This window comes from Anas platyrhynchos, chromosome 6 (assembly GCF_047663525.1).
Source record: "Anas platyrhynchos isolate ZD024472 breed Pekin duck chromosome 6, IASCAAS_PekinDuck_T2T, whole genome shotgun sequence".
NCBI classification, from domain to species: domain Eukaryota; kingdom Metazoa; phylum Chordata; class Aves; order Anseriformes; family Anatidae; genus Anas; species Anas platyrhynchos.
This window is the reverse complement of record NC_092592.1, coordinates 36,555,459-36,669,185: the sequence shown is the minus strand read 5'-3', so window position 1 is coordinate 36,669,185 and position 113,727 is coordinate 36,555,459. Positions and strand designations below refer to the sequence as shown.

General features: G+C 39.9%; 2 protein-coding genes and 1 long non-coding RNA gene across 9 annotated transcripts in view; all 3 read left to right on the top strand.

Moving 5' to 3' along the window:
* Positions 1-281: 281 nt before the first annotated feature.
* Positions 282-9,974, top strand: NSMCE4A (NSE4 homolog A, SMC5-SMC6 complex component). Its single transcript, XM_027460511.3, has 11 exons — positions 282-723; positions 1,630-1,710; positions 2,294-2,424; positions 3,510-3,661; positions 4,670-4,769; positions 5,696-5,786; positions 6,414-6,508; positions 7,562-7,610; positions 8,646-8,740; positions 9,276-9,367; positions 9,887-9,974. Exons 1-10 carry the CDS (start codon positions 429-431, stop codon positions 9,357-9,359), a joined length of 1,173 nt encoding a protein of 390 aa, XP_027316312.2. The 5' UTR covers positions 282-428; the 3' UTR covers positions 9,360-9,367; positions 9,887-9,974.
* A 2,575-nt stretch (positions 9,975-12,549) lies between these two features.
* On the top strand, positions 12,550-97,776 carry ATE1 (arginyltransferase 1). 6 transcript variants are annotated; one of them, XM_027460064.3, is made up of 12 exons: positions 12,550-12,703; positions 14,484-14,547; positions 16,038-16,100; positions 16,805-16,908; positions 17,862-18,134; positions 23,736-23,968; positions 26,658-26,786; positions 40,140-40,172; positions 45,886-46,067; positions 50,849-50,948; positions 76,485-76,605; positions 94,591-97,776. In XM_027460064.3, exons 1-12 carry the CDS (start codon positions 12,616-12,618, stop codon positions 94,767-94,769), a joined length of 1,569 nt encoding a protein of 522 aa, XP_027315865.3. In that variant the 5' UTR covers positions 12,550-12,615; the 3' UTR covers positions 94,770-97,776. The 6 variants fall into 6 exon arrangements, with proteins under 6 accessions (XP_027315865.3, XP_027315862.3, XP_027315861.1 ...); XM_027460061.3 differs by lacking the exon at positions 26,658-26,786 and adding an exon at positions 25,489-25,617 and having other exon boundaries at positions 12,551-12,703; XM_027460060.3 differs by lacking the exon at positions 12,550-12,703 and adding an exon at positions 12,772-12,980.
* An 11,577-nt stretch (positions 97,777-109,353) lies between these two features.
* Positions 109,354-113,727, top strand: part of LOC113843950 (uncharacterized) — a 19,631-nt gene continuing 15,257 nt past the window's right edge. For both annotated transcript variants that reach the window (XR_011810170.1, XR_003497914.3), the window contains exon 1: positions 109,354-109,937. This is a non-coding gene — a long non-coding RNA (uncharacterized lncRNA). The remainder of the gene's footprint in view (positions 109,938-113,727) is intronic.

Sequence of the window (113,727 nt, the reverse complement as noted above, 5' to 3'; positions counted from 1 at the left end):
GATGGTTCTGTGCTGTGTCCAGTGGAGATGCTCAGTCAGGTGCCTGATCCCTTTGCCTGCAATTTTTACCTCATCTTCCCCTCAGATATCAGAAAAGCTCGAAAGCAGATGAAAGATGTGGCGGTATTCCCCACGGATTTATTCCCCACGGCTTTATTCACCACAACTTCCCACCCCTAACCCCAGCCAAAGCTCGGAGCCCCCCCTCAGCCGAGCTGCGGGGCAGGTGCCGCCTCTGGGAGCCGCCTCCATTGGCGTCGCCGCGCGGGCGTCGCCCCCTGCCGGGGCCGTTCCGCCATAGCCGCCCCGCTCCCGCTCCGCCATTGAGGCTGGGCGGGAAGCCGCCGCCGCCCGTTGCTCCCTCAGCTCGGGCCGCGGCCGCCATTTGCCGCCGCCGCGGGGGCTCGGCCCCTGCCTTGCCGGCGGCGATGTCGGAGGCGGGCGGCAGCGGCGAGTCCTCCCCGCGGGGCTCCGAGCCGGGCTCCGGCCGCTTCTCGCTGCCCCTCGCCTCCCAAAACGGCTCCGCGGAGCAGCGGCGGCGGCGGCGGCTCTCCAGCAGGCTCGGCCGGCCGCCGGCCGTCGGGGAAGACGAGGAGGAAGAGGAGGAGGAGGAGGAGGAGGAGGGAGGAGGAGAAGGGCCGCGGAGGGCGGAGGGCAGCGCGGACGAGCGCAGCCGGAGGATGATCCGCAACCAGTACCGGGAGCTGATCTGCAGCGTGCAGCGTGAGCAGCGGGGCTGGGGGGCCCTCACCCCTTACCCATCCCCCCCAGGCCTCCTGGCAGTGCTGGGGGGGCTCCTGCCCAAACGGGAGGAGGGGTTTCGGCTGCTGCCATGTGCAGGGGTTGTGTGTTTGTAACGTTGGGACCCTTCCCGCTCGAGGAGGCGCTGCCGGGTGGAGGAGGATGTGGTGTGGGTTTCTGCAGCCTCGCTGTGTTTGTAGGGCTGTTTGATAAGAGAACACAGCACAGTTTGTGGACGGTGACTGTATATATATAAGAAAAGCAACTGTGTTATGTCCAGGTATTGAGCACGCTCTTAAACGAACGTACATAGCTGTTGGGAATTGCACATCTCAAAGCCTTGTTAAATTGTACTCACATCATTACACACAAGTAAGTTGTTTCGCCTGGTGATCTTCAGAAATCACCAGGCATACATTTTTCCCTTTCTTCTATATTTATTTTTTTCCTGGAAGTCCCTGATTAATGTGAACATATAACATGAATGACACCAAGAAGGCTACAGTTTGGCACAGGTACAGGTGTTTAGCTGGGACTAACAGGAATCGGATCCACCGGGTTGTGAGCAATTAAATGAGTTTTGGAGTGGTGAAATTGATGCACGTACCTAACACAACTTCAGTAGATGGTGCAGTTCCACGTAAATTCAGCTGCATGAATCATATTCCTTTGAAATAAATGGAAAATTGCCCCTTCAAACCAATCTAATGCATTAGCATTAATAAGAACAGAGACTAAAAATCTTGCAGTGAATCTTTGACTGTATTCCATATCTGTTATTTATAAAGGAATACAAGCAAGACAGTTTTGAGTAAGGAGTAAATGTGTATTTCTTGGTGCTTCCATATTTAAGTGATTTAGGATTTCATTTGTGTCCTGTCCACCTAGAAAACCGTGAGGATGTGCTGAGTTCGAAAAGCAACAGACTGACAGAAGCTTTGGAAGAAGCCAATAAACTGTTCAGTGGAGGTAAAACAAATTCTGTAGTCCTTGTTAGACATGATTGCTTGAGTAAATAACGTCTTAATAAACAAAATGGCAAGAAGATGAAGTTTATATCCAAGTACTTTGGCATAAAAAATAATGTATAACTCGAAATAGATTTGTTAAGCTGAAGAGGAATTGTTTGAATAAGGTTATATGGGAAAACAAATTTCTCTTTTTTAATGTTTATTTGCAGTTAGAAATGCTTCTTGCTTTATGTTGACTTTCTAGGAAAACATACATAAGTAGTACCCAAGATGTTAGTGTAGGTAGGCTTGTTTCACTTGGAGAGAAGCAAAAAAAACTGTCAATGAAATACACTCTTGATTTTTCAAGATAACTTGTTAGTTCTCCATGCTTGCCTTTGCCAGGCTTATCCTCTACTTTTTCTTTTTTTTTTTAAATGTAAATATGAGTATTCTGTAAGAAATTGCACTACAGCCTGCACTTGAATTCATTGCAATAAGATGATTTAGAGAATATCCTGGGTATAGAGCTTTGTTTGCTGAATTTCATTGTTTCTGGCAATGGCTTGTTATTAATATACAGCCTTTTTCTTCTGTAACAGTTTTGTGTGCACGAGAGGCTGCGCTGGATGCTCAATTTCTTGTCATAGCATCAAATCTAGGAAAGGAGAAAGCTAATGAGTTGCGCTCAGAGATGACAACATTTGAATCACTAACATTTGCAGAAGACTTGGTAAGTTCCAGACTCAGAATTTACCAGCAGTTTTGCTAGAGGTTTACCCTTTTTGTTATAGAATCATAAAAAATTGTCAGGCAGTACCTGACAGTTCTGAAATAATTTAAGTCTTCCCATGAATTTCTTTGATTAACTCTGTGGTTAGTTTTGTTAACTGTTTTAAATAATGGATTCAGCATTTCCAATTTGCGTAGGGGAAAATCTTACCTTGCAAATGTAGGCATCTCCTCTGCCCCTGCTACTTTATCACGGTTTTGTCCGTTCGTGCTCTTATGATAGCCTTTTATGCTTTCTTTTACCATGTTCAGTAGTTTCACATTAGTTAACTAGTGTCTTTATCTTGTCCAATGCTACATTTGTTTTTGGATGAAGTTTTCAAGGTCCTTTGTGACTCATAGAATGGGACTTTGTGTTATTTGGACATGTAGACATGCCATGATTGACTGCTTTAATCATGGATGGATGGAAGAATGGATTCACAACAGCATTGAAACATTCTTCAAAACATAAAAGGCTGTACTTAATCTCTAACTTTTGTTGTCATCTGTAATATAAGAAACAGGTTAATTGAGGGAGGGGAATGCATTTCTTTTGTTCTAATGAAATACTGGGAAATATAAGACTGATTTATACCTGAAAGTTTAAGATCTCTTGAAATGAGATTTAACTTCAGTCCCCATTTGCTTGCGGTCCATGCATTTCTCTTACGTGGTGTTTCTGTTTTGGCTGACTTCTGTGAAGAACTACAAGTCATTCACTTCTAAATGAAAATATTACATTGCTAAGTACTAAGACTGGATTTTGTCATTTAGCTTATATAAAAATGTATCTAAGTTTAGGGATTTAACTCCTTTTAATCAAAGGGAATTAAATATCAGACAGTGTAGCTCTTGATTGTATACGTCAGAAATCCAAATGTGCTTTTGTTTTCACTATCTTCAGGAAAGTCAAGGTCCATTTGTTATACAGTGATATTAAATACTAATTTAGCAGGACAGACACCATAACACAGTATTTTACCATTAATCTGTGTATTCATCTTTTGTGAAGCAAATTTTCATTACAGTTTTTTTCTTTTGTAGCTAACATTCATGGGTATAAATCGTATAGAAGTAGATGGAAATGATAGCGATACCGAGAACGTTTCAGCTGGCTATTTACCTAGTAATGCCTGGCATAAGCTGGGAGAAGAAGCAGAAAAGTACTTCAGAAGAGCACCTTCTTTTCACTACATGTAAGTTTATTTAAGGAAGTACTGTATACTGCAGCACAGGCTAATGGCCCTAGTTGGTGTTCATTCTAAAAACCAAATTTCTTACCTTTGATGCCCTGGTCTTGAGTAGAGTTTAATCTCTGATCACAAAGTGTCAACAAGAGCTTCTACATGGCCTCTGTTCTTCTGTTATGGTGAACTTATCTTCAAAACTTGTCATGATATTTGTTTGATTCTGTTTTGGCCTGGATACAAAAATACCATATGTGTATAGCAGGGGTAGCAAGGTACGTCTGTTTTATCAGTTTCAAACTAAAAACAGAAGATGTAAGTGTCCCTCTTTCCTCTGAAAGCTGACTCTTCTGTCCCTTTTCCCTCCCTGTACAAGCTACAGGCAGAAGTACAAATTGAGGAACCTTTATTTGTCCCTCCAGACATTTACAGACCGTGATGAACGGTCTTTCTGTATCTTTTATGGTATTATGCTGAGGAGACCAGCACAACATCTCACGTCTGTGTTAATGGGTTGTCTTTTTAGAACCTTGCTTCTTGCTCTGCCTTCAGACGAGAAGCCACCTGATTACTTGCAGGTGGCCATTTGTAGGATCGGTGTCATCTCTCTCTTTATGCTTTAGGCAATCTATTTAGTAGGACTTTTTAGCTGCTGTGACCATTAGTCATTTGGCTTATAGCCAACACTTCAATTTCAATCTCTCAAATTCAGCCTACAACAGCAGGATCTATTTTTATTAAATTCTCAGCAGTAGAGTTGGCAGAATATTATTCAGTTGTCTATGCTTCTGCACTTCTTCCACTCCCTAATTTTAAGAAATTTGCTGGATACAATACTGTGATCAGATACTGTACGATACTTGATATTGGAATGCTACTTGAGATATTTCAAATCTATGTTTCCACTTTCAAGATGAAAGTTCCTGTGTCCATCTCTTCTTATCCAAGGTCTAAATTCTTTTTTTTTTTTTTTAATCTTATTTTTTTTAATATGTATATTCTTTTTATTCTGTTTAGGTTGGGATCTTTCAAGTCTGATCCTCCTGTACCGAGGCAACGGATTGAGAGGCAGAAAAAGGCTGCAGGAGGGCAAGAAAAACGGGCAATGCCTGCTCAGGTTTGTGAACTGTTACCTTTTATTAATGAATTGTATGGCATTACTACTTATCAAGAGGTGTAAAAAGCCCTGTCATACGTGCAGAACTGTGACAAAATGCAGAAGAGAAAGATCTCGATAGTGTGTGGTAGTGCTTTCATCAGTTTTAAGAGAGGAAGATGATGATAAATGTCTCATAAAGAAAGATAATTCCCAGCTTACTGAGAGTTTGCAACTCTGGTAGTATTTTTACAAAATTCTTTTGTTTCTGAGATTCTTCTGCGTCTCTAAGATGTCGATACATCTTGAACGGGAAAGAAGTTGAACTGATAAATAGAAAAGGACATGATAAATATTCTGTATCATGGCCACTTGCATAGTTGGCCATGTTCCAGATTGAAGCACCTGGAACAGTAATCATCATCAGGAGAGACCAAGACAAGTTCACATGAGTTTATTTGCTCTGACATGTATTGCATGGGGGAGGCAAGGAGTAAGTAAACTTCTAGACAAAACCAGGGCAACATGAAAACTTAGGTGCCTTTTCTAGCCGGAGAAACAAAACAAAACAAACAAACAAAAAAGAACAGTAACAGCAACAAAACCTGTCTTTCTGTATAAATAAACTTACTTGTTAAACCCTCAAGCTGTGTACCACTAGGGCTGACTTAGTGATTCAGTTCCACAGAACTGTTTGAAAATAGAAGAGCAGACCTATAAATAAGCTCAAACCATATAAATTGTGACCTTTCAGTTTGATGTTGTACAATGTGAATTTTATTCCCAAAGCACTTCATAAGTTGTCTCAAGCTTGCATTAGTGTCTGTAACTGCATGTGTGGCATAGAGAGAATTTTCTTTTACATAACGTGTTCGTAAAAGGACCATTTCATATTCTTGTCTTATAACAGCAGTTATATTAAATGAAATTATGATTCTTTCTTCTAGCTAAAAAAAATGGAGGAGTCTCATCAGGAAGCTACAGAAAAAGAAGTAGAGAGGATTTTGGGATTATTACAGACTCACTTTAGAAATGATCGTAAGTATAATTCAATTTAGCTTTTATCTCGTTAATTTGAGAAAATGAGTACTCTTAGTCATCCACAGTGTTGTTAAACTACAGAAATAGAATTAGATGGAGCTACCAAGTAGAAATCTTTGTGCTGAAGGTCACGTCCTGACTAGATATTCTTTATGGCACTAATCAGTTGGGGTTTCATATAATCACAGAATAGTTGAAGTTGGAAGGGACCTCTGAGAGCTTTGCTCATGGAGAGCCATTTGCTTAGGACCATGTTCTGGTCTTGAACATCTCCAAGGATGGATGTTCTGCAACATCTCTGTTTGATAGCAAAATTAAATCTGAAATCCTACCTACCCTCTTCTTAGTAGTACAAGTCTTTTGTTTTTTTAAGAAAGAAATCAAATAGTGACATACTTAGAAATTGGTGCGTATACACACGTGCACGCCCCACAAATGATGGAATGAAATATTCTCTGGAAACTTTTTCTGCACGTATGCAGTTGGGAATTAAGCATTGTAGTAAAGTTATCATAAACATTTACATAGCTTTTAAAGTGAATATTGATGTTAAGTTTGTGTTCACATATGTTGGCTCTATGTACACCACCTGTTCTTTTAACTAACCCATTTTTATATCTCCAGCTTCTACACCTATTTTCTTCTTCGATCTTGTGATTGATCCAAACTCTTTCGCACGCACTGTGGAAAACATCTTCCACGTGTCCTTCATTATAAGGGTAAGGCAAGACATGTTCTTGAAATCTTAATATAAATGCTGGAACTATATGGAAATCTTGATTTGTTGTTTTGTGTGGTATTGAGATATTAGGATTTAAATATTTGGATTCCTGACTTGTTTTCCACAAGCGCTCTATATTTTGGTAATTAAATAAAAATGAAAATAGGCTGTTTTAACTAGATTTTTTTCTTACTATCCCAGTCAATTTGTCGACAATAATGAAATTTTTGCTATCAATATTCTTTTAAAAAAAGGATTCTAGTGTACATATACTACTATAGATTATAGAAGAGTGTTCATAGAGCATAGAAGAGTTACTGAGAGTGTTTTTGTTTTTTTTAAAGTATTAATTACTTGATTAAAAATGTCCTTTTGTTAGCACACAGTGACAAGAAGCTTATTATGCTGCATAATAAGGTTTAAACATTGAAAAGTCAAAGGGTATAGCTATATGTCTGTTTTAGACTTTTTATAAAGTTTATTCATGAGTGAAGTTTTGGAGATTGTACTTTTGTACTGGAAGATCTTGGTAATTGGCATTATAACTAGCTTTCAGTTTTGTGCTTTCATTCTCATTCCTGCATCTTCATTGACTTGTTTAAAGGTTGTTTTTCAACTGAGTATCTTGGTATTTATTTTCTATATAAGGTTGTTTTGCAATATATTACGCTACACTTGATTCCATAGATTTGTGTTTCAAACTGTAATTTGTCTCTAGTGAATAAAATGTGTTTGTTAAATTCAGGAAGAGGGAAAAAAATAAAAATACATTTTGACCAAATTCAGGGGTTTAATTGAATGCAGTGATCCAATCATGAAGGACTAACACAAGTATATTAAATGAATTATAATGATTTTAAAATCAAATTTTTATAACCCAGCAGTCATCACCTGTCTGATAGTAACTACATTCTCCGTGATTAATTCTGTAATTAAATATATTTTCCTATTTTGTTCAACATAGGTATTTATTTCTGGTAATAAAATATATCAGTGCATTATAGCATTTAGATTTAATATCTGAAATCTTAAATCTTACTGTTTTTTTTAGGATGGTCTTGCAAGATTAAAGCTGGATGATGATAAATTGCCAGTAATAGGTAAGTCTTGAAGGGATGCAAGACACGGAGTCCTGATGGCTCTTGAACAGGAGACCTTTACTGCTCTTTTTCTCTACTACATATACTTTCCCCGTGGCCCCATGCACTGTCCACATGCCCAAATCTGTCACTCAATTAGTTAGAGACCCTCAGACATGTGCCTCAAGCCAGCCAGCAATTGGCCACTGCCCAAAGCTCGTCTTTAACTCTGTAGCCAATTTACTTTATCTCAACCTTGCTCAAGTTTTTGTTTCTACCACTTGTTTCCTCATTATCTCTAATTCAGGGACATGTAAAACAGTGCGAAGCCACTTGCGAATTCCTTTCCCTTTCCCACAAAGTCTAGCTTTAAAAGACTAATTTCTTTTTTGAAAAAGTAGCTATACCTCGTGTGTTCAGCTTCAGGTATATGGTTAGCTGCAACAGCAGAGATCTGGGATTAAGCAGTGAAGGTAATTGAAGGCTTGAAGAAATTTATAAGAGTAATCAAAAAGGTTGAGACTCTTTAAACATATAAATCAGCTTAACAGACTTTATCTGTATTTCTATAAATCAATTCAATTAATAGAAGTTAAAGGTTATTCTCTTACCTTGTAAGTAATAATTAACAGTAATATGAATGCTGCTATGCTTTGAGAAGAGAGATTTTGCATACAGGAGGTTTCCTTTCTCTAAGTTAAGAAGTGCTGCAATGTGAAAACAGCTGGAAAGGAAATGCTGTCCTATGTTGAGGTCTGCAGCTTATATTTTCATGGGGTATCAATGAGGTTACAGTTTGGGATTCCACACATGGCTAAGCCCTTAGGCCCTTCTGGGACTCATAAATTTAGAAACCAACTTTTTTAAATCGGTAAGACTAACGAAACTTCCTGAGCAGTGTATAGTACAGGCTACTGGTAGAAAGAAATTTAATGGAGTGTGTATTATTGAAATTAATCTTTGTATTATTGATACTAAGCTTTGTGAAGCTTCTGTGGTCCTAAAGGAAACTGATTTAACAACTGTAACATTATGAAAATACAATATTTTGAACAGAGCCCGTAAAAGACAATGAAGGAAGAAAGGATGATGACCATAGTAATCGAGCACGGAACCAAGTTGTCATTTCCCTGAGCCATCAAGAATGGAAGGTATGAGATAGCACTTGATAATTTTGATTTATTTATATTTTTCCCCAAAGCGTAAGAACACATCCGAGAGCTGTGCTGATAATGTACTCACATGAGCACAGGTGGATTTTATCACTGCATTTAATTTCATGGATTCTAAAACAACTACAAATCTAATTGGCATTTTTAACTCCAAGAAAACTGGGAAGTGGCACAGTGATTTCATCTTTGATCCAAAAAGCCCTGTCAGTTCAAGAGCTTTTAACTTGTGCAGTGACTCAATTTTCCTGCTTTATGAGGACTGCGTAACTACAGAATGTTTCTTCCCTTATGTATGATGTGCTCCTACAGGGGGTGTTTGCTATTTTTCAGTAAATCTTTCATAAAAAGTTTCTTAGTACGTTTCTCCTTTGTCACTCCATGTGTAGGATAGGCTTAGTCATGTGAAGCAGTGCTTTAGTTTGAGAAACTTTGTTATTTACCAGGCAGTAGCTGCAACTGTATCGAAATAAATTAGCTCCTGCAACTTACTTACCCTTCTGTCATTTCTATCTAGGAAATTATAGAAACATTTGAAATAACAGAACCCATGATCAGCCCTCCTTCCTATAGTAATGAAGATGAAATGGAGATAGATTAATTCTTCCAGTAAGTTTTTTTTTTATTTTTAATGAACAAAAACAAGCATATAGTGCATGTGTTCCTTGTTAATGCATAAGAACGGCAGAGAAATATCTGTGACTATGTATGTAGAAACAGTATAAGCAGGGTAATTGTGTAACATTCTGACTGTTTCTGTATTTCTGATCTCTTCTTGCCACAGAATGTCATCTAGTCTGCTATGTGGTAGTTAACTGAAAAGGTCTTTTTTTTACATTTGATAGTTTAGTTTTACAGTTCAGTTCATTTTTGAAATTCAATATGGGTACCTGAAACGTAATGCTGTGAAGAATCATAGCCTAGTTTCTGTGTTTTTATTTATTTTTTTAACACACTCACAGCTGATCTTGTTAAGAGTAGTCTGAAGAAGGGCTTAGGGAAGCAGAAAGGGAAGGCAGTCTGCTTCCCTCCAAAATCCTTTAAACAGTAGGACTGAATTACTTTATCTCAACTGTGTGGTGCATAAGGTAAACCTCACTATTTTCTGTTTTTGTTTTTTTCCCCCAGGTGCCTTAAAGAAAAATATTCTAAAATGTTACCTTCAAATAAGATATGATATGTATATATTGTAATATTAAATTTATTTTTATTGGAACATTCTGGTACTTTATGTAAGCTGTATTGTTTTCACGTGACACAGTTATCATATCCTTTCAATTTATTATGGCTCTATTTATGGCTTTCTGTAAACTTTATTGACACTGCTAAAAACTTTCATAAAGATGAAATGCTGCCCCCCTTCTTTCATTCATCGTCTCTCACCGATAACAGCCTGCAAGGGGAATTCACATGGAAAACCATCTCTGCTGTGATAATCTGTTCCTGACCACCCTCTGGGTGCAGACCCTTTCCCTAACCCCCAGCCTGACCCTCCCCTGTCCCAGCTCCATGCCGCTCCCTCGGTCCTGTCGCTGTCCCCAGAGAGCAGAGCTCAGCAACTGCCCCTCCGCTCCCTGTGAGGGAGCTGCAGGCTGCCATGAGGCCTCCCTCCCCTCAGTCTCTTTTTCCTCCAAGCTGAGCAAACCAAGGGACCCCAGCCGTTCTTCATATGTTTTCCCCTTTAGACCCTTCCCCGTCTTTGTAGCCCTCCTTTGGACGCTCTCCAATAGTTTTACATCATTTTTATACTGGGATGTCCCAAACTGTGCACAGACCTCAAGGTGAGGCCACACCATTGCAGAGCAGAGCAGAACAATCCCTCCCTCAGCTGGCCAGCAGGGCTGTGCTTGATGCACCCCAGGACGCACCCGGCTGGCCCTTCTGGCTGTCACTGCACACTGCTGCCTCACATTCAACTTGTCACTGACCAGAACCCCCAGATCCCTTCCTGTGGGGCTTCTCTCCAGCCTCTCATCCCCATCTGTACATCCTGCCAGGGCTGCCCTGTCCCAGGTGCAGAATCCAGCATTTGCTCTTGTTCAGCTTCATGAGGTTGGTGATCACCCAGCTCTCTAATTTGTCAAGATCTCTCTGCAAGGCCTCTCTACCCTCAGGGGAGTCAGTAGCTTTAGTAGTTTAGTGTCATCTGCAAACTTAGCATGCATTTGAGTCCTGCATCAAATCAATTATGAAAAAGTTGAAGGGAACTGGCCCTAAAATAGAGCCCTGGGGAACCTCACAGGTGACTGGCGGCCAGCCTGATGTAACCCCAGTTACTGTAACCCTTTGAGCTTGACCCATTAGCCACTTGTTCACCCATCGTGTCTTGTATCTCTCTAGTTGTATGCTGGACATCTTGTCCAGAAAGATACTGGGGGAGACAGCATGAAAGCTTTGCTGCAATCCAAAAAGACTACATCTACTGGCTTCCCTTGGTCAATTAGGTGGGTAACCTCGTCCTAAAAGGAAATTCAGTGTATCAGTTTTCCTCTCGTGAACCTGTGCAAGCTGTGACCAATGCCTGTAGACTTACACGTACCCAGCTGGAGCAGCAAGTCCTGTACAAGTTCGGTGCCAGCTGGCAGTTTATTGTTCCTGCAGTTACAGTTCTCCAACTCAGGACTCTGGAGGTCTCGGAGCCCATCCCTGATGTTGAAGACAGAGGTGAAGAAGGCATTAAATGTCTCTGTTCTATCTGTTTCTGTTTTTATGAGGTGACCATCCTCACCAAGTAATGGACCAATGGTCCCCTTTTTGTTATTAACATATTTTTAAAAACCCTTTTATTGTCCTACACCGTACTGGCCAGCTTCAACTCTAATGAAGCTTTGGCCACACACATTTTCTGCTGGCCATATGCTGTGTTTTTCCACCTGAGCTCTAGAAGATCCCTGCATATCAAGCTGACCTTCTGCCCTGCCTGCTTGCCTTTCAACATTTTGGAATTGCCTATTCCTGTGCTCGTAAGATGTACTCAAAAACTGACCAGCACTGATGGACCCCAATGCCTTCGAATGCAGCTTCCCAGGGGCCCACCCTAACTGGCTCCCTGAGGAGCCTGTAGTTTGCTCGCCCTGTATCCAGGGCTGAAATTGTGGTGGCAGTTCTCCTATCACCAAAAATTTGAAACCCGCCTACTTCACGGTCATTATGGTGAAGATGGCCACGTGTTTGGTTTTGTAACTTAGGTAGGATAGGTGTATTAGGCCATAGCTTTATTTTCTTTAAAAGAAATAAAACTTTGCTCTGCCTCTAGAAAACGCTCTTCTAAGCATCATCTCTGGAGTTTCCAAGATTTTTTATCTTTAGGACTCCTTTTATCATTATTTAGGGATTTATATTATAGAGACTGCAGTAATGGGTACTGAGTAATGAGAACAATCTGAGCATTTTTGGTCATCTCCAGTGAGCTGAGAGCTATGTTTGTTCAGGCTGTTCGTGGATTGTCCTGAAATTATCAAGCTATTCTGAAGGCTAGGCTGAAAAAGCATCAAACAGCTCAGTGAAATGTGGCTCAAGAATATTTTCCGCTGATGTAAGTGAGCAGCAGATCGGGCATATTGATGCCTGTCCATCAGCGGGGCACTGAGGCCCTCCTCTGGACGCTCTCCAGGGCCTCGATGTCCTTGTAGTGAGGGGCCCAAAGCTGAACCCAGCGCAGAGCACAGGGGGCGAGCACCTCCCCGGCCCTGCTGGCTGCACCATCCCTGACACGAGCAGGGTGCCGCTGGCCTTGCCCGCAGCCCCGGCCCCTTTCCCCGGGCGGCTCCGCTCCGTGCCCGCGGGGCTGCGGCCGGGCGGGGCGCTGCGGGGCGGAGCGGGCCGAGCCGAGCCGAGCCGGTGCGAGCCGTGCCACCATGCCCGGCGCGGTGGTGGAGTACCGGGGCTGGAAGCAGGGCGGCCGCTGCGGTTACTGCGCCTCAGAGCAGGGCAAGGTGTCCGCCGGTGAGTCTGCCCTCAGTAAAGATGGAGGGAGGCGCCGGGGAGAACATGGCGGGGCCGCTCCTCCCTGCGGGCTCCGCCCGCGCCCTGCCCGCACCCAAGATGGCGGCGGCGGCCGGTTCCGGGGGGCCCGGGGCAGCGGGCAGGGCGCTGCCCTGAGGCGGGAGGGCGGGCATGGCGGCGGGGGGCGGCGGCTCGCCCAGCATCGTCGAGTACTTCGGCGGGGAGGATGGCTACCGCTGCGGCTACTGCAAGAACGAGAGCGGCAACCTCTCCCACGGTGCGGGCCGGCCGCGGCCCAAACGGGCGGGGACCGAGGGGCTGCGGGCTCCGAGCGGGCGGCGGGGCTGGGGGCAGCCGCTGGGCAGCGGCCGCTGTCCTCCTCCTCCACCTCCTCCTCATCCTTCTCCTCCTCCTCCTCTTCTTCCTCCTCCCTTTCGTCCCCTCAGTTCTTCCCGGCCCCTCGGTTGTGGCCTGCGGTGTGGGGCAGCGCCCCGAGCTCCTGGTGTCGGGGTGTCTGAGTTCTGTGTGGAGAGCTGAAGGGGGTGATTGGCGTGCTGGGAAAGCTTAAATTTTCTATGTAAAGGTCAAATGAGCAGCGTGGAGGAAGAATGAGGAGGGTGTTACTATCCATTGAACAGCGATACCTCGAAATTTGTGTATTGCTGTTGGGATGAGAGAGGGGAACAGCGTGGTTGTGGGGGGCTTGCTTCTTTCATCCTGCCTTTTGGGGAAGGAATTTGTCCCACCGATAACACAGGTTACATGAGATATACCTGCATGGCATCGGGCTCTTTGGGAGGATGGTGCTTGCCCTCCGCCCTCTCTGTTACCAACCTGTTGTGTTGGGTGGGAGATCAGTCACTGAAACCCCACACGTGCTGTTCTCTAGTGGGACAAGCATGGAGGAGTGGTGGTTTTATTCAACCTAGAAAGCAAGTGTGCATGAACTCTGTAGCTTCAAACTTTTGCATGATGATAAAAATGTGCTAGTTTAGGATCTTTTCCTTGTACACCTTCGTTTAAGTGCCAAACACGTCGTGTGATGCTTCTTCCTCCTCCAGTGGAAGGCAGCTGCTTGTAACAGTTACAAGTGGTCTACATTTTTTGGATATCAGATTTGAGCCTGCTTGTTCGAGCTAGCTTGTATTTTAAGGCCAAAACCTCATGTTTCCCAAGTGATTTCTTCCCAGAGAGCAGCAGCTCATCCCCATGGTGAAGCTCAATGAGTTTAACGCTATGGTCAGACAAGTTTTTTTTGGGGAAGCCAAAGGGGAAGTGAAGCCTGTGCTTTTCCTTAATTTGCTGGTCCAGAGGTGGCAGCTCCCCGAGGTCTGAGCTCAGCAATCACCTCCAAAGGTGCTCCCCAGGAGGTCCCTGGAAAGGTGCTAGGTGAGCCTCAGCAGCTCTCCCTGAACAGCTCTTCTCCCCCAGCGTCTCTCACTTGGTTTAACGAAGTTAAGGAGCGCTTCTAAGTCATTTTGTTGGTGTATTGTAGGGTAAGGTAACAGGTGGATACGTAAACTTTTCACTTTCACTTTTAGAATAATGTACTTAGTTCAATCCAAAGATTTATGTCATTGCAGCTTTTTTTTTTATATGTGGAACATGGCGTTGAAATAAGTAATCGATGAGATTTATCAATATGCCAAGTCCTTGAGAGACATCTCTTCAAAAGTCAATATTAACTGATTAATTTTACAGTGATTTCTGTAGAGCTTGTTATATTTTAATGTGTTAAAGCATAACGATGGTCAGTTAAATGTATTGATGTTCATTTCAGGTATGTGGGCACATTCGATGACAGTTCAAGACTACCAGGATCTCATAGATAGAGGATGGCGAAGGTAAATTTAAAAATAAAATAAAGTTATGCCTTTGTAGATTAAACTTTGTTATGATTCAATTTAGAATCCAGATTTAAATGTTAGGTTTCTGAAAGCAGTTAACTAGCTTCCATAAAAGGTAGGAAGAGAAATATTTGTCCTATGCTCTGTGACTTTTAAAGCATGACACTGTTGAACAGGGAAAAGAGGATTCTCCTTTTCTGAGCTAATATAAATATGGTGATAATAAATTAGTCAAGATCATGTGGGAATTACAACTTTAATTATTAAACGGTAAATATGTCTTTACAGCATACTGTATTTAAGGGCAATATTCTTTTAAAATATTATTTAATTAAGCAAATACTGAGTGTTATGTTCCTTTTTTTTCCAGTAGCGTATATGCTGTTTTAGATTACTTCTGTTCTTGGTATTGCACTTTAAAAATGTGAGTTAAAGTCAGTCCGTCAACTTTGCATCTTATGCCCATAAAACAGGTGGGGAGGGTGGGGGGAATTTCTGGAAGTTCAACATCTTGAAAAGCTTGAATGTTGAGCATTTAAGTGCCCCTCAATATCGGTTATTTTCAGAAAGTTGTAAATAAACAAACTAAAACAAATTTCTGTCAATATCCTATTCCTTACTGCACAGGAAAACAAGTGTCTGCTTTAATAAGGACAATTTGGTGGCTTCAGGAGTGTTTTTAAACATATCTGAATGTTCTCTCAAACACTGGGTAAGAAAATGATAGGCAAGCAGATAAACAGATCGAGAGCTGCCAACTGAAAGCAGTGCTAGGATCAAGGGCATCTCTTGGCCACAATCAACAGGCCTGAGGATTGGTCACCAGGTGCAAATTTGATAAAAGACCTTTTTCTTTGTCTTCTGTTGTAACGCTAGGATTCCTGGAAACTTTAGTGCTGAATATATTTGGGATCTTAAATTTCAAACTCCTTTCTGATGGGAATCTGACCGATTTTGAAAATTCATGTTTGCAGGGGAGTATTTTTTTTTCCCCTCTCCTATTCTAATGGAGTATTTTGACCACAGGAAATATTACTTCTCTTCTTCCTAATACCTGTCTTTAGGGATATGTGGACTGGTATTTTATTATCAGTGTTGGAGCTTATGCTGGAGTTCTAACGTGGAGCAGAAATAAAAGAAAGTAACATGTGCGAGGGTAGCTCATCACATTCTTCCCAGTTAGATTTTTGGGAAGGAGTCTGGACTTTCAGGCAGGAATGTGCTGGAGAATCCAAGGTATCATTCTGATACGTAAAGAGCACAGCAGATACAACATGCTTTTCTTAGTTATGCTCTATGATTAAATTTGTTAATTAATAATCATTTATTTTAGACAGTATTTAGTATAATGGCAAAACTAAAAAACTTGCTTCTTGGCTTTTGATATTCTTTCTGTAAGAATTTTTATTATTTAAACAAAATTTCTGGTTTTCCATTAATTTTGTAGTACAAACAAGAAATCAATGCATATTTATTATTTTTTTTAGAAGTGGAAAATACGTCTACAAACCTATCATGAATCAGACGTGTTGTCCTCAGTACACAATAAGGTAAGAGAGCTGGGATGTAGTGCTGTAATTGATGTGACTGTTTAAAATGTGTCCAGCCATTTGTGTTTACTGCTTTAAATACATAAAAGCAGATTAACTTTTGAAGTCTTAATGATACTAAATATATTCTGTTGGGTTGGTGCACAGGCAGGTCAGTGGCTCTGTGATGTTGTCAGTGGCTCTGTAGCACTCCACTGTCAGCAGTCTGCTCAGTGCATGCCCTTTGTGTCTGGATTGCAGTCCAGGGCAGGAGTCCCCTGACTGCTCGCTTGTTTGGTGGTTACTGGTGAACCACTGTGTCTGTATCCCCAAAACACTGTCATAGTAGCCCAAATAAGAGAGGCAATCAGTTGAATAGGTATGAATAATTCTAGAGAGGCTTTTCTGCCGTTAGTAGTTAGAATCAATGCTGTGTATATAAGATGGATAAGTGAAAAATTGTAGTGTGCTAGTCTCCTAGGAAAGCTTATTTCCTGCTTCAGGGCACCTTAGCATATTTTAGTGATTATGGTATCCGTGTATATTGCTATAAAATATTATGGAGTACAAGACAACATAACTTTTACTAATTCAAGAGTGTTGATAAAATAATTGATCACTTAATATATGGAAATTAAAGAATTAGGAAATATACACGTATTGTAACATTTTTCTTTGAAATAATCTTTCTCAAAAGAAGTAATCATAACTTTTTTTTTTTTAAGATGCCAGGCGTTGCGTTTTCAGACTTCCAAATCTCACAAGAAAGTTCTGAAGAAAATGTTGAAATTTATTTCTAAAGGGGATGTTTCGAAAGTGGTGAGTGAAGGTAAGAAATTCTTAGTGTTCGAAATGAAGATCAAGACTGATTGATTGAACGGCTAATACACTGGTGTTTTTTCTTCATGCAGCCTTCTTTATAGAGGGCTGGCTAACTTGTGATTTTGCAGCATTTTGAATCAAGGGCGCTATGCTGCCCAGAGAACAAATTGTGGCAGATGACTTGCTTTGCCACAATTTCATGGAATCACAGAATGGTTTGGGTTGGAAGGGACCTAAAAGACCATCTCCTTCTAACCTCCTGCCATGGCAGGGACACCTCCCACCAGCCCAGGCTGCCCAGAGCCCCATCCAACCTGGCCTTGGGCACTGCCAGGGTTGGGGCAGCCACAGCTTCTCTGGGCAACCTGTGCTAGTGCCTTGCTGCCCTCATTGAATTTGCTCCTTGTTGAAGGATGTTTACTTACTTTTTGTTTAGACAGGCTTCTTTTTTTTTTTTCTTTTTTTTTTTAAACCTGAGCACATTCTTCGTGGCTGGTACGATCAGATTGTCACTTCTATGACCGAGGTAAAAACAGTCTGGAGATTACTAAAGAAGGACAGTAGGTGGCGGAGAACAGGAAGAGCAAACAGGGAAGTAGAGTTTGACAGGTGACTGAAAAGTCCCATTCTGTTTATCGAACACCAAACCCTGCTGTTCTCTGGTAGAGATCCTGTTGTATTTGTTCTGAAATGCTATAATTTCCCACTTGTAGATGTGCAGTGCGAGATTAGTGAAGGCTGCCCCATTTCAATGTAGAAAATAAATTACGCTCATTTATGAGTTGGTGCTAGCAATATAGGGTCATAAAGGAAGATTTCTGTTTTCAGACTATTCCAAACTTTATGTGTTGGAAAACAGTTGTAAAATTGGAAAGAGTTAATATTGACTTTAATTGTGCAAAGTCTGAGCTGCAGTTACAGGGAGAGAAATTAACTCATGCAGTCTTTACTTATTTACAGAAGAGCCTATGGATTCCCATATAGAGGATGTAGTCCCGAGTGATTTTGCATACAAAAGTGAATCTCAGGTCAGCCAGACTGAACTGACTCCCTTGAATGAGGATCACGCAGAGGGAGTGGAGAATGATGATAAAGACAAAGTTGAAACGAAAGAAGAAGTGAATGTGAAGAAGGTGGAGTCAGGTTCTCTTCAGATACCTGTCGATAAAGATGCAGCAGGCCCTGGAGAACCGTCACATTCTTCTAAAGCTGTTCATGCACCGCCCAAGCCAGGTAGTTACACTTCTGGTAGCAATCAGAATATATTTTCAGTATTTGCATGTTGTTGAAGTCTCTCTTTTTTATATTGCCTGAAACAATTCACTAATTGTTTTTTTATTTTTTGCCAATTTATGGGATTATAGTGCATAAATTGATAGGTGCTGCGTGTTACTTGTTTTCTTAGTTTTTCCTGAAAATTGCATAGATTTTCATCATACTAGATCTAGTAAGATCATCATAAGATCTAAAAAGAATGCATTAATTATTGTTTTAACATTTCTTCATATCCGTAGGTTGTCTTGTTATACAAATTGTGCAGTAAACACCCTGTGAATACACTCCTGTAATAACTTAAGACACTATTATGTTTTCATATACTGTTTGCCACAGACCTAAGTGGCACTGGAAGTAAATTCGGTATATTAACGTGGTTTTATTTCTTAGGCTTAAAGGAAATTTATTTAGAAGAAAACTATTCAAACATATATAGAGAGGGATACTTCTCTATAAGCAATGGCATTTTCTAGTTGAGGTTTTTCCATCTATTTGGGAGCTTGCCTTGTTTTATGTTTTGGCAAACTTTTATCTTAGAAAAGCAGTGTCCCAGTGGATGTGAAATTATGAAAAACTGCATTAATTTCTATCTTTTCCTTGCTGTGAACTTAGTATTACATTTCTGTAAGGAGGTACGGTAATTGTGCACTGAGTAAGGTAACCTTGATCATTTTACTTCCTGAAGCATTTCAGCATTTCTACACTGCTAAAGCTCTCATGCTAAAAATTGAATGTAAATGCATGTTCGTTTCTAGAGTTTTGTGTGGAACTGTAGGGAAATATTGATGACATTTTAAACATAATTCCAATATAGTAATTCTAATATTGTGGTCAATTTTTTTCCCTAAGGTGGATGTTATCTCTTAACAAGCTTTTGCATTGTAATTACAAAGATTTCTGAAATACTGCGTTTGGACGGAGTTCAGACACAAAATCTTTACCCTAAAAAAGGACAGGCTCATTGTCTGCCTGTAACTTTTTCTGCTTCTGCACCCCTTGCTGTGGCACGAGAGCCTGGAATCTCCATCTGATAGCAGCGGTGTTAAGCTTTTTGCACAGCTTGTTGTGACAGGGTAGGCGGTGTGTCACAGCTGGTGGGTAATCCTCTTTGTGCTGCGATTGGAGCTGCTGCACGTGCGGAGGAGTCCTTGAGGGTCTCTGGGGAAGAAAAGGCTGGGAAGTACTGCTGATGGGATGCTCGTGCAGAGTGCTGCGGGTTGCCTCTCTTACAGCTTCTCGTGTACCCTGTTCTTGTAGGATGTGGTAAGGGGTTGGTGGATTAGAGCCAGAATAATTCATGCTCGTTAAAATAACGTGAATGAACGCTTGTTTCAGGTGCAACCAATTGCATCAGGTTTTCACCAGCTTAACAAGCAATTCTGCATCTAAACAAAAAGGAAAGTTTTTTTCCAGAAATGCTGTCAGAAACCCAGCAGTGCTGCATAGCATTGGTACTGTTGCAAGTTCCTGGCAAATGTATCCAGAATTTTCAAGACTTAATTTTATTTTTCAACTTTATAAAATGCAGCCTAACTTTTATAGCTGCTGTGCAAATTTTCACAACCCTCTTGTTTTTAAAATAATTAATGAAAAGCTTTACTTTATGTAAACTTCCACCTACGTGGAAATTGACAGCAGATGGCAGTCTTGGGTAAAGATTATTGGTATGAAAATGGCGAAGTGCTGTCTTTAGTTATGTTAAGAATAACCTTGGGTAAAGCTTCAAACATAGCAAATACAGATAAAGGAAGTTTGAAACATTGTTTGTACTGTGATTCAGAAAAAGGGGGTTTACTTTTATGGCAGAGAGATAATCATTAATATGCTTCTCTCTGCAGGGTTTAAATTAAATATAAAGGGAATAAGAAATGCATCAGAAAGCTTATTTGATATTGCTTTTTTTTTTTTTTTAGGGTAGGTGGTGTCACAGGTCAAATTTAGTTTAAAATTTTCCAGATAGAAAGATGTTTAGCTTTCTTTTTGGAAAATGTAGACTTATTCCGTAACAAGATTGTTTAATTGCGTTTTTATTCCTTTATAAACAAAACAGGTCATTGTCCTATAGGAATAATGGGCTGTTTCTGCACAGTTTCAGATAGAAAAGAAGGTTTGCTTATGTCTGCACGCGCGTTCATTGTTTTAAGAAGTTTTTCTAGCTAACTTACAGCTTATAGAAGATACGAGACATGAAACAGACCCCAAGGCAGATGAAGTGCTGTAACATTCTTCAAATTTATCATGGGTATTTTAAATAAACTCTTCCACTGACTTTTGTTTGCCCATGGTCAGATCCCATAATGTCTGTAATTTCCTCGGAATATTTGTCCTTTTCTGGCGAATGCTTTAGTTGTACGATGAGACAAATACTCAAGAAGCATGACCGAGGTAAGGACACTTGATGTAAAATTGGCTGGTTCAGCTGCAGGACGTCTGGAGAGCGCAGAAGCAGCATTAGCTCCCTTTTGGAGTCCCTGAGATGCCCTCAACACTTCAGCTTTTGTGGAGCCTGTGTGGAACAACCAGGCTGGGGCTTTTCTGGGAGAGCCATGAAGAGCTTCCCCAGGAGTGTGCTTACAAACTGGTTCAAGAGCCATTTTCAAAAGTTTTCCATGGTTAATGTAGAGAACGTCCTTGATTGAGCAACCACCAATATTGGTAAAAATGTATCCTGCAGGTCAGGGAAAGGGCATATGCGTAGGTGTATTATTTGTTTTATTGCACATTTCTCAGATTTCTGATTTTTTCCAGTTCATTATTTTTCTTCCTGTTTTGGAATGTATCTCCAAAAGAGGACCGTGGTGTTTCAGTGCAGTTGAGGCAGCATTACTGTGGTAGTCTTGTCTATCCTGTAAGTTCTGAGCAAAGGACGCTGCACTTTGGGCAATGGTGGCTACGTATCCTGAGATCAGAATAACCTTCCCCAAGTCCTAGGGACTTTACAGGTCACTGCGTCTTGATCCACTGACCTGTGGGCTTTATGCAGCCAAAGTCAGCATACTTTATGCTAAGAAGCAATAGCAGGACACTAAGAAATAATTTTCAGTGGCTTCGAATTCATCAGGTTGCAAGTAAAATCTGCTTCCCTTACTCCAGTTGCCATTACTGTAAGCTTGTTCTCATAAAACTGTTATATCTGGTTTCTATATTTTTTTTTCTAACTCTAGAGCCTGTACTTGGGATTTAATTAAAATAATTCCATTCATGGGAAAAAAACATCTGACAATACTTCTTTCACCATCCTGACTGTAAAATGAGCTGGGGGGAAAAAAGAAGTGATAAACTAGTGGTTTTCCCTTAAATAAAATACCATTTTTTCAGTGTAGCAATAGTAACATAGTCACCAACACCAAGTTTCCTGACAAATACCTGGTGTGGGTTAAGCCATCACATTCTGTATGGTAGGTGCATTAAAAAGAATAGCTTACTGATGCCTGAAAATTGATCCCAATATGTTTTGACAGCTTCTGTGTTGTATCGGTGAAGGTGGATGCAGGCAGTGGCTCCGAAGGCTGCAATTCCTTGCTGGTGAAGTGAACCTAAACATCAGTGAGCTTTTAAGATAGCAGTGCTCTGACCATTTCCAGTTAGCAGAGCGTGCAGCTGTTCACCCTTGTCCATGGGGAAGGTTTGAAGTGGGTAGAGGAGAAGAAAGATGTCGCTGTTGGCTAGTAAATTACTGGTAAGAAGCAGGAGGAGAAGGAAAGAGAGCTCTAACCACGGTTTCGTAGGGGTTATGGAAAAAATAATTTCCAGGCCTCTTAGAGAGTAAAGTGGGATAAGCCACAGTTAAGTCTGGGTTTGGATTATCCTTTATCTCCTATAAATATTAGCAGAGTTGGAAATGCGTCGTCTTAATGCTTCAGATGAAAGCACCTCACCAGTCAGGGTACATTCCCATCTGAAAAGGTCAGTCAGTCTTTCAAAAGTTGCCAGTGTGTCGTTTCCCAAATATATGGGTTTGGGGAGAAAGTTTATGGCATAAGAAGACTACTTCAGCACTTTGTCATAATATTTGTTACAGTTTTTGTTCTGTGCAAGATGTATGATTCTATATTTCCTTCTGTGGGAGTAGTCTTCCATTATTCCTCTTCTTTTGAAATCTTTAATATTATGGCTCTTTTTTGGCCTCCAGCTCAACTACTACTGCATGTAAAAAATAACATAAAATACAGAATTAGAGTTACTTTTGATTCCATTAACTGGCTGATAATATAAAAATAAGTTTCCCCTCTGTGTGGAACTTTCTATATTGGCAGCTATTCTGAGACAGCTATGTGCTGAAACTTCATTCATTCTTTCATTGCTGTTTTGAGCAGTGCAGCAGGTTCATACAGCTTCTGGAGCAGAGTATTATGTTCAGTTTCTTGCCTGTGCTACTTGGAATAGCTGATAATGGTGTAAGAAGTTAAAGAATAGGTGAAAGATGGAGCCATGAGCGATAGGAAGATATTTCTTGTTTCTGCAAGTTTTTAGAAATCTGGATTTATGAATTTACAACCAGTATCAATTAAATACTAATATGAGGGGAAATTGCTACCTGTAAATAGATGATTTGTTTGGTGACTATCCTTTCAGTGCATCTTGTGGGTGGAATGAAGACCAGGCATCTTTTCCACATTGAAATAAGTTCAATATTCGTATAGCTTTCCTAGTTTCATGTCTTGACTTTTCAATCTTATGTTGCTACCCTAAGTATAAAATAATTCCGGACCCTTTATTAAGGAATTTGGGTCAACCTCCTTTTTTATTTGTGTGTCTTTGGCTTTATATTCCTTTAAAGTTAAGTTCTGGTAGTACCAGTTACTATTGTGCACGGTGATCCTTTTGTTTTCTAGATGTGACTTCTCTTTTAAGTAAATAGCATTTCACTAATAAAACATTATGAATGGTTAAAGATACTGGAGTAGAGTTAAACTGATAGAAGTGAATCTACTAGTAAAAACATATCTGAATATTATTTTAAGAAAAGATATAAAATTACATGGCCTTTTGCACCTCTTGCATGACGTTAGTGGTGTTGGCTGTGTGTACTGTGTGGGGATTCTAGGTGACAAGAAATAAATCCTTTTTCTTTTGTTTTCTGTAGGGGTCTGTTGTGTAGCAACTTGGGTCTCTTACGCACCAGAAGAATTCTCTTTATGAATTTGGTGATGAGGTTTTGTGGTTGTGGGTTTGTTTTTGTTTTTTCCTTTAATTATTTGAATCTGATCCTGCAGCTGTTTGGATATAACATATCACAATACCAGGCATGAAATAGAAGCTTTGGTTTGCTTTTGAGAGAAGAATCTGGCATAATGGTTTAAGGACAGGCTTAGGGGGAAGTCTTTTCATATTACTTCTAAAATATATTCTTGACTCTGGCTTAGACAGCTAGAGAGGAAAAGCTCATTGCAACTTACTTTGGCGTTGTGTGTTGCCATTAGCTGTGAATGACCACATGATGTTCAGACCATGGTCTGCAGTTATTGGTAATTTTAACCATTTATTTTCTGTTGTCATATGAGGGCCACTTGTTTGTTGCAAAATGTGGTGCATAATTCTTTGCTCGTGTCTTTGAAGGCAAAGGGGCTGATCTGAGCAAGCCGCCGTGTCGAAAAGCGAAGGATATACGGAAAGAAAGAAAACTGCAGAAACTCCTTCAGAACCAGATGGGCACACTTGAAGGCTCTCCACTTCAGGCAGGACAGCAAGCTCTCCTCTCACAAAACTCTAAGACTCCAACAAACCAACCCAAATCTATTGAAGACTTCATTTTTGTCTCTTTGCCTGATGATGCACCACACAAATTAGAGGTAATGGCTCATTCACTGCTGTTGAAGGCAAATTAAAGAGAAGTCTTGTTAAGGAGTTTTTTAAACTCTGCAAATGCTTAGGTGCTTAGTGTCTGTGACTTTGCTAACTGGCTATAGATTAAATCTTAAAATTACGTGGTACATCATGATATATTTGGTACAGCTGAGTTCTGTGTGACCACAAGGGGGTGTTCTTGCACTTGCAGTCGGTTGTAGAAGAGACCAGTACAGTTAACAAAATACTTGTAAATTGATTTCATACCGAGTGACTTGAAAATGAATGGCTGTGAATTAACTGGGTGCTGGATCATTAGAGAGATTCAATATTTAGTTTTGTGGTAATAGTTAAACTATTTTCTCTATTAAAGCTTGACAAGAAAGCAGTAACTGTTCATAAAACTAAACAGATAAGAAGAAAGCTCTTTATAAATGTCAGTGGTACTTGTTGATGTCTTTGGAAGCCATTAAAGTAATGGTAGAAAATTTGCATAATAACCTGGTTGCAATCAAATCTTTGTAATATAGAGGCAGTCACATTTTGACTTCCTAATGTTTGTTAATCATAAACACAATATTTTTCTTCTGGAAGCTGAAAAGCTTTCAGAATCTAAGAAAATTCCTGTAGCTGCTGATTATCAATGATGGTATTAAAAATTAAATTTTAAATATCTTTTTGTTACTCACTTGAAGTGATGACGACCTAGAAGATACACCTTAAATAACTGATAAGAAGCCATGAAATTGATCTATTTTGTTAACGCTTCCAAATTTTTGATAAGCCATATAACAGAAGCGTAATAGCCTTTTCTGAGCATTTTCATTTAGAAGATGTGGGGAAAATTAAAAGAAGAATGGTTCTAGCAGTGCTTTCTTTTGTTCTTTACTATGTCTGTCAAGTGTTTTTTTCTAGAAGCAATAGTTATTAGTGAAAACAGAACCATACTGAAAATTATGTGGGTTTTGAAATGAACGTGCCCTTAAGACACGTAACTTCCTGTTAAAATTAACTCATAATTGAGTACGGGAACATTGTTTCATCTTCCTCTTTAAATTTGAAAAATACCTGGACATCCCTTTGGGATTATTGCAATGCAAACGTGGTCTTATCCAAAGAGCACAGATATGAGTCTTCCAAATATGTGGATCCTTCAAGTGTATTTCAGTGTGGTAAGAAACTTCAGGAAGAGAAAATTTGAAAATGTACAGAAAATCTCTTAAAATGTCATTCTTTATAGCATTTGTTAGTAGTATTTCTTGAAAACTATTCATGTAGTTCCTGCAAAGGCATTTCAGCTGATTCATAATTTGAAAACCTTATGTGTCAATCACTGTAAACATAAAAGCCTTCAACAACCTAAATTGAGCCAAAGAATTGGAAGGCTATTGTGTAATATTAATCAAAGTGTTAGGGTTTTTTTGCAGGAAGTCAAAATGTCTCTGTGTCATGATGCTTGTATGTGTTTAAATGTATAATTATTGTGTGATATTGTAATAACAAATGTGTTTAACTTCTTCTGAAGGTGAGGGTGGTGAGATCATCTCCACCAAGTTCACAGTTCAAAGCCACATTTCAGGAGTCTTACCAGGTCTATAAACGTTACCAGATGGTTATTCACAAGGACCCACCTGATAAACCAACTATAAATCAGGTCAGAAGGCCAAATGAATTTTATGCAAAGCTCAGCTTCCCCTCCATTTTATGTGTCTTGCATAGATTCTAGGAGAAACAAACGTGGATTTCATATTCATTTTATATTCAGGGGAATGTAGAATACTGTATCAAATAAAATCAACATTCTGAAAGTGCAAACTTTTGATATCTCTTTGCGAGTGCCACAAATATTTGGTGTTAATTGCAGACTGAAGAGCTTAGAAAGTTACATGGGTATGAGTAAGAGATGGAGGAGATGAAGCTTTTGGAGATAGATGTTGTGGGTCATATAAATAGAAATTTCCTAGGAAATAAAAATGGCTGGGCACTTATCCTGATAAGTAGTCTCACTGTCTGTATTTTGAATGCATCCCTATAGAGGAACAAACATGAGAGGCCAACATGTGAGCGAAGGAATCATCGCACAAACAAATTGTTTAAGGTTCGCAGAAGTTGTATAAACCACTTCAAGAAGTGATTAGTGCACTCCATCTAAATTGCACGTCTTTACTGCTTCTTGTAATGTCTAGGCAGTGTGTAATAGTTAACTCGTGTCAGGCATACTGCCTCTCAAACACTTAAAAAAAAATATATATATATATATATATAAAAAATAATTCTGGAGTTTGGAGGAAAAAGTACATAGCAAGAATATAGAACCGCTAAACTGGGGACAATAAGCGATATGCCATTAAAAATAATACATTTTAAAAATTCTTGAGGTTGTACAATGAAAATACAAATTTTAGTTGATTTGTTAGGTACTTGGTCAAAAAATAGGTCGAGTAAACCAGTGCTTTGGAGTGTTCTAGTTTTACAGAACTTTTATTCTTTCATGGAGCTATCAGCAGTCAGCTTAAGGTTAGTGTTAGTTCCCATATATACTTTTCCCTGTAGGAGCTCTACTTTTTAAAGTCGAATACTGACTTCAGAGGCTTTGAAATGGATAGGAGGAGATCTTTCACTAGCCTTACCTTCAGAAGCATATTTGATTCTATGCACTCAAAACAGTATGCTTGTATTTTCCTTGCTCTGAAGGTGAGGTTAGTACCTGTCTCCTTTGAGGACCCACAGTTCAAATCATCCTTCAACCAGTCAGCCACTTTATTTGCCAAGTATCAGATGGCTATACACAAGGACACACCTTCTGAATGTGGCGAAAATGAGGTACAGTTCACTGCATGCGCCTGCACAAAAACATTTTTTACTGTACAGTTAAATGGTGGGAAATGGTATCTCCTAGAATGATTCTAAATGTTAAAGCATGGAGTTTCAATCTGGGAGGGAAAATGTGTTTTCTAGCAAACTTCCATGGCTTTTAGTAAGCTTCTGTTGTAGGCTTTGGCCCAGGGGAAGCTGAACTGAGGAGGGAGGGAGTATGCGTTATCATAATTATCATAACTCACTACTAACGCTTAGTTTTAGTTAAGTAGAATTATTTGTACATGATTTGTAAAGAGGTTAGGGAGAGATTTCTGTTGGAAATGGGATAATGGTATGGAAATGCCTTTTTGATGACAAGCACTTTAAAGTCATTTGTTACTTCTTTCATCTTTGTCCATAAGTTTTCTTTGTTTCACTTAATAGGTTAAGGTTTTAAAAATCTCAATTTCATTCACGTTCCATTGTTAAGCATACCTCTTAATTAGATTTCAGCTTTGCAGTAGAAATAGGATGAAAATACTGCCATCAACTGGTTGCCTTAGATGTAATGAGAGTACACTATATATGAATAAGGCTGTTTTTAAAATAGAAAAAGGTGTTTGCAGGATGCTAATCCTAATATAATAAGGTGAAAAATAATAATAAAACACTAGTGGGGTTCTAAACAAGCAGTAAGTCTTTGGTTCTTTGGCAGGTGCCCCAGCGTTTTCATTAGCAGAATTAACAAATTTGGTATTTTGGATCTTTCCTTTCTATCTGCTGCAAATATAAGACTTCAGTACTGATCAATTCTGTCAGACCTTTTGGTTCTTGAGAGCAAGACTTGCAGAAGTGATACCTAGCGAGCTGTGGCTGCTTTCCAGGTAGAATAATAAAACCATATAATCATTTTTGGCTTTAGCTCAAAAGAATGTACGGGGAGCATTTTTGTAAGATCTGTGTAATGCTACTGTGGGAAACCATAAACTCTACTTCACTTTGTTTTGTAAAATAGCAGAACTCATAACAATAAGTACTAGTCTCTGCCTTTTTCTTAATTACTGACATAAATGAGGTTAATTATAATCCGGTAAAATTGGAAACGTTGAGAAAGTCTGAGCTATTTACTGGATTGGTAACATGCATTACCTGGGCTGATCTGGGACCTCATTTGCCTGCTACAATGAATGTATTTCAGCCTTATTGCTGAGATAGTACATGTAATCCAGCGTGCTTTTGCTCTGAAAACTGTTACTGCAAAGAGAGAGTGGTGAGAACCTCCTAATTTTATATTTTCTTTGTTCAGAATTACAGATGATTTTTAATACACTGCTTACTCCCCTCATGAAGAATCAAAGGCACTATCACCAGGGCTGCTTGCAGTTCAGTTCAGAGTGGCATCTGGCACTTGGTTCATCTAGCCCTGTTTGGTCAGAGCACATGGCTTGTCTTAGGCTTGGGTTTGATAGCCCTAATCACCCATATATAAATATATATTAATCTTTTTATTACAAACTGAGGGAGTCTAGAGGATTAAAGCTGTTTAAAGATGTACATTAAAAATTTCCGCCCCATTAAGGTATAAAGTCTAACACAAGTTAATTCCTAATGAGGAAGGAGATGGATTTCTCTTCATACTGCTAGAAGTTCACTGGGTTTTTATCTTCCTGTTTTTCCCTGTTACTTGTCATAGGTGTTTCTTCCTTTTCCCTGGCATCATGTTTGTGCAGGCTTAGTACAATATTCCAGGGGAGACAGGAGCTTCTCTGAATCTTCTAGTAAGTGTAAAAACTCAGTCTGGTGCTGGTGGGTTTTAACGCAGATCCTTCTAAAACACTAGAAATTGTGTTAGGTGTGTTCATCTGACTGTCTGGTTAAGAAGGTCTTGCTGTTGACAGTTATCAGGCACCAAAGCTCAGTCACCTCAATCAAAAGCATTTTGTAATTGATCCCTGGAGGAAGTAAAGTGAAGAATACATTACACAAAATGTATTTTTGTATAGGTTAGAAGCCGTAATACTGAATCTTTGTAGGAGGAGAATTACTGGAGTCTCTTTTAAGAACAGAAGATAGTAAGTAGGGTAAAACTGGTCCAAGTTTTTTAGAAGGACAGTGGAAAGTACTGTTTGAAAGACCTCAAATCTTTTCTTCCTCTTTTTCAGACTTTGTAATATATCATACAGACATTATGGAGCCAAGTAATTTTTTAAGTAAAGGTAGAATGAAATTCTGTCCTATACACAGGGCTTTTTTCAGGGCAGTAGCAAGTCTGCTTTGGGTTTTAAACTGGCAAACATCCAGGAATTTTTTGGATCTAAAATTAAATCTATCTTTTAATCTGTGCAAGCTAATATAACTGTGTGTGGCTGATGAACCTCCTTCGCTGATAAGCCTCCATTTCAGGGAGAGTCCTGCACACTTTCGTGTTTGGAAAGCTTCTAGTTTAGGAAAAGTATTTAATTTACATTTGGCTGAACACTTCACATTCAGAAACCTGCCTGTATTTAAATTCATAATCCAACAAAAATTATTGTGGGTCATATTAACAAGTTCTTTTTGGAATATATTATTAAATTGTTGGCATTGCACTATACTGTCTGCCTGTATGATCTACTAGACCAGCTTTAATATTAACAGTATTACATTAAAAGGCAATTTTAGGAATAGACTTATAATTCTGGTGATTTGAAAATAACACTAATGTGGAAAGTTATAAAAAAAAAAGTCACAATATTAACATAAGGTACGTGAACTGTGAAGATGATTATTGCTCAATGAATGTGAAAGAAGGCCCTCTTTTTGCACCTATGCAATGTGTATACATCTTTTGATCGAGATATTTATGTGATGGAGGGGACTTCAGTACCGGCAATGCATGGAAGGCTTAATGCCAAAACTTACTTAGAACTTTTAGGCACTCTCTGCTTAGTGCCATGCTGACACCATTGGTAACTGATGTTTCGGTGCCTTCAGGCCAGTGGGTCTTTTGGGATTTTCCTTTCACCTCCTGACTTCCACTGCTTTGGAATCTCTGATGGAGAGCACAGTTGTAAGCTCATGGGTGCCACATTGTGCCTCTCTTTTTTTTTTTCCTTCCTTGCTGCTACTGCCACTGATTTGACCCTTGATGGATAATAGCTGGGATTTTTTTTTTTTCATTTGTTATTTTAGAATTACTTGTGTATGAGTTATTAATGCACATTTTGAAAAAAATACATTGGTAAAGCTTTTATGTTGAAAGTCTAAATATTTGGGAATCAGAAAACCTCTCTTGGGGTTTGTTACTCCAAGTTTCACTGTCAGCTTAACAAGCCCTTAACAAACCCCCTGCATTCTTCATTTTAATTTAACCCGTGGTCTCTTCAAACCACAGCTTGCTGTGTGTTTATGGTCTTTGAGCTTGTATATGTGTGACAGAATAAGTGAAGATCTTCTGCTTAAGGACGTACAGGAGTTTATTAAGTGCTAAGTGAAATACTAGAAAACAAACTTTTCTTGTAGAAAAGGTCCCATCTTTTTTTTTTTTTTCAATGCAGTTTATTTTTGATGAGCATAGGATTCATTTATTAGTTCTGGTTCATCGAAGTGGATATTTTCTGGAAATTCACAGCTACAGCAGTTCTAAGATGGAATTCCACTTGTGACTAAAGCCCTGTACATTATATATTCTGTTCCTTTAGCTATTAAAATATAGTCAGGTTCTGACGCCAGTTTACCTTAGTAAATTAAAAAAAAAAGCTGAAAAGTTCAACTTTCTGTAGCAAAAGAAATAAATAAAAGCAATTTGCAGTTGTGCTTTTACATGTTTAAAGATAAGTAATTCTGCTACAGTATCTGATTTAGCATCCTTTAGTCTTGTCCATGGCTTTCTATCACTGAAAATATATCTCCTTTAAAAATATATTGCTTTTTCTCCCCTTTATTCCTCTACTCAGTTACTGTTTTTTTCCAGTTTTCTCATTCTTTAGTGATGTTTTGAAGACAGTGGTTTTCTTAACTTTCTGGCAGCATTTCTTAGCACAGCTTGTATTGATACAGGGCTATCTACTTCTTATTTCTGAACCTCTCTTTCTTCTTGCAATTTAATCTTTGTGCAATGTACTTTTTCCAAAGCTGAACTATTATATCTTCAGTAACTCCTCGCTTGCTGTCTGTATTTAACTTTGGCCAGTCATACTCTGCTGGATAATTTGGCTATCAAACAGCGTTTTGTCCCTTGTGTTAATTTAAGCCGAACTTGGAAAATGGTACTTGTTTTACCACTCTGATAATCTAGTTTAAGGCATTGAATAACTTCTGGTGGTGCAGGGTTTTGCAGAATCATGTATTTTCAATGTTTTGGCAAAAGCCTTGTTTGTTTATTCTTTATCTGGAGTCGTGCTTACCCTAAGGTGGTCTTTGGCTGCTAGCCTGGCGTAATGCAAGTGCTTGATAGTAATCTTGCAATCTGTTTTAAAGCTTGATAATGGGGGGTGGGAGAGACAATGTGAGAATTTCTTTTGGGCCTGTTGGTTTGGACGTGCTCGGTGTGATCAGGTTTCTGTGAGGAGGCTTCAGTAAAATTGGGCCACGAGTATTGCTGCTGACATGTTTACAGTCACTGCTCACACAAATGTTGAGGTACAAGTCTGCATTTATACGCACTAAGCATAGTTTATTACATTCAGGTTGAGTATCACAGCGTTGGTGTGCAAGAAGAGCAGTTCGGGTGAATGCATCTACCAGAGTGTGTAGGCCTCAAATTTTTGTTTGAGCTTTTGCTGGAGAGAGGCAGCCCTGAGCCCTCACAGATCCAGTGGCTTCTGTCAGAGCTAACCAAAGGGAGTGTAGAAATGGAGTAGCGGTGTTAAACCTGCACCAGGTCCCAGTGGTGCTCTGGCCCCTGAGGTGAGGAGTACCCGCCATTGCTGTGGGGGTATCGTCGCCATCCTCAGTGCTGAGTAGATACTGTGGTAAAGTAGGAGTAAGTTTGTGATCAGCCAAGTAAGATCGTATTCTAGGAACGGTTTTAAGCATCTCCTTACTGGTGTAATCATAAATAACTTAGCATGTGAGTGAAAATGTTTCAAATCTCTTTTTGTCTTGACGTAAAAGCTGCAACTTTTTTTTGGTATAGGCTTTTCAGCTACTGATTATCCTCTCTTGTCTTTTTTTGGTGTCTGGTATAAATCAAACTTCTCTTGAAAACCTTCTGAAAACCCTCAAAACCCTTTAGTCAGCCTCAGAACTGGCCTGCTTGTCCCTGTGCTTCGGAGGGCAGTCAGCTGCTGGTGGCCAGCAAAGTAGGAGGCGCCTGACAGCACTTGTGTTAGCATGGTTTTATTGAATGGGTTGGTGTCCTGAGGAGAAACACAGCAAACCACTCTCTAATTAAAAGTTGCTCTTAAATAGTGCTGTGGAAGAGCTGATTTTTCAGTTTTTCCTCTGTGGGAACACAAAGCCGTATTATGCTGCTATGTAAATGCAGTTATCTGCTTTCTGAGTAATATATTGTTATCTTTAAATGAGTCGTTGGGGAAATCTGAAGAATTAGGGGAAACCCCAACAGGTTATTAAGTGGGAAAGTATTAATAGCTGAATGAATTAAGATACAGGCATGGAAAATAGATGTATTGCCTACTGAACAAGTTTATCCAAGGCTACTCTTGGATTAACCAAGCCCAAGAAGTGCTCGGCTTTGGAAGAGGTGAAAATGTGCAAGGGAAGAACCTGTGCTAGTGTTTGTCACATTCTCTGCACTTCCTCTGGCCTTTTTTCTTTTTGGAAGTAGTGCGCACAGATCTCTTTCTCTGGTCCAAGATGATAGTTCTTGTGCACTGTTCAAATACAGCCCTTGTTTGCCAGCATTTATTCTTTCTTGATAAAGTAGTGGAAGACTGTATTCATGTTCAATATGTGGATCTGTGTATATAGCTTACAAAAATCCACAATGTAATCAATTGCAAGAATTTATTTACACATCTACAAGTTACATTTATTTTTTTCTGCTTGGGTGGTAGTTTTATTTATATTCTGAAAGATTCGAGCTGTAATGAAGAAAAATTGTGAAAATGTAACCTGGGAAAACCTGAATAAGGGCAACTTCTGTAATGAACAGAGAGGCGATATCAGGCTGAGCATCCTTTGGTTAAACAGGCATTGTTTCCCTGTATTTCAGTGCAGGATCAGTTGGAACACAAAGCTGATCAGCAGATCAAGAGTACCATGATTGTTCAAATAAAATTTATGAATGACACTTTGTCCCCTCTTTTGTTTTGTTTTGTGTTTTTTTTCAATTGTCAGAAGAAATACAATGAGTCTTTATAATACAGCTTTGTCTTAATTTCTGCACAGCAAAATGGACAAATGTGGTTTTGTGATCTGGAGGTTTTGGGATGTTGAGCAACTTGCATTTTAATAGCATTTGATTATTTCTCTGGATGACGTAGTAACATGCTCACTATTGGTCTGTAAGAGCAATAGTCTTTATTTAGTAATCATTATAAGACTTTCTGCATATAATACTGCATGCTGCAGTTGATCTGTATTGAAATATCTTTAATTTGTTACAAAGGCACTTCAGTTATTCTTTGTATTTAGAAATCAAGTTTGGATCATCCAAACTTGATGTATTCTCATAAATGCACATGAACTACTTGTTCTTTCATTGATGTTTTTCCAGCGCTTGATCTGTCTGTATTGAATGTGGAGTAGTACATAAAAGAAAAAAGCTGTGATGCTATTGCAAACATTTATTATCAGATATTTATTCCATTAGCAACGTAAGAATAGCTGTATGTTGGCTATTAATTTGTTATAATAATGAATCTTGATTTATGCTTACAGCAGATTTCATCAGCTCTGGCAGCTTCTATTTTCCTTTGGTCCTGGAGTTAAGTCAACTGTTATCCCCAAACAAAGAAGAATTGAAATGCATTTTTCTTTCCAGTGTAGTAGAAATAATTACATTTTTTGTAATTGCTTTTTATATATGCTTTCAATTAGCTGGAGTAGAGAACATGAAAGTAGAATTCTCTGACTTTTCAAATGGTTATTTAAATGATGACAGCTAGCGGATTTGAATGGATAGGCATTTGAATTCCAGGCAGGTTTTTGCTTCAAAGTCCTTGCTAGGACTACAGATGCAGCCACATAACCAATTCTGTGCTTCATGGCACTGTTGTGCTGATACCTGGGTTTTAGCCACTTGAAGAAAACCTGTAAAATAATGCATGGAATAATGTTGTGAGAAGAAGAGTGAACTTTGTCTCCTGCAGCTCCAGAGACAGAAATGCTTTGGGGATGGAATCAAGCGCAGGTGCCCCACGGTGCAGCAGAGGTGGCTTGCTCTACTGGTGTGTCACTGCCTCTTTGCTGGGGCTGCCTCAAGAGAGGAAGAGTATGAGAGTGACCAGTGTTTTATCCTTTAGCTTCATCGAATTACAGCAGAAAAATCTGAAAACAAGACAGAAACCCTAGCTGGGTGCAAAGGCTAGGCTGGCTCTTCAGATGTGAAGCTGGATTTAAGGAAGCTTAGTAGCAGATCTGCTTTGTGAAGACAAATCCTGATTTGCAAACGTTTCAACTCTCGCTTGACAGCAAAATACCTGGGTTTCTGCATAGGAAATGCAGGGGGGGCTTTGCAGAATATAAATCACCTGGAGGATTTCTGTGATCCAACCTGCCCAGCTTCGGGGTGATTAAGAGAAACATTTTGGAACGTTTTGATACCTGCTTGCCCTCAATCTGAGGTGTTAAAATGCATTTCTGGGTATTTAAATGGTAGATGCGGATGTGGAGCTCTGCAGGCAGAGATAGTAAGTAAAATAAATACTGTGAAAATATTTTTCCTGGACCCTTTCATGCCAAGAGAGAAACTGTTTGATTCCAATAATGTACTCATTAATTAATTTGGGCAGAAGAGAGTAGCTCTCCAGCAGTTCATCTCAGTGAAGTGTCCATCTCACCAGACACACTGCATTTCTGACCCAGTCTTGCCCTTTTCTTGAATCTTTCTTGAGGTTGTCAACATAGTATCTGTCTTATATATTATGTATTATATATACATTAGAACATAAATATATACATTGGCTAATTCTGTTCTTTAGCTGTAATCAGTTCTTGTTGAAAAAAATAACGAGTGCTTGTAATTCCAAATGGAGTTTATTTAATAATATATTGCCATGTAAAAACTAAGCATTTTTTCTTCCTGCCTCTTCGCTGGTGAACTGAATGATTGTGATGGGTGGTTTAAAACACTGCTACAATATACCTAGTTCATTAATGTGATTTTTTTTTTTTTTTTTGGTTTTAAGTCTGTTTACAGTAGATTTTGCCTTTAAGAAAAGGGCTGAAGTGTAACCAAAACAAGCTATGTGGCAGCTACACAAGTTAGAATACATTTTCATAAATGATCATAAAAATTCGGCGGTAGTTTCCAGAAAGAGCCAGAGTGAACAGTTTATTGCTGTTGAGGCCTACTGAAGCAAGCATTTTATTTAACTTTTCACGGGTGTTTTATAATGACAAGCTTGTAGAAAAATAGTACGTGTCTCAGTTCCGCCTGCAGAGCTAGCTGGACGCTCTCTTTACTTCGTGCTTAACTAAATATTTGTCTTGGAAGAAAAGAATTTATCAACACACAAAAGATACACTGTTTGGAAAGGTGCAAGAAATTACTGAAATAGGTATCGTTTTTTTTTTTTCCTTTTCCAGTTTCTTTAATTGCCTCCCAGAAATACACTTGCACTACTATAGGAAGCGGAGCGACCAGCCTAGGAAATGCCAGGGAGCGCCTTCTGATCGATTCCGGCAGCCAGCTCCCAATTTTTAGGTCTCTTTAACCCAGTTTCCTATTTTTTTTTTTATTTTTTTTTTCTAGCAAGAGAATTCTGGGGAAAAAATCGAGCCTTTGTGGTCATTGTTATCTGCCTCAGCTTGCCTAGGCAGCAGTACGTTTTCATAATGGTGTTGAATGGGCTCTTTTATCAGCTCAGTCGCTGACAGCGCTAATCTGATGCCTGGCTCCTCGTGGTGGGCTGCTGCTGCCACAGAGCGTCGCGCTTCAGTTACCTTGCACTTCAGGTCTCTGATAAACCTAATTTTAAATCCAAGAGCACTTTTTGGATTGGCCTAATTCTTTCAGTGTGCTCGCGTGGCCTTGTGGCTGCAGCGCTGTGGATCCAGGCCCTGTGAGCCAAAGAATTTAGGTGTCCGCTCAGCTGAGCAACTTGTCTCCACTGTTTCAGATCAGAGTTTTTACATCCTGTTTTATGTGGTTTTCCTGATTTTGACACTGAGTTTTCTATGTATGTCCACATAAAATTAAAAAGAACTCCTCCTTGTAGACTGAGGAATTTCCATTATTTTGAGGGAAGTGGTGGAGTCACCATCCCTGGAAGTCTTTAAAAGACGTTTAGATGTAGAGCTTAGGGATATGGTTTAGTGGGGACTGTTAGCGTTAGGTCAGAGGTTGGACTTGATGATCTTGAGGTCTCTTCCAACCTAGAAATTCTGTGATTCTGTGAGATTGTTTCTTTTGAGCAGGCAAAGCCACAGTGAATCTGTCATCCCATAATGGAATTGAAACCATCATTATGAGGTGCAAGCTTTGTCCCATCACCAATCACTTGTTTCATTACTTCAGTTCTTGGTCTGAAAACTATCCTTAAGATATGCGTTTAAACTTTAAATCCATCTTTCTATGTTATCAAAAAATCTAAGATTTACTCTGGAGCTGACCTATGCTAAATATGTCAGCTCCAGAGTAAACCTTTGATTTTCCTGTTAACATAGGTCTACGGTGATGTTTCAAGGATAGTGGGATAGCATGGCATCAGCTCGTCCTGTTAATCTTGTTTGATTTTGTCTCATTTTCTGTATTTTTACAGCACACACCAGGTTACAGAGTATTGTTCGTTTCTCAGGTCGATTTCAGTCCAGTTGCCTGGATAGTTTCTCATCCTTGTATTTTGCGGGTCAGTTACTAGGTTCGAGCCTCACTGAAATTTGATTGAAGTTTTTAGTTTGTTTATTCATTATTTGAGTATTTTTCACTTTTGTCACTCTACAAGTGAAAACGAAGAAGCATAATTAACGCTTGAGAGCAGAAACATCTTTATTTTGAACTCGTAAGAGGTGGTGATGTCTGGAAAGCACTCAAAATGGGGAAGGTGCTCTTTTGGTGGCAGCAGGACGTCCTGTGCACTCGTGCGGTGTTTGTGGGATGCTAAAAAGAGATGGATAGAACAAGGAAAGAGTTCAGCCTAGAAAGGAGCTTCCAGGGCAGCGAAATCCAAGAATCCTCCACCTTCCCTACAAAGGTTTTAGTTCCCCTGTGCATCTAAAATACCTAAAGACTGCCCTAATCGAGGCGGAAGAACTCAGAAATGGACATCTAGGGAGGATGCCAGGAATGCTCTAGGAAAAACGCCAACGTTTTGTGGCTCTTTCTGCCGGTGGGTACGTCGAGATGTGCCAGGCCACTTGGGTTTCCAACGTGTCAGCATCCACGGCATCTGAACGTCCTCCCTCCCTCGTACAGCAGGTGTTAGCATTCTGCTTTTATTGCAGTGTTTTGAAGGTGTGCATGTGCTTGCACTCAAGCAGTTGTCTTCCTGCCTTTTTTCCCCCTCTGTTTTGATTCTTAGTGGTGTCCTTTTAGTTGTATTGGGTGTGTTTGAGTTTATTTCCCATTGATCTTGTGGTGGGGACGGCTTCTTTATTATGGCAATTGAAATCAGTTTGCACCAGGGAAAGAATCTTGTGGATTTCATATATGTAGTTTTTAAAAGACTGAAGCTTAAGTAATTCAGCTTGAAATGAAAATTAGGAGAGCATGACTTTGTGAAAGGAATTCCAGTTGTGCTTGTGTGACAGATTGATTTATTTGGCATAAACACCAGCTCTTGACTGTGTTTCTTTCATGGTTTGTAGAATCATTTTGGAATTGTGTTCATAATTATCCTGCAGTATTAAAATGAGAGTTTTTAATTTAGAAAATGAATCTTACATTTATGTTAGTTTAAGTAAGTAGCTGTGTAGTCCAGGTATATTCCTGGGTTATGGTGAAAGTGTTGTGGGTATGGGGGTGGGAGGACAGAGTAAGGGCTGAGAAGACAACAGCAAAGGTCAGGAAATCTAAAATATTTGCTATTTTCCATCTCTGTATGTCTTTAAATTCTTACTTTTAAAGCAAAACATTTTCTTAAGTGACTTCTAGAAGAGATTCACGATCTGCTGAAATTTTCTAGCGCTTGGTTCAGAAAATGATCTGACCTGAGAACCTCGAGTATAAACAGATGAACTAATCCGCAATAAAACTTGCAGAGATTTCTCCCCATACAAGGGTGGTACAAATTCAAGTGCAGTTAAGTTTTTCCTAGCCACCAGTTGCAGCGCCCCCAGCAAGCCGAGTGATGCTGGGGTGTGCTTGGGGCGCCCTCCCCTGCCCCAAAGCCCAGCAATTGTGTGGCGGGGCTGGGAGGATGGAGAAAACCATTTGAAAGGTGGTGCTGGCTCCGTTTTCTCACCCATAGGGTTTAACATAGGGTTTAACTTGCACTATAAAGCTAAAGTTACAGATTAAGAACTATCGGGGGTCTTCTGACATCAAAATGAGTAACACATGGCTTATCCTCCCGCTGGCTGTAAGGGCTGATGCACGAGCAGGGCAGGAATTTGTAAATCTCTGGTCTTTTTTTATGGGAACATAACTTGGTAATTCAGATTTTCAATTTTTTTTTTCTTCAAGTATTGCCTGTTTTTTTTTTTTTTTCCCTTAATCTCTGACCGTACCTACCAAACCAGTAAAAATTCTGGAATTGAATTAAGATCTCACAGGCATTTGTTTTTCTAAATGGAGTAATTTAGAGCATCCACCACTCTGGTGGTGAGTACATCTGAAATGGCTGATTAATGCACGTTACCCGTGTCTTCAAGAGCAGCTTAATCGAAATTCAGCATTCATCCCAAAAGTTTACTGTCCATTCACAGCTCAACTAGAATGCTGCTGTGTGTTGGAGAGGAAAAATATCTGGAGTCTGACTTCTGCAAGGTCTTGTCTGTTAGCATCACTGCTGGAGTACCTTTTAGTGCATCTTAGGGAAGGTTGAGATTCGGTGTTCACTTCCAGCTACGATAGAATGGTCCAGGTAATGTTTGCAGATCCATTTATCTACCAGAGGCTGCATTTTTATTTCTAAAATCTGATTTACAGCATTTTCTGAGAAAAACAAAATTTTAATTACTTAGACTGTACATGGGCCTCAGTCCTAAGTCAGCAATTTGTAGTGTTGGCACTTTTTAATGTTGCCTGTCTTCCTCTTCTCCCCCGCCCAGGGAAAAATGGGATGCTTGACACCTGCAGTTTTATCTATCCCCCTTTAAGCAGAAAGCTCTTCTCAAACTTATCTCAGAAATTCATAGAATTCTTGACCAAGAAATCTTGTGAACAGTCTTTTTTTTTTTTGTGTGTGTGTATGCATATTTTTTTTTTTAAATCAAACTTCAAATCAGAAGTTCTTGATTACTCTTGTTTTGCAGTTTGGTCATGACTGATTTATTAAATCGTTTGGCTTATTAGAGGAGGGGGAGTTGGGCTGTGTAACACAAACTAGCTCTTTAACAAAGGAATGTTTTGGAGTTAAATTCATAGAATTTTGCAATATCTTTTAATGTGTTTTATGTGGAATCCACCACTAAGGAGGTATTCGTATTAAATAAGCAAATGATGGTAAATAAATAGCTATTATATTTTACTGCTCTTAGAAACTTGCACAAGCTCCAGATCATTAAAAGCTTGCCTTTGTCTGATTATCTGTAGCACGACATTTTGTTTGAGTAATGAATCTGGTTTGGAAAATGCTTGCACTTTCAGGAAGCTGATTTTTCTTTTTCCCCTCTTCTTTAGTCTTGAACAGGCTTGCTCTTGATTTCGATTGCAAAGAGACTTTATTAATTTCTGTTTAAAGAGATGATGGCCCTAATCCCTTTAGTGATGGGGCAGGTACCAGTGGAACTGGGAAGAAACTCCCTGGTGCAGGCAGTCACAGAGAAGGGCAATGTCTAATTCAAATAAAAGATAGAGATAAATTTAAATTCTGTAGAATAGAAGATGTTTGAAAATGGGATGTGAGAGAACGAAGTGTTTTGGATCATTAGTCATTTGGATCATATTTGTTTGTGCTTAGGAACAAAATAGAAAGTGGGAATTTGTTTGGGAATTTTATTTCACCTCCTAAATCCTGTTGGTGTTTTTCAAGTATATGGTTTTGAAAGCACGTCTGTCTGAATGTTAATTTATCCTGAAGTGTTACTAACATATTTCTTGCTTTTCTGCTTTGCATATTTGGACTGTCTTCTTGGGCACATATTTTTGATGAATCTACCTTGATGCAGTTCACACGATTCCTCTGTGATTCTCCTCTTGAGGTATGTATTAAGTCTAGACGCGAGTTTTGAAATGAGCTTGTTCATCCCTCTTCACTTTCTGCAGGCAGTACACCGCTACGGGTACAGGTGTCACAGTGTTTGTATCATCACCAGGCAGGAGGGAAGATAACACTGAATTTTCAAAGGAGTCTGCGGAGCTGGATAAGGAACTATCACTAAATTTCATATCTCTGCATTTAGGAAAAAAAAAAAGGCAGAAAGTGCTGTGGTTTTGTGTTCTTGATTTATTTCCATGAAACAATATATTCCAAAATAATTCATTGACCTTGTGTTTGACTACAAAGTGAGTTAAAAATTAAGGAGAGATGCTCTTAGTACTTTGCCTACTGGAAAAGAAACGTGGGTTCGTGGCACTGTCTGTCTTGTTAGCCTTAGAGAGCCAAGGACCACGTGAGTGTAATGAAATTGTCAGGTTATAGTAATTATGCGAGTAATTCGATATGTCGCGGCTTGAATGGATCCATGTGTGGAGGGTTTGTTGCTTTTCTCTGCTGAGTCCGCTGGCCTTTGCATTCCTGAAAGCTGAAGAGTAATAGAGCTCATTAGACTTTATAGGAAAAGGGCTTTTATCACCTCGTCAACCCAGGCAGCAGACTGCCATTATATTCTTAATTTTGTATGGCTACGTAGATGTTGATGCACACTTCCCTGCCAGGTTTATACCAGTATTGTTTCTTACAGACACTTTTTATTGACATTTCGAAGCTTGAATTAAATTTTGTGTGGCACCACTGCAGATGTCTTCAATTAGATGGAGTTAAATAAAAGCGGTTGTATATCAGAGGCCAAGGGATTCTTGAAATTCTTTATTCTGAAACAGTTGCCACGAGCAAAACTGGTAGTGTGCAGTCTGTTTACTCTTTTGAACAAAAATAATTTAAAATCAAATTTGAGCCTTACATGATTTCAATTTGTAATTGTTTTGAATTTTTAATACCATTATTAGCTGCAAATAGTATCAACACCCGGACTCTTCCTGCCTTTTTTTTATTTCTCAATTTTAGGATCCTGTTTAGTTTCAGTTTTGGCTACGGGCTCTGGCACGAGAAATGAAATAGTTTAAAAAACGATATAGGATGTGGTAGCAGAAACCTAGGCAATTTTCTAGCAGTAAACAGGGCACAGCAGAGGGAAGAGATTGTTTGTTTATTTTTTGTTTAGTGTTCCTTTCCTCTTAGCAGCTACAGCTGAGTGTTTGCCATCTGCCACTTCCAGTGATGGAAGTAGATGTAAAGGCTCCTGGCCTGGAGCAGGGCGGCTGCAGGACTCCTAGCAAAAAAACAGTGTGGATTTGTAGCCTGTTGGTGCCCAAGTGAACGTCTTTATGGAAAGAGGGCACAGGAAAAATTGGAGCTGATCATGGTGGATTCTTAGTTTTTGATGACCAGTTAGGGGTGCCTTTGTCCTTCTGCAGCCGTCCTGGGTCATCCTAGTGTGATGACCGCTCCTGGCCTCAGTGCTCAGATGCACCATGGTATCAGGCAATCCAATGATTTTTTTTTCTCTTTGTAAATCCTTCTCTAATAGTTTTTTTAGTCTTTTTCCATTTTGACTGATGCTAAGCATGAAGATGATTGTGTTATAAAACTGATCAGCCTCAAAAATATCTTGAAGTGTAAATTGCTTACACACGTTGTTTTGGATGCACATACAGCCACTTTTTTTTTTTTCCATGAGCTTGACATTGTATTTATTACCTTTGTCATGTTAATTACTCAATATTATGGGATCTTTTTGTAGCTGTTTGCACTCAGCTCTCGTGTACCCATCCTGCATCATTTTAACCCACCAGCTCAGTGAGTAGGGCCCCCCAAAGCAGCTTGTCCAGGACCGTGTTAAGCTGGGGCCTGAAGATCTCCAAGGATGGAGACTCCACCACTTCTCTGGGCAGTCTGACCACTTGCAGCAGAGAAGTGTTTTCTCTGTTCACCTTGAATTTCATGTCATTTTTAATTTTTAATGTGTGCCCATTGCTTTTTGTCCCATCAGTGGGCACTTCTGAGAAAATGCTGGATCCCTCAGCTTTATTCCCTCCCATCAGGTATTTACACACATTGATAAGACCTTCCCAGGTTGTCTGATTTTGGTGCTGAGTGTCTCATCTTTCTCAGCCTCTCCTCATCTGTCAGATGCTCCACCACAGTGCATTATTTTTCCTCCCCCCCCTCCTCTTTTTTTAATGAAAGCCTGTAGTGCTACCTCTCTGCTGACACAGCCTGTATTTGTAGGCTGCTTTCACAGCACCTCCACTAATCCCTAATGAAAGGAGGACATAGCAGTGAACAGGAAATATGTTGCTAACCAAAAGAGATAGAAATCTACCATATGGCAGGTTTTGTGCGTGTGCCGCTGGGAGAAGAGCTGCTGGAATTAATCATTTCACTTTGGCAAATAACTTCTAGAGTGTAGAAATCAAGACTTTCCTTTGTTGTTGTTGTTGCTTTTTTTTTTCTTTGTATGAGGTAGTGTGGATTTCATATTTTACTCCTCCTTCCATCCACAGCAGAGAGTAAACTGGAAATGTTCAAAGTAGGAAATTTCATGAAACCTCCCAGAAGAAAATAATCCGACAGTTATCAGGGTCACGATGCATTTCTGGTGGGTGACTCTGCAGCACTGTCTGCAGTTGCACTCCAGGCTGGCATGGGGGTTAATCAGTGCAATTTCTATATTAATAGGATCAGTAAAACCTCTCCTCAAAGTAAAGAGAAAGACCGGTGTGCTTTGAAGAACACTGAGCGCTCTCACCATCATCAAATTTTCATTGTAAGCACTTCTTATATTGAAGTGACCCACTTGGAGCAACTTGTAATATCAGATGATATTAAACATTTAAATTTTAATAAGGTGTTATTAAATGTAAGCAATCACTTGTTAATGAAAAAACAGCAAGCAGAATGCGAGGACATAGAATTAATATATAATGGAATAAGTTATACTTTTCTCTGCAGTATAGGCTAAACTTTAAAGAAACTATTTAATTTCTGTCTTTAGATTTAGTTCTTGCGTAATTTTGTTTCCCTATCATCAGATTATTAACAATTCATTGTCTTGAAGCTCAAGTTTAAACTATTAACTTGAAACAAGTTGGCCCCTCTGGATTTTTTTTTTCCTCCTCTGCAGATTTGGAGATGTTGCATAATTGTTCAGCTGCACCGTGCAGCTTAAAAGCAGGCAACAGAGCCATCTACACCCCTGTCTTCTGATGATGGCTCACTCAAATCCTTTGTATTTTTAAACTCCTAGTATACACTGTAAAAAATAAGTAATTCCTAGGCCTTACTAGAAGAAAATGCAAGGCAGAAATAACTATGAAAACTCTGTGTTTTTAATAATTCCTAATCACAGCATGGTTAGTTGTGCTTTGACTCTCATAGCCCGAGTTTTAGGTCTGCTTTTAGTGTTTACTCCTTTAACACAACTTATTTAATGAATATAAACAAAACAATTAATGTTAAAGATTTGCTGTTCTTTCTTACATGTGTTTCCTAGAATAGTGGGGGTTTTATTTGCTTAAGAAGACCTGAAGGCATCTATCATAGAATCGTGGTATCATTTGAACTTCAGTGTGAAAGGGGATAAGGAAATATTGGTTTTGATCTCACTCTCTCCCCATGTAACGTCTCTGATGTTATGTTTGTTGATTCATCAATCACAGAAGTGGTGATGCTTTCGGTGGCAAGAGCAGCTCATATTTTTGTAGCATAAGGGCTACTACGGTGTGTTATTTCGTGCCGATAAGGTAAGCCCCACTGCTGGGCCTCACCTGCGTGATGTCCCTTGCATTTTACATCACCTTTGACAGCCGGGGCCCCAGGGGCTGTGCCAGTGCTGTGAAATGGGGCAGCCTGCTGCAGGACAGGGCTTCGTGCTCTAAACCTGTGACACGTCAAACTGCCTGGATGGTTCCTGAGAAACCCAGGTAATGGAGCCAAGGGTTCACTGAGAAATCGGAGAAAACATAATGTGTACAGACGTTACAAAGGATTATATTGTATGGAAACTTCTCAAGGAGGATGGAAATGTTGTGCTTCTTAGAAATGGTATTTACTTAACGTAACGGAGATCCCTGAACACTTTGCCTGAAATGAGTACTGTGCTTGTTATCCCTGCTAAAGAACACAGCCTCTTTTATGTTCAGAAATGGCTTTGTAATTGAATTAGAGGAATAACGGGGTGGTTCGTGCCTCACTAACAGATCTTAACTGATGCTTCAGCTGCCAGGCATCGGGCGAGCCCCTGCCCTGCTGCTCTGAGGCAGGGCCCTGTACACACAGCGGCCCTTTAGCTGTAGGAGACTTTGCTCTGAGTGGAAATCTTTTCCGTGTTGTTTTAGACAATCTTTTTAACTTGTATTAAATCCTATAGGGTGATTTTTTCTGACAGTCTGTTTTATCTGATACTTAAGCAAGTCTGTATTAGATTACAAATCACATTTCCCCTTGGTTTGCTGCTTTTCTTCTCCCCATGCTGCACCCTGCTAGCTGAGGAGAAAACTCAACCTGTTCTCTTAGGGCTGCCTGCAGAGAAAACCTTTTCCAAGCTCTCAAACTTTGACCATGTCCCAGCTTAAAAATGCTAGTACCGACCCTCTGAGTTCATTTGGCACTACTGAAAAGTTGAGGATATTGTATGAAACAGCACTCCCAAGTAAGTCGGCTTTCTCTAAATGAGCAGAACCCAGCTCGGTATGTCAGTGTCCTACCTAATAGCCTTGTATGCTGCAGATTTAGCTCTCAAGTATTGGATCATTTCACTTTTACAGTATCTGTAGCTAGCTGCATATCTATTTTTATATCTACTTTGATGCTATATAACTACATAGAAATGCAAACATTTTATTATACAGCCTTTATTTGGGACTAAATGGTTGGGTAAGTCAGCTGAAATGATTTTGGTTCATGTGATTGATTTCTCTTGACACATGTGGTACCAATTAGAATAACTTCTACTGCCCATCATGTCTTCAGTCCACGCTACTGTATCAAAATACTTGATTAAACCCACCTTTTGTTGTTGTAATGCAAAACAGTTGGTAATAGCAGGTAATGTTGTCAGATTTATTGAGTGAGAAGCAGCTTTCTGAAGATCTGGCAATACAGTGAAAAACATGACTAGGAGGATAATTAAGTTGAGCGCTGTGGAATTCAGGATTAAAGTAAACCTGACGTTGGAGAAAAAGCCCTGCCAGAGTTGGTTGTGTAATACAGTTTAAATTAGGAGATTGTTTTCTTTGTAAGCTGAAGCATCAGTTTCTGGTTTAGGAGCTTCTCCCCGTAGGGAGGTGTGCTCCCCTGAGACCTCAGGCCCCAGCACCCTGCAGCAGCCAGCCCCTCCGTGCTCTTGCAGAAGCTGCCCTGGCATGGGCTGGCAAAGCAGGAGCTTCCCAAGTTACGTGGCACAAAGAGTTTCAGCTTCTCTGATGAAAAAATACTTGGTCATAAAGAGTAAACCTTACACTGTTTGTAAGGTGGTACGTAGAGTTTGCTGAGGATGAGTAAAGTGAAAATCACAAATGCTATGGAGAACCACCATTGCTCTCACTGCTTCTCAAATTCCCTCTTACCTTTTGGTAAACACGTACAGCGGGAATAACTTCTCACAGTATTTATTTTTCTTTTAAAAACCTTTCTAAAATACTTGTTGTACTGGAAGTCTACCAGGCTGATAATTATATCCCGTTTCTGTCCAGGCAGAGAATCCCCCAAATGGGCCAGAGTGCGGCTATGGTTCCTTTCACCAGCAGTACTGGCTAGATGGGAAGATAATTGCTGTGGGTGTAATTGATATCCTGCCCTACTGCGTGTCCTCGGTCTATCTGTACTACGATCCAGACTATTCCTTCTTATCTTTGGGAGTCTACTCTGCATTACGGTAAGAGGACATTTTTGTTATCCGCTTAGACATAATAGTAAGAATTGATACTTGTTTCCAAGTTTGAGCTTTTATTTCCAGTCTAAACATACACTGGTAACACTATCTCTAGCCAAACTTAATTATTATTTTTCTAATTCTGTGTAGTTGGTTGTGCTCCAAAATATATTTTAACTTTCATCCTTAAATAGGGATGCGTCTTTCTAGTTAGCTAAATACTTCTAAAGATTAAAAAACAACTCAGAAATGAAATACCTAGGTTTTTATTCCCCAGAAAATAACTTACTATTGCTTGGTTTCAGCAGAAGACGTCTTTTGTTTGAATAGAAATAATTTTTCCTTGGACTTCTTTCTTAGCTTGGTCACCAAATGAAATTAATCACTTTTATACTTGTGTGCATGGTGAGATTGTAAATAACAGACACCCTAAAAACTTCTGAATTAGTAGTCTCCTGCTGTACTAGCACTAAGTGTATTTTCAGGTGTGTTAATCTCATTATCTTTGTCTTTAGAAAGCCTGGCAGACAGAATAACCCTATGAATTTTAAAGCTTTAAATTAACTATCATCCTAGTCCTGGTATCCGTAGAATAGTAAGAATAATGAATAATGCTTTGCATTGTAAATAAGATTTGTATGCTAAATTGCAAGTTGCTGTTTTTCTCTCACAAGCAATTTTAAGATTCTATTACTATTAACATTTTTGTGCATCACAAGTTTTTTCTTAGCTTTTTTTCTTCTTTTCATGAAATAAACTAGTCACCAGCATGTAGCGTTCCCAGTGAGATCCTCATGAAGCAACTGGGTTTGGACCTCATGCCAGACCAGTCTATTTGCAAGTTGCTATAGGTCTGAGAAGTTCTAGCAAAAGCTTCTGTGTTTTCAGATTTGCACTACACTGCTTCAGGTGCTATTACATGTGATAAATCGAGATCCAGCTATGAAATCCAGTGCTCATCTTTCTCCAAGGCATCCAGTTTGAGTGTATCTTCTCTAGGTGGGAGCTTCTTGGCTACTGCTTAGGTTTACCCACTAGAAAGAGTAAATGACACGACTTCTGAAACAAATTGCAAATATATATATAAATATGTATGTATGTATGTATTTTAGGAAGTTTTTTCCTAAGAAGTACACATCATGTACTTCTGCAATACCTAACGAAGCATGCAATTCAATGTCTCAGAAATTTAATCAAAATCTAAACAGAGCAAGCATGAGTAGGATCTTTTGATTTACAAAGGTTTTTTTTCTTTTTTTTTTTTTTTTTTCAATCATTTTTCTTCTTGTGTATATTCCTCTCTCTGTAGAGGTGAATTTTACTATTTCTGGACATCTATGCTCGAATTGTTCAAATGCATACATCGAGGGCTTTCTCCCACAAAGTTCACTGTTAAGTTGCTGACATCAGACTAAGGGTTTATTGCTGCTGAAACGGAGTGCTGCAATCACTCCTCTCCATCTCTGCTATGTGCCAGGCTTCTAGCAGTCATCTGCTGAGCCAGTTTTTAATTTACTGAGCTTTACTCTGCTTTAGCAACCTGGTTAGCGAGCTGAGCTGGCTCAGTGAAGATCCTGTTAACACCAGAGCTGGTGCAAGGGCTGTGGTGGAATGGCTAGGCAGGGAGAGCAGGACCTCCTCCTGCTCTCTGGCAAGCTTTTAGTTGGTTAAATCCTGCAGTGCAATTTCTCCTGGTAAGTTGCTTTTGGTAACAGCTGACAACACTGCCTCCTGGCTGGCTTTCCCCACCTTGATCCAGGGTTGTTCCTTATGAAGGAGAAACTGGAGAATCTCAGGTGAGTTTAGGTTAGAAAGGACCTCGGGACATCATCTGGACCAGTTCCAGCTCAGCTCAGAGGTAACTCCAAAGCTGTTGTGAGCATTAACATGTCTGTCAGTGCTGCATCTCCACTGGTCTAAGGCTAAAAGAGTTTTAACCCTCATTTTTTCTGAGGCATACAGTGGCACTGGTGATTTCATAAAATTAATCAGAATTAACACGTAGAAATAATGTTGGAATATCTATGGTTTAGAAGTGGCCTTTTTTTCTATCAGTGGTCTAGGTTTTATTACATACACTAGATACTTAAAATCAGACTGTTTTTTTTTTTATTCTTCATGCAAGTTGCCATAAACAGCTCCTAAGAGTTATTTTTTTAGTATCTGTCTGTATCATGTTACTTTATGTAATAACCGACTGACATAATCCATGCTTATGGATTCTTGAAATGATCTTAAATTTTCTACATAATAAATTTAAAGCTTTGTCAGTGCAACATGCTTGCATGGCTCAACTAGTGAAAAAGCAGCTTATAAATTCTGCTGCATTTAAGGCAATAAAAATGAGTTCCCAACAGTCTTAGAGGAGGCCAACCTTGTTCTTTTCTTCAAAAAGGGGAAAAAAACTCAAGAGTTAGGGAGGATTTAGGAAGTTGCAAAGGAATCTGATACCTTAAAAGCTGTTGCCAATTTTACTATGAGGGGGTTAAACTGCCTTGCAGCGCTGTCACTTCCATTTCAGGCTATTCTGAGAATTTTTGCTGCTGAGTCCTGGAAAGTATGGGGTTTGAAGATCATCTGAAATATGTGGGCATCGAAGTAAAAAGTGATGAGGGCAGAAGAATCTACCCAAGAAATACCAGCCTTAATAAAAGGGGAGAGGGCTGACCAGGACATATCAAGTGATTCCTACTGTTATTTGCACAAAAATATTAAACCTTCCTCCACTACCTAAGATCGTTAATAGTAGACAATCATATTTGTCCTTATCTCTCATTTATAAGAAGAAAAATGCTAGAGCTTAGATTGAAGCATTAGATTTTGGAGTTGGGTTATGCAGCACTGAATACTAAATCTGAGTTTTGTGTTAATGAAATTAATATGTTCTGCTCACTGGCTGCCCACTCTTGCCAAGTGTTAACAGCCGTTATAATTCCTTAAATATGCATCCTGACTGAACGCTTTACAGAAAAGGAATTGCACGTCTGTAATCCCTTTTCCATGAGAATGATTTAGACAGAAAAAAATGTGGGTAGATGGGAGTCGTGCAGCGCAGTGGCACCTCGCTGCTGCTGCCTGGCTGATATGGAAAGATATTGGGGGGAGAGCCTTCTCCTGCCTTGAGTCTCAGCTGCAGCACCCGCTCCTCGTTCCTGTGCTGCTCAGCACCTCTCACCCGATTTTGGGAACCCACATGGTTGGTCAGTGGGTTAGGAAGCCTCCAATCTTGCAAGGAAGGAATGTGGAATGAAGGTGCAGCTGTAATGCACGAAACCCTGGTGCTCTAGCAGGAGAGGTGGGATGGAGGAAAGAGAAGGATGCTTCGTTGTTCCCCCGTGATGTTTGTCCTCCTACAGCACGTTGCTGGGACTGTCCCTCACATGGAGACACCTGCAGCAGCTCTAAGCAAGCCGGTGTTGGCATTATGAAGTAATTCCTTGTGGCCCTTTAGAGGCTTTGCTGCCCATCGTTGCACTGCTGCTGCAGCCCAATTTTAACCTCGTTACCTTATGATCTAATTACCTTACTCTGTTCACTTTGAGTCTTTTTGTTTTATTAAATCAGACAGGGCAGACCAATTGCAAACAGTGTTGAAGATATTTTGAAAGACAAAAAGACAAAGAATGATCTTTTTTTCCCCTGTAGCATTTCAGGTTGTTGAATTGCACAGAGGAATGTGTTTAATTAGGGCCAGGATAAGCAGCACGGACTGGTAGGGGTGTTTGACATCATGATGTGTCTTAAAGATGACTGAGGTGAGGTGCACGTTGGTGTACTTCGGTAGTACATAAACCTCACTTTTGGAATCTGCTGTATTTACCTGGATTTTCAGGTAGGAAATAACTTCTGGACATTTTCCTTTTGGAATTGATGCATGTAGTGCAGAATTACAATGTGTCGTAATGGTCTCAGCAAACTACATCCAGCTTTTTGGTATATTTACTTGGTGTTTTTGGTATATTTAAACATTCTTATTACTAACTTAATTGCAAAGTGATAAAAAACCCACAGGATTTGTACATGCTTCCTATCTGCACATGCTCATGTCCTTTTATCCCTTTAGTGTTGAAGGTCAGAACCAACGTCCCTGTTTGAAACAAATGTGAGCTGCAAAGTTACAAATGCTGTGAAAATGAGTGTTGTATTAGGAACACTGGCAGAGTCACTGTAGAAACACCGCTTTCCTCTCGCCAGGAAAATGAAAAGCAAATGTATTTTGGAATACATTGACACTTCTCTTTTGAAATAAATGAGAAAAACATACAAACAAACACGAGCAAAAGTAGCTTTTGCTGCACAAAGACGGATGTTTTTACATGTAAATTGCTAGAGTGCAACGAGCAGAACAAACAAGAGGCTTATCCTTGGAGCTTGTTTTTTAAAAATACTCTGATGTTTTCCTGAGCTTCATCAGCCAGTGTGTGTACAATCGCTGGGTCACGTTTCTGTAGAATTCCAGTATGCGTGAATATTAACAGGAAACCTGGTAAATAGAGGCTTTTAGTCACTTTCTCTTCAAATTTCAAGTCAGTCACTTGGCAGGGCAAAATCGAAGTGTTTTTAAGCCAGACATGGTGTTTTGTATTGTTTTTTTTTTTTTTTTAAATAAATTTTTTTCTTAAGCATGAGTGTTGAGTTTATTATCTTCATTGTTTATTTGATAGAAGTCTAGTCCTTTAAATAGCCAAAAGCCAGGTAGTTGTAAAGCATTTCCTTTATGAAGAAGTAAAATGAATGTAGGAATTATATTCATAAATAATTAGTCTTTTTTTTTCTTTTCATAGGGAAATTGCATTTACTAGGAAACTTCATGAAAAAGCTCCTGATCTCTGTTTTTATTATATGGGTTTCTACATTCATTCATGCCCCAAAATGAGATACAAGGTAAAGTGTGTTTTTACTTATTTCCTTAATGTACAATTATTCAAAGCATTTGACAGTCTTCATAGTAATATAATATTTTTGTAATTGTCATTTTGGATTTTAATGGGGACTTTATATGGTTAAATTTGAATGTTAGTTACTATTTAACTTGGCTTAGGGTTTTCTTTTTTAATTTAGCTGCATGTGGTACTTATTACAAGTTGGCTTAAAAGCTGTTCACATGGAGAGGTTTTCAAGGCTGTCAGATAATAATTTGTCATTTGGTTACCTGGGTATCTCATGTTTACAACGTATCTGGCAATAGACTAAAATTCTCCCTTTTTTGGGTTTGACTGAATATTTGTTGTTAGTGCTTAGTGACTGCTGGCAGTGATAGCACGACTTCTTGCTCGTGGCTATACTTGGGTAGATACAAGGGACTTGCTCTCTAGATCAAACCTCCGAGAAGCTAGTTTAGTAGCAATTTTGGATCAGGTAGCAGATTTTTGAGAAAATGGTAAGGATGTTTGGCATAACCAGTGTCACCAAATCACCCCTAATCCATTAGCCTCAACCATATTAGACCTAAATACTCAAGGGTGCTTAAAACAAAGGTAACATGAATTTTGAGGGAAACAAACCAGAGAATTGGAGAATGCTACTTCTGTCATCTAAATCATCTAAAATGATACCACATCACCAGCTTGAGCCACAGGTTCTGTTTTTTTGTTCTGTGCATTGATCAATATTATAAAGTTTGGGATGATTCTTTATTTTATGCTATTTTTTCATTTGTTTCTCACATGTATTTGTTGTACACGTGGCCAGATACAATGCAATTGCAAATCAGGTTGATGCTAATTTTGCAGTCCCAGTTTACTATCACTGAAATAGTACACGTGAAACAATTTTTAACCCTAAGCTTTGAAATGCTTCTGGATAATGCTGCTGCTTTTGTGAAGGGATTGGTAGTGGTAGAGTGGAGTGGGTAAGTACCAACATTGTGGATTAAGCAGTTTAAGCAATGCCCTCTCAACCTACTGGCATTACATGTTGGAGACTTTGCTTGGTTGTGGTTTGACAGAGGTCTTAGAGGCTCCGTTCCGTTACTGACATTGGTTTGGACGAGGGAAAGGCTACAAACATTGTTGAACAGATGCCATGTAAGCAAATTAAATGAAGGAAAGAAAAGGAAGGAGCTGAAGAGCTAACTATTTTCTTTCTCTCTGCTTGCGATTTTCTTTGTGACTTATCTGGTCTAGGGTGCTTGGAAGTGGAGGCTAGGGACAGCACTGCTGCTCTCTATAAGCTGTGTCGTAGAACACGTGTGCTGTACTTGTTTATAGTGAAGTCACAGGATTTGGGAAATGTTTTGAAATTTTCCTTCAAGTCACTGACTGTGATCAGTGGAAATGGATAAGCTGAAAATTGAATTTGATTATTTTGAAGAAAACACCGAATGCTTCTAGCAAAACCAGCTGAGCTTGACTACTGCTTTGCATCATACTGTCTGGTGGAGTTCACGTTTCTCAGTCTGAATGCTTTCTGAAGCTGACTTTTCTTCCTGCTGAGGAGGACTAACAGATAAATTGGGATGTATGAGGAACAGTAACTTTATGATGCTGATTTAAGGAGTTTGATGGAGTTCCACTTTGCGTGAAGTCAGTCTCAGTCTTCTGCACACGACCTGGCTGAAATAAGTGAGGGTCTGTGCAATGAACTGCTCCGCTCAGTTATGTTACAGTCTGAGATTTAGGCGTTAATATTGTCGGCATGTGGACAGAGCCGAATGGTTTAGTTTTAAATACACGTCTCCTAGATTGGAGGTATAGATATCCAGCAGAAAATGTTAAAATCTTGTGTAGACATCTCTTCTGGGTTCTTTTTTTGTTTGTGTAAAGTAATTTTTAAAAATCAGTTTTTAAATATTTATAATAGGTGATCATATTCAGCAGAGACTGAGCCATATAACAGCTCCTGGCTTCTGCATCGGATCATCTTGGTCGTGTCGTGTGCTCTAAGGAGGTCCAAGCCATCCATATAATATTTTGCTGAAGTATTCTGCTTTCAGTTTTCATGCAATTCTTCCTAAAATGCAATGTGTATTTTTATCCACGAATGTTTCTTCGAGGAGCCATCTGCAAGTATGTCCACAGCTTTACACCAGTTGCCTTGCACAGGGCGCAGCTGCCAAGAGGTTTATCCAGTGCTGAGCGAGTGGGGCTGAATTCACAGGCAACGTGTTTTTGGTGGTCAGTGTCACATTTTCATCTCCACAATTCTCTTTGTACAGATGGTACAATTTATAGCATAAACAATATGTTTTGCCCATTGAAGATCAGAAGCATGAATGTCCTGGAAGAGGATCCTCAAGGCAGTGTTCCTGTGGGTCAGGAATAGTTTAAGAACCTCGTGTTATCAGGGAGCAAGCTGATGGGTAAAGGGCTTCATCCATCCCATGGAACAGATCTGTAATTACACAAGTTCTTAAAAGGGCACTTTTATTTCTTGACTCTTCCTCCCTCCCCTTCCCTTTTGTTCCCAAACAGCTCACATTCAATTGCAATGTGATTTTTAAAACAGTGGAGTACCAGGGAAGTCACCAAAGATGGGGAAGAGAATATGTAGTAATCTTAAACTATTTTTTAGTTCTCAGCTCTTAGACTTGTTCCCATGTATGGGTTAATATTTATGAGCTGGTAAAATAAAACCTACATTAAATTTAGACAAAAGGATTTCTGTAGTTCTATTAACTATATTAATATGGAAAAATGTTATGAAAAACATGAAGCAATGGCTTTATTCCATTTTTTCAGGGTAGAATAGGGTAATACAAGATTAAAATGGTTCTCTGTAGAAATTCACGACCTTGTGGTAAAACTTTTCAGGCTCTGTTAGATGTGGTAACTTATGTTGGAAAAATAGTCTGGAAAATTTTCCAGCACTCATAAGATGCAAAGTCTTTCCTAATGCATTTTGGAGCCAGTGATAAAAGTCTGAGTACAAGAAGGTATTTTATTTTAGAACGATGTTGGTCTCAGGCTCGCTTCTCTATGCGTTTAAGTACTGTATCTGTAGTTGCAAATGTATTTTCAGTTGAAGGCATTTGTTTACAAACATATTTATAGAATTACAGAAATAAACCAGCTTTAGTGAACACCGACATTAGAAGGATACTTAAGAGATCCTGGGATTTTTTTTCCCGTGCTGAGCTCCTGTCCATTTTATCCTGCAAAATTTTTTTCTGTGGCTCCATGATATTAAATTTGCATTTTCCAGTCGCTACTGAGCACTTTGAGATCCTAATCTACGCTTTTTTGTTATTTCCATTAAGTTTCTTTGAATCTGATTTTGAGTCTGGTAGTGGTTGACGCTAAGTAGATTTTGGTTTTGTGCTCCTGGTCTAAATAGTCAGCGTGCTTGCTGCCTTTGCCATTTAGCTCCCTGCTGACCTTAAATCACGTTCCCCTCAACGTTCTTGTGTTGGGAAGGGGGTGTTGGTGGAGTTTGCTACGTGCCTTCCCTTATTTCTGTGGTGTGTTTTGTTGTTGTTAGGTCTTTTTGGTTTGGTATTTTCTTTTGGTTTTCTTTCTTGAGGCTTTTTCGCTGTCAATAATTGGATGCGAATATTGCAATTGGAGCACATCTTGTCGCTGGGCTTGGCCGCTCATCTGCTTTCCCTGCCACCACTCCACAACGTCAGTAAATAACATCAGCCTGCTTTGAAGTACGCGGCAGATTTGGTTCCTCTTGCTGCGCTATCTCCGTGTGCCATTTGAAGACCATTCCATGATTTGAAGAGGTGTTTTGACTGAAATCTTTATCCAGACTTGTATGCAGGCCAAAGTAAATGGAATTATTTCAAACAGTCTACTTCAGTATCAAGGCATGGCCAGACTTCAGATAGATGGAATACTAGAAAGGGTTCTGAAATGTCAAAAAGAAACAAAAGGCTGATTCATCTGTGATTAATCTTCCTTAAACTAAATACCTCAGGCTGACTGCGGTCGTAAGCGGTGCCCCTGGAATTTTATAGAACTCCACAGCCAATTTCTTTGGCTGATTTTAGGAATTTCAGCCTTGCTCCTCCTGCAGCAGTGAAACACAGTAGTAGCCTGCAACTCCGCATCCGCAGGATCTGGGATGGTCTGCCTCATGTTCGGTTCTCCAGACGTCTTCACCGTTCCTGGCCGTGGAGTTCAGTTGACCTTTTCAAAAAGCTTGGATTTGCTGTGTAAGCTGAAATATACGGTGTATCTTAAAACCAACCTCTGTGATTTTTGGTTACAAGCACGTGCTGTTACAGTTTTGCCACTGGAATAGCTTTGCAAAATATCACAAAAGAGGAAAAACAAAAAAAAAAACCAAAAAAAAGCTGGTGTTTTTATACCTTCATGCTTGATCTTTTTATTCAACATATATTTAAGCTGCCAGCCTGCTTTTTTCCAGGGTATTACTATTTACCTTGACAGTGGGAAAAATGATAAACTGAGTGTAATTAGGAGCATTGGGCTTGCTTTGCTCAAGTCTGTTAGCACTGGTACTTGTGGCTTTTCCAGGATTAATGTTGTTGGTTTATAGGAATAATATGCATTGAAATCAATCCAAAATGTAGATTTCTTGCATAAACAGATCATAAATTGTCAAGTAAATGTTCTGAAAAGTTGATATTTGCTACGTGCTGCTTGGTTCTATTTATTAATAAAGAATGGTTAAATCCAAGTTGAAAAACCATTGCATGCTCTTAGGAAGCCATACTTATTGGCTTTCTTTTGGCTTTGGCAACAGTGGTTGTGATTTTATTTTATTTTATTTTTTGTCAAGACTGTTTAAAAACAAACAAGGAAACAATAAGCAAGGACTAAAACACCCTAATAATAATTTGAAAACAATGAATTGCAGAAGTAGGTGGAAATTATCCCATTTTTTTTCCAGTGGTTTCTAGATCTCTGTCTTATTAACATTATTTTTAGCCTCGTTCCTCTCCATTTCTTCACGGGACTTCCTCAGTGGTCAGGATACTACTCCGTGTTAGTCTCAGCAGCTGGAATCGAGCGCTCATTTCTTTGGAGCAGCGACCGTACTCTGTGTGTTCCTCCTAATGGTTTGTGTTAGTGGCTGAGGGGGAAAAAAAGCCCACTCTGAATTATAACTCGGGTTTTGGCATTGAAACCCAAAGGGATTTTTGAGAAGTCTTTTGAAATGGCTGGCCAAGACTTCCAAAAGTATTTTGGATGATTGACTCAGCTGTACGGGAGGCATTCCTAAGGGACTTTATCTTTCACTGTGCATGTGTTGAATGATTCAGTGTACATGTGCTGAATGCTTTTGAAAATCAAGTTGCTTTAGCTTTCAAGTTGCAACTAGTGCAAAAGATCCTCTCTGCTATGAATATGTTTGTCCAGTGTTTTTGGATTAGAAGGTTGGCTATCTGTTTTTTTGATCTGGTACATCATATTTTGCTCTATTTGGGACCATAGCGTTGTTTATACCTTGCTATTCCCCCCTTTTGATTTATTTTCTTTTTCTCTGTTGTTTTCTTCCATAAAAGCTACCTCTTTGTAATTTCATCATCTGGAAGACTCTTACAAGCTACTTAGACCACTTGCTGAGTAAATGCTACTAAATGTGTTGGAATAAACAACTATGAGGAAGTAGGACAGGGTAGAAAATATGGGAGGAAAAGTTCTAGTTCTTGATATAGTGCTGGTGATAAATGTTTTTAAATATTTACTGTTTCCTTCAGATAGCGTATTACAGTGTTTGAGGCCACTTTGTGTGTTGCCTTCCTGGCCCCCTCGCCCCTTTCCTTTTAGATATTTTTCACCAGCTTGTGAGAACTGTTATTATGATGAGCACTGAAAGGCAGGAATATGCAGCTCCTCTGATTTGGATAGCAACAGGCATTACTGAATGCTGACAGTGGATTTCCACTGCAAATAAAATTGCTTAAAAGTAGAGTATCAATTTCCATGTTGTTTTCTATAGCAGTTCAAGATAATGATTACAATTGCTTTTTTCTTTAAGATGTGTTTTATACCAGGCGTAATTGGTAATTTATTCAGGCTTTTCTTCAGTGCATGAAGTTTTGCTGGGTTTCACGCAACATTTGCAGGGCTAAAACCAGTTGGAATCCCATGTTACTGCTAGAAACAAATGCAGATCCCGGTCATATCTTTCTCCTTAACTTTAATTTTCCTGTTTAATTTTTATAACCAAGACTTACTTTTTTTTTATCAGTTAGAACTCCTTTGGGGAAAAAAGCAAAGACACCCTTCTGGCTTTTTCCTAGTTTTGGAAATGTTGATTTCTTTTCAGTTGCTTACTTCAAGCTTAAGATGATTCAAGTGAGGCAGAACTGAGGTAGAAGCCATACGTGTATTTATGACTATATTATTTGTAGACTTCTTTCAGGACAGAATGCAATGCCTGCTAGGTAGGTCTCGGCAGAGCTCTGAAGTGAACGAGGCTTTTTCTCATTATTATGCTGTCCCTTGAGGAAAAAACACCATGTGCCTAAAAGCAGAAATTTGGGGGTGTATGCTGTACAAGCTTTGAGGGAATTGGATCTGAAAGTCATTTTGCAGACTAAAGTATTTGCAAGATATGGCCTTGCTGAAATTTCACTTGTACACCTGTAACTTTTTATTTGATGTGGCTCCAATTACACAACAAATTTCCTCCAATTTAATAAACTTTTTTTAATGTTTAAATTGTAACTTTTCTATAATGGAGGTATAAATATTATTAAATTGGAGTACACTCTCCTAGATCTATCCATTCGTTATCTACAGTATGAAGTGTCTTTGAAAACCAACCTCTCCTCGGTCAAAACCAATCAAACAAAAAACAATCAAAGCACAAGAGAATGAATTCCTACATAGGTTACTTCAGATAAATGTTCCAAGTCATTTAAGTAATTCCAAATATGAGGTGATTAAAATACTTTGATTTTGTGATTTTGATGATAACATTGAGTCTGTTAATGATTTTAATAGTAGCAAAGAGCCCTTGGTCCACATAGAACAGGTGTGTGTCTGTGCATAAGGATATACATATATACATATATGTGGAAAAAAAGGATTCACCATTCAGATTTTCCAAAGAATAAAAATACAGTAGAGATGGTATTAACTACCTACTTATGCACAGCAACAGGAATATGTTCTACAGGCTTCATTTGCTGCAGGAATTTTGTGAACTTGGGATGACTTTCCTGTAGTGTTTCTTTGATAAATATAATTTTGTTAATTTGTGTGAGGCCTAAGTAAACAAAAATCTAACCTCAGTTTAATAAAAGCACACAAGTAAGAGGTGCAGTTTGTTGAACTGTAGGCCAACTTTCGACCAGAGGATGTTTTCAGAGTTATTAGAGGTAACTTGACTGCATCTGTCAAAAAGAGCTGCTGAAAAGATTCATTTCAGGTCATGTTAATAAACCTGACGCAAACCATCCCATGAATGATAATAGCTGGTAGAAATTTATCCTGTCTAATTCATGGCTCGGCATAGTCATAAATTCACTGGTTGTTACTGCCTTGTACTGAACCTTATTTGAAGGCTTGTTTGGGAACTCATAGCAACTATTAGCAATTAAAGTGAGAACCATAAACTGTGAAATATATAGACAAAAGACGTGTGGGTTTTGTTTGGTTTGGGGAAAGGGGTGGAATGATCTACTTCTCAGTTCACTTTATTAATTTTTCTCCCTCATCCAAGGAATGAGGTCATGGCTCATGTTTCAGAATTTGCCATTTGCAGTTCTATAAATTCACTGGTCATTGCTAGTAAGTGTAAGTTGCATATAAGTAAATGCATTTTTTTTTAAGTTTCTAACAACAAATGAGACATCTCACAACGCCGTGATGCAAAAAGTGAAATATTTCTGTGGTCATTGCTTTTCCACACAAACATAGTCTTTGTGTGAGGTTGATCATAGGCACGCTAGTTTTCAAGTGTTGGGCAAAGTATCAAAGTTCATGTGTCCTGGAGAAAAACCAGCCTTTTAAATCTGTCACTAAAGTCATTGAGACACGGGGCAGTTTTGTCTGTGCGCTAGGTCTATTGAAACTGGTTACACCTCAAATATTGGAGCTGTCATTTGATTGCTCTTACGGTATCCTTTCTTATTTTTACTATGTCACTGATTATATTAGCTTTAATTAGGCAATATTGTCAAGTGGAATTTATTTGGTCTGAAAGCCAGGAACTCCTGCTTTTCCTGGCCCTGCCATATTTCACGTTGTGGTCCTTACAGTAGGAGCTGGCTGGCAAGTCAGTTAATCTATAGAGACGTTTTTTCTCCAATTTTCCAGGAAAGATTTAATGGTAGATACTTTAATGAGGTCTGGTTTTACTAAGACCTCATTAATTTTACAGAGGTATCACAGTACATTTCTCTGAAGTGTTACATTTAATCTAGATGACAATTCATTATTCTGAATGATTATTTTCTTTGAGTTTGTTTAGCTGCTCACTGTACTGAGTTTCCAAGTACAAGTATATTAATGAGGTTCTGTTATTTATCCCTGATCCTGATATTAAACACAATGCTTCCGTCAGGCCAGTTTGTAAAGAGTTTTCTGTGTCTTATGACAAAGATTGCTGGGTGCTCGTACATCACTGTAGCCTGGGTAGGAACAAGAGTCCCAAATTCCTGTAGAAGGTAATCCTTTGGAACCATGAAGATGCAGAAAAATAGACTTGTCAAGGCCTATGAGGGATTTTGTAGTCCATCCCCTTAATCCAAGATGGGTTCAACTGTATTTATGTTGACTTCCAACCTGTTGGACATACATCTGCCAAAGGTCTCCTTCGACAAACCTATAGATGTCTCCATGTGTTGGCAGTTATATCCCTGTGCTTTATTGGTCTTCCCATTGAACTGCTTTCTTAATGTCTGTCCTAAACCTTTCTTACTAAACAATATTATGTTTTCTTTTTTTCCCCAACACTGTACTTTTTAAACCTGATGGCTTCCATCATGTCTCTTTTTGCACTTATTTTTGCTGGAACAAGCAAATCAACCAAAGAAACAAACAAACAAAAAAAAAATTAAAAAAATCAGTTCCTTTTAATGTTTTCTCCAAGTCACATTTTTTAAACCTTTTGCCATTCTTTATGTTGTATAGTGAATTTTCTTCAGCTGATCCATTTCTGTTATAAAAAATGATATCTAAAATTAGGCCTTCCAATGCTCAGGACAGCTTCTATAGGTTATTTATATAACAAGAATTGTTAACTTCATTGTATGGAAAAGATATTAGACTCTGGAGGCAAGGAGAAAAGGTGCAGAGGAGAAAAAATGGGAATTGTATGAGTACAAAGTTTTCAGGATGGTCTAAACTGGGATTTGGCAGAGTTATTTTTAGTGCTAATGTTTGTGGCTGAATATGAGAGCACTGCATGTATATGCTCCTGTGGCCCTCTTCTGCTCACCCTGCTCTAGCTAGGTATCTATTTAAAGTTCCTTTTTTCTTCTTTTTGGGAGAGAATATTGCATTAAATGAGGTGACAAAAGATAGAGGGTTTTATGGCGGTTGCCTACAGTGCCTATTGAAATTTTCAAGGCAGGTTTTATCATGCTTATTGGAGCAAATGCTGGAAGCGGCTGTTCAAAGAAAGGAACAAATTAAGAACAGTCAAAGCCCAGAGTAAATACACTTTACTACTGGGTTGCAGATGATAGTAATTAATAGTGTTTTCACAACACCAGTAGGAGAGGAGCTTACTTCATGTTATCTTGTGGTAGCCACCAATATTATTCAGATATAGATGTTTTTAAGCTACATACTCCCTTTAATTGATATGAGAGGCACGACATTTGCTCCACATTCCAGTCTAAGTTTACGGAGCCTGGCAGGCTCATGGATGATGCTGTGTTTTCACTAAAACCATCATGAGGACACTGGAGCTTCAAGAGATTGTGCAGAGCTGGGCCTCAAGCAGAAGGGTCAATGGAGAAGCTAAATATTTTTGTTACAGCTTCTTTAAAGGTTTTGCTTAATCTAATAAAATCGGTTCCCTAAGGCTTTCAAGGGTTACCCTACTGAGGAGGCCCAGAAAGATATGTGAGCTTGATGAACTGTTGTCTTTTGAGTGTAAGATGACCACAACAAACCAAAAAACCCTTTCTGTTTCCAGACACTGCCATGAGGTTTTAGTTTGTCATGTGAGAGAATTAACCACTGCTGAAAACTTTTAGTTGTTTTCAGCTGAGTAACTGAACTGATTGAACTTGCTTCAGTACTGAAAACTCTTTAAGAGTGGTTATTTGCTGTGTTATGTGTTAATATAAATCTGAGATTTCATCTTTCTAATAAAATATTACACTGTTTGCTTCTCTCGCCTCTCTTACTCTGAATAAAAATGTTAATTTGAAAATGTTTTCAGGAATAAAACAGATAGAATGACACAAAAAGAGGGGGATGAAAATGGTTTCATTATTAACTAGCTGAAGAAGAATGAGTTCATGGAACAAAAGTACAAGGGAACCAAATTCTTCATTTCATCCCACTACAAATGCACTATTGTTTTATGGATAGATAGAAGACAAGATGATTTTTTTCCACTGATCTATTGGTTTTACTTATTTAAGATACTAAGGCTGGTGTCCCACAGGGCTACTCTAGTGCTAATATGTTCAGTAAAGTTTATCCATGATTTATGATTTTTTTTTCTCGTGCATTCTTTCCATTTTACTCTTTACTGGTTGGCATTGTGTGGCTTGTTACTAATTGTTCTTAATATTTTCCATTCGGGGTGGAACAGAGAGATTGGCAGACATTTCTGTGTTACAGTCAGTTGTGGGAAGACTTGCTACTCTTTCCGTCTTCCATTTATATCTTACAGTGACAGTGAAGGATACTGAATAGAATCACAAAACTACAGATTCACTAAAGTTGGAAAAGACCTCCAAGATGATCTGGTCCAGCCATCCACCTACCACCAGTATTGCCCAATAAACCACGTCCCTGAGTACCACATCCACCCTTTCCTTAAACACCCCCAGGGAGAGTGACTCCACCACTTCCCCAGGCAATCTGTTCCAATACCCGACCACTCTTTCTGAGAATAAATTTTTCTGAAACAAGAATTTTTTCTTAAAATGCTGCAGCAGTGACTGTCATGCCAGGGAGCCAATTCCAAATTTTGGCCCCTGTCTCTTGAGTTTGGGCAATTGGAGGATGTTGTGCAGTGAGATCAAGTGGGGATGTCCATGGGGAGAAGCTTTGTGGCTGCTGCACCACAACTCCTGCTGACTTAGATGTGGCACGGAGAAAAGATCCAAAGCTCAGCATCTGTGCAGCTTGAATTATTGCAAGGGGGATTTTTATATATGTTTTTCATACATCATTGTGTGGTTTTGATAGAGCTTGTTTTGTAAGTCCTGACCGAAGCTTTATTTTAGAAGATAAAATTTTGAGAAAGAAAACAATTTATGTTTCACTGTTTGTTGCTGATGAAGCTTTAACAGATTTATCAGCACAAATGCTTTTAAGTGGGTGAAATTATATCAATAAGTGTTGATAAAGAAATTCTGTATCTTACATGTTGTCTTCATCACATTGATGACTGAATGGGTGGTCACAAAACGCCCATATCAACAGCCCCACCTCCTGATGAAACTATAAGTGATGTGGGAAGTTGATAGTGTGATGATCCAAGAGAAAAGGTGGTAATACTCCTCGGTCTCATACCAGTTAATTTTGGAAAGTTGCAAACTGCCACACAATTATATAAAGCCTTTAGTAGGCGATGAGCTGAGTTCTGTGTAAGGTGGGCCTTCTTTAATCCTCGGTCTCTGTGGTGATTGCACGTCCTTAGCACAACTACAAACACAAATGAGCATGAGCCTTCTCCTCAGAGTCTCTTAAAACTCCAGATATTGTTCTCTTCCTGAGATTTATGAACTCTTTTGAGGTTCAGGGCCAAATTCTTGGTGCCTGGCTCCTGGACAGTGCAACACCAACAGAAAGCTTCCCTCTGGGGGCAGCTGGAGGACATCCAGGCCCGTCCTCATCAGCGTGTTGGCCTCATTAGGCCTGCTGTGAGCTAAAACAGCTTTAGGAGCCACCAAGGCTAAATAGGGGGCAGATAAGTGTTTTAGAATCATTTTGGATACTTTCCTTGAGATACGTAAATCTGGATTAAGCTACCGTATCAAGACTTATTGGCAGATGAAAATAAACATTCAGGTATTTATTACACTTTGCTCTGGTTTGGAATCTAGTTTAGAAGTGTGTTAACAATGCACGAAGTGCATAAATCTGCATCTGTGTTTCAAGATGCTCATGAACTTGAATACATTGTGAAGCATTATTGAATTTTAAAATAGAACAAGGTGATTGCCTGGGCAATTTGACTCGTTTTATTATTTTAAATCTGAAAAGTAGGAATTATAAACTGAATGTCAACAAAGTGCTTATTTTTTGAAATACAATTCTACTTCTAATATACCCTTAATTTAATATTTAAACGTACATTTAATACACCCTTGAATTACCAGATTTTGGTGTGATCGGGACGTAGGTAGCATATGGTGTAGTTACTGATTCCAACCTTCAAACTTATTTTTTTATGCTAACATGGTTATAAAGAAAACAGTTTCCAAACATCTGGCATTAAAAGAAAACTGAAGTGTTGATATTTCAGCTCAAATACTTTGGGGATACATTAATGTTAAGCAGTATGTTTTCCTAAACATGCAAGTGGACATTTGTGTACCTTTTAATCTGAGTTATTACCCTTAAAGCATAATAGTGAATCTGTTCTAACCAAGTGTGAGAATAGCGTTGAACTTGAGCAGTTTTACTGAGCCACTGGCACAGACATGTGCATTTACATAGTTAATAGATGCAAAATCTGCATCTAGAATGACTGCAAGAGAATTGCTAGTGTAATTTTGCTTTGTTCGATTTTGTATATTTAATAAAAACGGACTTACTTGAGAAGAATTCCAATAATAGAAATTTAATATTTTGTTTAAATATAATAAAAGAGAGATAATTTAACGTGAGGAATTTAAAAGCAAGTCATCGTGAAAAAGAGTATGTTGAAAGGATTCTCTTATTTGTAATAGGGTATGCGTTCAGGCAGTTACCATTCCCTGCAAAGCAGCTTGACAAAAATCCAATACATCTATCTATCTGGACATATCTTCTGTGTTATTCCTGCACTTGTTTAGTGTTCTTGTATTTGGATTCCTCTCCCGCTTTCTTATGTTTAGTGCAGTTCCCAAGAGGCGCAAATGTGCTGAAGCCCAGAAACTGTGAATCCTGGTTTAGCATTTCTTCTGGCAGCTAGCAGAGCTAAAGCCTCTTTTTCACTTTTGAGTCTTAAGGTTGAGCAGATGAGCAGCAGCTTGTACGGACGCTCATGTTGGTTCACATTCGGCTTTCTGCAGGGCTGGATTTTTTGGCTGTGACAGCAGGTGTGTTCGTGCGCTGTCGGGGAGGTGTGGTGCCTGGCTGCTTTATATCTTTTCACCTGGGGGACCGCTTTGCCACGGTGACAGCACGCGTGGTCTTTTTGCAGTACCGATTTTTGTCTCATGGAGATTACACCACTGTTACCAGGAGTGGCAGCAGTTCAGATGCCTGGCTTGCGAGTTCCTCCTGCTGAGGTGGGCACGAGGCGAAGGACGATGGTCTCGCACGGACCGGCTCCTTGGGGAGCACATAGAGGGACGCTGTGTACAAGTTCTCCTCTCCCAGCAAACAAAGAAGGCTTGTTTAACGAACACTTAGCTAACAAAGCTGACCTAAATTTAGAATGCTTATTTCAGGAATGAAAATTTACAGTGAAAATAAACATTTTTATGGGCAGTAGAAGAAAGTTCCTTTAGAGTGCACTACTTTGATGGACCAGATTTTTTGCACAGATACTTTTTTTCCGTATTTACTTCTAACACGTGCTTGAAATACTGTGGCAAAGTGAGCCTTTTCATTTTTTTTTTTTTTTTGTCTGCAGATGTAGGAGAGAGGCAGATTTGGACTTTCTGACAGTGGTGTGTTACGTTCATTCCTGTTAGTGAGATGTGGGTACTTAAACACTGAGGTTTATTATTGCCTAATTTTTTCTCCTTCAGAATTTTAGTCTGAATAGTATCTTTTTGTGTGTGTTTAGGGTGCATTAGTTTGAATGTCACAAGTGATCCCACAGAAATATTATTTTTTTTTTTTTTTTACTAATAAGCTTTCCTGTGCTGTTTTCTCTTCCTTGTCCTACAACTTCCCTCCTTTCACTCTTACTGTTGTACGATTTTTTCTAACGTCTATTTGTACAACTATTACTTGTTAAACTTGTTTCAGTTATGCAGCTTCTCAGACTTCAATGTACACATCTCTTTTTGTGGACCGAGTTCTGCACTTTGGCACACAGTGCCTGTCCCTCAGCTCTCCTCCTGCTCCCAGTTGCCCAGACTCCTGTAGGTTTTATCTGTAATGAATGTGTGGTGTCCTGCAGTCAGCTTGGCTAAAATGTATTATGGAGTTACCAAAGGTCCAGACTAAAATGCTTCATTTCCATACACAAAATTGAGATAAAAAGCCATTATATTGAAAACCAGAATTCAGCTGCCAGGGCCAGTCACGTGAAGTGCTACCAGAATTTTTCAGTTGGAAGAGTGGGATAAAACTATTGAAATATCTGCTCAGTTGTACATAATGATGTGTCTGTTTCGGAGATTATTCGTTATCTGAATGATCTTGCTGAAAATCACAGAATTTCTAGGTTGGAAGAGACCTCAAGATCATCAAGTCCAACCTCTGACCTAACGCTAACAGTCCCCACTAAACCATATCCCTACGCTCTACATCTAAACATCTTTTAAAGACTTCCAGAGATGGTGACTCCACCACTTCCCTGGGCAGCCTGTTCCAAAATAACCAACATTTGTGATATATGTGTGTATTTGAGATTTTTTAAAAGTGTTGAAATGTAGATATTATTTGAATATTTAGGAAAGCAAATTTACTGGATATTGTGGATGTTTCAGTGTTAAATGGTTAAAGGTTAATTATTGGGCTTTTTGTAGGTTATTCTTTCTATTGCCGATTTCTCAAAAACATGCCAAGCATACAATATATTGATAGAAAGCCTAAAAGGGAAAAAAAATCCTTTACAGTTCCGGAATATCAGTTCAGAGTATTATTCCTTGTCCTTTGATGTATGTAAGCAAGAAGAAATTTAAAAAGCCAGTGTGGCCATTTTTAAAGTGACGTTGTTTTTCAACATGATTTAATTGCATAAGCAGTATAAATGTTTTTAAAGATCCTGCTTCGTGTAACGTTCATAGCATAGCTTAATCTAAAGCAAACATCTCGCATCTGAATTCTTAATTGGGACTGTATTTCAACTCATGAACATCGGTGTTTCGTAATTTGAAGAACTGTCAATTAGTCCAGTAATTTATTATGTCTTCAAATATTCCACGGGGTGAGTCAATAGCTGGGCACGAGGGTGAAATATGAAATTATGTACTCAGTACAAGGCTACCATCAGCCCCAGACTTTCCTGGGCACGTCTTGTTTTCTTGCCCTAAGAGTCTTGTCTGGAGAGATTTTTGGCAAGTCCTGTGTGTCTCTGGCTGGGTTTTTGGAAACCCCATTATAGGCAGAAGCAGGACTTTGGAAAAGTCTCATACAGAGGCACAATTCCCAGTGGTGATGTGAGCTTGGCCAGTGATAAAAGACAAAGATGAGGCTGTGATGGGAGCAGACAGTGCTACACAGGTAGATCCTGTACAGAGTGGCAAGACCTTGGAGAGGCTTGGGGCTTTGGGGTGGTTGAGTGGGGATGAAGGGTTGAGTTTGGGAGCTGGAAGAAGAGAGAGTGTGGGAAAGCTCCAGAGACAACTGTTGGAGGAGAGCATTTGGAGAGGTGTTAGGAAAGATGGGGAAGGCTTGGATGCTGATGAGCATTGGTGCTTGGCAGGGGAAACAGCACAGGGTCTTGGAGGTAACCACAGAACACAACAGCTGTAATGGGGAGTTTGATTTGAAGATAGACAGATGGGCAAAGAATTGTCAAAAGGCTTAGATTCAGAGAAATTCACAGAGAGGAAAAAAAAAAAACAGGCTTCTCTGCACCTCAGCAGCAAATAAGTTTATCCAGGAGCAGATGCACTGAACTGGGGTTAAGCTGAAAGAGCAATGTGCATGTTATGCATGCATAAACAGGGGAAACTGGAGACTTTATAGGTACCTCAAAATTAAATACTGTATCTTGCTCTATAATATACATGCTTTTCTCTTGTTTAGCCCTTTAGAATCATTAAGCGTCTTTATTGCTTTAAAAGATGAAAAAATAATTGCGTTGAAGTGAATTACGTGAGTAAGGATTGTCGATTTGGTCCCTGCTTGTGTAAACATCACAAAACATTCAAAAGGTAATTTGTGTAGTTCGACTTTTTGGTAGATCATAATCACAGTCAGTAGTTAAATATATATAGATAGATAGATGCACACACGCACGCTGCCCTCACATCCACTTGTGTTGTACTGGTGAATATATATTTTTCAGGAAAATATTTTAAAACATGTTCAGTTTAAATTCTATCCATTTAATAATTTAACTCTAGGTTTGGATATTTGTATTTTTCTGTTAAATGAGCATGATCTGTAGTATTTTTACTTGGATAACTAGAGAAGAGAAGACTCTTTGACAGGGCATTAATTTAGCTTTCTTCTGGAGTGTGTCTGGAAGCTGCATAGATAAATGCTTTACTCCTAGATATGACTTCAGCTAGTGAGGTATTAATGAATATTTAAAGCTATTTCATATCAACGTGACAATTTCGTGTATGCATGCTGTTTATGTCTGTGTAAAGCATGCATATGATACATTAGGTTGTGAAAGCATGTATATGATACATTAGGTTGTGTGTTTTTCCTTTGATTATTTCACTTTTTTATCTCTCACAGCTGCCAAAATAAACTCCTCTTGCGATAGACTTAAGTCAACATAGTTGGTGTGTCTCTAATGAAGCATTCCTCCTGAGGCCCCTACTCGGGTTTTATCTTTTTGTCATAGCTTTTCTTAATCTCTCGTTCCAACTTTAATGCTAGGCTCTCCTTAAGAATTCCTGCAGCAGATTTAAAGTAAACAAGTTCCATTCCAGTAATCATGATTTTTATTCCCCAAGACCTTTGGTTTTTGAAGTAAAAAGACAAAAAGCACTTAGATCTTTTTTTCACAATACTATTCTTGATATTATTTTAATGTGATGAAAAAGTTGGGTAAAATTCAGAAAAGCTAATATTCATTAAATGTACAAGCTTAACCCTTCTTTTATATTGCTTTTTCCTCTTTCTCTTTAACCATGCTACTTTCTGTAGGATTCTGCAGTAATTTCTCTATAAGCAAGGCAGGTACTAACATCCAGCTTCACAGCTGTGTCCATGTAATACTGTCTTGAACTTGTTCCCAAGTGGATTTTTAATAGCAATTTCCAATAAATAATGTTAACTGGTTTATGCTTTTAAATTTGGAATTTATTAGTAAACAAGAGAGAGAAAATGGCAATATTTGATGATATGCCGTGTTTTAATACTCTTGGTGTCAGGCTGCAGGGTTCCAGGCAGTACAGTGTGGTTTTCCTTTAGGTACCACCCCTTTCAACATCACCTATTTTTGTATGCCAAACACAGAGTTTGCGTAGCAATGTTGAAAGCTATACCTAGATTCAATAGCTTATTTTAATAAAATGCTGTTCTGTACAGCATGGATTAGCAGATAGAGCCTTTGTATGCAAGCACCTGGAAAGCAAGAAAAAGAAGAAAAACTCAAAATTTGATGCCAATTTTTTGTAACTTCATTTGCTTAGCTATCTACTTGGGATATTTCCCTTTAGTCCTCAGTTTCAAGTTTTCTTCATACTTGTCTGTCACTTAGATATTATTATTTCAGGTTTGGATAAACATTCGTACAATGTAGGTCAGTTCAGAATTGACAAACTTGCTGTTTCTGTCATCAAAAAGGTCTGGAGCCCAGGTTCAATAGCAGATGTAGACTGAATAGTGCTATTTATTGGTCTTAAAGGGACCATTTTACACAGTCGTGCACAATTGTCTCTGAACAGTGTGAAACACCATAAAAATATTCATTGTTTGAGCAGCATTATACCATAGCTCACATATTTCGTGCTATGATTTATAGTTATCACTTGACATCTCCGAAGTGAAAGGGCAAAGTTGAATTGCGTATATAATCCTCCCAGCTCAAACCTACTAGAAAAATCATAAAAGAGACTTTCCCAATGCTTCTAGTGTAGCAGCTAGAAACTCACACAAATTCAGTCTGGTAGCATTCGTTGCTTAGATTAAGCTTACTGAAACCTAAGAACTATAAATGTTAAACTTGTTTGTTTTTGTGTATGCATGCATCCATCTGTCTGTCTTAGCAAGAAAAATAGAACAGGTGTGGGGTAGGACTAGGCACAGAAATTTAATGGTTTGTGTCCAAGTTCAGGAATATTCTTGGGCACTAGATACCCATTGGCCTGAGTAAATTGAGTAAATCTCAAAATTCGAAGAACATGATCAATAAAAGACTGACAACGTATCTTTAACTTATTTTTTTTTACACGTATGCATTTAAATATGTGATCGGGAGATGCTAAAAGTATAGTTTTTAGTCATGTAATTTCTCAACACACAGGTTTTTTCCTCTTTTGTGCAAGCCTAATCACCGTCTTTGTTTCAGATATAGTGAAGTTAGACGTTTTAATGTGGTTGCTCTAATATAAAGGCCTTATTTCAGATAGAGCGGCCCAGATGCTAGCTATGGAGGGCCGCGCCACAGGCCCAGGCCTCCTGAGCACGCCGATTGCTATTAATTCTGGCTTCTTGAAAAGCTATCTCATTGATTAATATGGTGGTGTTGGAGAAGCTAATGGGATCTGTTTAATATTTGAGTATGGCCGTAGATACACACTATCTAATGCAGCACTTCACTAGCTTCTCAGGCTGGCCTTTGTGTGTCGACATGCAGCGGTTCGCGGCTTGGGCCTTGTCACAAAGACATCCACAGATCCATCAGCTTCTTGTACACAGCAGGTGGAGGGAAGGATAGCACCAGCATATAAAAGAAGTCAGAAGAGCTGGATAGGGTCAGCGACCGAAGGGGAAAAACTCTGTCCCAAATCTTCCCCTTTTTCCTCAATGGAAAGCAGTTGTTTCTCTAGCAGTCCATGAACCTCTTCAGAGACCTTCTGGCCATTTGCCAGTATCAAAAGCAAGCTAGGGAGTGTTAAATGTTTCAGGTTATTTTTGTGACAGAGGACAAGGCGAAAGCAGCTATTTAGAGTGTACGCTGAGTTACGAAGATAAGAAAATCCAATTTGCAAGATTCCTAGAAATAACGTTTTAGGAAAGCAAAGAAATTACAATATTTTCTGAAACTATCTTGAACAGGGGAATGAAAGTACTCCTTTAGTTGTGCTTCTGTGCAGACCACCTTAGGCAAATACAGTTTGGAGGTTTACCTTAAGTCTGAGTGAAATTTAAGATAATTTTAATTTCATTCAATTTTTGTGGTGTATTAGAAGGATGCAGACAATTAAAGGCCAAAACCCAGCCTGATAGCTGTATGAATCTGAGCTCTCTTTTGGTCTTTTATCTTAATCTGTTTTACACTTATCTTCCTCATATATTTTATTTACTCAAGAGACATCATGAAAACCTCTTGAAACATGGAAAATGTTTATATAAATGAGTGAAGAACAGTTAAGTGTGAATAGGCTATCAATATTTGTAAGCAATGATTTGTTTTTTACTAGCTGTAGGAAAAAATTACCATAGCTATTTTCTGTTTGGAAACAGTTTATCATTAGTTATTTTTTGCTAATGCTTTGTGTTATACAGGGAAATAAACAGAAAAGAGCTGAAAGTTGGCAATGATACCATTGCTTTGGTCAGTCGGTTTAAAGACAGCTGGGTCATATTTAACATCGAAATAGGGAAAAGAAAAAAAAAAGGCGATGTCATAGCAAATTAACTAATCTAAGTAATTGTTGGTTTGAATTTCTATTTGAAATACAACTTGAAATGTTTACATTTCAGCTACAGGAAGCCAAACAATATAGAAGGTGAGCATTTCCTCTATGGGTTTCTATGTAAGAGATGCGTTAGGAAGCATGTCACTAGAAGAATGAGAATCAGCACATCTTTTTGAACAGGAAAGAATAATTCCCTTACACTTCATTTTAGAATTAGTGTAAGTTTTATAGGCTACAAAATCAATTTTGGTTATTATGAATGACGTCCTTTGCTTATCAAAGAATAATGCACTGTAATCCTCAAAGGTGGCGAAGCTCCCAGGATTGTAACACTTGGGTCCTAAAAGTTCTGATTGCATAATTATTTCAAAGTTTGCAGTTTGGATCAAATTGGCTCATCTGATTCTGTTACTGGAGTGTCAGGGAAGCGTTTGCACGTGCAATCGTAGATTTCATTTTGGTTAAAACCAAATTGTTACTTATCCATAGAGTTATCCACAAACTGTACATTTGCTGATTTAACTCCTTTTTGATGCGTGCTAAAGAACAGAGTGGTGACTATGATGTTGGAGAGAGCTGTGCAGGTTGCTCTTTTTTTTTGTTTGTTTGTTTTTGGTTTGTTTTCTTCGTAAGTCTTTCATGCCTACCTTTACACACATGGGATGCCCAGGAGTGACTGCTGAGGGCTGGAAGCACAACTGGCTTCAGATGTCCAGCTCTTCATCCCTGCTGGCTCCGGCACAGCCCAGACACAGCCTGTGAAAACACAGAGGTTAGAGTTACTCGCAAAGTGCTCTCCTGGGGATCAAGAAAGTCCAGTTCTGTTTGTGCAATGAAATCAGGGAGCAAGGGTCTGCTGTCGTGCTTTGCTGATGGGATTCCGGCGGGGTTGTCTTTCAGCGAAAAGACCGAATTTAATAAACCTGCAGCCCGACTCACCCTTTCTCATGTTGTGCTGCACAGCTCTAACGGATTGCTGTTGATAATTTGGAATTATTTTGTTTATGTAGTCTGAGAGCTTCTTTTTCAGCAGCTGACTGGAAATTGAGATGAAGGCAGTCTTAATTTACTTTTAATAAAAGATCAATGGGTTTATTGTGGAAAAAATAGAATACAGATGTAAACTGCACTTGATAAAAGAATTAAATGTGTGTTTAACCTTCCCTTCTTGTTTTTTCAATGCTACTGGTGCTTGACCTTTTTTTGTTTTTGAGACTATTCTCTTTCTTGGTAGTTTTACATTTTAAGTTTTACTCAGACTACAAAAACAAACTCTGCTGATGTTTTTCATCTCAAATGCTTACCAAATCCCTCAGATTTTACAAAATATTTAAAAAGTAATCTCCAGACTTAAGTCTCATTAAAACCTTTGCCCTTCCTGTGGGACAAAAGTTCAGAAGAAGATTTTGATTTGGAAACTGTAAAACAAAAAATATCATGGTGTGAAGTATTAATTTAGACTTGGCAGCTGTGCTGTAAAATTTATTTCCAGAAGTTTTGAATTAAAATGGAGCATATCTAGTAGTATGAGGGAAAGCACCTAAAGTTTTCTTCTTTCATAAGAGTGCTGCAGATATCAGTGAAAATAGTTTTAGAGCTGTTTTTATTAAATAGTCTGTCATATATATATATTGCAATGAATTGACTTGGTAGAAGAAACCACATACTCAGGATTTCCTTAGCCATACTACTTTTTAGTACTGCTTTTTAATGAAACCATTTGATTGATCCTTATAAAGATGCATTTTTTTTCTGTTGTTTTTCTTTACACCTTTATTTTACCTTGTGCTCTCCTGCTTCTTGAGCATTGTGGTCTGGGTGTTATCCCTTTGTGGCCTTTTTCCCATGTTTCAAACGAGACAGAGCAAAATTAGAAAGAGGTCAAAATGACTAGGTGACTAAATGTATGGAGCAGCATATGTCAGAGGAATGAGTAATGAATTTAGGTCCCTACTGACCTGGAAGTCTGTAAAATCATGGGTGACGTGTTGATAAGGCAATGGTTGTTGGCTCATTCGTGCCACAGCGGTGGTGATGATCATCAAGGGGAACTGCAGCTTGCAGGTGGAAGTAAATAGCAGCAGCAATTCAGGGTTGTTAAATGGCTGGCAAAACGCATTGTTACTGAAGCTACCTTGGTTATGAAAGTGTCTGTTTCACAAACTGTTGGAGGTCAAGAGAGTATTGGCAAAGTAATGCTACAAGCTTGTGTTACTGTTTTGTTCTTCCCCGAGTATTTTCTATTCACCGCTGCCAGAGAGAGGGTTTTTGACTATTTCACACATGCCTGGTGTGCCCTGTAGGGGCTGTTTTTGGATATCCATGAGAATTTTAACCAGCATCAAAAACAGTGAAATGTTAGGTAAGTGTATTTTATTTCCAGAAACACTTCAAAATAGTACATTGTCCATCTTGTTGGATATTTCTCTACAAAGAATAGGTGAATGGGAAAAAAATGTACAGCTATATATTGGTAGAGTGCATTTCATCAGCAGCTTGTAGTGGATTTAAGAAGCTGAACCACGAGAGAAGTGCTTAGGGATGGTCTGTAAGACGATCCTTTCTGTTGAAAATCTTGTAGATAAGAATTCCCAAGATGGTCTGGGCAATATAAACAGTGCTACTGTGCAAGGGATTTTATATTGTGAGATAAACGCAAAATGTTTTCAGTTGCGGACTAAAGCACTTCTGAAATGGACACTAATTCAATTTGAGGCCAAAGAGTAATGATTTTCGAAAATAGTTTTGCAGATCTTATGAAGTTCTTCTATTGTGATAAATAGCTCTGCAATTGGTCATCCCCTTTCCAGTGTCGGTTTATGTTGGGTGTGTGCTACACATCGGTAGTTTTAAGAATAAGATGCAATATAAATAGTGCTCTTATAGTCAGTTTCTGTTGACTGTGTAATCATTGGAGTCAATAATGAAATTTGAACATGTCCCTTTTTCTTGAAGTATGAGTACTCCTGTACGTGACATGTAATCTGGCTGGACTCTCACATTCAAATATTTCACAGTCCAGGAATAAGAGGATAAAAAAAAAAAAAAAAAAGAGATGGATTCATAGTCATTTATTTTCATATTCAGCCTTAACATCTTTAAAGAAGAAAATAAATTTGGAATAAGCACTTACAGGACAAAAAAAGAAAAAAAGGAGCAAGAGCCTTAGAAATTATTGCATTTGATTTAGCAGTTTCTGTGGATTCCCTTTTTAATTATGTCAATATAGAGACTTCCCCAACACCTGATTGGGATATTCACCCTTGTGTGTGTCTGGGTTCCCACTTCCTTGCTGGATGATTCATGGGATGTGGGTTCAACCAGTAGAGTAAATAAGGTACAAAAAAAAAAAGCGGAAGGATATTGAAGAGCATCAATGGAAACCTCACAACTATTTACTCCTCTTTCCATCCTCAGTAGGGAATTATGATCCCCAAATAAAAACCGAATCTACTTTCATGGATTGGATAATCCTTTTTCCCATTCCTCCTTTGCTCAGTGCTAATGAAGTTTTTTGTTACAGCCAATCCAGGCATGCTGCAATGCAGTTAGTTTTACACATCGTATTTGTGACAGAAAATGATGCTGTAGAAGTGGGAAATATAGACTGGGGGTATGATTGTGCACCTGTAGGATTCACAGATGGGGTGTCATTTAGGAAATCCACAAGTAATTATGTTTAATGTTGTAATATCTGACTGAAAAGGCTTATCTTTCCCTAATCCTTAATTTGTTTCACCTGAGTAATGGTGACTAAACGTGTTCGTAGGCATTGCATTCCCATTCCTTTCAAGGGTTTCTGTTTCGGGGGCACAGCACCTCAAAGTGGCGTGTGCCAGCCAGATCCCTTCTCTGGTTTAGAGAACTTTTGGATGCCTTGAGGCTTCGGTTTGTGCGTGGAGCCGGAGGAATTTTGTTTTAACTTCATGTGGAAATTCGAAGCAAACGGATCACAGAGGAGGGGTTGGTGACTGGAGAGAAGGGGTCGCTCCGGGTGAGTTAGCCTGAGCTTGTGGTGAAGAAAAGGGATGAAACAGTGTCCAAGCTGAGCAGGCGTCTCGCAAGGACCCGCCAGGGATCTGACAGGGTTCAACATAGAGTTTCCCTCCCCGCCCATACAGGCAGTTGTGATTTCTATCAGACATAATACTTCTTACTCCGCAATTTAAAGTTGATGGGATAATGAAAAAAAGTTCATTCTCTTACTGTAAATAGCGTCAAGAGTCGGACAGTCAGAGAACAAAAAGCAGCTGGAATCTCTGTAAACATTCAAAATTGCTGCTCCTGATTCTCCAAAGTGACGTGTTGTTGCATAAGGGTGTGTATAAAAGGATCGCAGAGCTTGTGGACACCACATTTTAAAGCACAACTTTATCACCAGACTGGGCACAGGCTTTGTATCAGCTCCTGCTCAAACACCGGTCAGCTGCACTCCAGACCGCTCTGCCTTGTTCATAGGTGTTGAAAAAAATCATCTGCTTCTCTTTAGTACTTGGCAAAGATTCAAACTGCTCCTATGAAGATCATCATCCTCATTACCTATTTAAAGTCATTGAAATGAAGAACTCTTTAATTGCATCAAGTGCAGTGTGACTTAAGATAACCCCCAGTATTTTTCAACTGTTGCTTCAAGACCTGCATAACTGAAATCCTCGGACATTTGCATCCTGTTGACTCTATATCTATGTTTTTCAAGTTGATATATGTAGTGAATTTCCATTTTTAAAATTAATTAAATATTTCCACCATATGGCCGTGGAGGTTGAGAGGGAATGGATTAAATGACTAATTGGTCAAAGATAGGTTTTTGACTTAAGTTATAGGGCAATGAGTAATCTTATTTTAAATCAGCCAAAGATCTGATTAGAGGAGGTCATTGTTGCTGAGGTGGTGATTTTCTGTGTAGCAGAAGGGGAAAAAACATTGCTGTTTAGCTTCTGGGAATGTCTGCAAAGAATACCTGTTTAATAAATCAACAAAAATGGTAGAATTTCATTAATCATTATCTGTAAGCTCTTCCAGAAAAATTTCTATGAATTAAAAGGAAAACATTGCTATTTAAGGGGCAGTGAACAAAATGCTCCATCACTAGTGTAGCATAAATAGTATCCTGCTTACTGTGAAATGTTCTTTTTCTGTTAGGAAGGTGTTTTTTGTCTGTTACTCACTAGAATGAAGAACATTTGCAGCAAGCTGCTTTTTGAGGTGCCGAATTTTCTAATGTCAGCACCGGTTCAACAGGACTCTAGAGGATAACTTTAAATACAGAGTTTCAGTAAGCAAAGCCAACATTTCTCAATTTCATCTTGGACACTGTAAAATGTATTATCTTAATTTTACATTTCTTTTCAGGCACCAAGGTTAAGTTTGTATTCCTGAGTTTATGCAGAAATTACTAAAGGATAAGCCTGTGTTTACACTGAGGCTGTTTCTGACTCGTTTTGCTTAGATTAGGTTAAAACTATTCCTTGTTCATAGGAAAATCTGGAAACTTGTAGCCAGGATGTCCTTGTGCCATTGATATGACTACTACTCTTCTTTCCTTTTCTCCTTTCTAGGGTCAGTACAGGCCCTCTGACTTGTTGTGCCCAGAGACGTACGTCTGGACGCCCATTGAGCAATGTCTCCCCCTGCTCGAGCTTTCCAAATACTCTCGTTTCAACCAGGACACAAAAGCAGGTAAATTCACAAGTAATGATAAATAAATTGCCTGTCTTGTTTTTGCCATGTGTTGGTATCATCTGCTGCTGAAACGTTATAGAAATGTTATATTTAAAGGGGAAAAAAAGTCTGAAATTCACAACTCCTTCTGCAAGCATTAACAAATAGGTAGTTTTGTCTTTGAACATATTCAATACAATTTTTAAGTCCATTCTGTTTTACAGATTGTATGTAGTTCAAGATTGACGTATGTTGGTGTTTTTCAGGAAATTATGTTATTTGGTGTGTGAATGATCAAATGATTATTCCTTCCTTAGATTCTAGCCTGATGAAGGCACAAAGAAAGGAAGTTAGAATCAGTACAGGAAGGTGAAAGGGCTGGAGGACCTTAAAGGCATCAGGTGCTTTTGTGAAGAAACAAACTGCCGAATTTAGCTTAACAATCTGTCTGAGATTTGGAAGAATGCAACAAACAGTAGAAACACCTTAAGCATCTTGAATTAGATGGGGCATAATTTTTATATTCTGTAGCAGAGTTACTTAGTGATTTGCCAGCATAGAATGGTGAAAAATGTTACAAAAGTCAGGTCAGATGCAGTGCTACAGATACTGGTTTAAAAGTTCTAGTAGCAGGATTTATTCAAGGTGTCCTGTACAAATCGATAATGTTCCTCAGTGACTGTGCAGGTAACCATGTGGTGTGGGAAATAGCCTCGGGAATGCGCTTGGGTGCGCTTCGAAAAGACCATTTATCAGCGTGGGAAAAGCTGGTACGTCATGTCCTCATCAGCTAGAATTGTCATCAGATTGGTGAGAGGAAATAAAAAGAAAATTAGAGGTAGGAGGAAGAAGGGAAGTGGTTGTGGAGGGCAGTGGTAGTGTTAAAGTTATTCTCGTTATGCTGGAGGAGAAGAAGTGCATTCATTGGAGCCCAGGAGTGACAATAAGACTACTGTGTTTGAAGGTGTTAACCCCATACAAGCGAAGGGGCGTCATCATCTTCTTGATTCTGCGAAATTCCTGTGGGATACCACACATTCAGAAACGGCAGGGTATAAAACTCTGCATCATTATCAGCACAAAATGTCTCACTCCAGACACTACTGGAGCTGTGACTTACGTCCTGTGGTTTAAGGAAATTGAAACATAGCTACATGTTGAAGTGTGCAAGACCTGCTGAGAGCTTATAGCCATTTGAGGTTTCAAGAGTTGCTGGTTCTAAGGAAGCTATTTCTCAACAGTAAAATCAGTTTCCTTCTTATTTCTTTACTCTCTACAATAGTCAGCAATATGAGTTTAATTAAGTTACTGCGAATTACAAAAACAGCAATAGAAATGATGATGTGCTTTATTCCTCGTGAATAGCTTTCTATAACACAGCCTATAATTACGTCAGTTAAGTAGGTCGTGATTTATCAGCAGTGGGACTTCCTACTTAGAAACTCAGGGCACTAACCAGATCCAGTAAACAACTGGGAGAAATGGTGTGACTTGTGTTGTTGTCTGGGGCAATAAAACAGCCAGTGGAAATGGTCATCTTTTAATGTCATCTGCAATGTCAGAAAATTCTTGAAACACGACCTCATGCTAGTGTGTTCATCAAGTTTGGCAATTTTCAAACTCCTTTTCCCTCCCTTGAAATAAAGCTACCTAATAAATTTACCAATTGCAGGTTGTGAAAGTGCATTATGTTGACAAAAAGTAGTGAAAATTTTCTAAAGCACCAGAAAATATTCATCAGCATTTACAGAGGATTCTGCCTGTTTTGCATTATGTGGTTGTCCTGTGCTTGAACATTTTCAAAGGGTTTTAGAGTGTATTGTTTTCCATCCCCTTCTCCTCTGACGTCTAATACTTTTGTTCACTGTTGGAGAATGAAGAGAGGAGAGATGAACTAAACAAAGTTCTTAACTCGTTATACTACAGAGATAAGTCTAAAAAAATGTCTAACATTAAATAACCAAATAAAGCAACTGCAGACACTGTAATAATTTTTTTTTCGTGTTACTATTTAGGGTGGCAAATCATGGGTGCCTGATGGCTGAAATAGATCCAACTCTTTACTTCTGGCCAGTGTAATGAGATTCAACCTTACTTAACCTCAGAACACTGCAGTCGTACAGAGAAAACGATGAGTTCTTGTGCCAGCAAGCTCTCAGATTTAATATTTAAACAAACTATGCTGGTAGTCATTTTATGTGCAGATCATAACATGTATTAAAAAACATCAGTGACTTTAGGGAGAAAAAAAATGCATAGCAATGCTCCAACAGCATTCATGGGTAAAAGGTCACATTTGTCAAATATTCTTGCTTTTGTAATATTGGCAGAACTGGTAATTTACATGTCTTAAACAGAACAGATTTTTCATTTCTTTTGTCTGCTGAGTTTGAAAAATTCAGGAGACCTGGCATCATCTTATAAATGACAGAGGTTTGCTGAGGTTCTGATGTGTTTATCATTAAGCAGCTACCAGTCCCTTACTTACAAATAAACCAGCAGTTAGTGAGGTGGAGTAGTAACAGAGAGTTTGAATAGTGATGAGTTCCAAAACCAGAGATTATGCTAAACTGCATTTTCTTGAAGTGGTTATATGGGTCCTTCTCTTTATGGTAAGGATTGAACGTATATGAAATGAATCTGTAAATGCAAACTGAGTTATGCTGAAGATAAAAGAACTAAATTAAAAGATTGCTCTGCAGAAAAGTACTCGTCAGTGACTTGGACAGTATTTCACAACTGATGTCCAAAACTCAGCCACATGATAGCATGCTGCTAAAGTATTCTTGGCCATGGTCAGTCTTTCACACTAGTCAACTGCCTCCTTGCAAAACAGGTCTTCATCGGTTTACTTTGTTCCTTTCACTAGCAGTTATGTCTATGAAGCAAATACAGTTTGAAAAGAATTATAAATAATTTACTTGATATCTCAGCATAGTTTTATCCTTCTGACTTCTGTCTTTCTGATTCCAAACCACTGGCATCTTTTTTTTCTAACTTTTTTTTTTTTTTACCCAAGTGAAAAAGCTGTGCTTGACCTGGGTCACAAGGCATGGCCTTGCTTGGAGCAGAAGCTTTGAGTAGTGCTGATCAAAGGGGATTTTAATGTGTTTTGTTTTGGTTTTATCTTGACAGGTTTGTTTGCTGAAGCTAATAATTGCCAAAGCTAATACTTATCTGTTCAACTTACTGTACATCTAATAGCGGAATGAAATTAAAATGTGTATCAAATACTTTAATTAAAATTCAAGTCATTTCTCCAGTGTTGATACTTACATGATCAAGATCAAGATGTACATAGACTACTCTGTGTTGTCTGTGCAAATTCTTGGAGAGAAGATGCTTTCTGCTCTAGAGAGTGTAGTCTAACATGAAACACAAAGGATGCTAAAAGATGGTATTAGGAAATGGAGAAACAACTCAAATTGGTGTGGTAGATTAATCAAGCATCAACAGCCTAAGCTATATTATATTTTTGTAAATGCTATGAGGAAGGAGAGTTTCGAGGAGGGATCTAGGGAAATACATTAGTTATCTTCTGGAGTTTGTGGAGAAATCTCTCCCAGCATGAGAGGTGTGGGAGAAATGAAGCAGGGAGCATGGGGAGATGCAAAGGAGCTTCCTTCGAGAAGAGAGGTGCCAGGTCCTGCAGTCAGTCAAAGGCAGAACTTACATTGCCAGCTGTTGATGACTGAACACGTGAGGTTGGAACAGACTGAAAAATATTTTCCTCTTCTTCAGAAGTACATCTTTCCCACGTATTGTAGCTACTAACTCAATTTTTTAACAGATTTACAGCATTGTTATTCTGCTGCACATAATAAGCTAGAGCAGTAAAAGACAAACAACATTCCAAGTATTTAATAACTTGAATCCTCTTGATTATGCATCTTAACTCTCAGTTTCTTGCAAAAACATTATTAATTTTATTGTAAATAAAACCTAGAATTCCTACTCGGAAGTCTGCAGGGTTGGGCGGTTGTGCAGAAGTGTATTTATTTTCAATATGTATTTGTATACATAATGCTTTCACTAGAAAAATAATCTCTTGCAACTATTTCAATAACCCTGATTTTTCTAGCGCTATGTTTTTCAAAACACTCAATGTACAGCTTAGATGCCTTTCTTTGCTAATAAGAAGGACTTATTTCAAACATGTTTTGCATTTGTTGCATCTGTGAACACAAACATTTTGGTCATTTCTCATCAAGCACAGAGGCTGTTCAATTTGAAGATATATTTAGAAGTACATTGTGTTTGCGTGATGTTGTTCTTCCTCCTCCTCCCTCTCTTGGAGGCAAAGCCACGATCACATACTTGTACCCACAGGATGCTGTACCCCTGGGCTGCCAGCTGGGCACTCTGGTGGTTGGGGTCGGCGATTTATTGGTGTAGTGTCACGTCTTCAACGCCGGTCAGACAAAACCATTCAGATGACAGCACACATTAATGTCTGCAAGGGTAGGGTAGTGCAGATTAATGTGTACGAGGATCAACGCGCTGAAGTTCTTGGGATCACGGAAATGTAGCCACAGAAATATCACAGATGGAAAGCCTTAAACAAATTGTTTAGAACTGTGCAATCTTCTGATTTCGGGGGAAGTTGCTGCTCTGCTCTAAAACAACTGCTGTTTGTCAGCCTTTAAAGCTGTGGGGTTGTGTACTTTGGAGAGGTCTGAAAGCATTTCAGTAAATTCTATTAGATCATTAAATTCTATTAGATCGTTAATTAGTCTAAAGAACTAACTCGCCACTGTCTTATCACAGCTATAGGTAGTGAACGTGAATTCTGTAACCAAGAAGAAGAAGGACACGTGAATATTAAATTATTTGTAGCAGCTCCTCTGAACGAGACAAGTTTATCTGTTTCTAATTAGTTTATAAACAACTGAAGTCATCAAACACATATTTCTAAATCCAGTGCAATCCTTGAGCATACAAGATACTTAAACAATGCAGGCAGTGCCAATAAGGTGTAGCCAGGCAAATTTTTTTCACTCTTTTTTTTTTTTTATTATGTTTGGATTCAATTGAAATGACTGGCATGGGATTTTGGTCTAATATGCAAAAATACACTCAAGTGCTTCTGTAATAAAAAGGTAACATTATTAACTTCATTAATTTGTGGGTCCTAAACAGCTGGCTCTGCAGCTTTGAAAATGTTTCAGGAACATTTGCACGCAGAGAGCACGGCACGAATTGGCCTGGGGAGGTTAGAGAGGATCAGCAGATCTGAAATGGATCATCCACAACACAATCAATTGCAAAGAAGGAAAGGTCTTTAAAATGGGATTTAATGTACAGTCACGATACAAAGCCCATTTTGTGTTGTTTTAGCAACTCTCAAACTTTGCTAAATATTTGTTTTACAGTTTGCATGCAGTGATCTGCTAAATGTATCCGCCTCTGACACACTGCATGCAGCAGAGTCAAGCAGGCACCTCGGGAAGCACCCGCATCTGGCTTCTTGTGCAATTCATGAAACACGGAGGTTGTGCTGAAAAATTCCCCAAAATAAGTTTTAATCCAAAATTACCGTCAGGGAGATTGTGTAATGAAGAGATATATTTTTAAGTGATGTAATTTTCTGAGGACTTTGCTTGAAAAGTAGATGCATACTGGCATGTTTCTCCACTGCTCAGAACCAACGTGTTTGATGGTTGCTTGCTCAAGATGCCCTTTCCTGCTCAGGGTTCACCATTTTACTGTTGCAACGTTTGGTTCTCTAGCAGAATAATTCTGCTCTTGTCTGTGACTGGACCCAGGACTGAGCTTACTCAGAGGGGCTGTGGGGAGGGCGAGGATGCCGAGCCTTGTAGGCATCACTTTCCCTTCTCAGAAGGTGTTAGAAACACAAGAGCAGAAATTAAAAATGAAATAAAGTGAGGCTCAGTAGACGGATCGTGCGGATTTATTTCAAGCAGAGGATAACCAGCATATGGGGTTAGTTTCAAAATGTGATAAAAGTTAAAAAGCTGTAATTAGGCCCAGATAGGGAGCAGCTGTGGCAGGGACACCACAGGCATGTGCTGCAGCCCGGCTCGCCGCACGCCACCAGCCAGCTCCTTCCAGGGTCAGCCCTCGTGTAACGCTCCCCGGTGCCTCCCAGCGTGTTTACTCGTGCTCTGGTAACATCATCCCGACGTAGCATATGGAGCTTTAGGCAACATAATTGATTCCATGTTTTAATTAATTTAGCCGGTAAATTGATTGCTGTAATCTGATTTACTTGGCTGATAAGCTACTGCCAATTGCTGCAGTTTTGCCCGTTTCACAGAAAAGCTTGCGTTTGTAATTTTCAGCTTGACTTTTCTGTTTGTTTTTTTTTTTTTTTTTTAATATTTTTTTTTTAACTCATTCTCAAATAGCAACTTAATGAGGACTTTGCCCTTTGTTTGAAAAATTCTCTTCCCGCTCCCTGCCATTTTCACTTCAATACAGTTCAGCTATTTTAATAAATAGTTTTTAACTCTTATGCCCTTACAAAAATTTGCCTGTTTCCATCCTGTTGTTTGGAGCCGCAACTCCTGAAAGTGTAATCCTGTAAGTCTTTGTCTTTTGTACTGTCTTTTATTCCTCTGCTTCTGCTGTCGTTGCAAGCCTGCAGCTCACTGCTGCATTTTGTTGTGGGGCTCGAAACGTCATTAAAACCCATGAGTGAGAGTCAAGGGGAGCCTGGCTGAAAGTGTTGGGCACTGCAGCTGGAAGGGAAGCCTTCTTGTGGCAGTCTGAACTCCTCATTGGTTTCCCTTCACTATCAGCTGGCTCAGGGGCAGCCCCATGGGAGGGCTTTGCTTCAGAAAAAGAAATAAAGCTGCCAGAATGTTTTATTCTTGCTTAAACGTGATGAAAATAAGTAGATGGAAATGTTTACAAAATAGACTGGGGGGAAAAAAAGCATACAGGACGGCTTAAATTCCCTTTATTTTAATTAATTTAAGATTTCTAACTCAGCCACATAAAAAGTTTTTAACTCTACTGAAGCAAAGTTATAATTCAGAGTCGTGATGGTGAAGTTACAAACTGTGGTTCCTGGATTTTATTGTGCAATGCAAAATGATTCAGTAAGATATGAAATGAAGCAACAGCTCTGTCTCTCTTGTTAGCCCTTGTAAAATTGATTTGACATTAACAATGAAGTCTAAAACACTTATGTCAGAAGTGTAAGCCAGCTTTGCTGTGCTTGGAAGCTGCAGAAATGCAGATATTTGGAAGGACAGTCATGATTTGCCCTCCCTCACACAGGCAGTAAGGTCACTCTGTCCTTTTAGGCACTGCTCATGCTACAAACCTTAGACTGCTTAGCATTGTTTTGTGGTTAGAAAATCACTGTGTACAGCGGGGTTGAGTATTTGGCAGTTTTTGGTAAATCTTAGAAAGTTAGAAGGTATTTTAGTGAAAGTGCATTTTCATTGCATTTTCATCTCAACTGTTATTTTGAGTTTCTGCTTTTAAAAACTGCAGTAACTTGAAAAATGTTTTCTTACGCAAAGTAAGTTCAGGAAGTGGATGGAATAATCTGCTCTCTTTGAAACATCAGCGTACTCACTAGTTTTACAGTTCTACCAGAGTTAGTAACAAGCTGAGCATTCTGCATTTGTCCAGGAAAAGTGCCTGTTGATGTTTTTCATGAGGAATGATGGAATATTTCATTCACCCCTAATGTAAAGTGTGTACGTAGCAGTTGGTTTCCATCCCTCATGTTTCTGTTCAGGATTCATCCCTAACTGAGTATTCTCGAGCTTTAGTTCACAGACACAGAGGCATGATAATGTCTGTCCCAGCAGCACCCGAGTTACTTGCTGTGATGTTCTTGAGTTTGACAGGTACCTAGCCTAAGCAAACTGGAAAGATGCCTATGCAGTTTTAGTTCCCTCATAGCAAGGAAAATAAAGAAAAAGCAGTTTCCAAGGACTGGTTTGGATTTTTGGTTCTGTCTCTAAAGAGAAACGAGCAGCTCCAAACACCGAGCTGTGCTCAGAGTCGCTTGGGTGCTTTGAGGAACAGCCAAAGGCAGCTGATGAAGGTTCTGAGAGCCTGGTGCAGGATTAAGCTTGGTCCATCTCAGCGGTGCTAACCCAGAGCACGTACACCTTCCCAAATCCCAGCCTGATCAGTCACGCATTGGGAATGCCTCCAGAGCCCAGCAGAAATGCGCTGAGGCATGAAGGAGCCTGGATCCTGCAGGCTCACAACGTCTGGGGAGGGCCACGCAGGGCCAACGAGCGGCTCACGGTGCTTGTTAGCTCAGGCTCCCGTCACGCAGCGGTGACGCTAATGCTTCCAGATTGCAGATAGGGTTGAATTACTGCTTTTAAAAGCTGGCTCTACCTACTAGTTCTGCTTCTGGTCTTTGTATGCATGGGGCATTTCAACTGAACGCATAATTAAAGGTTGCCTGCAGGCCCTCAAAATGTATTTAAAATAGGCAGAAGTAGAAAGGAAAGCACACCCAGTGTGCAGTTAACGTCCTTGTCAACTCACATTCTCGTTCCTCAGATCTGAAGCCATCAAGAATAGCATTGTGTCCAGAGATACAACTTCAGTAGACTTGATTAGTTCATTTTTGTCTTCTGGAGAAGCATCTAAAAGTGCAGTATTGTCTTGACATACTCTCCATAACATCTTAAAATCTTGACTTTGGGAGCAAACTGGATGCTGTTCTTGGGTAGAAACCTGTTCAGTGTCATTTAGTTCACATTTTCCCAGATACTGCTAGTTTCCTTTGCAGTGCATCCCTGAAAGGCAAGTCCTTGGAGAATCATCAGTATTGTTTAAATCTAGCCCTTTGGTAGCTGTTTCTCTGTCACAATATTTCAGGGTAATAAACTGAAGTAGATTAGAATAATCATATTGTGTGAGAGCTCCTCAAATAAACCTGGAAATGTGTACTTCTTGTTTTATACCCATCTCTCTCAAATGTTTCCAGAACAGTGAGCAGTACTTGGATTTTAGTGTTGTTAATATTCCAGTATATTCAAAGGATTGCATTTGCAGGTAGGCAGAAACCATTGCAGGTTGCTGTGAATTACGGCTGCAAACTCGCAGTACTGCTCTGAATTGCTGCGTTCACAGGAAATGTTTTCCATTGGCCCCCATTCATGTTTACTACTAGAATAATAAGAGTCAAAACACAATGAGTTATTGTTTCCGCATGGCACAGCGGGGTTAGCAGAGTTTGAATGCATTTGTCAAGTGATTAGTCTGCTTGCTTCTAAAAGTTGAATTGCAAATCATAAACCAGTTGTATGATTTCAGGCACAAAGCCCAGCGGCCTTTGTTTGTAAGATGTCTTTAAGATTTACCCTCAAAACTTCCTGTTTTTACCCATTCTAAGGCTCTGCTTCTGTCATCGTTTTGTAAAGAATCATTGATAATATTTTGATCAGATGCATTTTGCCCCTTAGAAACATTCTCTTTTTGAACAGTGATTTCAGAAGTTCCTTATTTTTTATTTTTTTTTTCTTGTTAGAGTAACTGAACAGCAAAGGGTTGGCTGATCGAGAATATCCTGAACTTTTTACTGTACTTCCTTTGTGACTTTGTGCTTTCTGGTTTTAATTAGGAATTCTTTTCATTGATTTTTTTTTTTTGTAATGCTTCATTTTAACTGTACTCTTGTTTTCATCTGAGTTGGTGTTTTCATACCCCAAGGCATACTGGTCTTAATGTGTCTTGATGTGTGAAGAAGCAATATGAGGAGAAGCACATTTCAGCTTAGAGTTGTACATAAACACCAGCATTAATGCAAATTGCTTATCTCGTCACTCTATATTGCCTGTTTCGGGTTTTTGGATGACTTCCCATGTTTTGCTGGTCAAGAAAAAAAAAAGAAATAATGGTTTAAAAGAAGTAAGAAAGTATTTTGAATTCAAAGATCAGATACATTAGACTTCTGACCGATGTGATTTTTATTTCTGGTAATTAATATCTCTTATTTCAGTTGTAACATTTGAAAGTTTAATTTGTCTTCTCCTTTTCGAGTTTCTTTGTTTTAAAGTCATTGGTCGTGAACCTGAAGAGGTCACGTAAACCAGGCATAGCATTTCTTTTAAAAGAAATTCAACAAGTCTTTAGTTATTCTCAAACAAATGAACATTGATGTTGTGTTTCCAGTAAGGGGTGGATGTCTCTTTTGATCATTTTTGTACCTAGCTTGAAAGCTTGGATGTCATGAAGCTTTTTTTTTTAAACTCTTTATAAATTTATTTTTAAGGCTGTTAGCGTATCTTTCCTTGTTTTGAAAAATGGGAATGCTGTGTTCATCTTTAAAACTGATGCAAGTCCTGACTGCTTCCAAATTTAAAATTAAAATCCCCAGCAACTTGAAACAAAAGAACAAACATAGCCTTTGGGCTGTCTGTCTGAAAATACAGCAGTTGTCCACTGTTAATCTTTGTATGTTTCTTCTGTGGATTTAATCTTTAGAGGTAAAATGGTTTTTCAATTTCTATTATTTTAGCAAAATGGAAACAAAAATATATAACGTTAGTCATCTGCCTGGGAGTTTCCTTCTAAGACAGCTTTTGCAGCGAATCGTAAGATTCATGGCGCAGTTTTAAATTTCACTTTCTCCCACTGTTCCTTCCTGCTACAGAGCAAATAAAGTCTGGATGCCTGGTGTAAGGATGGATGCAGAAGCACTAAAAGAACACGAGGGAGGGCGCGGAGGTCCTCGCTGCATAGGGCAGTCTTTGAGGAACCCAACGTGCTTTGGATGCTGCTCCTCGTTTCACCCAGCAATTAACGGGCGTGTCCCAGAAGGTGTTATCGACCAGGGTTGTACTGGTGGCCAATGCCTTGCACAGAGTTTGGTATTAGAAATAAGTCTTTTGTGACTTATTTTGTGACTTAAGTGAACTGCAGGTAGCAGGCAAATATTAAAGCCCATCTGAAAACAAAGGCCAGGTTGTGGATAAAAACCTGGTGTTGTCTTCACGGGCAGTTTTTAGAGCTCCTCCTTTCCGCCATGCTCTTGCCTTGAGGCATGTTAGATAAGGTCATGTTTAGTCTCCAGAACAAGATTTTTTTAGCTGCTGTTTTATTTCAGTTTTGCAGATTTTTCCGGGTTTTCTAATTTAATACTTCTACAGTGCAAGCAAAGAGAAATGTGGGGACTTCTAGATCTCGGCTGTTACTCATGAGACGTGAACAATGAGTTTCTTTTTCCAGAGTAGCTGAAAAAAACTTTGCTAAATGGAGAGCATTTCCAAGTTGCTTTGCCTTTTAAATTTATGGTGCGCCTCAGGCACATGTATAAGTAACAACAGAAAACTGGTATATTTAGTTTCTGGGTTATGTCCTACTCTGAACCACCAGCCTGTGCAAGTGAAACACTGGTAGATGCCTGCAATATCCTCCTGTAACCTCCAACAAGATGACTACAGTAAAAAAATAAATAAATACAAAGAGTATCGTTGGAGGAAGAGGTGTTTTGATGGCCAAATGCTTTCTTTTTTCCAAGGATTTCAATCAGCATTTAAGGAAACTGAAAGTTATAAACAGAAACAGCATTGCTTCAGAGTTTAGCAGGAGTGCCACATTTCTTTTTTGAATTAGAAATACCAGACCTCAGTAAGGTTTCTTACTAATCCTAAATCCATTATGTACAAAAAATTTTAAAAAATATCTTCCTGTGATTATTGCTTTTTATTAAAATGTTGGCAGACAGCCTACTTTATTTTTTTTCCTATTAAAAAAAAAAAGCCCATGTATTTGTCACTTAATTTTAATGATTTCTTCACTCACTTCCCCAGAAATGGAGAAATGTACTTTGAAAGAAATGTGAACTTGCTTCCATTTCTACGCCATTGACAAATTTAAAGATTTCATACACGTGAGAAGTGTATTCAAGGGGATAAGGGAAGAGGTAGAGCTGGCAGGCACATGTCATGGGTTGCTCTCAACTGATCCGCGTTTGCTGCTCTTCGTTCAGGAAACGTCATCATCGTAGCTTGTGATCTGGCCACAAGAGTTGTGCCTGACTTTGAGACGTATTTGGGAAAAGTTCTGTATTGTCAAAAATTCAGATATTTGCATTCAGACAATTTGATGCAGTGGTTGTTTTTTTCTCACCAGACACCGGTTTTAAACAGCACTTTCCTCCTGCTGCTGCTCCTGCCAGATACAGAAAAAGAATGCTTTTAGGACCTGAATGATCACTGCCCTCCTTAAATCAATATTGATCAAAACCAGCTTGAATTAAGTCAGCCACCGCTGAAAAGTTGATTTAGTAACAGCCTGCTACAAAAACCTTTGAACCGTAGCACTCTTCGTTGGGATGTTGGCTTCCAGCCTGCTCCGAGCTGCAGCAGGCGGTTGCAGAGCTCGCTCTGCCATTCTCCCTTCTTCTGCTTTGCACGTGCTTGCCCGGAGAGGCATCGTGGGCTTGCTGACCAGATGTAGCTACTCCACCTTGTAGTAGGTAATAATAATAAATATTAATGCACGCGGACAAGAAAAATACTCAGATTTCAGCTTCCCACAATAACTTCATAAAAATATGAATAAATTCCTGCATCGTAAGAAAAAATGTCAGAAATGAAAATTTGAATGAGTGTAAGTGCACACTGATGCCTGCTTAGCTTCTGTTGGGAATAAAAATGGTAAAATAATAACTCCTGCTGATTTTATGCGGGTATTTCAGCAGGAATAAACGCACGTCAGCATTTGGAAATCACATCTTGGGTTTGGGAAGGGGCTTGCAGGGTGTTGAGGAGGTTGGTTGGGGTTGTGTAAGGAAATAAAAAATGAATCGTGTAGGACTGTGTTATACTTCTGTCCTTGTTCTTTCTGGTCTCTTGAGTACAGCAGCATTTTTTGGGCTGGTTGCTGGATGGGGCTGCCTTTGGACATCGCTGCTGTTGCTGTTCGCTCATTACTTGGTGTCACTTTGCAAGGTGTCTGTGCTTTTGGCAGAGGTGTGTTTGTGTGTGGGCAGCTGGGCCGAGAAATCCTGCCAAAATCTGCCCGACGTCTGCCAAGGCAACACTTGACAGAGCTGGTCTTTAGATTATTCCTATTTCTTGCTTTGATTTTTACTGATGTTTCATTTTTTACTGATATTAGGGAGCTTTGTTTGTCAGGGAAGTCCTCCACTTATTACTACTTATTTAAAGAAGTCTTGTCAGGCACGTGCATCAATTTTCCCTGCTAAAAATTCACTGTGACTTTTTGGCTTGCAAAAAGGTCATTTGCAGCCCAGACTTTTGGGTGTGTGGTGGTGCTGGGACAGTCGATTAGTGACCATTCCCCGGCATCCTGAGGCTGTGCGCTGTTATCGGGCCTTGCCGTGCCCCGTGGCACTTCTGCTGCTGCCCTTTGCTCGAAGGCAGCAGTTTTGGTGAAGGGAAATCCAAAGCAGACTTCACTTGTGTCCTTCCCCGGCGTCTCAGCCCATTCATAATTGCTGAGTAGAGATGTAATGTATGCAGAGCACAAGTATGAATTTAATGCGTTGAGTAGCGATATGGGGGTGTGGTGAGAAGAATTTTAACAGCTATTTGCATCTATGGCATCACGGTTGGGCTGTACATGAAACTACTCCTGTATTCAAATTTCATTAGACAAATGCTTCATAAATAATTTGGTGTTTTAGGACTCTGGGGGAGGAGACGGAGAAGTGGCAGTTAATTTATTTAGCAAGAATTCAGATGGAATTTTAGGTTGGAGATTTACAGGATGATTCTTCTTATAGGCTTAAAAACCAATGTTCCTCTGCCTTTTAAAATGTTAAGCTTTTCAGTTTAATTCTCATTAAATTACACTGGATACCTTACAGAGAAGAAAGAAAAGACTTCGAATCATTCAGTGCATAAAAAAATGTAATAGCTCTTCTTATGTTCATTCAGATGTTTTTATTGAGGATACTTAAAATTTGTAAGCCATTTGGGGGAAAAAAAAAAAAAAAATTGTTGCTGTGACCTGATGGAAGCCTCCTGAAAATTGTTGTAAATCAGTGCGAAAACATAGCTGAGAAACATCACTAGAGGAAGATTGCTGCGTTCTTCAGACATGATGTAAAAATGTGAGACATCTTTAAATAAATAAAATACAGGTAGCAGTGTTAAATGGGTATAGTGTTCTTATTGAGGTGCCTACGTCTCTTGTATTCAGGCCGAGGTATCTACTTTTGGCCACTGCTAGAGATGGGATATGTACCTAAATGGCTCTTTGCCCTGGAGAAGCATAGCCTGTAAGTATGGCCTAGGTCTTAGGCTCATGGTTGGCATCCTCAGTTGCTCGCTTTCCTAAAATGATTTGTGCTTTCAGTCTACAGGATTGATTTTCTGAAGTTTGGAATTTTATGCAATAACTACTGTCACAGTGGTATCAATAGGTGTAACTGAATTATGGAGTAAAACAGTGTATGTTTTATATATAAAGTGACGGTATCTCTTCTGGAGACTATAATTAATCAACAACTCAGTGAGAAGATCATCTTCACAAATACAAGGACAAGGGTCCAAGAGTTCGAATGGATGTTAGCAGTGCTGTGCTTCCTTCTAGTGCTATTGCTCATTTATAACAGTCTTCGTTAGCAGAACTCCTTCCCCCAAATCCAATCTTCCCAAATGGGAAAGATGAGGTGTTTCCAGACCCGTGATTTTATCTGGTTTGAGGTTTATATAAGTTAATGCATGGACTGCTTGTGAGGAGAAGCAGAGGTTAGAGAGGGACTCAGGAGATATAAAATAAGAAAGTGTGAGATGGAAAAAAAATGATCTTTTTTTTAGCTTTTAGTGGTAACAGTATTGCATACAGTACTTGCAATAATGATTAAAGTTGCCCCAACATAGTTTCACTATCTGATCAGTCTGGGTCCCTCAGGAAACAGATGTCTCCAACTGAAACTGCTTCAATAAAGCCCAGGAATAATACTTGTTAATAGAGGTGTTTTTCTTATTCTCTTACCCTTACTCTGGTATCCCAGCACTGGTCACACAGGGAAGCTATGTAAGTTTGTAGGACCGGACACACCTGGGTTTGAAGCTTTCCTGATGCTCAGCTTTAGTTATTACAGAGTCTCTGTTTGTGCAGTCTCTGTTTATGCGCAGCACTTACTGTCTTTAGCTTAAAAGATGTCTGAAGCATTCATATTACAGTGACTTTTCAAGATATTTGGGATTTTCTTGATTAATGTGGGAGGGCCTTCTCCTGCCTGCGGGGCTGTGCTGTGAAACCGTGCCACAGTCCAAGAAAGGCTTGGTCTACAGCAGGGTTTGGCAAGCCCCGCTTCAGAAAGTGCTTGGCTGCAGTGTTTAACAAATTTGCTAGAACCCGGGTAGTAATAACTGTTTAATATAGCTGTAGAGCTAGTGCTAGCGTGGGTCCGATTCCAGGGAGGATAATGCACCGACTGTGCTTGATGTCATGAGTAAAAGTAGACTAAGTGTGTAAAAACACACGCCGAACAACAAGAACTAAGTTCAGCTGAGCCAGTGAGGCTATAGGGAAATTCAAGGTACAGTAGCTTTAGTTACTGTAAGAAACTGAAGCAGGGGCCAGGAGCACTTAGGAGCCAAAAGATGAACTCATCCAGAGTATCAGGCTTCAGTATTATTTAAAAGCAGCGAGCATCAACAGTGAGTAGTGAGCAGCCCTGAAAGTGCTTTTGGCACGAGGCTCTTTATGACGGCTGGGCTTGGCGGGCGTCCAGTGCAGGACACAAACTCCCAGTCAGCCTGGAGGTGCTGTAAATATAAACTTTCCAATTGAAGAAGTTAAAATAACTTCACGGTTGTGTCACCTCCAGAAGCTAAGCTTGTGAGTGGTGCTTTGGTGCGCTTTTCAGAAAGATGGAGGATGTAATAGAAGAGGCAGTAGGGCTGGTAGTAAAACCAGCCTGTTGGGATATCAGGAAGGCATTGGCCACACATCAAAAACCTGGTGGATTTCAAAGAGGGAGAGAAAGCCAGAGCAAAGGGCTTTTGACTTGGGTGTTTTATCTAAAGCAATTGCCAACAATAATTAGTGGAGAATGCAATCTTAGCAAGTCCTATTCAGAGTTGCTTCCTTCAAACCACTTCTTCGTAGCTAGGTTTTAAAAAAGACATTGTACTTTCATGTTGGGAATCAAAACACAGATAAAAGAAATGAAGTCATTCTCAACTTTGTAAAACAGCCTTCATTAAGTTTCACACACTAAATTCAGGCAATCAGCAGAAAAATGTTTATAAGGCATTGCTGTAGATGAATAGGGCTAGGTCCTTGAGAGTGCCTCGCAACACAAAGCATTTAATGACCTCCTTTGTCTTTATTGAAGCAGAAAGAAGACCCAAAAGGGAGCGTTAAGCTTTTCCGTAATAAGGGTTACATCTGAATAGAGATTTGTAAAATAAATCTCTTAGTATTCTTCCAGACAATTTGTTTCGCTTACCTGTGGCAAGTCCAAAGATTACTTACATGTGAAAAGCAGGTGAGCGCTGCTCTTCAGCCTTTAATAAGCTTCAGGTACGTAAAACAAGGCAAGACAGAACCTGGTGACCAATTTGCTTCCCAGAACTGGTGTCTTCCTACCCCCTGTACTTTGGATCTGTTGCCACTTGTGAAACTTGCTGAAAAACTTCCACCTCTTTTTGTCCTCTTATAAATAAAGACCATTTTTGCCCATGAAGTAGCTGCTGATTTCCACAGCAGTTGGTTTGATTTTGAGTTGGCTGCTTAGAACGGTGGAGGGTGGGTACCACTCAGGTCCAGTCGAGGGAGCCTTAAATGATTAAACCTAAATGAAACAAGTACATGAACATACAAAATGTTTTAATTTAATTTAGGTCAGAGATTGCTGCAATATTCAGAGCTACACAGTTACACTTACCTGTGCCGTCTCTTCAGTAGAATAATGTCCTGATGCCAAAAGGATGGAATTTCTGAGTAGGTTATGTACCCAGATGTTGACTTCTAGCGTCTCTTCTCTGTTGTTATTTGAATTTATATAGCTCTCTTCTCAAAATCCTATTTCAGCTTCTGTGTTTCTCTTCACTGGTGGCTAAGTAAACCTGAAGTTCAGGCAAGTCCTAAGACTTTTACCAGTATTTTGCAATAATGTTAATTTATCCCACAGTTGCCCCAGGCATGTGGCATTCTTTCTCACTTTCTTTAAAGAGTTTTCTAGCACGGTGGAGCCAATTTTTGGACGTGCAGCTGCTATATAAAGTTGCTATTCAGTAAAAGTAGCATCAATGGAATTCATAAAAATAGGGAAACTTTACCTTGTTCAACACTGCTCTGAAGTGTATGGCCGGTTAAATGAAGTCACAGGGGTTCTGTAGGTTGGGTATGGGATTCAGTGTTGGTGTGCTATCTGAAAGCTTAAGGGATTGTGTCAAGCCGGCACTGCTGCCTCTGTGCATGGGCCTGCAGAGCTCAGGGGTCAGACATGAGCAAGGGCATGGGTTCAGCCTCATTCAACTGGAGAAACTCAGAAACCAGTGTGAATGAGGAAAAAAGGGGGGTTGGCGTGGGGATTTAACCTTGGAAGATAGGAAGATAGTTTATTGCCTTATGCTTACCTAAGGCAAAAAGTGTAGAGCTTTTTTTTTTTTTATCCATTTTCCAACATCACGGAAAAGGAGTGCTTTGTGCTGGTGGTTTTTGTAAACTGATTAAATGCAAATATGGCAACAAGAAGTCTTTGCTGGTCAGTTGTGTTTGAAATTATTTCCCAGATAGAGTTTCACTTCTGGCATTGGTCTTGTGAATTTTAAAGCACAGCAGTAGAGGAACTTTCAGAAATGCTCTACATCACCTATAGAAATGGGTGGTGCTTGATTTATGTTTTCACACATCACAAATACAGTTACTTTGCAAGCTATGTTTTATTTTCAACCATAATTCAAGCAAACAGATCTGCAGATCAGCTCTGCTTCCATCTGCTATTCATCTGTAGATTAGTTTTATTACTGCAGATAGTTTTCATTACGCATATTGAAGTTAGTTGCATAAATTAAGATCATACGGACAATATATGTAACTAATTTTTATTTTCTCTGATTCTCTTTGCAGTTGATGAAGGTCGTGTTAAGGAACTGGGCAGAGTCCGAGTACTTCACAAGAGAACCATAATGCCTTACAGTGTGTATAAGAAGAGGAGGAAGGGGCCAAGCGATGAAGCCAGCGTCCAGCAATATGCAAGTTTGGTTGGACAGACCTGTTCGGAAAGAATGCTGTTGTTCAGGAGTTGAAAAATCATTGAATGACATTTCGATGGCACTACCATTTATTGCACTGCCACTGGGTGATTTGTAACATAGTTGTGTGTTGGTATGCCTACTAAAATTGCAGTATGAAATACAGGTATATATCTAGGCATGTGTGAGTACATGGTACTGTGTTTTAAGGCAAACTCCAATAAAATTTTTGACAATACAGCAAGGCTTTAGCAATATAAGCTTAGAAATACACGCTTGTAATACCTTTTAATTAAGTAGTTCTAGCCTTTCTTTGCATTTTGAATAATTCTAAGTATCTAAGCAAAATGAAAAACAGGTGTCTTTTTTTCTAGGGACAAAGGTTGACTAAATCTAGATTAACAATAATTAAATTACAGATGTTTTCAAATAGCAGCTTGGGTATCTATTATTTAAAATTGCCATGAAATTTGTGCTCGCGTTTGTGTGCTCCTAAACTATTGCAAGAGAACTGAAAGGTGCCGTTACTTTCCAGTGTGAAATCTGGCATGGTTTAATTATACTTCCAACAGTGTATTTAAAAACAGGAAACATTTTCACTGCACATTCTTCATTTGTTTGATAGAGTAGGTTAGCATCAGAGATCCTAGTGAATGTGGCAATTTCTAGTAGATTCTTAGTGGCAGGGGATGCAGTGCTTTGGAAAACTTTCCCCTTGAGAGACGAAACAGAATAGCTGCACTATAAATTTACCAAAGATATGCCAAGGGTTTTGTGGTGTTTTTTGGTTGGTTGTCTTTTTTGTGTTTGTTTGTTTGGGTTCCTTTGTTTTGATATAAGCCTTACCATTTATCTAAAAAGAGTGGATATTTTAATGCACATCATTAATGTGAAATGGAGTTTGGGAGATTTATCCTATAGCTCTTGAGTGCACATTTCAGAGCTATGCTAAAAATGATTGAGGTACCACTGCGCTTTTTTTTTTGTTGCAATTTTTTTCTGCAGATTTGTGTGGGGAGACTTGCATATCATATTTCTAGGTCCTAGTGCCTGTTTTGTTTATGCTGCAGTGGCTCTCAGGTTAACATCTTTAATAACATTTTACTAAATATTCCTATTGGAAACAGAGAAAGTTGCAATGCTTTATCAAAGCACTTTATTACCAATGTATTTGTGTTGTCATTAATCTGTGTCTATATCAGATCATACAAGTTATAGGAATTTGGGGAAATAACATAGTTGTATGTTCAGTAACGTATTACAACATCACAGCAATCCCACTGTGCTTATAATTTACTTATCTTCTCGGGTAACAGGAGCCAGTATTTACCTTGAATCAACTTGAAGTTTTCCTGTTAACCTCTGAAGAAGATTCTTATTCAAGAATGTATCTGCACATTTTACTTTTTCCCCAGAAAGAAATCAAATTCAACTTCAGCCTCTGAAGGTTACAACGTGTACAGCCATGTGCTTGATTTCATTTTGAACACTTGGCCAGTATCATTAGTCATTGATTTTTTTGTGGAATTGCTGCAAGAATTTTGAGATTCAAGTGTGTTGCAGATTTAACTTTAACTTTATTTTTTTTTCCGTGTCAGTTTGATCTCTGTAAATTACTGGTATTGAGTGCAGGTTCACCAGTAATTTTAGGCAGTAATGTCTTTTATTAATTGGTATGTACTGTATTGAGCTACTCCCACTCTGCAACAAAATTGGTTATTTGTGTCAAGCATCGTATCTGGCAAGTGCGTGCCTGTTATCTGGAACTGCAAGGTTTCTGTATGCTGCACTGTCTGGTTTGTCCGTGTCCTACCTAACCCTCCTGCCACGGGAGAACCACTAGCCACTGTTTATGACCATTATTAGAAGTTGTTCCTTTCTGTGGAGAAAATACCTCTCACCTGGCGTGTCGGAACAGCGTAACAGTTTCTGTCTCTACAATGCGTTGAAATGTGCTGATGCCCACACAACTTAAAAACAAAATGAAGGAGAAAACCTTTTTATGTGATACAAAATCAGGTAAAAGGCACAGAATTTTTCCAGTATGACTTTGAATATCCTGAAGAAAATCAAATGGCCTTGATGTGCTCCTGTTGAGCCTACAAGGTAAAGTTCCTGTTGAATTACGAGGGAGCAGACTTGTGTTAACTCCCAGGGTTCAGAAGAGCTCTGTCCTTCGGGCCCAGTATTTTTTACTGATTTGCCTTCTATATGCATAATAGACTTTTTTTCTCATAATCTTTTTCTCTTGTGGAGCTTTTAAGAACTACAACTAAAAAGTGAGATAGGTGTAAAACCAGAAGTGGAGAACAGCTTGAAGCTGTTGTTGGTGTGACCACAACAGGTAAATGACCATTTCCTGTGAATTCTGAACCGGTGCTTTCACTTCCCGACCTCCACTGGAACTGCGCTGCTGCAACAGGGTGGGCTTTTGATCCTTACTGAGCTCAAATTTAAAAAACAAGAGTCAAAATTGAGATGAATTAAAAAATTGAGCTCATCTGATCCAGCGTACTGAGATCTAATTTGCTCCTTTGGTGTTATCTTAGAAGGAAATCATTGCAGTGTTTTTCAGGACTGATTATTCCACCCCTATTTCAGAAGAGGCATAGAGCCCTCAGGATGAAGTTCTCTGTTTTGTCATCGACTTCAGTGGAGCTAAAAATCCACCACTATTTTAATTTTATTTAATAAGATGTCACTGAGAAATATTGAAGTTAGAGATATTTAATTTAGTATAAAATATTTTATAATTTTTCTTGAGTGTAATTAGTTTGCGAGAGTTAATCTCCAAAGTAAATTTGCCTTGTTCTATTATCTGTTGCTAAATGAGCATAGAATGGTGGCAAGAAAATGCAGAGCTGTGACCGATGCTAAAACATACCATGTTTTGTTTTAATTGGAAATAAACGGGGAGCTTATGCATTTCCAGCATCAACAAATTTTAGTAAATGCAAAAGAACTCGCATGTTGAGTTTGTAATTGCTTTTCAGCAGGCCTGTTTGACTTGTGAGTATAGAAAATAAAGTTATTTCTAGTCTCTGTGAATTATTATAAAGAATTAATAGCTTTGAGTGTGAATTCTGTCTTGCTTCTTAGGAATTGATTATCCCGGTTGTTGACAAGCGTCCAGTGAACAGCAAAACTGGAGGAGTCAGAGCAGCAGTGACTGGAAGGTATATGGATCACTTGAAAACATGTAACAGTATTTTAGATCTTTATTTTAGTTCTATCTAGAGAGTGTAGTTAAGATTTTACTTGTCTGCATTGAAACAGCAGCTCTCAGTTTTCTCTGAGTGGAATAAAATGAAGCGTTAGGCTTTTCACAAATGCGGGGTAGGTAGGACTACTTATTTTAATGAGCCTGTACCTGTACCATTTCCAGTGGGCTGAAAGAAACAAAACAAAAACCTCCCCTGAACTATGCAGCCAAACAAGCAATGCAGAAGTCTGGATTACGTGCTGCTCTCCCCAAAGGTAACCAAATGCTGATTTGTTTTCCTTCTGGCTGGGGAGGAATTCCAGCTAATTCTGGATTCCCAAATTAGACTTTCATCAAAGCTCAGTGCCACCATGGCTTACATTTTGGTCAATGATCCGGTGCGTGATGTGTTATAAGGGTTTGACCCCCAAATTGTGTTCCTGGGAACGATTACTTCTCATTGTTCATTCAGGGTGCCTACACCCACGACTCTTTGAAGCTGTGTCAATGTTTTGCCAGTTCTGAAGATGCAGCCTGATGACGCACTCCTCTGGCTGTGTATTTCTGAATTTCTCCTCTTTCTGCCCATCCCAGATAATCCTTCAGACGCGTATTATGGGCTCTCCCCATCGGTCTTTCCCTCTCCACTCCCTCCAAGGCCTTCCCAAGCTGTAATGTTTCTTCTAACTCATTTGGTCCCAGTCCTGTTGCAGGAAGAGAAAAGCCTGCACTCGGAAGGGTGCAGGCAGGACTTAGGACAGAAATCTTCACCACATTTCAGGGAAATGATCGGTTTCCAGAAGCATCACAGCCACGTATCCTACCCACTGTCTTTATAAAGCTGGACCTTCAGAGCCTCTTGCTTATGATGTCACTTACCGAGCGTACAAAAAGCCAGATTTCGTTTCCACTTGCCAAATAATTTGTTTTCTTAAGTGAGTTGAAGCAGTGGAGGCTTTCCAAGCCCTGACTGGCTGTCCTCAGGAGGTGGTTAGCTCTGTTCCTCTGCCAGCCGGGGACTCGCCTGCGGAAGGTGCTGCAGAGAAAGCCCTGAGGAGCGGCTGGTGCTGAGCCCCGGTGGCACCGAAAAGGTGGCTGCTGGTCAGAGGAGAGCTAGCAGGTAAATAACCGTGTGATTGGCCTTCAGGCATGAGACGGATTTTAGTCTCACTGGAGAAATGAAATGCACTGCAAGAAACAAATGGTATAAATAACCCCACATCATCTCAGCAGGAGCTGCTAACCAAAGGAGGAGACCAGGCAGGGCGACTGCCAGTTCCCCCTTCTGCAGGGGCTTCTGAGAACCACGGTGACTCAGTGCCCGGCTATACACACGCTTATTAAACACGAGGCTTAATGAACAGAGCTGCTGAAGTATGAATGAAATGTGAGCTATGTTGTGTATGCCAAAATACGTTGTTTACAGGATGCAGATGTGCAGCCCTAACGCTCGCTGCTACTAAGCTAAACCAGGTGGTAGCTGTGGTCAGCGGGTTGCTAAATAAAAAAAACTATGAATTAATCTGTTACATGCATTTTATAGCACGCTTTTAAAGCTCATCTCGGTAGAGATTTGTTTGCTAACAGTATTAAAATAAACAGGAAGGTAAATGTAAGAAATTAACTTAAAAGCTAAGTATAGCATATGTTAATTCTATCAGTATTAATAGGAAACAACTCTGGAAACTAGCAGTTAGTGACCTTCCCAGGTAAATCAAGTGACATTGGGCTAATAGCTCCAAAGCTTTCTGGCTGTGTTCGTGGTTGTGTTACACTGTTTTGATGTTTATGCATTTGCTTATAATAACTATTCCCATCAGATTTTTGTGCTTCTCATCACTTATTGCCACTTGGTTTCTGACTCGTAATACCCGTGTCTGCCAGCAGTCCTGCTGAGCGGTGGCTCTCAGGACAAAGGCAGGCGTTAGGAAGTCCATAAAGTCGTGAGAAGAGAGCAGAGCCCACAGGGACAGTCAGCTTGCAACCTCTGTGCTGCTGAAAAAGCAGGATTTATTTATTATTTAGTCTGTTGCAGACTTTAAAATGTGTGTCAGGTTTCTTTCATTTCCCTTTCTCTGTGACATTTGCCTGTCATTGTCCAGGGAGAATCAACAGAGCGGTGCAGAATGGTAAGAACAAACACAGTAAGGTCAGTGTACCGCATTTAAAGCAAAAAAGCTCTAGTTAAGGACTGAAATTGCACAAATTCTGTTGAAATTCCCCCTCTGTGTCTACATAGGAGCAGGAAAGTGGATGTTTAAAAGTCCTGTTGCTCCTCCCTTCTGCTCAGCTCCAGGCCAGGGCAGGGGAGGAGGACGGTTTGCAGTTCCCTAAGTTCCTTGGAGGGGGTTCTTGCTGGGACTAGTAGCCTCGTCACTGAAAGCTTTTAATGCCTGGTGTGAACTTTTCGTAATTCTGTTTGCACGTAAACTTGTTCATTTTGTCTTGCTGACTGCAAAGAAAATCACTTCAGTTCCTCCACAACAGCTCTAGAGATTTTAGAAGACTGCCACCAACTCAACCTTTGCTTTTTCTCTGAACTATCCCCTGCCAGTTACCTCTGTCTGCCCAACAGGCATGTTTTCTAGATATTTTATGGAGCCTTCTTAAGTATTTCCCTCTCCTCCACAATTTTTTTTGTTAGTTTGGTGCCCTACTGCCAGCTCCTCCAGCAATCACTGAGTAACTACTCCAGTGCTTTACACCAGTCAGTAAATGTTGCTTTTTCAAAATACCAATAGTCACCATGCTGATTTTTCTGTCCAGCACAAATCCATATTTCCTGTTAATCTGCCACACTTCAGTTAAATGTGGCAAAGACCCCAACCGAACAGTAGCAGCAAACATCATTTTTCTCTCCTTAAAGGATCCCAGCCTGCAGCCACCAGAGGGCATGTTCCAGCTTGCGAAGTTCATCACACACCGATGGTATTTCTTGTCTGAGTATCTGAATTTTCAGTGTCTCTTATTAGTAACATCTCATTCTGAGCTTAATTTTCTACTCTGCTCTAATTGTGACACATTGGAGAAAAAGATTCAGGTGGGTTTGAGAAATTTGAATGAAGTACAGACTTTCTGAAATAGCTTTTAATCATTATTTTAAAACTCAATATTATAGATTTTGTAACATAGGCTTTATTAGACAAGCTGTACTGTGAATATATTACTGGAACTAAGATCCATGGAACACGTAAGGTGGGCCCAGCTGGCAGTTACATCTCTTGAAATGTTTTTGGATACTATTCTAGACCAAGCACCTTGCTATTCCTTTCCATGTTGGAGTTTCATTGATCAACTTCCATCAAGCTGTGTGCAGTGGGAGCATTAATAACGTCTCATATACGGTTTGTTGCATGCATTTTGACAGCAGCTCTGTGTTTCTCAGTGGGATTGCATCAACTAAATCAGTGCATCTCAGGAAGAAAGTGCTAGCTCCAAAAATGAACAGTGTACTTGCATTTTCTGGTGCAAGACAGACATGTCTTGCACTCAGCCACAACTTGCTTACCAGTTGCATTTTCAGCTATTAATATCTTGTCTGTGTCCTTGCTAATGCCCTCTTCTCAGAAGCCAACTGATTTTTCAAGTCAAACACAATTTTATTTAAGGGAAAAAAAAAAAATACTGCTTAGTTCACACTGACTCCAAAATCCACACACTCAAAAATCTCATAATTGTCCATAGAGGTTTTGGCAAGTTTTCTGAGGCACTGATTGTGAAAGCAAGAACAAATTTTCATTATTTTTCATCCTTCTCCTTATGCCTCCTTTGTTTTTAGGCTAAGTTGCTTTCATGTCAGAATTTCTTTCTCACCTATACAGGGAATAAAATCTTGTCAAAATAAGGTTTCTATTAACACAGCGAACCCAGAGGTCAAGAGACTGCGACGCTGTTCTTTACTGCCAAGGGCATTGTAACCCATTTGTTTTGTGAATATGATACTGGTCTCTGTTGCTCAAGTTTAAAGCAAAGACACATCAGTTGAAAAAACAGAGTTCCAAATTTGAAGTTATTTCTTATTCTTCATACAAATAAATTATTCTGATGCCCAGAAACTTGGAGGACTGAGCTTGCATGTGTCCCAAGTTGTGCTTAACCTCATCCCTGAGATTTTGGCAATGAACAAAAGCCCAGATGCAAATACTCCTTCCTCAACGGGCAACGAAGGGTAGAGTTAGACTCGAGGACAGTGTTATGAAATTTTCTAAGTTTTAGAAACCAGAGCTGGTTATTTACTCTCTCACAGTGTTTGGCAACCTATATAAAAGAGAACATAGCCGAAGCTCAGGCACCTCAGCAAAATTAGCAGTGCCAACTCACTGGCAACCCCAGCAGTGAGCTCAGAGATCCCAAACCAGGCAACCTTCTGCAAATTCAGGAGTTGAGCTGCTGCTGACCAACCTGAAACCCACCGACGTGCATAACCCACGGGTGCAGTTTCTGTAGAGGGGCTTTTCTCCATCGATGTGCAGCAAGCTGAAGGAGGACCTGGGATTCAGGGAAATGTTGTGCCCCCCTCACTGTGCCTCTTCCCAGGGGACCATTAGGCACGCCATAGCCTGTGGGAGGTAAAGGACTTCTCCCTTGCTGGCCTTTCCAATCAGCACTTTTGGTTACTGTATATTTTTATACCTTTCTTGCTTTTTTAGCATCTTGGGGAGCTTGTATACTCTCTGGTAACTTCTATAGCCTGTTCCCTTTGTCTCCTAGAAGTGCTTTTACGCAGAGGCATTATTATTCTCATGGGAAATGGGGACAGTCCATGGCACTGTGTGACAGCAGGATTGCTGTCGCTTCTGGTTTTTCATTTGGAGGCTGTCAGGACATTTCAGCCAGGAATGAATTAGCAGAGTCTTACCGAGTTGTAATTAGGGGCTACGTGAGACAATGCCTGCACAGCTAAAATAACCGTGGCGGCAGCCTGACAAAACTGTGCAACAGTTTAAGGCTAGAGGTGAGAAGTGCACCTGTGTTCAGCTGGGCATTTGCGTGGGTAAAAGGTAGCTCCCCCGGGAAACGGGCAGCAAAGGCTCTGCAATAACGCCGTGCCCTTGCTAACGTGCTATGAAGTCTTCAGCTCCTGCAGTTTGATGCCAACAACTCCAGTTTAAGACGTGGTGAACCCCCCAGTCTCATCACTGACGCTTTTCACTCCAAATCAGTGTCTTCTTCAGGTGGTGACCCTTTAAATCCTCCCATGTCCATGGGCCTGCTTAACCAAAGGGCTGGTCTAGGAACTCCAGTGCAGTGCGATGAAGCTGGGGCTTGTGCATCTTCTGTTGCACTGTTTTAAATACATTAATTCCATACTTTTTATTTACTGCCTTGCATTGTAAAAATATTTCCATAATGGGAATAGACTGAGCTCTCCTAGCAGAAACCCACTTTACCAAACGGAGTACCAAGTACACTTTCTATGCTTGCAGATTTTTCTGTTTTCACAGGTGATCTTCCATTCACATCCCTCTTGTTGCGTTTTGATGTTGTTTTCCCAGTGTCCCCAGTTTTAATTCTGCACATCTGAGCTTCTTTTATTTCTATAGACTCTTTAGAAATTGATACGTCCACATGTAGCTAGTAATTCAAAGCTTATTTAGTCAAGCAGTGTGTTCTTCATTACTACCTTGCAAAGTGACCTCTTAGGAAACAAAGACCGTGTTGACATTTACAGTTAATAATCTATTGATTTATGGTAGAAAACAAAAGCAATCAACGGGAGAGCTGTAATTGTTTCATTAAGTCCTATGAGCAGCACGTTGTACATTGATCCAAAATGTCTCGGAGCTGCAGCTTTACAATGTCATGACTCTCCCCATGGGCACCTTATTTTTCAATTTGCTGGCACTTCAAAGTGCTTTGGCAGTCTCACAATATCCCATCAGTTGGAATCGTGATTGTGGGGCAGGTAGGCTACTGTAAAACCCCGACAACTGAGTAGGGAAGGGTTTTGTACCCTCGTGTGGTTGTTGAGACCTTGTGTGGTTGTTGACTCCACTTACAAAAGTAAGGTCAGGAAAACCAAACGTGTAAAATATCTTGCGCTGTGTCCACAATCCAGTTAGTTTATATCCACAATTTATGATTCAGAAATAGGGAGAAAAGCATTGTGGCTAGTTTTGCTGGATTTAAGAGGTGCTCTCTTGGCTGCTAACAGGGCAGAGGACCATTCTGATCTCTCACAACTTTAGTGGGGGAAACTGCCTTGATGCATTAAAACTCCAGTCTTTTCACTTTGGAAAATGCCCCAGCTGTTATGCATTGAGACAAGAACATGTCTACTGAGGACTTCAGGACTCAGGTCTCCTTCTGCTCTGTTAATTTTCTGTCTGGAGTTGACATTGCAGAAGAAGACAGGCATTTCTCACTGATGTTGTAGCACTATCTGGCCTTCAGCAGGGCTGCGGTCTCTTCTGAACAGGTTCCACAGTGAGAACCTCCTTACTCTGCATCCAGCAGAAGTGCTGTCATGGTTTTGAAAGCCAACAGTCTGTCCTCATTAGAGGTCCTTTATCGCTAGTTCTGTGCTGTAGGAGTTGAATGTTTAATAAAAAGTTTGATTCTGACGTAACAAGAAAGAGGTTTTCCAACTCCTGCTCCAGCCAGCATCGGGAATCCTTTTCAAACCTCCCTGTAACATTGTGTGTTGGCATATTTTATCATAGGTAAGGTCAGGATTACGGTCTCCTGAACCATCTACAATGGTACTACAAATGCAACAGCTGCTTGTCTCTGCATCTGGTTTTTCCAGGAGCTGAAAATTGTCTGGATCAAGAAATAATCAGGTGCTACAGCAAAACCAGAAAATGCATTTCTTAAAAGGCTAAAGCTAGGGTGTGACACGTGACAGTGGCACATCCTCTGATCTTATTCCTTTTCTGAAAGCTTTCAGCCTTGTCCCTCTTTCCTTCTGTATGCCTGTGGTTGTAACTTTGGTGTGTCTGCCCCATGAAGCTCTCTTGGTTGTCACACTTGTCAGAAATGTTACCTTTAGAAGTATGCGCGGAAAGGTGGTATCTGGCTCTTAGGCACAGCATCTGAGATGTCTCTACTTTCTTGCTGAGTTAATCACTGCATCTTTAAGGGAGTGTGTTAACAAAAAAGATCATAAGTTACCTGTGCTATTTATTTTGCTGTTAGCGTGCTATGCTTGGAGCGTATTAGCCAATGCTCCAAGCAGTCTCATTATTTGCCTGCCTTTTTAAGGGTTTCTTCTTGGTTAATGAGGCTTTTTTGGCATAGATGTGGTCAAGGCGTCTTGAATGCCTCCAGCAAAATGGCCAGAGCAGTTACAGCTCCTCTCGCAACGTTGGTACAAACCTTCAAGAAGCTTCTAATGATTCTGATGTTTATAGCTTGGAATATTTTGCACACATGTTCCAACTTTGCATTCACAACATTTGCTAAACCAACAGTCTGTAGTAGACATGATAGCTACCATCAGGAAACTTGTTTGACAGTTTAAACAGACAGCATCTGTGTTTCCTACATTTCATAGTACACACAAAGAATGAGGATTGCCCATAGCTCAATTAATTCAAGATGTTGTCACATGATGGAACTCTGGTTTGGAGATGTTAAAAACATCTAATTGAAAAAAGGGATTTTGCTCTTGTATTTGGCTGAGTTTCATCAATATCACCTCCTCAGTGGAATATTACTGAGAGCAGTTGGCTTGAATGTGAGAAATTAAGATAAATTGGTGTACATTGGGGCTGTCCTGTGCTTCCAGGCATGCCTTTGCTGAGAGTGAATTTAGCATTTTCAAATCTCAGAGCAATGTAAGAGACTTGCATTGGGTACCACTTAAGCAGGATGGTTTCCTTGAGCAATGACGGTCATTGCCCAATGATAAGTCAAAACTGGCACTCTGTCAGTGAAGTAAAAACCAGAATTACACCAAATGCAACACATCACACACCAAAATCATTACAATAATTAAATCAGCCAGCGTGGATTAGCGCAGCTCTCGACAAAAGACGCTTCTCATTGCATCCTATGGCTTGGGCTCAGCAGAGCACACAAAAAGATGCTGAAAGTTAAGCAGGGGAAGAAGGTTTTGATGGGGTGGATGCCACTGGAGCCAGGACACCCCAGTGTGGTCCAGTGCTCCAAGCTGCTGTGGGGAATTTAACACGTCTAACATCTCATTTAGAAATTTACAACATTGTGACTGTAATTAATAGGACCACGTTTTTGGCACCTGCGTCAGGACTTCCCAGATTTATGTTGCTATAAAGAACTAAGATAAAGCAAAAATTTACACTTCTATGACAAAAATCCCTTTGCTTGTCTAAAACTTGGGTGGAGGGAAGAAGCGGGAACATTTTCCCAGAAGCTGTAATCATGGATCAAATTGCGATAGCCGTGTTCAATAGTCCATGAGTTCATCTGTTGGCTTCGGCGAGGCTCCTTGCAGAGTAAGATATTACTCAGTGTGTCATGTCTGAGCCCCTGCCTCTTGCCTCCTGTAAGGTGAGGTACTTCTAACTACAGAAGCAGGGGCTTATATGGACTCTTGATGTGTGTGTGCTGGTGAAAGGGCTGGCCTCTGATGAAACAGACCACAAACAAGCCAGTTTTGTGCTGGGCTCTGTGCTGGATGTCTGCTCAGAGATGCTGAGCCACACAACTTTCTGGCTTTTTTAATAGAGGACATGCAGCTAAAATCATGCGTACTTACTTGAAAATTTATGGGCTGACCTGACTGTTATCTCTGGGGAGGACTCGTTGGGTCAGTCAAAGTGAATTAAAACCAAATGTGTCTGTTTTTCATGTTTACTCTTTCCATAAACATAGCACATATGCAGTATGCAGCTGCTATTCTGAAAGGTTTTTTTTTTTCTTTTTTTTTTTCTCTCTTTTCCTGGTATTTGGGAAATCTGTGTTTTAGGAGCATTGTCTGCTGAGAGCTCTCTAGAAAGAACAAGTGATGCTGGTTCACTTAGCAATTCATTTATCAAACTGTCTGGAAGAATTTCAAGTAAGGTAAGGCAATAATGAAGCTGGAGCTAAGACAGTCAGAACCTGTGCATCCAGAGTAAATAAAAAGTAAAAAGAAAATAAAGTCGATGCCTTTTCCCTCAGCTCCTATCAACTCCTGAAGAAATAAAATGAAAAGGTACGGAACATTTCTCCTCGGGGGGAGATTACTGTTTATTTTTATTGATTAGTGCCCTTGGGCTGTGACCTAGACCTCTCTTCATGTTTTTTTCCCCTCTTTTAGTCACTCCTTACTGTTCTTTTTTTTTTTTTTTTCTTTGATGAAGTGGTTTTCAACCCCTTTTAGCAGCAGAGGTCCCTCAGAGCTGGTGCTGCTGTGATGCTGTGTGCAGTGCAGCCTGGTCGAGCACGTTGCTAATACACAGGGCAGAAGACCAACAGGAGGAATTGGCCAAGTCACCCAATCCTTTGAAGCTTTGAAGGCATCACCCTTCTTTCTGTAAAACAAGGGGGGATGGCATGCAATGAGCCCTGCCAGGATCTCTGGCATCCTCAGACAAGTGCTTCTAAGACAGGCCAAAGAACTGCTGTGGGTGCTGCGGAAGAGGGAGAGTCCACCAAGCAGCTCCTGTATCAAAAGATGACAGAGAAGGTGAAGCTCAAGGGACAGATTGCAAGAGAATTTTGACAAATGTAAAAAATGGGTGAAAATTTTGGATAACAGGGAGTTGGACCTCCTGACCTCTGCAGGTTCTTCCTTTCCACCTATTCTCTGATTCTGTGATTTAATAGAATACGAAGTTACGTCCCCGTGAGGGTAGGCAACTGTGGCAGGAGGTGAGGAGCACAGGTTTGTGCAGCTAACACCATCCGAGGCTGACGGGGAAGGCAGGAGGGGAGAGTTCAACAGTTTGGCTCAGGCTCTGCGGAGGGCAGCTGAAACGCGTGATGGGTTCATGCAAAATTTTAAGATTCGTGTTTTTATGTCAAACTAACAGCGTTTTTAAACTGAAAGTGGAGGGAAATGACTGTTTTGCCACACAGGTGCACGGTTCTTCAATAAAGAAAAAAGACCTCTCTAGGAACCTGGCCCAGCAGCACAGCATTCGCTAGCCTAAATGCTCAGTCTCTTGGGTTTTATTCCATCTGCTCCTTTCAGAGCATGAACAAGGGTGCCTTTTCTATCTAGTTATTTTTGGTATCACTAACCAAGCCTCTGGGTGTTGGGAGCTGTAGAATATGACAATGATCATTGGAAAAGAGCATTGAGGTTTTAAGGGGACGACATCAGATAGTCCACCTACTGAGACACCAAACAGGAGGGTTTCCTTTCAAACCCCACTGCTCTGGGGGTCCAGAGGAGCTCTCCTTTTCCTGCTCTTCTTGTCCTGCCCCAGGACAGCGGGCTGACCGGGGTGGCACATGGAACTGGCACAGTCAACCTGGGGGAAGTGCACACAATAAACCCCTTTCCTGGTTGAATGGGCTTGCAGAATGTCAACCAATTTCCCCAGACAGCCAGGACCTTTCGGAGTCATTCTGTATCCTTTTATTGCCGTTGCCATAGTGAAAGACACTAATTCACCTTTGTGCGAAACTTAATAAAAATCAGCCCATCATTCACTTGGCCATAGACCATTAGAAAAGCTTGTGCTGAATTTTTGAGACAGGCTTTTCACAATCTATTAATCCACTCGCTAAAGAGTCGGTTATCTCATTCTCTTGTGCGGGATCTTTGCAGAGCACCAAAGAGTTTCTGTACTTGCTTTCACTGCAGTTGTCTGGAAATAGGCAAAAAGGCACCCAAGTTACTGCGGTTTAATTTAAGTGCCACAATTACCTTTGGGCTGAGCCTTCTTTGGTCTTCCGAGGAGAACGGAGCTGTCTAGGAAACCCCTGCAAATTACTGAGAAGACTGAATTGATCTGATACTAATCAAAACCGGGCTTTTATTGGCTAAATTAAAGGGGCTGTTTTACAGATAACAATGCTTGCACTGGGGCAGTTAGACAAGTTAACAGTGCGGCACGCTGTGCAGAGCCTAATGCCAAGTGCGAGCGTGCTGCCCGTAGGTCTACCTGAACCACGTGTCACGGGGGACAAAACACAGCCTTTGTCCTGCAAGCTGTGAGACCTGCAGGTGTGCCCCTGAAGCCCTGTTCCTTGGCTAAAATTTAGCCTAAAAAGGCAGAAGGAAACGAGCAGGTGGCAATAAAATGGTATGAGCAGTGGGATGAGAATATAATAGCTTTTTTTTTTTTTTTTTTTTTTTTTTGTATTTCATTTTAGAGCAAACACTACCTTAATATAGCTGTTAATTATAACAATAATATTATAACAATAATAACGTATCTCACATTCAAGCTAATACAGCAGCTTCCTCATCTAACGCCAGGTTGGGACCGCTGCAGCCCAAGAGGTTTGTCCTTATTCCCCAAAACCCAGACCAAAACTGCAGCGGGGCATCCACTGGCACGGGGCGGCGGGGCTGTGGCCGGTCCCTGGCCGCGGCAGGGATGCTGCATTGTGCTGCGGGCATCAATGCTCTCAATGGGATTAGCCTGCAGCAGGGGCGAAAGGCTGTGGGAAAACCTGCGTGTGTCGCATTTCCCTCGGCTGCTGTCGCAGCTGAACATCGCCGCTTGGCCGACAATGGGGTTAAAAAGTAAGAGCAACTGTTGTGGTGGCTCGATTTTGAATTATGTATTCATGAATCTGCATAATGGCCTTTCATCTGTGGCATTGTTGTCCGAAACACAGGCTGGGAATTGTGAGAGGAGATGGGGGGAAAGAGGGAAGGCGAGGCAAAGAGGGGGGAAATGTGGAAAACTAAGACTTCATCAAAGGACAGTGACGAACTGTATGAAATGAGATTTTCTTCCCTGCTTGCGCTGTGCCTAAGAAACAAGTTTTCACTTGGAAATGCTGACTCCTCCCACAAAGTAATGCTACTTCTATTTTCTCTCTGCTTAATTGCTCAGGTCGCTAGGAGGGAATGGAGCAATGCTGTAAGCACAGATGTTGTGTCTGCTAATCCCCACTCACCCAAGAACTACTGGATTTTCCTGTCTCTTATGCAGGTAAGATGAGCAATGAGCTTCCCTGGTTTGTTTAATGGCAAGCTACAGGAATTTGCGTGTCGTGGAGAGGAAGATGCTTCGTTAGAGAGGGGTGCAGATGGCAAGCAGCTGGGACACAGCCAGTGTCAAGTGCAGCACCAGCCCTTTCCCTCCTGCTCTCTTGATTGATATAACCCAACATCAGACTCCAAACATGTTTGCTTGTGAGCGTAAATGATTTTCTACTACTTACCCTATTTTTTTCCAGATTGATAGGAAATATTGTGGGGGAATATTTTATCCAAAAAAAAAAAAAAAAGACCATTCCAAAACACCAGAGCCTCTAACCAAGCTGTAATACACCCTCCTCAAAGCATTCAGGACCCTCAGACAATGTGCCAAATGTTCTCCTCGACCCAGAGCACACATCCCCTTTATTCCACAGCGCTGTAAAGTTGAAGAATTTTATTTCTGCTCCAAGTCAATGTCCAATTTACATGAATGTGCCCAAATAAACTAGCTGATTTGGCACAGGTAGCATAAAATTCATTAGTAAAACATACATTTTTAGAGTCCCCAGTAGGCTAGATGTGGCCTGCAATGCTGCTTAACAAATGTGAACATTGTCAGTTGTAACAGCCTCTGGAATTTGGCCCAAAGCTGCTATGCTTAAAGCACAGGGATTTTCCATAGCATCTATTTTTAGTAATTATATAGACTCTGCTTAGACTAATACCTGGACTCCTCTTGATGTTCAATGTATTTATTCTCGCTGTGAGGTCAGAAGGAATGAACACGAGCCAGTTCGGCGATGCTGTAGTTCTACCCTGCTGGATAGCTGAAAGCCAGCAAGGTTTGTGCCTGTAGGTGAGGCACAACCACAGTGCACAACAAGCTAGGGGCCATTTTCAGGCATTGTGTGCAATTATGCATATTTCCAGAAATGCCAGGAGTCTATATGCTGTAGGAGGAGTTCAGACAGCGTGCTGTGCTTTCCTCATCCTTGCATGATGTTTTCTATTAAAATATCCATCTTGTGTAGTTTAAACATGGTCCATTTTGTGCTGTGTAACTGGGCCTTATTTTCATTTCCAGGACCTTACAAGCCAAGATGGGGGGTGCGCACACTTAAACCGGGCTGTAAATTGATTTTTGGAAGCGGTGAAGAATTTCTTCCCAATGTCTAATCTAAATTTCCCCTCTTTGAGTTTAAAACCACTGCTCCTTGTCCTATCACAGCACTCCCTGACACAGAGTCCCTCCCCAGCTCTCCTGTAGGCCCCTTTAGGCACTGGCAGCCCTCTCTCTGTAAGGTCTTCTCAGAGCTTTCTCTTCTCCAGGCTGAACAACCCCAGCTCTTAGCCTGTCTGTGTAGGAGAGGTGCTCCAGCCCTCTGGTCATCCTTATGGACTTCTCCAGACCTGCCCCAACAGGTCCGTGTCCTTCTTGCTCTGCAGGCCCCAGAGCTGAACTCAGCACTTTGCGTGGGGAGTCACAAAAGCCGTGTCTGGTTTTGAGCTGCCCCGTGACTCACGCCTCGCTGCCATTCGGGTTGTTACCCTTTGCTGGTGGATGAAATGCTCTCAGGCCAAACAAACGGGTTTTTCCTCAGCCTGGGCTGGGATTTCAGAGAACCGCACGGGCTTGTCCCGCTGTCAGCCCCGTGCACGCCTGCTTTCTGCTCCCCTTCTGCTTGACCAGCCGGTCAGTCCCCTGGCTCACCTCAGGCCTGGGAGCTGTATCCGCATCGTGATCTCAGCTCCTTGAGCTGCTGAGATTACTGCAGCGTTCCTCCAAATAAAAGCTGGGCCTGTATGTACAGCTGCTCTCTCACCTTGCCTCTCGTGGCATTTGATGGATTATGGCCGATTCCAAAAACTGAATGGCTTTACTGTTTTGTTTGTTCAGCGTGAGGCCCGGAACCACCCTCTGAGACATGTAGGAACAACACCATGAGGCCCGTGTGTGGCAGGGTGGTTTGCGCTGCTCTCCTCAGCCTGTAGCTGTGATGGAGACCCTTTTCTCGAGCAGAACCACATCTTCCTACAAGGCTGTGGCAGTCTCGGGGATGCCTCCTGTTTCCTTTGTCCGCATCCCGCCTGTTTAATTCATGGTGCTCCAAGTCCCTGTGATCAGCCTGTCTTGGCTCATGGCCTCCTGCCCCCCAGCACAGCTCTGTGGCTGCGGTGTCTCCACCATATTCCTGCTGTTCTGTGGTGTTCAGCTGGATCTGAACCACTTCTTGTCCCGGTCATGTCAGTGAGTTAGCTGTCAGCCATCTTCCTCAGGGAAGGGCCCTTCTGCCCATTCAAACCATGCTGTCAACATCCTCCTGTTCAGCAGGATTATCTAACTCCTCCAAGCTGCTTTTTCCATTAAATAGTTCTCTTTCTGACATTCCTTCACCAAACATTTGTAAGCTGGATTGCCTTTTCTCTGACTTTAATGCTGCTTTTCCTGCTGGAGTATGACATTCGTGCTCAGTATCCAAGCCAGTCAGCTTTGTCTCCAGCCCTGCACTTCGCTCTGCACTAGTGACTGCCATTATCCGCTCCTCCTTCTGGACTGTTCAGCTGCCACAGAAGCATGGAGGCATTTCTCCAAACCCAGAATGGTTCCTCTTAAAAATCCCTTCTGCTGGAGAAACAACTTATTCCCGTGTTCTACAAATGATCCCACCCCTATTTGGCACGCCGTTTTGTCTTCCAAATTAAACACAGAGCACCAGAGTGCTTTGCTCTGCAGTGCAAGCATGCTTCCCTTCTTTTCCTTCATATTTTTATTTATTTTTTTTTCTGTGGGATATGTGTGAAAAGAATGATATTCTTCTACTGCCTCTTTCTGTTTGAGATCATAGGACTCGCAGAACACTTCTATTGGGAGTTCTGGAGTTCATTGCTGTTGGCAAAGGCACGCCACGCTGTCCACTCCTGGCCTCTTTTCCCTGGTAAAAGAACAAGAAATTTGACTTTCATTTTCTCCTCCTCATTTCCCTCATGGTAACCTCTGAAGTCAGACTCAGTGCTTGCACCCATTGCTTGTACAAGTGTTTTTACTCTGAAAATTCAAGTTGCTTGGCAGCCTGAGTCCATGCAGCCAAGCCCGAACTTATTTCTTGTTAACCTTATGTGAGACTCCATGGTTAGAGCATTTACTATCATTGTATTTCTGTTTGTCACACCTCAGATGCATGACAGATGTGTAGGAGAGAACTCCATGTTCATAAACCTTACGTGTTGGCCAACGGGGGAATTGGAGCTCAGACACACAATCAGATTTCCCTGTGTCAACAGAGATTTGGAACAGACCTTGTGTGTTCTCCTAACCTTCTGCAAAAGTGATGCAATTCATCTTCGCATAATCCACAGTGACACTGTGTTTTGCTAATTGTCATTACTTGCCTTTGCACTGGGCTAAAAGCATGCATGGAGAGAGTTGTGATGCCTCAGCTGAAGTGCAGTAACTGTATGACCAGGCCCTGTGAAGTGTCCTACTTCAGAAAGCTGTGACCTTCAGCAGCAGTTTAGGAGGATGGCTGCTTCAGAGTGGTGTAGGGTACCTTGCTGGTACCAGTCTGTATCTGTAGCAGGAGGTGATCCAGCTTCCTGGAGGCCAGGGACTATCATTTACCAGAGGTTCATGCAGCACTTTGGGAGTGCAGGCTCAGTTGTAGCCCTCAGGCAGTACTCTGAGCCAATAACTATAACACCTATGTTCTGGTAAACTAGCAAATTATGCCAAATATATACTTGACAGATCTTTGCTATTGATTCCCACTGAAGACTAGTGGTTATGATGGATTATGAGGCAG

What these genes read in the sequence shown, in the direction of transcription:
- ATE1 (XM_027460060.3), top strand. Translation starts at nt 12,875, where the DNA reads ATGGCGGCGGGGGGCGGCGGCTCGCCCAGCATCGTCGAGTACTTCGGC. An exon ending in ATAGATAGAGGATGGCGAAG is followed by an intron (nt 14,548 to 16,037) that starts GTAAATTTAAAA and finishes TATTTTTTTTAG; the next exon opens with AAGTGGAAAATACGTCTACA. An exon ending in TCATGCACCGCCCAAGCCAG is followed by an intron (nt 18,135 to 23,735) that starts GTAGTTACACTT and finishes GTGTCTTTGAAG; the next exon opens with GCAAAGGGGCTGATCTGAGC.
- NSMCE4A (XM_027460511.3), top strand. Translation starts at nt 429, where the DNA reads ATGTCGGAGGCGGGCGGCAGCGGCGAGTCCTCCCCGCGGGGCTCCGAG. An exon ending in GCTGATCTGCAGCGTGCAGC is followed by an intron (nt 724 to 1,629) that starts GTGAGCAGCGGG and finishes CTGTCCACCTAG; the next exon opens with AAAACCGTGAGGATGTGCTG. An exon ending in TAACATTTGCAGAAGACTTG is followed by an intron (nt 2,425 to 3,509) that starts GTAAGTTCCAGA and finishes TTTCTTTTGTAG; the next exon opens with CTAACATTCATGGGTATAAA.